This window comes from Pelodiscus sinensis, chromosome 2, assembly GCF_052426305.1.
Source record: "Pelodiscus sinensis isolate ZL-2025 chromosome 2, ASM5242630v1, whole genome shotgun sequence".
In the NCBI taxonomy this organism is placed as follows: Eukaryota; Metazoa; Chordata; order Testudines; family Trionychidae; genus Pelodiscus; species Pelodiscus sinensis.
In genome coordinates this window covers 97,850,992-97,995,170 of record NC_143053.1, presented here as the reverse complement: position 1 = coordinate 97,995,170, position 144,179 = coordinate 97,850,992, and the positions used below count along the sequence as shown (strand labels likewise).

General features: G+C 43.5%; 4 protein-coding genes across 6 annotated transcripts in view; all 4 read right to left on the bottom strand.

Moving 5' to 3' along the window:
* The window catches only part of ZNF407 (zinc finger protein 407), a 456,924-nt gene extending 450,054 nt beyond the window's left edge, over nucleotides 1-6,870 (bottom strand). The window contains exon 1 of the mRNA XM_006121401.5: nucleotides 6,735-6,870. The gene's annotated coding sequence lies outside the window, so the exon portion shown is untranslated. The remainder of the gene's footprint in view (nucleotides 1-6,734) is intronic.
* Nucleotides 6,871-13,417: 6,547 nt separating this feature from the next.
* Nucleotides 13,418-38,421, bottom strand: LOC102445418 (beta-Ala-His dipeptidase-like). The gene is made up of 12 exons (XM_006121402.5): nucleotides 38,270-38,421; nucleotides 35,650-35,757; nucleotides 31,183-31,326; nucleotides 30,276-30,438; nucleotides 28,308-28,390; nucleotides 28,015-28,212; nucleotides 25,312-25,396; nucleotides 22,510-22,670; nucleotides 20,901-21,065; nucleotides 18,941-19,082; nucleotides 15,902-16,049; nucleotides 13,418-13,644 (listed from the first exon to the last, which is right to left on the bottom strand). The coding sequence occupies exons 1-12, from the start codon at nucleotides 38,270-38,272 to the stop codon at nucleotides 13,581-13,583; spliced, it is 1,464 nt and encodes a 487-aa protein (XP_006121464.2). The 5' UTR covers nucleotides 38,273-38,421; the 3' UTR covers nucleotides 13,418-13,580.
* Nucleotides 38,422-49,310: 10,889 nt separating this feature from the next.
* LOC102445657 (beta-Ala-His dipeptidase) lies at nucleotides 49,311-86,485 on the bottom strand. Of its 2 annotated transcripts, none has more exons than XM_006121403.5 (12): nucleotides 86,367-86,485; nucleotides 70,403-70,525; nucleotides 68,339-68,482; nucleotides 63,258-63,420; nucleotides 60,455-60,543; nucleotides 58,692-58,892; nucleotides 56,270-56,354; nucleotides 55,418-55,578; nucleotides 53,571-53,735; nucleotides 52,589-52,730; nucleotides 50,990-51,137; nucleotides 49,311-49,525 (listed from the first exon to the last, which is right to left on the bottom strand). In XM_006121403.5, the coding sequence occupies exons 1-12, from the start codon at nucleotides 86,367-86,369 to the stop codon at nucleotides 49,420-49,422; spliced, it is 1,530 nt and encodes a 509-aa protein (XP_006121465.2). In that variant the 5' UTR covers nucleotides 86,370-86,485; the 3' UTR covers nucleotides 49,311-49,419. The 2 variants fall into 2 exon arrangements, with proteins under 2 accessions (XP_006121465.2, XP_075777183.1); XM_075921068.1 differs by lacking the exon at nucleotides 86,367-86,485 and adding an exon at nucleotides 71,086-71,104.
* Nucleotides 86,486-116,685: 30,200 nt separating this feature from the next.
* On the bottom strand, nucleotides 116,686-142,443 carry CNDP2 (carnosine dipeptidase 2). Of its 2 annotated transcripts, none has more exons than XM_075921067.2 (12): nucleotides 142,289-142,443; nucleotides 135,815-135,902; nucleotides 134,457-134,600; nucleotides 130,610-130,772; nucleotides 128,968-129,056; nucleotides 125,605-125,805; nucleotides 124,614-124,698; nucleotides 123,655-123,815; nucleotides 120,838-121,002; nucleotides 119,120-119,261; nucleotides 118,473-118,620; nucleotides 116,686-117,488 (listed from the first exon to the last, which is right to left on the bottom strand). In XM_075921067.2, exons 2-12 carry the CDS (start codon nucleotides 135,872-135,874, stop codon nucleotides 117,419-117,421), a joined length of 1,428 nt encoding a protein of 475 aa, XP_075777182.2. In that variant the 5' UTR covers nucleotides 135,875-135,902; nucleotides 142,289-142,443; the 3' UTR covers nucleotides 116,686-117,418. The 2 variants fall into 2 exon arrangements, with proteins under 2 accessions (XP_075777182.2, XP_006121467.3); XM_006121405.5 differs by lacking the exon at nucleotides 142,289-142,443 and adding an exon at nucleotides 141,935-142,073 and having other exon boundaries at nucleotides 135,815-135,904.
* Nucleotides 142,444-144,179: the final 1,736 nt, after the last annotated feature.

Below are 144,179 nucleotides of genomic sequence, written 5' to 3'. Positions count from 1 at the left end.
GCTAATAGCCATTGATGAACCTAACCTTCATTAATTTATCTAGTTCTTTCTTGAACCCTGTTAAAGTCCTGGTCTTCACAACATCCTCCGGCAAGGCTTTCCACTGGCCGACCGTGCGCTCTGTGAAGAAAAACTTCTCGTTTGTTTTAAATCTGCTATTAACTAGGAGTCACCAAATGAAATTCTTTTCCTTATTCACATTTTCCACACCAGTCATGATTTTATAGACCTCTATCATTTCCCCCCTTAGTCTCCTCTTTTCTATGATGAAAAGTCCAAGTCTTTCTAATCTCTCTTCATATGGGACCAATTCCAAACCCCTAATTATTTCGTTGCCCTTTTCTGAACCTTTTCCAATGCCAATATATATTTTTATAAGTGAGGTGACCATATCTATACGCAGTATTCAAGATGTGGGCGTACCAGGGTTGTATAGACAGGCAATAAGATATTCTCTGTCTTATTTTCTATCCTTTTTTTAATGATTCCTAACATGATTTGCTTTTTTGACTGCCACAGCACACTGAGTGGATATTTTCAGAGAACTATCTACAATGACTTCAAGACCTCTCTCTTGAGTAGTTATAACTAAATTTGTCCCTATCATATTGTATGTATAGTTGGGATTTTATATCTTTACTAGATAAGAACCGATATTAACATATAGGTATGTCCCAGACATCACTGATCATGCTCTATAGCAGTAGCCCCCACCTCCCGGGCGCCCGGCGCGTGAGTGGCCACACCTCCCGGGCGCCCGGGAGGTGGGGGCCACTCACGCACCGGGCGCCCGGGGGCACGCGTCCGGGGGCACACCAGGGGACTGGGATGCCCTTGCACCCGGCGCCGGCGTGTGCCCTAGGCCCAGGGCTGGGGCCGCCAGAGCGCCTTGCGCCGTGGGCCTGGGGCCGGCGCTGCCGCCCGAGCCACGCGCCTGGGGCCGGCACCGGCGCCGGCACCGTGGGCCCGGGGCCGGCGCTGCTCGAGCACCACACGCCCGAGCGCCCGCATGTGCCCCGGGGCTGGGGCCGCCCGAGCGCCGCGCACCCAGCGCCAGTGCGTGTCGCGCGCCTGGGGCTGGCGCCTCCTGTGCGCCAGAGGCGGGACCAGCCCAGGTTGTCGGCAGGCGCACACGAATGTTGGGGACCACTGCTCTATAGAATCCTCAATAATTTCAGGAGCATAACTGGCATTTTTAGAAATAGAACTAGCCAGACTCAGATTCAGTAATTCCACGAAGAAAGAAATAATTTCCCACTTCTCCACTCTGATTTCTCTCTGTGGAGCAAACAAAGTCAGTGGTTTCCACAGACCAGAAATTACATCACTGATAGCAACATCATATTCTTAATATTTTGTAAGTGCTGTGCTGTTTTAAAAAGTAGATAGCTACATACTTTACATCATACCTTAGTTCTAAAACCAATTTTTTCTTCCAGTAACGTGTTCAGTGTTTTTAACTGATAGTTTTCCCTCTATCTATAAGGTGAAATGAAAACACAGAAAATAAGGTAAAGATCCAGAATCAGAAAAATGTATGGCTTAGTGATTTGAGACTTCCAAAAATTTTGTGAAGAGCATCCAACTCTTGTTTGGTTGACTTAGCAGAGATCCTAAACAGTCTCAGAAAATGAATCATCTTTTTGCTGTCCCGGGAGGAATCTCATCACTTCAAGAACAAGTTACGCTGGGACAGACACAAAAGAAGTTTGTACTTCCAAAATCTATGCAGTACTCATTCTATTCAATGGTTAAAGGACTTGATTTTCCAAGGCTGCATTAGGCTTTTTGGAATTAAACCTTATATATTGTTGATAGATATGTTTATCATATATTTTACACAAGAAACATTGTCATTTTGTTCATTTTACTGTTTGTACCAGTGGAAAGTGACATTTTAAAATGCAGTTCCAATGACAAAAATGTTATTTAGATGAAGCCTTTATCACAATGCCTTCATCAATATATGAATACTTTTAAAGTTTTGAACATTCCAAAAAAAGTTGAAGTGCTTGTTTAGCTAGCTGGTGACATGAAAAAGGTATGTAAACAATCAAAATAATGATGATATCTGGCTCTCTCTTTCCACAGATAATGTAAAGACCAGAATTGATGGGGAACCCATCCCACCAAATTCCCTCTAAAGGTGGTTCTCAAATGGGTCAAGTAGGTCTCGGGTGCTCTGAAACTTGTGCCTTTTCATACTGTGTAAGCTCTGTAGGATTTTCTGCACTCTCAGATACACAATATAATAGTGTACAAAATGTAATTTCAGTGCATGTCCTAATACCACATTTTTAAATGAATAGTAACTAGATCAGACGCTGAGCTGTAGTATCTTTTATTAGATAAAACTCCACAGAAAACAGGATGTGATTTTTTTCTTTTTGTTCTTCAAAAAATGATCACTTTCTGCAGGCTCTTGTTTTTCATAAAATGACAAAATTAAATGCAAGAAAAGTTAAGTTTATTCAACAACTGCTGAGAACTTCAATACACAAATGCTACAAAATTTAAAATTATTGCCCTATAACAACCACAATTCATATATATATTTGGCCATAAGTAGGACAGCATATACAGAAATACAAAAATGCACATATGCAAAGGTTCAAGTTACAATTGTTAAGGAAAAATATAACTTTGTATTTCTCAAATTATAGTGTTGACTCACACCAATAATGATTTAGATGCATTACAAGAAATGAAATATTTCATTAATGCCTTATTTTCCAGGGAAGAGCTGCACGGACTTACAAGGAAATAAGGAAAAAGTCTAAGGGTGCATCTACACTGTGCCGTTATTTCGAAATAACAATGCGAGAATCTACTCCGAAATCTGTACAACTCATTCTACGAGGAATAAAGCCTATTCCGAAATAGCTATTTCAAAATAAGGCATGAGTAGACACTCCATTGCTGCTATTTCGAAATAGCCCCTCACCAGGGCTACGTCTAATCTACACCAATCTGATGGCAGAGGGATGTAAATTAGACGTATAGAAAGTGCAAATAAAGCTGGGATTTAAATATCCCACACTTCATTTGCATAATGGCGGCTGCTGCTTTTTTTGGAAACTGGGCTTTAAAAAAAAAAAAAAAAAAACCCAGCAGTTTAGATGGTGCATTTTTGACAGAAATGCCCCATTTCGAAAAATCCTGTACGCCTCAAAAAAGTGCATTAGCCACATGCATAAAGCCGGCCCTGCCAGTGAAGGCCTCCATCCGGCCTGCCCTGAACGCTGAGCCGCCCCACGTTTCCCCATGCCCTGCTTTGGTTCTTCGTTCTGCTTTCAGCTATTTCATCCCCTTCATGTCAGGCAGCACCAGGGCTGAGACTAAAGGATTCAGCAGCATCTCGAGTAAATGGTTTAGTAAATATTTGTTACCCATTAGTAAGTATTAAGAAAGTACTTAATAATCACACTCTTGAACGTAGCAGCTGCCATGGCGAGCAGAGGTGCCTTTTCCCCTTAGCACAGGTGCTACTGCAAAGAGAGAGAGCTGGGGAGAGTTCTCTCTCCTCCCAACAGCCCCAGAGTACCCTCCATCACCCCTAACTCTCAATCCAAATTCATTGTACAGCCTGCACCCGCAGCCAGCGCCCTCACCCCTAGAGATGTGAACAACTAGTTGCTTCCCTCCCTTTATGCCTCTATCAGAAATAGGCAGTGGGGGAGGAGAAGAAGGGAGAAGAAGGGGGTTCTTCAAAGTGGCAGCAATTCATGGATCCTGGGGCCAAACCCCAAGCTCCACGTGGCACTGCTGCTTTGTAACATGCCCTGCAGTTGGAGCCATGTGTTGCTGCTGCTCTAAAATACCACAAGGAGCCTGACCCTGGGCTCCCCACAGCATTTCAAAGCCCCAGCTGACTCCAGACTCCACATAGCACTGCTGTTTTCAAACACCATAGGGAGCACGGGGCCAGTTGGGGACTGCCCTGCTGGCTCTGTGATCCCCGCAGCGCTGGAGCTGTTGCTACGCTTCTGCGGTGAAGGTGCCCTACCAACTAATCAAATAGTCGATTCAAATTGCATCAACTACAGCCGATCCCCAAGTTACAAACGAGTTACATACCAAACGCTTGGCCGTAACTCAAAGTGTTCGTAACTCAGATCCCATTGAGTTACATGGTGACCGCACTGTTCATAAGCGTAGCTCGCGTTCGTAACTCGGGGACCGCATTGGTTGGAAGTGCAGATGGTCGTAAGTCGGAGACCGGCTGTATTCAATTAGTCAATTACTCAAAATTTAACATCCCTACTCACCTCTGCACCCCATGTTGTCCCAACCCTGTGCCTCTCATCTTCAGTCCCACCTCAGTGTCCACACTCCCAGCCAGAGCTCTCATATCCTTGCATTCCAACCCTCTGCCGCAAGCCTGAACCCCCTTCTGTTCTCAAATCCCTTTGGCCCACTCTTGCCACATGAATTTTGTTACATGCACCAGTATGAAGATGTCACACATCACCTTCAAGTTCGTGCACATAACAAAATGTATTCTGATCAGAGGTGGGAAGAATAGGACGGAACACTGCTGCCCGCTTCTGAAAGCAGTGCTAACACCAGCAGCAATGCTGAAGGGTAACACTACAATCCCTCTTACAATAACTTTGCATCTTTCCCCACAACTCCTTTTTGGATCAGGGCCCCTAGAATTACAACACTGAAATTTCAGATTTAAATAGATGAAATAATGAAATTTACCATTTTTAAAATCCTCTGACAATTAAGTTCACCAAAATGGACCTTGAATTTAGTAAGGCCCTAATTATAGCATCTTCAGGACAACCTCTAAGAATACCTGCAATGTGCTCTAATTATATACAGCAATTGAGCTGCTGCTACCTGCAAAGGGACAAAGCCCAGACAGGCCTCATCTAATGTTTTACACTACCAGCAAAATCATTCCTTCTACCAAAACTCCCTGCAATTTTGATTTCCATTTATTATCCCACAGGTACCACAAATTTGTTTCATATATCACAGATAGTAAAAAACATTGTTCCTAAGCTCTTGCAAACCTAAGTTACAAAAGTAACTAAGGTGGCATAAGAGGAGAAAAATTAAAGCAACATTATGTGGATGCTAAGCCACACCATGAATATTACACTTTGAGACTTTTACCCTACCCTTTCTCCCCAATCAACCCACACTTTGAACTAAAAATCAAGGTTTATAGGCCTCATGCAATGAGAATTTTAAGAAGAGACTGAAAAAGTAAGGAGTAAAAGCATGTGAAGCCTGCTCAGGAGAGGGTGCCCAGCCTTAACAAAAAGCTTAGAAAAACTCCAGTCGTCTGAAGAAGTGGGCTGTGCCCACGAAAACTCATAATACGTTTTGTTAGTCTATAAAGCACTACCAGACCATTTGTTGTTTTTTACTTAGAAAAATGTAGAGATGAATAGGGCATTTGGGAAGATATTTAGATATACTGGGTATTGAGGCAGACTGAAAACAATAATGTAATGGCTTCCACTAAGAAATCACTGAAGCCTGCCCTTGTCCAGCGGTTTGCATGGCACAGCTCTCAGGCACGGGGCAGCAGGCAGCTGTTGGCAGGTTGAGCAGTACAATGCAATGCTGACACTAAAGCTATGTAAGATTTCCGCCTGACGACTCCCGCTTTTCACAGGCCGCACTGCAAAGGTCCCTTCAGAAGGCGGGGCGGTTCGCCTGACACCGCTCCCGGGCCCGGGCCAGGGGGGCGCTGTCATGCGCGGCGCAGGCGCAGACCGTCCGCCCAGCGGCAGTTAAACGCGGGGTGTGACGAAGCGGGCGCGAAGCGGAGCGATTGCGCAGGCCGGTCTCTCCGCTGCCTGCTCCCGGCGCTCGCTGCCTTTGCCGCACTCGGCAGCGCCAGGGCCAGCAGGGGCCACGCTGCCGCCACGAGCAACAGGCCTCCGAGCGCCCCTCCCCCGCGCTGCCGCGCGACCGGCCGGGCCGACAGAGCCGCCCGCGCGCCGCGCCAGCCCCACTCCCATCTTGTCAGGCCACGCGCCGGGGAGTGCGGAGCCAAGATCTGTCAGACAGCGGCCCTGCGGCGCCTGCGCAGCACCTCTAGTTAGGCCGCAGTGCACACTGGGAAACAAAGCCACCGGAATCCGAGCGGCTCGACCACCACCTCACTAACGGCACCCGAGTGCTGCCGCTGCGCACGCGCGTTGCTCCAACAACCGAGTAGGGGAGGAAGAAGGGCAGGCCCGCGCGTGCGTACTGTGCCGCCTATGCCGCAGACCGCTCAAGGCAACTGCGGGTCCCAGCTTCAGAGGTCTGTGCTTGTGCGCCCCCTGTCGCCACAATTCAAATCTGACGCGCAGTCTTAGCGTCCCGCATGCGCACTCCCTCGCTCTCTTGTTAGGCTTTTATTATTTTTTCATTTGTTGGGGGGGGGGGGTGGAAAAGGAGAACCCCGATCAACAGCCAATCACAGCTCGCGATGTTTTTCCCGCCCTCAACGGCTCAGCCATTCACGCGCCGCAAAATGGCACTGGAGGCGGGACATGCAAATAGATTGGCTGGCAAACGAGTTCTTGGCCGCCCGCCCACAAAAAGCAAGAAAACGACGGCAGCACAGAGGCCCAAAAAGCCTGGGGGAAAGCGTTGGGACGATCTCGACCCAACAGGTGCCCCACGCGCCCGTAGGAGGCGCCTGTAACGGTTGCAAATGGCAACCCCCGACAGGGAGCCTCCCAAGAAGGCGAAACGGTCGCAGCTCGCTCGGTTTCACTTACCGCCCGGGGGGAGCCGTCCGCCTCCGCTTGTGATGATCTTGGTCACAAGTGGCGCGCCGTAGATTCGCCGTCCTGCGTCACTCTCAGAACGAGGCCGCGTAGCGCAAGGAGGGTGGGGGAGACGTGCGGTGACGTGACACGTGGCCGGAACAGGAGCGCGAGGAGCCGGCGCGTGCCGGGGCTTCCTCGAGGACTCGCGTTCCCCCCGCCTCATGGACGCACAGAGCGGGGGGGGCCGCTGCGTCTCCTCGCTGCCTCCTTGGCGCCGCTCGGTGGTTTCCGAGCAAGTGGTTGGGGGGGGCCATAAGGAAGCAGGCGGAGAAGCGGAGTCACTCAAGTCCCGCCCTGGATCGCCCCCTGACGAGCCAATCTAGTAACACGGTGTCCCTGGGGCCTGCCGGGCGCAGGGTGGGTGGCAGCTGGAGAACCAGCCATCCCAATTACAAACCCTTGCCGGGAATGCTCAGAGTGAGAGACAGCACCACAGGGGCTCTTGTGCCTTTCAAAGGCGAAATGCCCCACGACTCTTCTGCCTTGGATATGCAGCAGCAGCAGCAGCTAGGCGGGCTCTTGCTACATTTCAAACTGGAAGTGCCCTTATCAACTAATTGAATAGTTGATGGAAATTTAATCTACTGTTTAATTAGTTGATTCATTTTTAGCATCGCTAATTTGCAGATGCAGGGCCTAATCTTCTGCAAACTAAACATCCACTGAATATTTTGAGAATTGTATGTGTTGCTGTGACTTCAGGGTTGAACCCTAAGTTTTCCTTGATGTTCTGCAACTTGAAGAGGGAGCCATTGCTTTTGTAGAAGTGTCAGTATAACAAACGTTATGTGTAAAAATAATGACATATAAAAATAAAGAGAACTGATTATTTTTACATGAACATATTAAAAAGTCTGGTGTACTGCACAAAGTGATGAGAATTAAATTTTAACTATATATAAAGAATTTTGAAAATTAAATCTGTTTAGTTTTAAAGCCATCAGGATGTATCTGTTAAAGTGTATTAAAATGAGACATGCATGAACTTTTAATCTAGTATAAACAAAACATGCCTCTTAAGTATTTGCTTTTATTTTTAAAAAGCTATTTAGAAAATACTGTTATGAATTATTCTGCAATTCATATGTTTGCAAAATTGTCATTGATTTTGCTGGGACTTTTGCTTGGCTAAAGAATGTAAGATCAGTTTTGTAGGGTCCAGAACAGGTGCTGTATTAATGCTGCTGTTCAATTCAGCCAGCAGAGGGTATACCAGATGCTTTTAGCTTCAGATTACTGTTAACATCAGGCAGATTAAAATTGCGAAAAGACAATTTGAGCTAATAAAGAAGGAAATTAGAAAACATAACGTGCTAAATGTAGACATTTAAAAGAAGGTTACAATGATTCTCACTGATGGTCGGTTCAGATCAGCTATCTGCTGGATTTGGAGACTAGCATAAAGTGGTGTAGAGTATATTGCCCTAAAGGTTTCTTCTGCACTTATATATATCAGACAAGAGCTTTACTGTACAGTTACATTTATACCATGATGACTGCCAACGCAAGTGAAAGAAAAGGAAACCATGCACCTTTCATATACAAAATTGACACTAATTTTTGAAATTTTGCTCATATGTTTCTGAATCAAATTCTACAAATATAATTCCTCCAGATATCTACCTCAATTACTAATATAAAACTAACAGTCTAAGCCTGAATAGCTAACAATCCAGAATACTTGAACTAGAAAGCTTGAAGAAATGGTTTGTATGGACTTGGAAGCTCAGTTATAATGTCCTGGACAGTCATGCAAGAAAATGTAGTTTAAATAAAATCCTAATCTCCTGTTCCTCCCTGTTAAAAGGGTCTGGGAGTACCATGGAGATGTAATGTAGGAAGACTTGTGCAGGACATTGATAAGATATGAACTACTCCCTCAAAATATGCTCAGTTGCCTGTATTTATATATCAGTTTGTACTGAGGCTTGATAATGGGCAACTTAATGAGAACATATGTCCCATATAGCTCTGTTGGGGGTCATGTATGCCCTGTTCCCTTTTGAGATGGGGAACAGGTCATTATATGCCTGCAGGCAAGTCTGTGTGATGACTGTGGGGCTTTGAATAATGTGGCCTAACAGCCAAAGTCCCTCAACCTGTCATATAGGGGCTGTGTGGCCCAGTGGCCAGGGTCAATGGGGAAGCCCTAACAAGACCTAACAATCCTGTGATAGGGGTAACCCAGCCTCCTTCTCCAGCAGGCTCCAGCCCAGGGCTCTGTTGGGGGTAGGGTTGCCTATCACTAGGTTGGTGGGGATCTGGCTAAAACACACCAAGCTAGTCTTCAGGTTTTCCACCTCCTTTGATTACTTCCTACCCATTTCTCTGTCACTTGTAATCTCTTGGTTCCCCCAGTCTCCTCCCTCTATGGTATCCAAAGCCTGTGGGTCATGGATCCCTGCTATGGGGCAGGCCTATGTGTGGTGAAGTGCCAATGGTGGTTCAGCAGGAGTCTACAGCAGCACCTACTTCTCTTCAGCGATCAGAAACTAGGCTACTCCCTTTATGCCAGGTCTTCAGCCAGAGCATGTCCAGCAGGATCAAGTTGGCATAGTCTCAGCCCAAAGAGCGGAATTAACACCTGAAGATCCAGTATGGAGTCACAAGCTCCAACTCAAATTAGCAAAGGTGCATAAAGGAAAATTTGGGTCCATATCAGCCAAGCCATTCCTGTCCCAATTATGTCACAGACAGGCATTTTAAAAAATCATGTCTGCTTAAAATTTTGGCAGATACTAGTATGAGAAATGCAGTTAACCTGTCCACTTGGTTACTCACTGCTTAACTGTCCCCAGTTACACCCAGGGACTGTGCAGGAGTTCTGTGCAGGAGTTCTCACATGTTCTCACATGTCTCACATGTCATTGCAGTGTGATCCCTTCCTGACAACTAATATTACTACACAACCCCCAGAGGGTGGACTAAAGCCAGAGCCCACTTAAGCTCTGCTGCCCTGGGCAAGGGGTAGAGAAAAGCCAAAGCCCAATACCCCTAGGTGGGGAATAGAGGGGTCTGAAGTGTAAGCCTTGCTGTCTTGGGCTAAAGGTAAATATGGTGGTGGTGGCCCTCTAGGGGCTAATCCTGAAGAACTGGATCCAGACTGGGCTAATATTTGCCCATCCCTAATTTAGAGGGAGAATTGGTCACAGTCTTACTACAGGGGATCCTGACCTACAGTTTAAGAATTGCTGGGTTAGAATGGTTCAAAGGAGAAAGGGGGGGGAGGAAGAAGTATGTTGGGGTAGTCACAACTGTGTCCCTTCCCTTGTGTCTCTTCCCAGCAGTTGCCTCTGTCCTTGCATATTTAAAATCTTGTACAATGCTTAGAAATTTTGGTGATAGGCACTTAAACACAAATCAATACCTGTGGGCCAGATAGAGAAAGAAAAATGATATGGCAATTCAGTAGAATAGCCATAGTCATACCAAAGAACAGAACCCAAAGAAAAGAAAAACACAGTTTGTGCCATTGATGTTCTGAAGAATACAATAATTTAAAAAGGAGTCTGGAATTGGTCCAAGTAGTGGTTAAAAGGAGCCTCATGCAACAAGTGTTCCTTCAATAAAAGTGTTTCTATTTTTTTTTAAATTAAATAAACTGCAACTCAAAATGCTACCACAAGGAGAACTGATTGTTGAAAATTCTTTAGGAATTCTTAGTGCTTTTCCTTTCAAAACCAATATAATGAAAAAATAAACAAAAATGCTTACTTGTTTATTTATATTATTATTTAAGGGAGATAGATTGTATAAAAAAGTCTGGCACAAGGAAAACCCATGTGTTGCTATCCACAAAGGGATCTCTTCTAACCTAAGGAGGTGGTAAATAAAAACAGAGGAAGTAGGCCTAAAAACAGTCAAGATGGCCAAAATAAAAGAAAAAACAACGAATAGTCTGATAGCACTGTATATACTAGCAAAACATGTAGATGGGATCATGAGCTTTCGTGGGCACAGCCCACTTCTTCAGATGACCGGTCATCTGAAGAAGTGGGCTGTGCCCACGAAAGCTCATGATCCCATCTACATGTTTTGTTAGTATATACAGTGCTACCAGACTATTTGTTGTTTTTTCAGTTTACCTGTACAGACTAAATCAGCTACCCCCTGAAACTTCCAAAATAAAAGAATTAGTCTTGTAGTGTGCTCTTATGGGGTACAGGAGTGGCCTGAGGCTGGCTGCGGCAGCTGGAGCTCCAGGCAGAACGCGCAATGGGTGCCCCGGCCTGCAGGGCCGTCAATGGCGTGACATCATTATCGGGTGACCCGTTGAAGGTGGCGCTCTAGGCGACGACCGCCGAGTTCGCCTATACTCACGGGCCACCCCGATGGGGTATATACAACTCACACTAAGAAAGAGCTAACAAGCAGTTTTGGCCTAAGTGGCACCACCTCACTACATATGCAACTGGAGGAAGAGTCTGAAAGAAAGTCATCAGCTCAAACAGACAGGGAAATGGCATTCAGGCTAGGGGGTAGATCTGTCTAAGGCCACATCTCTACTTGCAGAAAGATCTTATTATATTTATTATTTATTAATGAAGATTTCCTATCTCCTAGAACTGGAAGGGACCTTGAAAAGTCATCAAGTCCAGTCCCCTGCCTTCACAGCAGGACCAAGTACCACCCCTGACAAATTTTTGCCCCAAATGGCCTCCACAAGGATTAAACTCACAACCCTGGGTTTATCAGGCCAATGCTCAAACCACTGAGCTATCCCTCCTCCTATGCAACAGTAGTCAATCTTCCAGCATTCGATTTAGCGGGTCTAGTAAACACCTGCTAAATCAAATGTTGAGGGTGCACCGGGTACTCGTACTCCTCTCAAGAAGTAAGGAAAGTCAACAGGAGCCTTTCTCCCATCAACCTCCCACTGTGAAGACGAAGCCAAAGCTCATCTTACTGTAAATTGACTCCAGCTACATTTTTTAAAGAGCTGGAATTGTACCATAAGCCAACCCTCCCCCATACTGTGGACCTGGCCTGAGAGCCTAAGTGTACAGTGGGAATCTTACTCCTGAGAAGTGGATGATTTGGAAGGGGCAGCTACTCCTGGCCCCCAGAGAAGGGATTAGCTTGTCCTTTAGAGTTAAGGAATCCACTCTGTCTTTATTTGGATCAGAACAAAAGAATAGCCATTCTGTGCGAGACTAATTGGTCTAGCTAGCCCTGTAACCTTCCATGCCAAGTGCTTCAAAGGGAATGAACAAAACAGGGCAATTATCAAGTAATCCATCCACTGTCAACTAAGTCCAGTGTCTGACATTCAGAGGCTTTGAGACACCCAGAACATTCAGGTTTGCATCCCTGCCCATCTTTGCTAATAGCTATTAGTCCTGGTTCTTAAGTTATCTGAAATGGTAAATTACACTTCCTTATTAATTTTCTCAACACTATTCCTGACTTTATAGACTTCTGTCGTATCGTCCTTTAGCCATCTCCAATCACCAATGCTGCTCTTTATAATCTTTCCTCATTTGGAAGCTCTTTCATACTTTAATTATTGATCTTGTCTTTTGCTGTACCTTTTGTATTTCTAATAATCATTTTTTTTGAGAGAGAGAGGTGACCATGCCCTGCACTGGAATCATTAGAGGTAGGGAGTAACCAGGAAGGGACTTCTGGAGCATTTCTAGATACTTGATATTGCTACCACTTGGTGCTCTGGTCTGCAATCCTGCAGGGAGGGTGGGCTTAGGCTCGCTCTCAGCCACTTGTGAGATCTGCCTCTGATTATCCTCTGGAGATAATCAGAGAAGACATTGGAAACACTGAAAGAAGACCTCTGGGACTACAGAATTGAGTCAACACCCTTTCCCCCTCCCCATGGAGATGTTAGACTTGAAAATAATAGGAAACAAATTCATAAGGACCAGAATTTATGGACAGAGGTGAGAGTAAGGTACAAGTTGAGAGTTTTTTTGTGTAGGTTGTTATGCTGAACATTATTATACTAAGTCAACAACCCTAAAATGGACAGCTTGGTGTACTACTGAATTATTATATAACCCTGAGTCTATGTCTACACTGCACTGCTCTTCCAGAAAAAACTACGCAAATGGTGAACCGCAATTTGCATAGCTTTTTCTGTTTCTTTTTTCGGAATAGGCTTTTCTGACATTTGGCCGATCTACCTTGGGCCAAAAGTTGGAGAAAATTCCTTTTTTGGAACATCCCTTCTTCCTTGTAAAACGAGGCTTACAGGGATGCCAAAAAAGCACGTCTGCTCTTTCAAATAAATTTCGGAAGAGCAGACGCATTCCCTGGACATGGCAGTGTAGTGTACACATAGCCTGAGGTCTGGCATAATCGGCTCCCTTACTCCCATCCTAAGGTTACATGTATACATTTATCTTTTAGCCATGTTATTAAGTTAATGGTTTAAAATACCTATTTGTTTAAGCTACTTCAGCGAGGCTCATCAATCAAAGACCAGTTCAGCAAGGGCTACATTAAACACTTTCAGAAAACGAAAGGTTGTATTCTGTGGTTGTATTGAACCCAACACTATTTGTAAAAAAACCAGAAAAAAGTGATTGCTATTACTAAGAAAAGGTGAGTTATTATCTCATGTATAGTAATCTTATTTGTGAAGCCATATATGAGGGATAATAGTCATATGCACTGTGTTTGTTATAAGATTTTTATGTTCAATTTCTTTTTAAAATTAAGATTTTTGGAAAAAGAACAACTCAAGATAATGTTGAAATCCAGTATGTTCTGTGCTTATCAAGAAAACCTTCCAAAATATGGATAGTTATAAAGATTTACTAAGTCATATTCTTTTTTTCTTTATACAGTAGAAAGTTCTTGAAGAAAAGCTGCATATAGTTTTGTTCCCTCAATGTAAATGTACCTAAAAGAAAACAGAGCAAACAGTATACTTTCAGTGTACATAACATAGGAGCTCTTCAGACATACAAACATTGTTTCACATGGAAATAAATGATAATAAATACATATTATCAGTAAAGACAATCTTCTAAAGCTTATCAGAGAGTGTGTGACAGGTGATGGAAAAATCTTAATTAAGATTTAATGCTTATCTAAAAGACATGCTGAACTTCAACAATGCTATTAGGCAAGTTACTAAGTGAAATCCTATGGCCTCTGTTATACAAGAGGTCAGTCAAGATAATCACTATGGTGATCTCTTCTGACCTTAAAAATCTATGAATCCTCATGAACATGTAATAACTCAGGTAGTCAGATAAATATATTGACTGCTTTGTCTTCAGTTTTGTTTGCTATTTAAGCCTGAATCATTCACTATCAGTTCAGGCAACATAACTAAGGAGAACAAGAGAAAAAAATTCTAAAGTGCCTAAATGACCTCAGGAGCCATGACCCACTTTTTAAAAGGTATAAAGACTCTTGCTCTGCTTAGAGTTGCAAGGCCAACATGATTTTGATATCTAAGTCCCATTTTCACAATTGACTTGGCAGTAGAAGTCTCCTTGAATGTCACTTTGGAAAATATGGAATTAGGCTCCTAAATCATATAGGGCCAGATGCTTAAAGGTATTTGGGCATCTTAAGACTCCTGTCTACCAAGTACCTTTTACAAATTTTACCCTAAACACTTGATCCAAAGCCCTCTGAAGTCAAAAGACACCTAGGCTACGTCTACACTGGCCCCTCTTCCGGGAGGGGCATGTAAATTTCATGAGTCGTCGTAGGGAAATCCGCGGGGGATTTAAATATCCCCCGCGGCATTTAAATAAAAATGTCCGCCGCTTTTTTCCGGCTTTTAAAAAAGCCGGAAAAGAGCGTCTAGACTGGCCCCGATCCTCCGGGAAAAGTGCCCTTTTCCGGAGGCTCTTATTCTTACTTTGAAGTAAGAATAAGAGCCTCCGGAAAAGGGCACTTTTCCCGGAGGATCGGGGCCAGTCTAGACGCTCTTTTCCGGCTTTTTTAAAAGCCGGAAAAAAGCGGCGGACATTTTTATTTAAATGCCGCGGGGGATATTTAAATCCCCCGCGGATTTCCCTACGACGACTCGTGAAATTTACATGCCCCTCCCGGAAGAGGGGCCAGTGTAGACGTAGCCCTATTGACTTCAGTTGGCTTTGGCTCATGCCTTACAGACCTAATCCTATGAAAACTTATATAATTGGTACTACTCACTTGAAAACAATTATTCAAGTAATGTGTTTTCAGAGCTAAGCTCTAAATTATACCCTTGGTTACAGTCATGGAACTCCTAGTGATGTCAATGGGACACACACACATACACGTACACGGGTGCACACACACATGCTAACTAATTTGAGGAAAGACTGTGTCCCTATGTTTTACCTCAGTCTTTTGAACAGAAGCTATAGACTGTGGTCAAATTCCAAATTAGAAAGATTTTAATGCACAATTAATAAGCACTTATTTTTATGTAATTATTGTTCAGCATCAAGAATAAAACTTTCAATAGATTACTTGGAGGTAGATTTTTATTTAATTAAAATATATTCCTCCTTTTTAGTTTTAAATTATTCAGTATGTTTACCTCCCAGCTGCTTTCAGTAGCTAGTATGAAATACAAATATTAATTATAGTTTCACAAAAACAAAATATTCCCTCATGCTTCTTTTATGAAACTGCTCCTCTTTAGTTAATTCAAGAAATCATGCATAACCAAATGTACTGATAATGTGATAAAAACTGTGCCAACTCCAATTAATTTCATTACTGCCAGTATTTAGAATAGCAATACAAGGGCTGAAATGAGTAATGTTGAAAAGTAGGAAAGAAAGCATCCACATTTCACACACATTTTAACCAACTTGATTACTTAAAGTAACTCTTCAACTTGGATGTTTTCAAATGATTAGTTCCTAAAAATCTAACTATGCTGTTGTGCTTTATTTGAATGCAACATTTTCGGAAGGAAAAAAATGGTACTTGAGATGAGGAGCCTGCATTTACACCATTTTTTCAAAATTACGTTTGGGAGTTCTAAAAGTACATTTGAAAAAGTAATGCAAATTCATAGCATATTTTTTTATTTGTCACAGTATTTATATTTTTTCTTCTGAAACAATATTAACACTTAACACTCCAAGTTTCTTCTAAATTACCGTATTTATGATTTTTAAGAAAATCAGCACTAAAAAAAATACCTGCTGATCTTTTCATCTTGCCCATGTGGAGCATCATCAGGTCCTCCTATTCCTAATAACATTATACTTTTTCCAGTCAGCGCCTGAAAATCTGTGGCAATTGGAATTGTCCCACCTGAACGGATCATGTCAGCCTCTTTTCCAAACACTAGGGAGTGAAGACAACAACATAAGCGTCATAAAAATTAATTAATGCAGTATCCTTCCTGCTTTTATATAACTAAAGACATTATTCTGATATAAATTTATTTACGTCATTTTCTGTTGGAGGGACTAAAGGGGACTTAAGTATATTTCCATTTTCCTCTAAAAAAGTGATGCTCTGGTTGCGTTAACCTTGGATTCAAAATATTAGAATCACCCACACTCATACTAGGGTGATTTGCTTGTGTGCTGTACCTAGTACCTAACTTAAAGTTCTGTCTGTTACAAATGACTTTACAATGGAATTTTGCATCCACTTGGAGTTCTGAAACTAATGTTATTCTATATGGGCACAGGGGGTCTTCCTGTTAACCATATTCATGTGAAACCAAGTTACAGCAGAAGATGAAAAGTGGTAAAAGGCATGAATGACACATCTATGTGTGCTACATGTGATGATCAACATAGAACAATGGTCACCAACCAGTAGATTGGAATCTACTGGTAAAACTTGGAGCCTCTGACAGGTGATCCTGAGTGTTTTGGTCAAGAGGCTATCAAGCACAGCACTTCAGCTGCTGCTCTTTCCCTGGCTGCACCTCTCCTGCCCTTTGCCTTGGAACTGAACCCCCTTCCAAGAGCCTCCTGCTTCCTGTGCAGAACAAGGAGCAATGGTCTCAAGTTGCAGTGGGAGAGGTCCAGGTTGGATATTAGGAAAAACTATTTCATTAGGAGGGTGGTGTAGCCAGACAGGAACCCCCCCTTGTAACATCCATTTTTGCTTGCCTGGAGCATGCAGGGCACACAGAACAGAAGGCCCAGGCTGCTGCGACCGTGAATGGCTGTAAACAGAGATACGCCAATTGCTGACCAAGAGGCTGCCAAGGAGTGTCCTTGACTTAACCCATATTGATATGAACACACAGCCGTCCACGGGGGGAGGAATCTCTTGCCCAGTAAAAAAAAGTCTAGTACGCACAATTTAGATATCTCTCTCTTGCAAGTGTAAATTAACTTGAAACTTGCTTGTAAGAACTGGCGCCACAAACGGACCAGTACAATTCAGCATCTTAGATAAGAAAGAGGATACGGGCCCCCAGGGGTATATAGATGGGTCCAGCAGCACATTTTCTCAGAGTGTCAATCTACCATCTATCTGCTGGTCGGGTTAGGTGTTTGATCTCCCGAGGTTCCAGAGGGGACGTTCACCTCGTATTCGTCTTTCCTAGGAATTGAGAGACCGGCCCTGGCCTGACACGCTGGAGTCGAGAGGCACAGAAAGGGGTAAAAATTGTACCTGGATGTGGTCCTTTGTTTAAGTATATATATACATAGTGTTAGAGCTCTAAAGATTAAGCTGTCACTTGGTACCATTATTTCTATTTTCTATCTTTACCTTTTTCCTGTAACCATTTTTTTAAGATCTATATATATATTTGCTAGCATTTAAGAAATAGAGCAATAGCCATTGTAACCATATGCATGTATAAGCTTCTTTAATAAACCCGTAACTGTTTAAGCTTTAACCTGACTCCTTCAGTTGCTGTAATAGAACCAAGCACAATTTAAAAGAACTTCAGCTGGTCATAAAGGGACAGACATAGGGAGAGCTTGGGCGTTTGGATCTGTGTCACTCCCAGGTGACAAGATCCGTTGGGGCACCTTTTCAGCCTTTCCTAGGCTGCCCGCTGCGAAGGAACCCCTGTGTTCTAGCAGCTAAAATCTAAGGTGTAATAAGCTCTTCCTATATAACGGGGCGTCTGTTGGCCTGCTGGCCACCCTCTGCGACAGGACCCCGGTCCTAGCAGTAAAGACACAGACGTTAAACCTTTTCTCGGAAACATACACACACACACTGCCCTGACCGTCGGCTGACAGGTGGTGAAGCACTGGAATGGGTTACCTAGGGAAGTAGTGGAGTCTCCATCCCTAGAGGTGTTTAAGTCTTGGCTTGACAAAGCCCTGGCTGGGTTGATTTAGTTGGGATTGGTCCTGCCTTGGGCAGGGGTCTGGCCTTCTAAGGTCTCTTCCAGGTCTATGATTCTATGAGAGGAGGGGGCACTGATACCAGGGTGCCCCCTCTTCCACTCTGTATTCTATCTCCGCAGAACTGATTAGGGCTTGGGATGGAGGGAGTTTGCTGGTAGCTGTTGAGAGTGGTGCAGGGCCAGAGCAGGAGTGAGCTTGTCTTAGCCCCACTTCACCACTATCCAGGAGCCACCTGAGGTAAACAGTGTCCAGTTGGAGCCAGAATCCTGAATCCTTAACCCAGTCATGAATCCCTTCTTACACCCCAAGACTCTGTCCTATTCCTGAGCCCCTTGGATATTCCTATCCTTATCCCTGAGCCCCTTGAGCCAAACTCACTTACAGCGCCTGTACTGTGAACCCCCTCCTGCAACCCAACTCCCTGCCCCAGGCTCAGCTCAGAGCCTCTCTCACATTCCAAATCCCTTAGCCCAAGACCAGGGCCTGTATCCAAACCCACTGCCCCTACTGGGTGAAAGCAAAGGAGAACGGGGAAGGGAGGGAGGAAGGACAGATTGAGCAGGGGCAGGGGCTCGGAGAAGGGGCAGGAAGGAGGTGAGGCAAGGGTATTTGGGTCTGAGGTAGATCCTGGATTGCACTTATATTCAAAAAGTGATCTTGTGCTTAAAAAGATTGGAGATCACTGGCATAGAACATTAATATTGCTCATATGAACAAAAAATAAAAGCGGCTATGTATGAAAGTGTAATTCAATAAATACATCAGAATTAGAAAGTATTATGTGGACAATAAGAACATGTGCAGACAGAATAAGGGAAATAATCTGGTTTTGTATCTGTAATTAATAATTTCAAACAGTGATGTAGTTATCTAGCAAATAATCCATATATTATAAAATAGCCAAACCTCTTTTAATTGCTTTCCTTGCAGCCAAATATTGAGGTTCATTTGGGTCAGCTAGCCAGGACTTTGATCCCTTTCTATAGGTTACTTTAAAGCTGTTAGGACTGTTCCGTTCAGTAAATCTCTTGTTCAAATAGTCAGTCACCTAAAGAAAATAATTGTAGTGATATGAAAATGATTTTTTTCTATGTACTGAATTAAGTAAATATCTATGTGTATGCATTTATTTAAAATGCTGACTTGTCAGAAGCACATCTGCCATGTTTAGGATATTAGGCCTTATCTACACTAGGAGATTGGTGGGTCTAGTAAAAACCTGGTAAATTTACCACTGATTGAACTGGTCATCAACTCCAGTATTCCACTGGATCAAGTTGTATGAGGGACCTGACAGTGTAGTTTGTCCCACTGACCACTAGCAATGGAGATGCTGCAGTAACTTGATCTAAGGTATGTTGACCCCAGCTAAACTATTTACATAGCTGGAGATGTGTATCTTAGTTCATCATTACTCCCTACTGTAGATCTTGCCTTAGGGTACGTCTACACTTCACGGCTCTTTCAGGATATCGGAGGTATCTCAAAATAGCTACCCCACGTCTACAGAAGCCACTTGTTATTTCAAAATATTTTTGAAGTAACGGGTGCCCTATTTTGCCGTCTCAGTAAACCTCGTTGCACGAGGATAAGGGATGGCTCGAAATAGCATGTTATTTCAAAATTTGACACTGTGTAGATGCACCAAATTTCAAAATGAGCTATTTCTAAAGACATTCAAGATAAGATACACAATTTGCATAGCTCAAATTGCATATCTTATTTTGAGTTTAGGGTAGACGCTGTGTAGACGCACCCTTAGAGACCAAAGTAGATGAGGTAGTATCTTCTACTGAACCAACAACACAATTTGAGCCAAAGAAAGATATTGCCTCACCCACTTAGTCTCTCTAATACTTGGAATGTGAAAAGAGTCCCAGACATGCTGTTTTTCATTACTGTCAGTACTCTACTCCTCCACATTTGCTGGTGCAGAGATCTTCATTTGTTGGGGCTGTTAACATCTATTCAAAAGTAAAGTGGTGACCGATTAACCCGAGAATGAAATCATAGTTTTATTAGACTCTGATGGGTGTCATTTTTGTTCAATTTTGGAAAAAGTTAGATGGTTTTAGATTTGCAGACAGAGGAATATGGAATGATTATAGATTAATTGTAACCAGATTCTGTTGTTGGGATAGGTACATTATAGATAGTGAAACTGTAGTATGACATATATAACATGTTCTTTGTTTATTATAGCTCTCCTTGGAGTCATACATGTCCCTGTATTTGTTTCTCCTTGGCTAAGTCTAGACTGGCGTGATTTTCCACAAATGCTTTTAACAGAAAAGTTTTTCCACTAAAAACATTTGCGGAAAAGAGCATCTAGATTGGCACGGACAGTTTTCCGCAAAAGCACTTTTTGCGGAAAAGCGTCCGTGCCAATCTAGAGGCGGTTTTGTGCAAGAAAGCCACGATCGCCATTTTTGCCATCAGGGCTTTTTTGCGCAAAACAGTTTTCAGCTGTCTACACTGGCCCTTTTGCCCGAAAGGGCTTTTGCCGGAACGGGAACAGCATAGCATTTTCGCAAGAACACTGACAATCTTACATGACATCGTCAGTGTTCTTGCGGAAATTCAAGCAGCCAGTGTAGGCAGCTGGCAAGTTTTTCCGCAAAAGCAATTACTTTTGCGGAAAAACTTGCCAGTCTAGATGCAGCCCTTATGTAACAGACACTCAGATGCTCAATTACAACCAAGCAACACAAAGTGCAGCTCAGGAGGGGTCAGAGCATCAAAAATGTTGAGACGAGACAATTTGCTGATGAGTGTCATAGGCGCAGAAGTAATTAATTTTGAAGTGGGTGAATACAATTAACGGGTATAGGAGGAATTAATAAAGGAGGGATTTGTTAAACCCTACCTGTTTTTTTACTACAGACAGCTCCATGTTTGGCACCAGCCGTATTGAAAACTTTCCAATTACTTTTCCAGGAATAACAGTCTTCGTTCCAGGTGCAGAAAAAGCTCCTTGGATTCCATGTATGGAAAGAGATGGATAGCGTGATCTTTGCATTAATAATTCTTCCTGAAGATGTAAAAATATGTAAATATATTAAAGCAGAAGAGACATTAAACAATAATCTATAATTAGCTAGCACTTCATGTTACTTCACAACAGATGCATACATGATTCTTAGACAAGCAGTCTCAGTATTATTATTTCCACATAAAGAAACCACTCTTTGTATATGTTAAGTGTGCTATATATAAATCAGCCTAGAGACTGATGCGCCAAATCTTCCACAGCTTGTTTTCTTCTTAAAGCTAACTCACTGTAGCAAAATGAAAGAGATCCATTTATTAAACTATAAAATCTATTATGTATAAAGATGTCCAGGTTTCAAGCACTTACAATATTGCCAATATAGAATTCCATAGAATTCCCCTTTCTCAAGCCCACAAAGCAAGTCAATGAAATAAAATATTCAAATATAAATAGTAGATAGACAGGTAAATATATATAAATATTAAGTAGATACATTAGCTTCAAGATTTAAGGTGCTTCATATGATATATCAGTCATGAGCATTCAAAACAAACAACACCTCATGAAATACAGATTTTACACTAATTTTGCATCTTTAGAATGCCCAGTCAGTGCATTTTCCTTGTGATATGGGCCCACAACTTAGTGGTAATGGATGTTGCATTTGGCCATTGGAAGAAGAACATAAATTACATTAAAATAGATCAGCTACCAATATTTTAAAGTTAATAAATGTATTTTAAGGAAATCCAATCTTTAGATGAGGTGGTTTTTTGTTTTTTGTTTTTTTGGGTCAGATGAGTCGCATTCTTCAGTGAAGATTGATTTGGAGGGACTGGTGAAAAAAGTGTGTCCGTAGTTTTATATACTGGGACAATCAAAACCTTACTTCATGTTAGTCACTGAAAACGACCATTTATCTTTTTGCTGACAAAGGTGCCACTTTTTCAACAGGTATTCTAAGAATTGTGCACATTTTTTCCAAGAAATAGCTGTACTAGAAAATAAGACTTCTTCATAGGGTCAGATTCTGCATTCAGTTACATGGGCAACCAACAATGAAGTATCTATTCAATTGAGAGCAGAATTTTGTCTTTAGAGTTCTGGCAATCTGCGAGCCTCTCACAAAGCAAAAATTGCTCTTGACTACCATCATTTATAAATATGTTGCTGTTTTGTCCAAAGGGCCTAATTCTGATTGGGTCCCATTGTGTTAACACCACATATTGAAGTAGTTGTCCCTGGCCTGAGGAGCTTGCTAAAATCTAAGTCAAATACCTCACATAGAGTCCCAGCACTAGTGAGACCAAGAAGAGATCTTAAGAAACCTGTGGTTTTAGTAGCTGATTCATAGCCCATTGATGTCAATAAAAAGAGCCCCATTGACTTCAGTAATTACTATAATTTATTATTCCATCTGAGTAGCCTGAAACCAGCAATGAAAAAAAATCTATTACCAATACAGAATGAATGTAACATATACCTTAGTTTTGTTAATAAACTGTTTTATTCCATATTTGGCTTTAATAACATCCAGGTCATATTCAGTTCCTTCATAGAGTTTCTTTTCTTTTTCAGTTAGAGGAGCTACTGCTTCATAAATTCCAGGGATCAAGATATGACCAGAAGAATCTGCAAGAGTGGCTGAAGAAAAATCCAAATGAATTTTAATTGGGCTACAAAACAAAGATTCATGTCTAATAAGCTCTACAGGGACAACAGAAATCTGCACCAAAAAAGTGTTTGAGAAAACTCTGCAGAGATAGTTTTCATGTTTAATATCTCTAGCTGACCTTAATGTTATATCATTTAAACAATTAACCCCTTTCAGCTGTGATTTAGTGGCAGCTTAAGACACTGTCACGTGGAAGATATACACTTGAGTCCTGAAATGAACTGCTGTCTCTGGGAACAACAGGAATTGGAAAGGCACCACACTTTTTCCTGAGAAAGTAATGTGTGACCCCTCTGTGGATACATGGGCTAAGCCTATACTATGAGCCACAGGTGAAATTTCCCTGCTGTTGTAGACACTCGTTAGAGCTCAGCGAGCAAGCACAAGCATAAATAGCTGTGGAGCTGCTGCGCCATCATGCTAAATATTTACTCACCTGAAACTACTGGGTAAGTGCTGGGAAAGTACTCGGCTCGGCCATGCTTTGTCTGCCACTACCTGTGGCTCTGATGCTGCTACCATTACCCAGGCCACCATCCCAACCCCCATGTACGCTACTATTTATACACTGCGGTCGTTTAGAGCTAGTGTGAATATATATGCACACAAGCAGGGGAATAACACCCCAGCTTGAAGTGTAGAAATAGCCATAGAACTCTGACATGGTCTAGAGAAAGCAGATTTCCAAAGGAAAAATCCTCCTGAAGAGAGACCTAGGCAAGAGAGGAGGTGAAAAAGGAGAATGATCAGGGCAGGAAAATGTAAATGAATAACTGGCCAGTAACCCCCATAGGACTTGGAGGGAGGAGTGGGAGTTGCAGGAAGAAACAGTTGGGACACTAGGAAGTCTTTGTCTGAACATAGCTTGGATGTTAACTACATTTATGACACTTCTGTAAATAATTGCTTTAATAAAGGTCCAGTATGGTTTAACAGCATAGAATCTTTTCATGTTATTATTCAGCACACAGTACATACAACAAACAGAATTGGGGTTGCAATGTTAACAAACACGTTAAAGCCACACAGGTGGCTTGTACTGTTTTAAAATAAATTATCTAAATCTGCTACCCCTTGTCACACAGTGTTCGGGTTTTTGTGAGTGCCCATTTAAATTAAGTTGGTTCTACATAAATTACACCATTGGATCAAATGCTGGAGCACTTGCAATTATGCATGCTATGGATCCAAACCAGAAGTCTTTTTTGGTTAGTCCTTACTAAGAAAATGTCTCTCAGAAATTAATAGGAGTTTTGCCTGAGGATCAATGTTAGTACTGAGCCCAGTACATGTAATTCATGTTTTTCTTTTCCTGTGCTTTTTAATAGCTGGTGGAAATAAGAGCAATACCTGGTATGTTCTGAAATGGAACATGACAGACCTAGGACATGGTGTTTATTTGTAGGGCTGGTCTACACTAGGGCTGTGTCTACATTGGCACCCTTTTCCGGAAAAGGGATGCTAATAAGACACTTCGGAATTGCAAATTCCGCGGGGGATTTAAATATCCCCCGCAGCATTTGCATGAACATGGCTGCTGCTTTTTTCCGGCTCGGGGTTTTGCCGGAGAAAAGTGCCAGTCTAGACGGGTTCTTGCGGAAAATAAGCCCTTTTCCGGAAGATCCCTTATTCCTACTAGGAATAAGGCAGTCATGTTCATGCAAATGCCGCGGGGGATATTTAAATCCCATGTGGAATTTGCAATTCCGAAGTGTCTCATTAGCATTCCTTTTACGGAAAAGGGTGCCAGTGTAGACACAGACTAGGAGCTTAGGTCAACATATTTAGCATTAGGTTGAATTTGTAATGATTGTGTCTGCACTGCACAGGCTCTTCCATTGACCTACTAGGCTTTTAAAATGGACCCCTGTACTGAACCTGATCCAGTGGAATAAAGCCTGAGGCAGCATTCACACCTCAAATTAAGAATTGTGATAGAGATACAGCTGTGTTAGTCTGGTCTAGCTGAAACAAAAGACAGGACTATGCCAATTTTCAGTCACAAATTGATCTGAGGAAGTGGGTCTTGCCCACAAAAGCTCATCACCTAATAAACCATCTTGTTAGTCTTTAAAGTGCTGCATAGTCCTGTCTTTTATTTCACCTCAAATTAAGGGCAGTGTAAACACTGTGTACTGTAATTCAGAGTTACTGGTCTCCAGGTATTGATCCAGAGTGCTCCATTGCGAATGCTCTGGCAAGTACATTGAACTCCAGTGCTCTTAAGCCAGGAGAGTAGGAAAAGCCCTGGAAACTTTTGAACATTCATTTCCCATCAAAGCAGTGTGAAGAGCTCAGCAGCACAGCTGAACATGCATGCCCAGGGTCATGAAAGCCTTCAGCATGGAGCATTTAGGAGATAGTGGTGTGTTTTGCTGAAGGGGGAATGGGAGAGTCTGTGCAGGCAGTGCCCTGAATCAGCCAAAGAAACACTGATATCTAGCTAGAATTTCAATCTGCTGCAGAGAGGATGTGTTCCACGGCCCACAGCCGCCTAGTGGGGACATGCAAAATCACAATTAGTAAATCTGATGCTCAAATGTGAATTAAATAAAATCAGCCTAAGTTTGCAATGTAGATAGGCCTTTAGATGATTAAAGCAATACTTACATAACAGAAATATTAAATCATTCATTGCTTCATGTAATAATCCTCCAAAGCTCCCTGAGTGTAAGTCTTGTTTAGCACATTCCACCTGAAAAAGTAGAATAGATAAACACAGCTGATACTTCCTTTGCAAACCATAGACAAGGCTGTTCACGTTTTCAGTTTAATTCAACAGGAAAAATCTATGGTCATTTTTATTTCAGGATTTCAAGGTGTATCACTATCATTTATGTGGTGGTGTTTTTTTGTTTTGCTTGTAATTTTGTTCACTTTTCCAGCTCTGAAGAAAAGAACCAAGTATGCTAGTGCACCTTTCTTTAAATACTATTTGATTTAATTTTAAAGACTCTATTATCCATTTACTTCTTTTGACGCTGACAGACTAGCCTGACAATCTTGCAAAATATGTTCAATACCTGTTGAATGGTATTAAAATGTTTGCTACTATTCCACATGCACTGTAGAATAAATGTTTTCTAGACAATCAGGATGAACCTTTCGGCACAAAAATTGTGCACCCCATTTCATTTTTTTCTCCGGTCATTGGGGGTGGGCTTGCTATGAAATGGCACAACATTTCTGTTTTATTGAGTAAAACATTCTGGCATTTACATAGCTAGGAAGCGGACATGGTGAGAGCTGCCTGTACAACACTGGTGTCCTAGTTGCCTTTTGAAGAAATGAAGACAGAGAAGCAGTGCTGAAGAAGATGATGTTGGGGTGTGTAAGAGTTAAATAAGGGGTCATAGTAGTTGCAACCATGGTTATTGGGCACAGCCAAGTAGACCCCGCTTCTGTTGGTTTACAGACTTGTTTTGACTCCTCTTTCCCCACTTGCTTGGGATAGATAAGCACCGAGCTGTACCCAGGATGTAACTTTTCATGAATGGTCTATGTGTTAACCATGCTATCCTCCCTCCTTACCCTCCTTATCTGTTCCCATTCGCACTGAATTATACATTCAGGGTCACATATACTTCCCCCTTGTAAGTTGCTGATTCAAGGAGTTTTGTGATGTGAGAATTGCTAACATCAACTAAAAAGCTGTAAACAGTAAACAGGGGTAGGTATAACTATAGTCATCACATGGTCATGATTATGCATTATATGAGTGTTCACATTACTAAATTAGGGCTTAAAAAGTGATGTAATTGATAAGGATATTTACATGCAGTTTACACCACCAAAAACTAGCACTCTCTGGTCTGGCAACATCCGTCGTCCAGCAGGACCACAGATGCTCCTGGACCAGAGAGCCCGGGAGCCTAAGAGCAGGAGGGCCACCCAGGCCAGAGAAACAGGGTTGGCAGCCCAGCTGGGGGCAGTGCAAGACTGGTGCCAGAGGCCTGTGGCAGTCTGCAGTGGCGTGGGGCAGGGCCTGGTTCCCCCAGCAGCATGGGTTGGCGTTGGGCTGGAGCTTCGTGGCAGCCCCAGAACTCCACGCTGTCCCTGGGAGTTTGGGGCTGAGGCTGGAGCCCCATGGCAGTACGGGACCAGAGTCCTCCGATAGCTTCTTGGAGCACGGGGCCAAGGCAGGAGCCCTGCAGCAATGCCCTGCAGCACGGAGCCAGAGCCCCTCAGCAGCTCACTGGAGCACAGGGTTAGGACTGGAGCTCTGTGGCTACCCCCAGATGTGTGGGGCTGAAGCACCGTGGCAAGAGTCGGAGCCTCTGCTACCCCAAGAGCCAGCAGCAGCTGGGCAAGCAGCCCAGCGAAGTTGGGGAAGGGGAAGGCAGGGTGCCTGCTGAGGCAACCTGTCAGCGGCAGGCAATGGGCTTGGGAGCCAGTGGCAGGATACCTCCCCTGATCCTGCAAATTCTCTCATTTGGGACTGGTCAGGTCCTGACCGTGATGGACCAGGGAGGTCCAACCTGTACTAAGATAAAAGGGTGCATCTGGGGTTAATTGGTTCCTCACTCGCATCCCAGGTTGGAGGGATCCAAGATGGAACAAGAATCAGCAATAAAGATGTCCTTCTATCCCATACGCCTCTGGGTAGCCTGTTCTTCTCTAACAGATAAAAGCAGGAGCTATACTTCCAGCTTACCGCACTGCTGTTGAATCAGTATTTTAAATCATTTTAAGCTAATAGATTGGTGAGAATGAAGTCGTTTTTATGGAAAATACAAGATATTTTGATTAAAATAGTGTGGGCTGTTTTGTGTCATTTGTCATTATAAATTCATGACTTCTGCCTTTCCCCTCTCTCTGCTATCATACTGTGACTTTTTGTTATAATTTATCAAGAAAGATCACTACCCGTACCAAGAATAAATCTCTGCGTGCAGTCTTAAATCCCATGTATTTCAAAATCCCAGATAAATTTCTTGAAGAGTGGCATGTAAGGAAATTCTTAATTTATTAGCTAATGTTTTGTAAAGTCCTTTGATGATACAAGTCCTCTTAATTAATTTCAGTGAGATTGCACTGATATAACTGAAAGGCTAATTGACCCATAATGTGCTTACATGTTATTGCTATATAACAGTACTAAAAAGTTGTGATTCCTTTAGTTCAACCTTAAAATTACTACCATATAAAACAGAGATGGAATCATTATATAGTCCTGTACCTTTAGCTCTGTGAGATTATATATTCAATAGGGCTATGGTGCGTGAATTTGGATAAATATGAAACCACTTGATAAATGCTAAGCTAATATTCAATTAATGAGAGTATAAGATCTTGCTGCTTCTTGCACTGTACCTCCACAAGGAAGTAGCAGTTTCCTCTTGTTCCATATGTGATACCGGGTTTGCTGCTGATCCATGCAGTGTCAGTGACCACAATGTGATCAACGTCAGAAAAAAATGTACTATTTCTTTCTTCAACTAGTTCTTTTAGCCCAGTGGACTCTACCTCTTCCATACCTTCAAGCAGAATCTTGACATTAACAGGAAGTTCCTATAAGGAAATGTTTCAAAAAGATTTATAAGCAATTGATTACGTAGTTGAAAAAAACAAACTTATTGATAAAAGAAGGGAAAAAAATCACATGCATGTTTTTGAAGTGCTTCAATTGCATTCAGGACAGCCAGAACTTGTCCTTTGTCATCAGAGGCACCTCGTCCATAAAGATTACCTTTAAAACAAAATAGAATGAGGCTGTGTTAGCAAATAAAGTTAATTCAGACACTGGTGTTGCACAGGTGTATAGACAAACTTGATCTGTAGAAATCTGGTTACTCATCATTGTGCACCGAATAAGTAGGAAAGAAACCAGCTAGATTTTCAGTGCTCGGGATGAATTCAGGGTGAATTTACCAGGCTTTTACTTGTAAACTGAACATATTTGATATGGAAATCATTAGGACACAATAAATATACGGTCCCAGAATGCAGTATTTAACTGAATCAATTTTGAAAATAGAATTACACTCTAAACCATTAATAAATATAAAGTATTTACAGTCTCCATAGTATTTCTTTCTAATGTTTAGCATCTTGCATATAACTAAAATAGTGTTTGGACAGGTTGTGTATATAACAGAGCTATATGTGGCCTGTAGAAAAAGTACAGTAATCAGCATTTGAATAACAAGGTCTCCTCTAGATAGGATTAGCTGTCCCTCTGATGTTCAAATATAGCTGGAGTACTCAAACTTTGCTATTCCAAATTCCAGTATTGGATTTGTACTGTAATAATTGCAAAGTCCATATTTACTTGTAGTAGATGTTTAATATTGGACCCCCTTCCTTTTGTACACTCATTTCTAATGAAAATTCTTTGATAGCTAAAAGTTGAATAGAAGAAATATTATAGCAAGTTAAACGGCATGGGCTAAAGTGAGGCTCTCTTCAGCATTGCCTTCCAAAACTGGCAGAAAATAGTAGTACAAAATCAATATGATTTTGCACTCTTATTCTGATCAGACCAGTAATGCCCACAAATTTAGCACAGACATACATACAGGCTACGTCTAGACTGGCCCCTTCTCCGGAAGAGGCATGCTAATTTCTAACTTTGGAATAGGGAAATCCGCGGGGGATTTAAATATCCCCCGCGGGATTTAAAGAAACATGTCCGCCGCTTTTTTTCCGGCTTGGGGAAAAGCCGGAAAAAAGCGTCTAGACTGGCGCGATCCTCCGGAATAAAGTCCTTTTCTGGAGGATCTCTTATTCCTACCTTCAGGAATAAGAGATCCTCCGGAAAAGGGCTTTATTCCGGAGGATCGCGCCAGTCTAGACGCTTTTTTCCGGCTTTTCCCCAAGCCGGAAAAAAAGCGGCGGACATGTTTCTTTAAATCCCGCGGGGGATATTTAAATCCCCCGCGGATTTCCCTATTCCAAAGTTAGAAATTAGCATGCCTCTTCCGGAGAAGGGGCCAGTCTAGACGTAGCCACAAATTACTCAGCAGGAATATAAGCCATATAGATGGAGAGGGGCATAGGAGTAGAATAGCTGATCAAAGGAGCTAAATATCTTAACTATGCCTCCTGCCCCAGAACTCTCCAGTTTTTCCAGTCACGGAGGAACAGCAAAACATGGACTCGGTGGGTTTAACACAGGAACTAGAAGCAAGGCACCGAAGTTATACTCTAGTCTATTTGGACACCTCAGGTAAAATCCTGGCTGTAGTGAAGTCAATGGCAAAACTCCTATAGCTTCAGTTGGGCCAGAATTTCACCACTAATTTCTGGTGTGGGCATATGTGCAAGATACAACCTAAATTTGGCCCAAGATCTTCTATGTGTCTTATTTTTAAGACAAATGGTTATTTTTGCAAAAGGAAGGACAAATTCAAAGCATTTTCGCGAAAAATCTATTCACAGAAAAGGCAGGCAATTTCCCAGGAGGTCTTCTTTTTTACCTGAACTAAACTATGTGCTTCTATGTTATTTGAATGCTTTTACTCTTTTCTTGCATAGTACGGAAACTGCTTTAGTATAAAGGGTCTCACTGAATATATGATACGCCTGTTGCTGAAAGTTTTCTTAGTCTTAATATAAGTAGCTCAAGTTCTTACCATTTTTCTCTGTCAATATGTAAGGCTCTGTTGACCATCCATCTTCAATTTCTGCTGGCTGCACATCCAGATGTCCATAAAAACAAACAGTAGGCTTTTTGGGATCTTTTACAATGTTTGCCAGAATAACTGGTGGCAAAGAGATTTTGTTGCCATTGGGTAGCTAAAATAAATAAAAGAGCCTCAATATAGACATTCATAGGGGCTTCCAAAATGATGATGATGAAGTCACTGGAATTTGCACCAGGAATGATTTTGATCCTACATCTCTTGATTTTTGAATGTCTTCTGTTTAGGGCTGTCTTTTAAAAAAGATTTTCAAATACTTGCTCTATAGAAACAGACAAAAATCTATATCCTAAGGCTGTTATAGAATATATATAATTTTCTGGAGCAATGAATAGGCAGCAAAAGAGTAACCATGCTAGCAGTAGCACAAAATAAGAAATGGTCTCAGGGATATGAAAAACGTTTTGTCACAGGAGGTTGGTCCTGGCTGTAACCACATAAGATTAAAAAAAATCAGGGGTGTGCGCACTGCTTTGGAGTTAAGGGGATAAGGAAAAGTTCTGGGAGATCTAGTGCTGGGAAGCAGCTGACCACTAACACCCAGTTGCATCTCTTCTAAGCCTCAGGAGTCAGGAACAAAAATAAAGTTTCCTGCTGCCTCCTGGCACCCACCAGGATTACACTGTTGGTACCTGTATATATAAGATGAGGCTTTCTTTGCACACTGATTTTATTTATTGCTACAAAAGCCAAAGATAAACCATAGTTACGGTGGTAACCCATGTTATACACATGCTTCTTAATTTGTGCAGCCCTTAGATAACTTGATTATAGTACTAAACAATGACTGTTAGAGATACTTAGATTTGTATCTTGAAAACACAGTGAAAATTATTACCTCTTGCATGCCCAGATCAACCATCTCAACTGTTCCTCCTAATGTTCTTATCCTCTCTTCTGCCAAGAGCATCATGTTTGTAACCAGATGTCTCTTTTCAGGGTCATTGGAGTCACTTTCTATGGCTATCCAGTCTTTGAGTCTCTGCAGGATAAGAAAATTGAAGATGATGTTCTACATGCAATGTACTGCTCTAAACTGACGTCATAGCCTTCTGAAATGAAAGTTACCTGAAAACATCACTGTGACTGACAGACTAGTGCCAGCTCAAGCCAAGGCCCGGAGCCTCACTCAACATTGATAAGTGCATTCCCCAAAACCAGTCTAGTTCACTGGTGTGTTAGTATAGTTAAAGTAGAGTTATAAGAATGTGTTTAGTGTTTAGATGGGGGGGGGGGAGGGTGGAGACCTCAAGCCTGAGGGCCTGGATTTGTCCCCTGAGGCTCAGAGCCCCACCCCCAGCATTGAGGAGTCTGCACTGGTGCTCCAGCTCTCTGCTGTCCCACAGTTGGGCTAGAACACACAAAATCTAATAGGCTGGGACCCCATAGGTTCTCATGGGCAAGGGGAATGTGGGGAGTGTCTTTCTCCTCAGTTGGGGACCATGCCAGTTAGGGGTTTGGGTGGTGCACTTTTTTGTTTTGTTTTGTTTTGCTTTGCTTTTTGCTTCCCTCTTGTGTGCAGCCCTGACCGATTTTTCTGTGGGTCAGCAGCCCCTGGTCCAAAAAAGGTTCCCCCCTCTGGTTTAGACAATGCTTGTCAGATGCTGCAAGTATTAATCCTCATGTTGGTCTCCCATGGTATACATTTCTATTGAGTTTTCATTGTAAACTTCTGTTACTGTGTAACTCACCAAATAGGAAAAGAAGGATTAATTAGTGTAATTAACAAGAGGACCTTGTTAATTACAAGAGGACCTTTGAAACCACATGAGCTTTTGCAAGGCATCAAAAGGACAAAGATCTGTTTGATTTCCCTCCCCACCTATCAAACCCTATCCAGATGCAAATTTCTATCTGCAGATGTGGATGTCCACAGATAGAAACTGGTATCTGCTGACCTATAAGGCTCTACTCCCAAGAACTGCAGTGGCCAAATGAGAAAAACATGTTGCCACCACTCCCAAGAGCCAGCACCCCCACACCAGCAACTCCTCTGGCCCTGGCCCCAGCCACATATTCTGTCTGGAGCCATATAGCCTGCTGGGGGTGGGGCTGTAAGCAGTACAGCTGCACTGCCAGCAAGTGCAGATGGCATGGGGCACTGGTTCTTGGGAGCAGTGGTACCACGTTCTTCTCATTTGGCAGCTGCAGTTCTCAGGAGCAGAGACCTGTGCATCAGTAGATACAGATTTCTATCCGCAAATAGAACTTTGTATCTGTGCAGGGTTCTACCCACCCACATGAAGAGGAGTCAGGCACTGATACTTGTTCTATAAGTTTGAATTTTGGAGTAAAGGGGATAAAACTGAAGTGGAGAAACTGGATCTTTATGCTTTTTAGATTCTGAGGGGCAAAGATTCCTAAACATAAGAGGCCATCTTGTGCTGCTTGGAATGGGTCAGCCCTAAGGGACACATGGAACTGTCTATTACAGAAGTTTATATTACCTTTTTAAATCTAAGGCTTTAAGACAAATGTATGTGTGTGTGTGTGTGTGTTTCCTGTTTTAACCTCATAAACAACACTCTTTTATTTTTTTACTTAAACTTTAGTAGTTAGTTTATTACAAGATTGGCTATAGGAATTGTCTTTGGTTTGACAGCCAAGTACAATTTACCTGGGTAAGTGACTGGCCCTTTCATACTGAGAGTAATCTGAATATTGTGTGAGTTTTGGTATAAAACAGCCATCAATCACATAGTCCATTTTGCCTGGGTATCAAGACAGACTGGAATGACCAAGAGTACGGTCTGTGATGCCGTAGAAAGACTGTTGTAATGCCTTAGAGTTTCTATTTGTCACTGGATTGGACAAAAACTAATTAGAGAACATACAACTAGTTTGCAGTTTCTGCCCTGATTTTTGACAGTCTACCCCGAAGCTGGCACTCATAGTCATGAGTCACTCTGTACTGTGTGACAATCACTGTCGTTTTTCTGTCTTCGGTCACATACCTTTTAAATATCAACTATGACCTGAATTTGCAATGACCTCTTCATGGGCCTGGGGTCCTCTTTCCCCTACAGAGCATTGTTGTACTAGGAACAGAGTAGGTTAAACAAGTTAAAAAAGCTAATAAACTGAAGTGTGGTTCTACTATACAAATTAATTATAGATGAATGGTACCTTCCTACTCCAGAAGTCTGCTTCTTTTTTGTTGTTCTTAGCAGTAATAATAAGTTTCTATTTTTTTCACTAATGATAGCCCGGCAGAGCCAATACAGTTGAGAGAGAGCAAAGTTATATTTGTTTATTAAATTCCAAACAGTTGCACTTTTCCAAATCCATTGAAGGAAATGGTTTTGCACAGGTGTCCCTGAGGACATATTTCCTAAACCAAGAAGGTATATAGGGTTAGTGATGGCCTAATTTTTTCCTCAGAACCTTTATCGCCGAAAATGATAAACTGAAGGATAGAATTCAGCTTAAGCTGCAGATTCCAGGTCAAATTTGCAAAGCTGATATTTATTAAAATGCATTGCACAACTTTTTATTTATAAACTGTACACATTTCATAGGGAAATCCAAAAGGCCTGATTCTGCCAAATGTACTCCTATTCGGCTGTATGTTGTTGCACCACTGTTGTCCTGTTGAAATAAATGTCTGTGTAGAAAGGTACTACTCAGTATGGACCAGTGTTTTAGAAGTGGGCTCTAAGAAACTGCAACATGGAATCGCATGGTGTTGCATTTCAACGTGTATCCTGAAAATGTATGGCAGGTTCATTGATTTTTAGCTTTCTAATAAATTAAATATGAAAATGATTTATTGACTCTTGTGTTGTTTATTTTAAAGTGTCCCCCCTTCTGTACCTCTCCCGATTCCAATTACCCATATGGCACGCTTTTTTATATTCTCAGTGATGCATAGTAGAAGTTGCCATGGAAGAAGCTGGAAGTTTCGATAGCTGGATAGGAAACAGATGACTCATGTTAGCTGAATGTTTCTGCTAACATAATTAGTGGCAGAATAGTTAATTTCAACATTTAAAATGTCATCTTTAAGATTTCATGTCAAAAACTCTGAAAATTAACAGGGCAGTTCAGATGTATTGTTTCGGGCTGGCTGCAGAATGAGGAAGACAACACTGAATCGTTTTGCACAAAGGTCATGTTTTCAAGGTTATCTCCATAAGCATTAGCACCAGTCTATTATATATTTTGAAGAGTTTGTTTGTGGATTTGTTTGTGCAAAATAAAGTAATACTTTGTGATTACCTACAGATACCACATTTTGCATAAATAATCTTGCTACTTAAATTAGCTGAATGCACTACTTTTTACACTGGAATATGCTGGATGAAAAGTTTAAATAATTATTTTTGTTTTTCCTGAGTGACTATTATGGTTAGAGTTCATAAAATACTTGCTAACAAAATTAAAATCTAGTCACCTATTCAACTGTAATTTTAGCGCAAAGAAAATGTTTACTGTTACAAATCACAAAATAATTCAAATTAGTTACAGAAAGAGTAATAGAAGCTTTACGAGTTTCTAATTCAAATTTACTATGTACGGTAATTATTCAGTAAAATGAATAATGTTTGAAGTTGAAATCCTACAAAATGTAAAACTGTTCTTTTACTTTCCTTTTGCAAGAACATTAATACAAAATTCTATTACATATATTCAATTTCTTGAATTTTCCTGTAAGTGTAATCTATTCAAAATGACTTTGCCCAGTCAACAGTGGGTCTCACCAGCTAGTATATAAATATATAAAGCTTGTATTTTAGAACACAGCTTTATAGTAAGGTTTGGCAAAGGGGTGTATTCAATGAAGAGTTCTGTGATTACAGATGCATGGAACACTTTAAGTCCTAGGAAAAAAATCTTGCATAACTTAGTAGATAAAAAACTCCAATGGTGAGGCTTTGGCCCTTTTTTATTTCTTATTCCTATTTATTGTTAAAAATAATTGCCCTATTAGAAAGCTGAAGTTTATTAGCAGAAAGAAACAGGAAGCTAATACCAGTCTGCTTATTCCTTTATAAAAAAAACTTTGAGATTATGGATGAAAAACTCTATATGAGAACAAAGTACTTATTGTTATTGCCACTCTCTCTTATTAAATTTAAGATGATCCAAAAATAATTTATTGCATATATATCTATATCATTTTTCATTGGTAAAGAGCAAAGAATATTATTACCAGAAGTAAAATACCAAATATGATATGATGGCTATCTGATCCATTATAGTATTTAAAAAAAAAAAAAAAAAGAAGTATAACCTACTTTGAGAATGCTTACTACTAAAAATTTACATCACAAGTATTCTTATTGTGCAGCACAAATATTCTTACCTGCACATATTCATTTTGATGTTCTTCAATATACTGGAATATTTGATCTGAAGGCACAGATCCTGCTGTAGTAAGTGACATGAACAATAGGGCAAGCACCAAGACAGTCTGAAAAAGAAATGTGAAATATTGTAAAACAAGTTTATCCTTTGATTCTCAGACTTTAGACAATGTTCACATAGTGTGCTTCCAGGCAAATATATTGGCATTGCAATGAATAGCCTGGGTGGCAGTGTGAGGCAGTGCTTAAACATCTAGGAAGACATTTATCTCATGTTATTCCATTTCTAGTTGCATTCTTGCTTTCTAATAATCAGAACTTACAGTGTGAAGTAGGATCGTAGCAGCCCCAGAGGTTCAGTCTCAGAAGACAGTGACACTGCATGGGTTACCCTGAAAACTGAGTGAGACCGCTTGTAGATCTAGCTACACTGAAGCTGTTACTCCTAGGGACCATTCAAAAGCTAGGAGTGTACACGACTACAGCACCGATCTATGGACCTGTGACACTGGTATCACCCATTCTAAGTACTGGGATTTTTTTCAGAATGGGAAAACCTTTAAAGCAACCACTATAACAACACAGGTCCGTTCACCTGATGGGAGCAGCTGACATGTTCTACAGAGATAAGGAAAGAAGGAAAACTGTTGGATTAGGAGAGGAAGGAAATGGCTAGTATGACAACAATCAGTACTTCAGATTCCCATCCCACAACCTCAGAAGTGGTATGCTTTTTTCTACCTCAGATGTGGTATACTTTTTAAAAGTATCTACTGTATTTTTAGGCCTATATTCAGCCTCAGAGGATAAAAATGTATGTCTAGTACTTTTGAGGGGCTGCTGTTCTGAGGATGATGTAGAGGAGCACTGAAGGCATTCTGAAAGCTGGTGATTCTAGGTGCAACTGGATGCCTTGCAAAGCCAGGGAGTTATGACTGGGGAACAGTATAAGAATGACTATAGTAACTCTATCTCCTTCAGGGATTTCTCTCATGCTCCGGGAATCCCCGTGCAACCAGATCTGCCATCTTTACAGCTCCTTTGCACTGGCAGACTGGCATAAAGGAGACAGAGTGCGGGAGAGAATCTGCGCTATAAAATCTACATACATTAGAGACTCTTCAGCAAGTGGCACAAAAGAGCCTTGCTGCCCAAAAGGTGGCCATTGAGAATTCCCCCTGTGCTGAGGTACTCTTCACGTCCTCCTGTGGCACCCATATCCCCTCCCCCACACCCTTTTAAAGGAAAAGAGGCAGGGAGCATGTTGGGGCTGCATCACTCAGGCCACAGAACATCCCTGAAATAATTCCTGCTTAACCTGGAGCATCTGTTTTAGAAAAATGGCCAAACTCGATTTTAAAAAAGATGGGGGAGAGAGGTGCCGTATCATGCAGAGATGTGAGATACCTGAGGGAGCACAGGAATAGCCTTGTGGTACCTATGCCAGTTGGATAAATTAGTGCCACTCTTGTGAAGCCCTCCCTTGCCCTGGTGTGGTACTAGTTGCTCTCTCTGCCCGTTCCTCCCCACTCCATGTGAGCTCAATTTTACTGACTTCGGCTCTCGCCCAGTATTACTTATTGAATTAAGAAGCATTGCAGCTCAGCGAAGTATTGGACTCAAGCTATTGAGTTCCTATCAGCACCTTGAAGTAAATGGAAGGGACTTGTTAGTTTGGCTCTTCTTTTCAAATGTTGTTCACACGTGTGGTGCTATGCACAAGATAAATAAGAGAAAGAGAACTTGGCCATCGTTTGGCTTCTTCACTCAAGACCAAATGTGTTTTCATTTCAATAAGAGTTTTGCCAGTGACTTGGCTGGGATCAGGATTTGACTTTTAAAATAGTAAAAATCCTCTGAAAAATTTAAAAAGGGGGAATCAGATGATATTCTTCAAGGTTAATGCATATGATGCATAGCTTAACTTAGTCTAGGCATTTATTTTCCTTTGTAAAAGACCTTTAAATCAACAGATGAAAAGTGTGAAGTAAGCACATGTATTATATAAATTACTGTTATTAATTTTACGTCTGTAGCTGCACTCACTTTTTTTTCTAGCAGAAATAAAGAGATTTTCTTGCTGAAATTTCCATAACTGGTGCCAAATCCTGATGCCAAAAAATGACAACATTTCCCATTGGCTCTTCAGTGGAAATATGTCTGGGTCCTTGAAGAGATGAAATTTCTCTAAGTTCATGATAAACCTAGGAAGTCTGGAATTCTTTTAATTCTCTATAAAATCATTTAAATCTTTTAAAATGTGCTTTAAGTCCTCCCTTAATTCCTTTGAGTAATTTTGCTCTTTGCATACACAGTTCTCTCCTCTATTTCTCTCTGATTTTAATGATAGCTCTTCTATAGTTGCCAAAACTGCAGTGTTATCATCCGCTTAATATACATCACACACATACACACACAGTTCGTTAGTAACTAAAAGCAAAATGCCTGGCTCTCTCATACATCTTTCTGTGCCAGGAGGTTCCCCAAACAGAATACACTCCTGGATTCTAAATATTGTGATTTTTCAAAAACGTTTAAACTTTCTTTAAGCTGTAGCATAATTGCCTGGTGCAATATAAACACAATAAAGCATAAAAAAAAATCCAGGAAATTCTTTACCATAGCTGTGGAATGCAGCAGTTTCCAAAAGTGTCTCAGTGGTGGTAGTCGTCACAACAGGATAACAGTCTGACCTGTGTTGGCTTCCTTTTATATCAAGTTCCTGCATACCCTTGTTTCTCTCCTGATTATCATTAGTTATATAGTCTCTCCAAATATTTTGTTAATGATATCTGTAGAACAAACATCTGTCACATTTACTTAGATTCAGACTACATAGGTTACCATGATAAACTTGGAAAGAATGCTGTTTGTATTTTGCCTTGACTAATACCAGTTTACCGAGGGAATAAATCTCTCCTCTAAACCCCAATTTTTATGGTTCACCGGAGACAAATTAAGAAGAGGTGTTTCCTTCCCTGAACTATCTGGTCTTACTATAAAGAGGACATTTTTATTAAGGAATGTAACATTCTTATAATGTTCTTACAAAATTAGTTCCTGAGAATCTTAGGGCAGAAGGTTCTGTCTCCCCACTATGCTGGTCAAAGATAATCACTAGTAAAGTGAGTGTTTGGGTTCTGGCCTTAGTTGGTTTCCAATGTAATTAGCCTAAGCTCTCAACAATCCAGAACAGGGCTCCATGGATTGCAGCAGATGAAGAAAAACAAACAGCACAGAAAAAGTTGACTTTGGAAAAATGCTGCGGTTAATGCCTCTCAAAGGGCTTTGCAAGTGCAGATGTGAAATTAAAGGCTTTTTAACTGCTTTACATTACAGACATGCAGAAACACGTTGGAAAACCTGAACATGCCAGGTAAAGAGGAGAACTGAAGACTCTGCTGCTTACAAAGATTAAAGACTTATAAAGATATGTAGCAGTTATAATGAAATCAAAGGTTTTGAAGAAGCTTAGCTGTGTTTTAAGCATGCACAGGGAGACGAAGATATCAAAGGACTAAATGACATTTATGGTCTTCTCCCAGTCCCGAATCCACACCATCCATTTGAGAACTCAGACTATGTCAAGACAGCAGGTCTACTTCGAGACATCGGAAGTATCCTAAAAGAGCAATTCCATGTCTTTAAATGCACCCGTTATTTCAAAATATATTTCTAAATAACAGGCACACTGTTCCAGCATCCCAGTAATCCTCATTCCATGAAGGTTAAGAGGTTTGTCGGAATAGTACCTTATTTTAAACACAGTGCCAAATTTTGAAATAAGCTATTTCAAAATTACCTCAAAATAAGCTGTGCAGTTTGCATAGAGCAAATGACATAGCTTATTTCGAGGTAACGGTGCTGTGTAGACAAACCCCAGTGATCTGTTTTAATGGACTGGAGACAATACAGAGTTCCAACCTCCAGCAAGTCCTAAGGCAAAGCTGAATGAGGGACAGTGATGTTATGTTAGAGCTGAGTATTAGGAAGAGTCCTATTCTTGGCTCTGCTACCAACCCCTTCCTTTACCTTGGGCACTTCACGAACAATTCTGTTCTTTTGTTTACTCATCTATGAAATGGGTATAATACTGTTTCTCCTCTGCTAAGTAGTAGCAAATATTGGGCCTTTGCAGATCAGTATCCTGTTGGAAAAGAAAAGAGTGACTGTGACGGGGTGGACCCATCCCCATGCCCTCCTGTAGATGACCCGAGACCTTAGGGGTCGGGAGAGAGGGCGGCGGCCCCCCCCCCGGCGGTGCTGTGCATGCGCCAAGATTTCCTCCCGGCGTTTAAAAGAAACGTGGATCAGATGGCAGGGGGCGGAAGCGGCCAGAGACGCCAGAGGGGCAGAAGCAGCCAGAGACGCCGGACGTGAGGCAAAGGAGCTGGGTCCGAAGCGGCCAGAGTACCGGAGAGGCGACCGGGGGAACCGGGCAAGCAGAAGGCAGGCGCAGGGACCGCCCAGAACCAGGAGGCCGGGGGAGCAGCAGCCGGAGGGGAGGTAGCCCGAACCCCAGGACGCGTGCAGAACAACATCCCCCTTCATCCCCCAAGAGACGGGGCAGATGACGGAGTGTGTGAGAGCCCACGGCAGAGGTCTCAGGCGAGGGCACCCGCCCTGGCGGCGTCCATAACACTCCTCCCCCACCCCCAAGGAGGGGCAGTGAGTAATTCCTCCGGGGAACTCCTACTCCTGAGGGAACCCCTATGTAAGGCCGTGGCGGGTAACACCGCGACGGACATCAAGACCTCCGCTAAATGACCGGTGGCTATTACCCAACCCCAGGGAGATATACGGCTTGCAGGGTGGTAGGTTGGCCTATCGTAATCTCACCTGCATGGGCCGATACCTAACCCCTTAACTTTACAAGCCCAGAACAAAGGTAGGGACCGGGACCTCCGTGCCATTAACATGAGGACTCGCTCCCACATGGGCTCGGGAGGAGTTAGGGGCGCGTGACAGATGGTGGAGAATGTGGGTACTGGACCCACACCCCTACAGTAAGGGGATTTCAAGTCATAGAACGCAATAAGATTTAGGTAGGGAAAAATGGATGCGGCACAGCTGTTAGATTGGGTGGCCGAGCACCAGCGCCAGAACCATCAACAGCAAACCCAATTGATGCAGCAGTTAGCTGCTCAACAACAAGAGCAGCAGAGACAATTGGTCAGGGAACTGGCAGACCAACACCAGGCCCAACAGGACCGGTGGTTCCAGCGATGGGCCTCAAAAGACCCCGTGGGAATTGCCACCGCCCCGAGTGTGTCAAGCGAGGAAGGGGATCTGGCTCAATTACCCATACGCCTAGCGAAAATGGGGCCCAGGGATGACCCAGAAGCTTTTCTAATCACTTTTGAGCGGGTGGCTACGGCCGCCCGCTGGCCCGATGAGCATTGGGCCACCTTGGTGGCCCCATATTTAACCAGGCCGGCTCAAGCCGCGTATAGAAGTCTCCAAGATAGGGAGGCCCTTAATTACTACAAAGTCAAGGAGGCTATCCTTGACCAGATGGGGATCAATCCGGAAACGTACCGCCAACGGTTCCGCACAGAGCAATTTCCCCCGGGGGCCCGGCCCAGAGCGATAGCCCAAAAGTTGCGGGACTTAGGATGGCGGTGGCTTGAGCCCGATAAATGAACAGGGGCCCAGGTGGCTGAAACAATAGTCTTGGAACAATTTATTCAGATCTTCCCAGCGGGGGCACAACGGTGAGTGAGACAGCACCGACCGGAGGCACTCGCTGATGCGGTCTCCCTGGTAGAGGATTACTTAGCCGCCGAGATCCCAGGGGAGAAGGAGACCTGGGAAAGGCAAGCTCGAGGCCGATCAGAGAGAGGGGCAAGGACCCCGCAGTCCCAGAGCAGGGGTGAGCGAAGAGTAGCTTCACTCTCCAGGAACATACCGATCCAACGGGTCGGACTCGGAAGAGTGGTAAACCCCCGTCCAGAGGGAGGAGAAGGGAAAAGATTAGAAGGGGCAGAACGGAGCCCTATGGTAGCCACTCCACCGCGGAATGTGTGTTTTGAGTGCAGACAGAAGGGTCACTTCAGGAGGGATTGTCCGTTCATGGACTGTTCATAAAGCCAGGTACTCGCTGAGGGGCCCAATGAAGGACCCCCACTACCAGCCCGGATCACAACGGAGATCGTGATCAATGGGGAGGAGGTGACTGCATTAGTGGACTCAGGATGTAGCCAGACACTACTGCGAGCAGAACTGGTGCCTAATCCCTGGGGGTTAGGCCCACCCGTGCAGATGCAGTGCATCCACAGGGATGGCCTGGACTTACCCCACTATTTGGGTGAGGGTGAAGAATCAACATGGAAGTAGCCGATGTAGGGTGGCACTCGTCCCTAAGTTAGTGTACCCCGCGATTCTGTGGAGAGACTGGCCCGGGTTCTGGCATCTGCTCCAGGAATGGAGTCAGTTAGAACCCCTGGACATGAGGGAGGAATGAGAGGAGATCGCAAATAAGATCTGAGTCCGGGGGGAGATGGCCGAGGAATCGGTCCTGGAGATGGGAAGGGGGAGACTTCTTACAGGAGCAACGCAACGACCCCACACTAAGCCGAGCTTGGGAGCAAGCTCGAGGGGTGACGAAGGAGGAAGACCACGAACAAGAGATCCTGCAAGGGCCCTATTTCGAGGTACGGAACGACCGCCTGTATCGAGTAGTCAAAGAGTCCCGGGAGGAAGGGTGGCGTTGGCAATTATTGGTCTCCAGCCGCTATAGGCATCAGGTACTAGAGTTAGTCCATGCAAATCCCTGGGCGGGGCACCTGGGACGGGAGAAAATGGAACAGAGGGTCATACAGCGGTTTTTTTGGCCCGGAGTTTATCGGGAAATTCAAAACTTCTGAGAGTCCTGTCCGAAGTGTCAGAGGGCCAATTTGAAACTGGCCCTGAAGGCCCCTCTAATACCGTTGCCAATCGTGGGAGTGCCCTTTGAACACATTGGCTAGACCTGGTAGGACCCTTAGAGAAATCCAGCACAGGCTCCCAATATATTATGGTAGTCGTAGTCTACACAACACCCTACCCCGAGACGGTGCCGATACGGAACACCTTAGCCCCCACATTAGCCACCGAGTTGATAAAGATATTCTCGAGGGTGGGGATCCCCCAAGAAATCCTTACTGATCAGGGTACAAATGTAACCTCTAAGTTGATGACGGAATTGTGTAAGTTATTGGAGGTAAAAACCTTGTGAACAGCCATCTACCATCCCCAGACCGATGGCTTAGTGGAACATTTTAACCAGACATTGAAAGCCATGCTTAGACGTTTTGTAATGGAGGAGCTCCGAGAGTGGGATAGACTTTATTATTCGCGATCGCGAGGTACCACAAGCCTCTACCGGATTTTCGTCGTTTGAGCTGTTGTATGGCCGACAGCCAAGGGGGATCCTGGACCTCCTCAAAGAAACCTGGGAGGATCAGGAATCCCGGGCTATGGGGTCCATTCCTTATATCATACACTTAAGGGAAAAATTGCATCGGCTGGGAGAGTTCGCCAAGGCCAACTTACTGGAAGCTCAGGCCAGGCAAACTCAGTACTATGATCGAATGGCCAGGGCCCGGGATTTTAACCCCCGAGGATTGAGGGCTCCTCCTTCTATCGATTCGGGAGTCCAAGTTGTTGGCACAGTGGCAGGGCCCCTATGAGATGGTCTGGCAGATAGGCCCGGTGGATTACGAGCTTAAAATGGCAGGGGGAAGACGCGAGACCAAAGTATATCATGTACATTTATTAAAGAAATGGCATCCGAAAGAAGCATTATTTATTACACCGCCATCCCAACAATTAGAGCTGGGGCCCTGTTTAGGAGGAACCGAGGTTGCAAACGAGGTAACAGTAGGGGAAGACCTAAGCCGCAGACAGAAAATGGAGGTTCGACAGTTAGTACATAAATTCGCCCACATCCTCTCAACCCTACCTGGACGCACTACGTTAACTAGCCATCACATAGCCACTAAACCAGGGCAGAAGGTCCAAGATGCCATCAGTCCTTTGCCCCGGAAAATGTGGGCATCCGTCCAACAGGAGCTCCAAACCATGCTACGGTTGGGAGTAGTCGAGAATCTAAGAGCGAATGGCATAGTGTTAGTGCCTAAACAAGGTAGGGCCATCCACTTTTGCATAGATTTTCGGAAGATTAATGCGATCTCGAGATTCGATGCATACCCAATGCCTAGGATGGATGAGCTATTAGAACGATTGGGACAGGCACAATACTTATCCACCCTAGACCTTACGAAAGGGTACTGGCAAATTCTCCTGACCCTGACTTCCCGGGAGAAAACGACCTTCCCCACCCCATTTGGACTTTTTCGTTTACCACGATGCCCTTCAGCCTACATGGGGCAGCGGCCACATTTCAAAGGTTGATGGATAAAGTGCTGCGGAAACATGTCCCTTACGTGGCAGCCTATATTGATGACATTATTATTTATAGTCAATCATGGGCAGAACACATACAACATGTGGGGGCCGTCTTGACCGAACTAGGGAAGGCAGGCCTGACCGCCAACCCAAACAAATGCTGCATCGGACAGAACAAAGTGACTGAAAACTGAAGCCCCCGATAGGAAAAATACAAGCCCTACAAGAATACCGAGCCCCGGCAACAAAGAAACAGGTTAGGCAGTTCCTCGGCCTGGCCAGCTATTACAGACGGTTTGTGCAAGACTTCGCGACAATAGCGGCGCCATTAACGGAATTAACGAAGAATAACCTTCCTCAAAAAATTAAGTGGCCTGGACCATGCGAAAAGGCATTCCAAACCCTTAAGCAACAGCTATCCTAAGAGCCGGTACTAACACAACCTGATTTCTCCCAACCTTTTATTTTACAGACCAATACCTCGGAAGTGGGGCTTGGGGCAGTGTTATCCCAAGAAAAAAGGGGTGCCGAACACCCCATACTGTTCCTAAGTCGCAAGCTGTTCCCCCGGGAACAACAATATTCAACGATCGAAAAGAAGGCACTGGCTGCAAGATGGGTGGTCAAGGCCCTACATTGTTATCTGTTGGGGGCTCCGTTTCTTTTGGTGACAGCCCACGCCCCGCTACAGTGGCTGAACTCAATGAAAGAGACAAACCCGCGGATAATGCGCTGGTATTTGGCATTACAACCTTATGAATTTGAGCTGGCACACAGGCCGGTAAGAAGCACAGCAGTGCAGATTTTTTCTCTAGAACAAGCGGGGGAGAGGCAGAAAAAATAGAAGAACCAAACTTAAAGGGGAGGGTGTGTGACGGGGTGGACCCGTCCCCGTGCCCTCCCGCAGACGACCCTGAGACCTTAGAGCACCCCCTCCCCGGCAGTGCTGCTCATGCACCAAGATCTGCACCCGGTATTTAAAAGAAGCACGGATCAGCTGGCAGGGGGTGGAAGCGGCCGGAGACGCTGGACATGAGGCAACGGAGCTGGATCCAAAGCGGCCAGAGTACCGGAGAGGCGACCGGGGGAACCGGGCAAGTGGAAGGCAGGCGCAGGGACCGCCCAGAACCAGGAGGCCGGGGGAGCAGCGGCCGGAGGGGAGCAGACGGGTAGCCCAAACCCCAGGACGCGTGCAGAACACCGTACCCCTTAGTCCCGAGGGACGGGGCAGACGGCGGAGTGTGAGAGAGCCCGCGGCACAGGTCTCAGGCGAGGGCACCCGCCCTGACGGCATCCATAACACCACCCCCCCCGGAGGGGCAGTGAGTAATTCCTCCGGGGAACTCCTCCCCCTGAGGGAACCCCAGTATAAGGCCGTGGCGGGTAACACTGCGATGGATGTCAACACCTCCCCTAAACGACCGGTGACTATTACCCAAACCCAGGGAGATATACGGCTTGCAGGATGGTAGATTGGCCTATCGTAAGCTCACCTGCATGGGCCGATACCTAACCCCTTAACTTTACAAGCCCAGAACAAAGGTAGGGACCGGGACCTCCGTGCCGTTAACGTGAGGTCTCGCTCCCACACGGGCTCAGGGGGGGTTAGGGCGGGGGGCTGTGTGACAGAGACACAGTATCTGCATGTTTTTTAGTGTGATTCCATTTATGTACACAGTACATTTGACTGCTAGGTCAGAGGGTATCACAAATGACAAGCAAGCAAAGCCTTTTTTCAGGAGTCTCAGCCTAAAGACTAGTGCCTGATTCCCAGGATGCAAAGCTGCCCTACGAATTTATTCTAGATGGAGAGTTTAAAACAGAGAGCAAACTTGGAGGTGAGATTGTTGAGTGCTAAGTAATTGTTCCCAAAAGTTACTAAAAATATTTAGTCTTGATAAACAAAAACGTGGCAGGCCAGCTCTTACTAGTTATCACTTACTGCCAACATAGGCATGAGTCTCTTACATGATTTTTTAAAAAAGAGGCTCTTTTATATACCACTAGCATACTTACCCAACCTTGCTTGGGTCCTTAAGGGTACATCTATACTGCACCCATAGCTCAAAATAAGCTATGCAATTTGAACTATGTAAGTTGCGTAGCTTTTTTTGAGTCAGTTTCAAACTAGCTTATTTTGAAATTTGGCACTGTCTACACAGCACTTATTTTGAAATAAATCACTATTCCAAAACATCCCTTGCTCCTCATGGAATGAGGAATACGGGTTTTTTTGAAAAAGGGTGGATTTTTTTCCGAAAGAACCGCGTCTAGGTTGCGGTTTCCCTTTCGAAAAACCCTTTTCCAAAACAGAGATTGGATGCGAATATGCAAATGAAGCATGAGATATTTAAATCCATGCTTCATTTGCACTTTCGATTGGGCTCATTTACATTCCTCTTTCGACACAGGAATGTAGTCTAGACAAGCCCTTAATTGGCTGTGGCAATTCATTTGTATAGTTGGGCAGGACTAATTGGTGAATGTTGTAAAATTGTGGATGGAAGCACAAAACTAAGAGTGCAAATTCCAAATTAGCTGCTATCAACTTTTCACAGGCTCAGTAATTTCCTGGGTTGTCTTTAGGAGCCCCTTCATCTTATGAATATGTAATTTGTTAATTCCTACATGCACTAGAGTTGTGATTCTTCCTTGACAGTTGTCTTTCCTTTTTCTTTGTTCTGGGAGATTTTTAAACCACTTTTAAGTTTATAACTTTAATTCATTTCACTTAGCCCATTTTCTGAGATATGTCTTCAGTTTCATTAGGGTTCAGTAGGAATTGAAACTGTGTTTTGAATAAGTCCAAACACTCCTATTCTTTCTTTATATAAAATCTTCTTAGCTCTCAAGGGCTTTTAAAAATAAATACTTAAAAGTCCTCAAACTGGAAGAATTATTAAAGGGTTGTACTCTTGTTCTCAACAAGTTTTGAAGAGGTTTTCTTCATTTTCTTCAAAACACTTCCCCACAATTAAAGTTTCAGGATAAAGATTTTAGAGTGTTAATTAAAGAATTACTTGCCATAAGAATTTTGTAGGCTTTGAACAGGGGTTTTCTCTTGAAAAAGAAGGGTTGACAAAGCCCCTCCTCCCCCCCTTTTTGGCACTGATAACACATTGCTACAGTCCTCTTTGAAGTATTCTAAATAAGGATCATTCTTGCATTCCAGTTTATACAATGAAGGGTTTGGTTTTTTTTTTAACAAAATGGGAATGTTTGTACAACTTTATTTCCTTGAGACAAGGCTTGCAGTTATACCAAAACTAGTATCTTAAAGGACGGTGTTCTGTTCCTTGAAAGATGTCCTCTTGGTTTGTTTGTCTTTTGACCCAACACTCCTTAGAATTATGACTTGCCTTTGTAGCATTTATAGCTGGCAATTAAAACAACCATTAACTATTTTGTGCAAACCAAAAATGGCAGTAAACATATTTTTAAAATATAGGCTAAGAAAAATAGCAATTACAAAGGCTGCATTTTAAAATTTGCATTAACACCTTTTGGGGTAATAAACAGGGTGTTATGTCTACAAGGTGTTATCTTGCTGACACTTGATTTATCTCTATCTGACAAATAGCTTTCTGCAATTTCTTTCTGAAATTGTTTAATAAACTAAGCAATCAAAAACATTGATTGCATGTGATTTATTTTTTAAGGGTCACAAAATAAAGTAATTGAAGTTATGTTTTAAAATTCCTTACACACACAATATTATAAGAATAATTATGATAAATTACTACAATTTTTGTATCAATATTGAAGTTTCTTCTCCACAAAACCTTCTTGCTGTTAGTTTTGTTTTGGAGACGCTATCACACTCACAAAACTAACAATAGAGCAGTGCTTAAAAGCTTGTGCCCACCACAACCTTCAAGCAGTGTGATCTTTGTCTGGCTAGTGGGAAAACAAGGGGTGCTGTCCCCTTTAAGGGCTCCCTTGCCAGAAGTGGAGATCTGTGGGGCAAGTTTACCCAGATAGGAAGGCCAGAGAACAGGAAGGGACTAAGTTTGGAGAAGGTCATTGCACTGGCTTTCTTGCTGGTCGTATGAGTGGAGGATATTTATATGTAAGCAGAATCTGAAGGACTGCTCTCCTAACAGTTAGCTATATTAAGGAGGAGTATAATACATGGAAATCTTTAATGTCAAACAGCAAAATGGGAAGAGAATAGGATTAAACAGAGAAAGAGACAGGATCCAAATCTGTCAACCTTATTTCACCCGAGGCTCCATTGACTTCAGGCAGTCTATTCTTTGCATTGCATTTGACAAACTGATCCTGATGGCATAGTCATCTTATTTCCAACTTACATGAAGAAAACAGAGAAGATTGTGTATCTGTGTCAAATCAAAATGGGAAATACTTTTGCCACACAGTTTACTCAGAAACCAAATGATCAATCCCATTTGAAACAACTGAAATAGTGAGAGGGAAAGAAAAAGCCCTTTATTTTGTAAAATGTTGTTATTCTTGGTAATATTATCCTTATTAGTGCCAAAAATTAAATATTTAATAAAAATGGAAAATGACTCCTCTTCTTTTTTCTTTGCCTTGCATAATAATGTGAGAACATGGAAAGGGCTGAAAGTTTGGAGCCAATAAATGGAAATGCTCTGTAATAATTAACCCATGGAATCAGCTGCAAGAGGGCATCGGGATAAATGCTATACAGGAATTGTAGAAAAGCTGAACTAATTTCTAATCATCCATCTCGTGTAATTAGGCAAGACACAATAAAATGCAATAGTTGCAGGGGGGGAGAGTTGTAGGAAAAGTGACCAGGGAAGAGGTTAATATGGTGAAATATTTTTCAGTCAATCGTCTGATAGAAATTAATATATAGCAAAAAGGAAAGAAGGGATGCTACAAAGGAATTTATGTTCATGAACTGGAATGTGAACAAAGCAATATGATCTTTGTCACACTGCAAATAAGTAGCAGCAATATGTGGGAGGGAGGACATGTGGGGGTCATATGTCCCTTCCTCCTTTCCGTGCCCAGATTTGCTGCTTAGCTTGCACTGAGTGTGCTTACTTGGACTGAGCACTGCTGAAGCCAGCTGTCCTCATTTTACCTCTACCCCTCTTCCCCACCATTGGCAGACCTGAGTTGTCTCTGGAAAGATGTGAACTTTAATAACAAACTGTTTCCTGCTCCCATCACCTCCTGGGCTAACGTTGCCAACTGAAACATTTCGTTTAACGAGCATGAAGCACCATTAGTCCAATTGTATTAGACAATGAATAAAATCAGTTTTTCAGACATGCAGTGCACTTCTAAATATTTTATTGTTTATACGTTTCTCCAGAGTAAAGAAGGAGGTTTAGAATGCTTAAGGCAACAGGCAGACATATAGCTTATTGTCTTTCCAGAGTCCATCAGTTTGTAGTCTTCATTGTGGAGGCTTCCTGTAATTGTTCATGCAGCTTTGCAATCTCCAAGAAAAAGGTTGCAAACAGTTTTGTTCCTTGAAAATAATTGCTCCTATGGAGAAAAAAAAAAGAAACAAAGACCAATATTATTAAACAAATTATGCAAAACAAGGGCGTAATCCTGGGAAATGATCAACACCATCAACTCCTGTTGGTTTCAATGAGATTTGAGGGTACTTAATACTTTGCAAGACTGGGCCCCCGTTTAGTGGAGAGGGAGAGAGAAGGGAAGAATTAAGTGCTTGAGGTTCAAGATGCCAGAGTAAGAACCTTTGCATTGTAAACGTCCAATTTATCCATGGGACAAATACAACATGGGAAATGGCTATACTAGCTTCTCCATATCATCCCATGATGCCTTATCCTCATCAAGGGATGGAGATGCACGGAAAACTACCTCTAAGGATGAGACAGGAACTACATCCCTAGTTATGCCAACTTCATCCATATGTCTTTGCTAAGTGTCTCAAAAACATGGCATTAGTGTCAGCTATGATGGCAAGTCTTCCTTTGTGAATTCCAGAAACATGATCAGAGAATGCAAATTTTGGTTTTGGATCCCTTCAGCACTTCTTTCATAACCTTAATGTGTGGGTCTACTCCCTAAAAAGCAACTGCTGGATGAATGGGATTTCATGTTTACTGAATCTCAGTGATTTCCAGATCAAATGTGGCCAGTTTACAAGAAAAAGATATTTTCTTCTGACTGCCAGCCCAGGAAATACAAACCTAGATTCTAAGAATTTAGCAGAGTTCTTCCATCTCATATAACATCACCTGTTATAAAGGGTCTGCAGACTTCCTCAGTCACACTACTTGCTTCTAATTATGCCCTCAATGAAAACTAACGGTCTGAAAGTGTAACTCATTGGAACTTGGCAGATAATTCCAGTATTGCCAATCCCAAGTGTTCCAAAGTCATGCATCAGGCTCCAAAAAAATCATAAAAGAAGCTTAAAAATTCATGTGATTTAAAAAATAAATGTGTTAATTTTTTTTTGCCTTCCGGTGTCAGAGACTTTAGGACACATTTCCTTCACATTCTTATGCTTTTCTCCACAATATCTATGAGTTACTGCCTCTTGTTTTTTGTTTGTTTGTTTTGTCTTTTTAAAGACCTTTGAGACTGTCATGCAGATCATTGATTCCAGCATTTGCCTGACTATGACTTTAAGAAAACTCACTAATTATTATGGGACTTGCAATAAAAGCATGTATGTTGGCAAGACTGCAATTCTGTCAGTAGGGAAGAAGGAATAGACTTCAGCTTATTCTATTTCTGCTTTGTTTGGTGTTGCACGACCAACACAAGTGAAAAAGCAGCAAAACCTTATTGCTTATCAGAGGATACAACCATGAATACCCCAAAATGGATTCCATTGGGTAAAATAGAGAGAAATAGGACTGTCAGTTAGAATCACGTGGGCACAGCCTAGTATGCTGGAATTGCTGTGGGTGAACATTAGTGCTTCAATTTCCTCTTCATATCATTAATGATGTCTTTTTTTAATTTAACCTGCTTATTTTCTCGTTTTGGGAATGCTCCCCAGCATCAGCGTCTCCAATTGGAAACATCATCACACTCTTCTTTGTTATATTTTGGAACATTCTGGCAATAGGAATTGTTGCGCCATCCCGGATCATATCTGGATCTTGTCCAAAAACTGAAACACATGGAAAGAATGAAAGTTTGTGGAAGTAAAAGGAAGATTCACTTGTCTCTTCATTGGAAGAAGTGATAATAAATTCTGATACATCCTGCCTGGCACAAATTCTCCTTGGAAGTACTTTTGTTTTTGTTTTTGTTTTTTTGAAGAAGACAACAGTTATAATAATATCCATTATGCACAACCTGGAAAATCATACAAGCCTTTTGATACTATCCTGGTGTTGCATATCATAACACAGAAAAGTGAGACAGTATCTTCTGGCTGCCTTTTATCATGCAATATAGATCCCAATTCAATAAGGTACTAAAGCACATACTTAAAAGGCATGGCTACATTACAACATGATTTCGAAATAACTAGCATTATTCCAAAATAACTTAGTCTGCGTCTACACAGCAGGCAGTTATTTCAAAATAGTGTCAAAATACTGTCAAGCTGGAGGACTTCTTACTCCAACTCCTGTAACCCTCATTGTATGAGGAAGTCGGAGGAAGAGTGCTCTATTTCAAAATAAGTGCTTTGTAGATGCTCCTATTTTGAAATAAGCTACTTCAAAATAAGATACGGAATTGACATAGCTTATTTCGAGTTACGTTCTGTAGTGTAGATGCACCCTAACCGTAAGACCAGGTGGTCCTATTGAAATCAGTGATTCAACCCACATAATTAATATTAAGCAAATGATTAAATATCTTGCTAAATCAGAGCCTTGGAAATCAGCTGATTGCTTTGGGTTTTAGGTTTTCTCCTCTTCTTCTTAAAGTGATGTAAGTGATCCTTCTTTTAAAAAAGTAATGATTAGGCATTAGGGAGTTAAAATAGTTTAGGAGCCCTCTAATGTATTTCCTTTTTTCTAATATGAAAGCCACCAGAAGCACAGAGGTGCTGACACACCTAAGTAGAGCACCAATGGGGACCCTCGAAGAAGAAAGCAAACATATGTGAAGTGAGAAAAAACAACATTGCTCACTCCTTCTCTAGGGAAAAGGAAATACCCTCTCTATTGTCAATGAGTAGAACTCTGCAACTGTGCAGATATCCGCTTTACATCTGCAGGTATCCGCATGCATGGATGTGGATGCAGATACCTGTGGATCATTTTTGCAGATGTCAATGCAGATATCAGTTTTGGATCTGTGCAGGGCTCTCATCAATGGGCAGCTTTGTTTTCCTCAGTGTGCCTGAGGCATAAGGCAGCAGCAAACAGTTACTTTTATCTAAATTCTCCAGTGAACTGATAGGAGTCTATATCCAGAAAAGCCAACTGCAAACATGTCACAGTGCATTCACTGAATAAATACCACCCTTTCTTCCAAAATTATCTGGATCTAAATAATTTTCTGAACACAACCTTCACTGATGTTAGGAAATATCCTTTTCCTTTGTGCAAGTTGCTGTGACATTGTATGGTGGCTCTGTTAATAATAATAAAAGAAATAACAAACCTGTTTTGATTGCCCTTTTTGCTGCTGTATACAGAGTGTTATTAATGTCAGCAAGCCATGGTACTGCACCCAATGGCACAGACACCATCAGTTTGTTTGGACTGCTTCTCTTAGAGAATATATCCTCTAAATATTGTTTCACCTGAAAGGAAAGCATCTTGTCATTAACAGTGTTTATTCATGACATCCTTCAATGATAATATATCCAGAAATGGTACACTCACAGAGTACATATACACTGCAACACTATTTCAAAATAATTAGCGCTATTCCAAAATAATTTAGTCTACAGGCAGGCAAAATAACTTACACAGCAGGCAGTTATTTCGAAATAGTGTCAAAATACTGTCAAGCTGGAAGACTTCTGACTGTGTCCTGTACCCCCCATTGTACAAGGAATAAGGAAAGTCAGAAGAAAAGAGCACTATTTTGAAATAAGTGCTGTGTAGATTCTCCCTATTACAAAATAAGCTGTTTTGAAATAAGCTACGCAGTTGACGTAGCTCAATTTGCGTAGCTTATTTTGAGTTAAGCCCTGCTGTGTAGACACACCCACAGATAAGAACATAAGAACAACCATACTGGGTCAGACCAAAGGTCCATCTAGCCCGGGATCCTGTCTTCTGACTGTGGCCAATGCCAGATGTCCCAGAGGGAGAGAACAGAACAGGTAATCATCAAGCAATCCCTCTCCTGTCATCCATTTTCCAGCCTCTGACAAACAGAGGCTAGGGACACCATTCCTACCCATCCTGGCTAATAGCCATTGATGGACCTAACCTCCATGAATTTAACTAGCTCTTTTTTTAATCCTGTTAAAGTTCTGGTCACTTTTTCACTCCCATGCCCATAAACAGCTACTTAAGGGAAAGATACAGGCCATTATTCTGGCTACACATTTTAATTGTTGGAGGGATCTCTAAAATTATCCGGAACGGAGCATGCATAAAACTGATCAAAAGTTGAAGTGTGACAGTATTACCTGATGTTCTACATTTGAAATGTTCATGTGAGGGACTAGCCGGATTGAAAATTTCCCTATTACTCGTATGGGTATCACTGTTTTTATTCCTGGTTCATGAAAAGCTCCTTCAATCCCATGAATAGAGAGAGAGGGGTACCGCCACATGTTCATAAGTATTTCCTCCTTTATAATATCACAAACAAATAAAACAAAATTAAAAGTGACAATGCCAGAGCAATTCAAAATTCACATAATCTACTGAAAACGTTAAATATCTTGCTAAAATTTGGGCTTGATCACTTCTTCAATATAAAGCTGATTGATTTTTGATGCTAGGTAAAGGTCTTTCTATGTAAACACTGATACTTCTTTTAGTCAACATTTGCCTACAGCATGCGGATATATGGAAGAGGAAAGTTGTTCATGTATAACTCTGGTGACAGTAAGAGCAGGCGTGAAAAAATAGCAGGACAAGACTGTCTTGGAGGTTAAAGTGTATAATAAAAATAATGAACTAAAAAGGAAAATAGCATTAGGAGTTCGTTTTTATTTTTTAAATTCCAACAACCAACTGGTTTATGTAGTGATTATTTAGCCATTACTTTGAATTTATAGAAGTATCGTGAATAGTGACAATGTCTCCATTAACTGTATGCTGATTGTTTATAAATTTTGTAATGATAATTCAAGTGTGCTTCTTGTTTGCAATGTAGTTATATCCTGGGCCAATACATTCTGATGCCAATGGCAAAGGAGCGCATTAGCCTAGAACAGGGATCATTATTATGTACTCTCCAAACAGCTACTAAAAACCTGTCCGATTTCCCTGGCCACTCACCTCAGGACTGCTGGCCTACTCAGTTTACAGGATTTTTCAGCATCTTTCCATACCCTGTTCTTTCATCAGTTCAAATTATGCTAACAAGAATGGACAAGCTCTGATGGTGAAGAAGGGAAGAAAGCTTTTAATAATGATCAATTTATGTCTAAATAAGGGAAGGGATAATGGACAGTGATCAGCAAACAATCCCATTCATTCTCTGGAGCGGATGCAAAAAACAATTTGTACTGCTCTAATGATACTGATAGGTTAAAGTGGACCCTGTTATATCAGTATAAAAGTGCTTTAAACAACATAGCTTTAATTTTTGTTCAGGAAGTGGAATAAGCTATACCAATATAAGGCACTTATATACTTGAATAACTCCATATGCTAGGGCTTTAAGCCAACATAAATATAGTGGTAATTAAAAAAAAAAGTCACATCTCTACCTGAGATAGTAATACTTGGGTAGACTAGTTCTTAGCTGCTGGGCGTTATTGGTATTGTTATTTTAAAATTCTGTCAAAAGCTTCAGACTTCAAAACCTAAACTAATTAAATGTAACTATCTCCAAATTATACCAACTTTTCTGCTGCCATCTACTTTCCAAGCCCAATACAATTTACTCCCTATGATCTTGCCTGAGTGGTTTTTATGAATGCAGTGTTTCTGTAGCTGTATTGGTCCCAGCATATTAGACAACATGGGTGAAGTAATTATACTAATACGTGAAGATACTATGTCATCGACTTTGGTTCTCTAATATATGGTTTTTGTTTGATTTGGGAAGTTGTTGAGTTATGTGGTGGTGGTGGGGAGTTATTTTGTATTATTACTTTTTATTAACTCTCATTTTAGATTATTTTCCTCCAGGTATTTCTTTTGACCGGTCAAATATTTCATTTTTTTCTACTTCCTGCTTGAGTTAAGTCATTAGAGTCTTTTAGTTTGCTTGAAAAACCTTGAAGTTTGGAATAATCATTGAAAATAAATTGGTCATTTAAACTCTTTCTACAAACCATTAATAAAGTTTTTACTGTACCTTGTTGTCATACAGGAATTTTTTCACACCACTAATATTTTTATGTTCCTCTACATCAAATTCAACGGATTCATACAACTTCTTTTCCTCTTCCGTAAGGATAGAAACATCATCATAGATTCCAGGGATCAGAATACGACCTGATATATCCACTAGGCTATCTACAAAACAGATACCAACATGCATAATCTTCTCTTTAATGTAGGGTAGTAGTTCTTAACCATTTCTGTACCCCTCTTTTCTATACCAAGACTTAGTCGCAACTAGTTAAGTCACTCATTCCCATTTAACAATACAAAAAAGGAGATGAGATGACCCCTAACCATCACACAGTAATCTGACAGGGTATTTTCTAATTTACTAGGAAACCCTCTGTTTGCTGTTCAGTCTTCCACGGAGCTAGTGGCTCACATGAAAAGATCATTCAGTTCATATAAGAATTACCATAAAATTTATCCAATTTCAGAAGCCTTCACTAATAGCACATTTTGATAAGACTTGCCTGGAGCAAGTCTAATAAATATGGTGCTAGAAAGAATGTAAGTAATGGTGGGCCATCTACTCTAGGGCTGCTAGAATTGATGGAAATAGTGGGAAGTATTTGTATTGTAGAGGGCCACACTTAATTCCAGAATAGGCCTGGAGTCAGTAAGGCGCTTTACCAGGTGTAGGTTTAAGCACCTGCACTGTTCTACTGATGTCAATAGGCCAACTTCACAAAAAAACACTCACATACAATCATCCAAATGTTAGAATGCTTACACAAACTAAGCTGAACCACTGAACTTTCTGAGGTTGACCCTGATCCATTACTAACTAGCTATCATCTAGGAATATGAGATGCAGCATTACCAAGCAGAGCTATTAGATCAGTTATTGGTTCATGAATGATGCCTCCAAAAGTTCCTGAATGAAGATCTCTCTCACCACCTTGTACCTGTGTGACAGAGAAGTAACATGTTGACATGCAAAGAACATGGTTTTATTTCTTTCAGATCACTGGATTTCCACGGGGATTTGGGTAATCCCAGTTTTATTGTTGATGTATTGCCTAAAGAGAAGTATGCTAGGTACTTCTAGGAAAGTCCTTCAGGGCTAGAAAAGGTCTCAGGTCTGCTTCTGACAAATGGAAGATAATCTAATGGCTTTGTGACAGAGCATGAGACAGGTTGAGCTCCAAGCATCATTCTGTTCTGCCATCTACAGGTTGCACCTCTAAAAACCAGAACTCTCTGGTCTGGCAATATCCGTGGGCCATGTTCCAGGATCAGAGTCCGAATGTGCTGCAGACAGGGGTGGCCCTGGACTAGCTGCCAGCCACTGGCACCGTAGGTGAACCATGCAATCAGGGATCCCCCCCACGCCCTAAGGGCAGATATTGACTGAGGTTTTTGGTAAACTGGGAAACATTTTGCCCCTGTTTTCCATTTAATGTTTTTAAGAATATTTATTTAAACAGGCATAATTATTCGGTTTGTCTGTCGGTCCAACCAATGTTTCTGAGATCAGATTAAAATAGACACACAAAATTTTCCAAATAGATTTGTACAGGACAGCTAGATGATATTGCAGTACGATTTCAAATAAAAATGCATTACAAATGTTAATTATAATTTTTATTATTACAAATCCCAAATAGTCCATTACACTATCCTGCTTTAACTGCCATTACCACCACATCGCTGGGGAGAAGGGGTTGGGAATGGAGTTCTGTGGCAGGGGAATGGGGAGAGGGAACAGGGAGCCAGTGGGGGGGAGAGTCCCCTGCACCCGCCTCCTCCCAGGATCCTCCCCCCCGAGAGAAGCCGGCACGCACCCCTCCCGGTGCCAACCCCCTCCCCTGCAGTGTAGGGGAAGCTGGTGAGTGCCTTCCTCAGGGCCGATCCCCTTCCTGTGGCTCAGGGAACCCCCCCCCCCCCATGTGCCTTCCCTGGGACTGATCCCCCCTCCCGTAGCACGGGGAAACACCCGCGTGCCACCTCCCTTGGGGCCAACTCCCTGTGCTCCTCCTCCAGGGCTGACTCACCCCTCCTGCAGCGCAGGGAAGCCTCCACGCTCCTCCTCTGGGGTTGACGCCTGGCGTTAGGGGAAGGGGAAGTGGCAGGGAATTTGGTGCCCCATTTAACTTGGCGCCGTAGGTGGCTGCCGAGTTTGCCTATAGGCATGGGTGGGAGGGCTGGGAGCCCGGTGGCTATGCAGAGGGTTTTGGGGGGTGGAATCAAGGCATGGCTCAGCTGGGCTTCAGAGGGAGCCAGGAGCCAATGCACAGCTCAGCTGGGCTGCATGGGAAATGAGGAAGCCTGTGGGAAAAGGATAGGGGGAGCCTGCAGCAGTGGGGCCAGAAATGACCTCCCTGATCCGAAAAAATCCCTTATCTGGGACCAGTCAGGTCTGGAGGGTACAGGACAAGGATCGTCCGACTTGTAGAAGCAGATATGGATCATTTTTGCTGTTTTGATGGAATCATTCTTCTGCATGGCTTGAAAGAGTTGTTTTTAGGATACTGAGAGATTTGCTTTGAGTCAAAATAACTAATTTTATTCTTTTTCCAAGTGGGATTGACGTAGATTTTGATTTGCTTCTCTAGGTACTAGCTTGAAGGACGGGGCAAAGAAAGTATCTTTTCTCTTACTTACTGACACAAAAACTTCCAGCGAGGGAATTTATTTTCATGTCCTCCCTATATTTCCCAGTGGCTTGTATCTTACTATGTACCATGTACTCTGGTCAGTGGCTTCAGAACCTTAGCATGGCTTCTCAACTAACCGTGCCCACTCAGTTGTGCATTCTGCTTGTGGACATCTTGCACTGAGCAGTGCCTGCCCTGCCACACAGGGGCAGGGCAGCAGTGGGGCTGGGGTTGTACTTGGGCAGCTAGCCAGTGCTGCTGCCTGCACCCTGAGGCAACAACTTCTATTTTTAGGGTAAAACTTGATCAAAGCTAGTGCACGTACATCTCCCTGAGCTGCAGCACAGATGCACCCAGCAGGCGATGAGGAGGTTGTAAGGGGAGAGAGAGAAAGTGAATTGAAATTGTGGCTGAGGAGAAGTTGAGGGGGAGCAGGAAAAGGACTGGATTTGGGATAAGAGAGAGAGTGAATGGAGCTGATGAAAGTAGCATGGGGAGAGTGTGGAAGCGGCAGAGATTGTAGATAAAGGGTCTGTACTGGCACTCAGTCTCTCCCTCTGCACACAAACACATATTTATAGAGCACATTGGCATCCTCCACCCAAGGATCCAACCCAAATAAATCAATGCCATTTTCTCTTGTACCTCCACAAAGAAGCAGATACTTCCCCGCGTCCCATAGGTGAGGGCTGGCTTCCTGTTGCTAAGCCAAAGGTTATCCGAAATCACAATATAGTCAACGTCAGAGAAAAAAAGCTGGTTTTTGTCTTTAATTAATTTCTCTAGACCTGGAGATCCCACTTCTTCCAAACCTTCAATAATGAACTTGAAGTTTACTGGCATGTCCTAAGTAAAAATCAACGAAGCCTAGGTAAGAAACTGGCATTTCAATCATTAAGTCTAATAATCAAGGCTACTGAGGGGAGGGGTAAGGAGGGCAGCCCAAGTGGGCTAATTCAATTGTCATCTCTTTAGAGCAGCGAGTAACTTCTATGTTCAATATTTGCCTAGCACAATGCAGTCCTTGTCCATAACTAGGGCTCTTGGGCACTACAGTAATATAAGTAATAAACAACAACCCATCGTACTAGAAATGGCAATCTTGGAATATACATTTTTTTTCCTTATTAATTTTCTCTCTTTTCTTTATTTCTCTCTCTTCCCCTTTTTGTCTTGCTCCCTAACATACCGGCTGCATCTTCACTGAAGTTTTCCTCTATATCTCTCACTGTTGCAATGCTAGCAAAGGTGGAGCTGTCAGCATAGGCCCTTTGCTGGCACTGTTACAATTGTGTTCTCTAACCCTGCAGGATTAGATAATACGGTGGTAAAAATTCCAAATGGCAGTCTACAGCGGTATTTGTAGTGCCCTTAGCAACAGCAAAGTTGCACCATTACTTCAGTATAGGGATAATTTGAAAAATCTTCAATGCAAGCAAAATTCATCAACAGCCAGTGCGAGTTAGAAGTGCTCATATGAAAAAAGAAAAACTAAGCGCAGTGTTCCCTGTGGTTCATTTTCAGACTATTGGAAACTGTGTTTTAAGTTAAACAGAAAACATCACATTGCATTTCTTCAAGTTTCAAATTTAACCCCATTACAAATCCCTGGACTTTAACCGACTTGTGTCAAGGATAATTTTAGCCTGAGAAATTGGATAAATCCGAATGCTTTGTCAACCAATCACAAAGAAATCAGGAATAAACTGTGCACATATGTTGTATCATGAGCTTTGACTTTTGCTAGCAAGAGGTTTCAGGAGGATAAGCCTTATCTGATTCACTTGTTAAAATGCCAACCTGGCTGGCCATTACTGATTTGAAAGATTAGCACATTGTAGAAAAACAGCCAGAAACCCAATCAGTTTACAACTATCTTAAGCTGGACAGTAAATAACTTAAGACGTAATTCATATATTTGAAAGCTAGCTGTTTTATTTGCTGAAGCCCACATGCTATTGAAAGAATATACTGTTCTGAATAGACACACTGGTCCTGACCATGGATACACACATTCTGATGATAACTTGCAGCCAAGAACAGAACAGAAAGGTGCAAAACTAAGCATGGCCAATTCTTGCTTTAAAGTCAGTTCTTTTACCATTTTAAAAAGCTTTCAAGAACATGGTCTTTGTGAGTAGCAAATCAGTTTAATGCTTGCTTTTTTCCTTGGTGCCTTCTATAAGGAAGGACAAGGATGGTTGCATGATCTGCATTACACTGAGCCTGGACAATTTATGAAAGACTCAAACACAAAATGATCTTGGAGCAGGCTTGGAAACAACATTAAAAATATACTAACGATTCTAAATATAGGAAACCAATTTGGGGGATGAGGTTACATCTGAAATTCACTCCTGCACAGTGCCACGGGAATAATAATAAAAATGTTTCTCTTTGCCACCTACTAATTTTAGTGCTTTGAATGTTTCCACTGCATTTATCCATGCCAAGACAGGTCCTTTGTTATCTGATGCTCCACGCCCATAAAGATTTCCTTTAAAGATAAAAAGATAATATCAAACTTTGGAATCTCTGTTGCTGCTTCAGCTATAAATGGGCAAAATCCTGCCTCTACTGAAGTCAATTGCAAAATGCCCATTGATGTAAAAGGCACCAGGGTTTTACAGAACTGTTTTAAATGGAGGTGTGTTTCTCAGTAGAGTTAATGCACTAGACCAGTGGTTCCCAACCTTTTTTATGCTGTGGGATGGCAAACCCATTCACAAAATTTTGGCGGACTGGTAACATTTTATTTGTATATTCATTATGCAAATAATGAATATGCAAAAAAATGTTACCTGACAGCCAAGCCCCAACCCAGGGTGTGTCTAGAGTACAGCGTTTTTTCAAAAAAGTGGCCTTTTTTCGAAAAAACTTCCCCTGTGTCTAGACTGCTGCCACTTTCTTTCGAAAGTAAACCGAAAGAACATGGCAGTTTTTTGACCATGGAAAACCTCATTTCATGAGGAAGAACGCCTTTTTTCGGAAGTGCTCTTTTGAAAAAAGGCGCTATGTAAGCAAACTGTGCTTTTTCGAAAGAGAACATCCAGACTGTCTGGGTGCTCTTTTTCAAAAAAGCGGCTTGCTTTTTCGAAAGTACTGGTTGTAGTCTAGATGCTCTTTTTTGAAAGAGGTTTGCAGTTTAGACGTAGCCCTAGCCCCTTGCTCTCTAGTGCCTAATACTCTTTGACCCTCACCCCTATGCCCCATGCCCTTTCACCTTTTAACTTCTGACCCCTGTAGACCATGTCAACACTCTCTTGCCCCATGACCCCACCATGACCTCAGTCAATACCCTTTTGCCCCCACCCCACTCTGCACTCCCCACAAGGGTGGAATTTTGGGAAGGGGGGAAGCAGCCGTGCACTCCGGGACATAGCTTGCTTTTCATGCATTTCTCCAGACCCTGAGGGAGTGAGGGGAAAGTACTTGCATTCAGTGCATTCTTCTCATACCTGACTGGTGGGCTCCCTTTACCAGCCACGTGTGAGAGGCATGCACAGAATGCAAGAACTTTCTCCTCACTCCCTTAGCATCTGGGGAAAGGGTTGAAAAGAAATCTGCGTCCCAGAGTGTGCCGCTGCTGCACCCCTACCCACCCAAAATTCCTTGACTCCCCAGAGCAAGGCTGCCTCCTGAGGGAGCATGGCAGTTACTGCCACATGGGCAGGGGGAGCGGCCATTGGTGCACATGCTCCCTCCTCCTTCATGTCCCCTCCCTCCTCACGTACTTCTCCCCAATCACAGAGGCGGGAAGAGGGAGGGAGGCACCTCCTGCTCCAGCTCATCCTACCGTGCCTCAGCCACCACTGCTGCCAGAGCTGAGCCACCACAAACAGCCGACTTGAGCTCCAGCAGCTGCTGTGGCCCAGCAGCCAGCGGGTTGCGGATCAACAGAGGTCCATGGACCAGTGGTTGGGAACCGCTGCACTAGACCTATGAGGACTCTATGTTCCAGTCTTTATTTGTGGCTCAAGTCTATGTGCTAGTTTTATTTTAGTTCTTAACAGAAGTTTGTCCAGACCACAATAATTCTGTACATACAGTTTGACACAACATGCATGAAGCCCACAAAAAGAACTATAGGGATGGTATCACTCAGAAGTGATGTGTGTAGAGATCGCACACTACCTAGAAGTCCTATATATGCATCCAGGGATACAACCTGGGGTATTATTAACAAAGTTTTTCAAATTGATAAATTTGCATACATTCATGAAGGACTAGAATATTCTCTCATGTACATTGGTATAAATCCAGAGTTACTCCCATTGAAATCAATAGAGTTATCTGGTAAATTTGATGGGAATTGGTCCCAAAAAGTGAGATGGAGTGGTCTAGTGGTCAGAGAACAGGAATGGGAGTCAGGTTTCTGAGTTACTTTTCTACTGACTTACTGTGATCTTGGATTCATGGTTTCCTTTTCTACAATGAAGTCATTGCCTGAGATCTGTTTGATTTCTCTTGGGAGCATGAAATTAAGGGAGGGAATATGACTGAGTTCCATGCATCCCACTCCACCAGAGTCAGCCCCCTAGAAGGTCGTTTGGCAGAGCTCTATAGATCTGTGGTATAGGATAGGCACAGCAAAATGGGAGGAAGCTACTATTCATTCTGTATCATCCTCTTCTGAGGCATGGTATTTCTAAGCAGGAACATGCCCTGATCGGTTTTGTCGGCCAAGGCAGAAATTGTTTCTAGCCCACTAGTGTCTGAGCAAACCACCATCCAAACAACCAACAAAAAAACCAACAAAACCCCCATGTAGCCCACAGCTAAGAAATCAATGGAGCCAAAACAAAAACAAAACCAGTCAGCCAATCAAAATACAGCAACAACCAAAGGAACAAAAGACCAACCAACCCACACACACACAAATTCAAAAGCCCAAAGCAACACAACAATACAGTGCCCACTGAAAGTCTGCAATCAAGATGACTGACCTGCTTGCCTGCTCCTAACAACCAACCCTGATTAACTCCTACTGGCTCTTTCATACTGTCCAGTGATACTGTCTAGTCACAAGCAGGACTCAAGCAATGACAGCACAGCTCCTGTAGGCCCATTTCCCCTGAATTTGTTCCAGAGATTTCCATAGGAGCAGAACTTTCTTACACCAGGACTGAGTTTTGACCCAACCTCTTCCCACTCCGTAGTTTAGTGTCATGCATACAAATACTTGTGCAAGAATAATAAACCCGTACAGACCATCAGTTTCAGTCAGTGTGTAAGGGTCAGTTTCCCATCCATCTTCTTTTTTGGCAGGCTGTACATCCAGGTGTCCATAGAAACACACAGTGGGTTTTTGTGGATCTTTACCAAGTTCTGCTAGAATCAGAGGAGGCAACAGAAGGCTCTGGCCATCAGGCAGCTGTGAAGGAACATTTACACAGTAATAAAGAAAATCCAAAGCTTTATGAGAACATGCAAGTCACTACAAACCAGAACTGGAATTGCCCATATTTAAATAACCCTTATCAAAGTAGGTTGTCAAATTTGATTTCCACCCCTTCTTTAAAGCATATTCAGAAACTAGGATTTTCACCCCAGCTATTGAGCTTCTGAGGTGCAACTGAAGAGTTCATCTAATGTTTTACTGCAATACAATGATAGCTAGGTCCACTCTTTGATAGGCCCTTCAGTTCCCTCCCAAACTCAGCCTGTAATGGAGAGGATAGAAAGCTGTCCATGTGTGACACGAGAATGAATGAAAAGCTGCACAGGAACCACATTTGAGTTTGGTTGCGGGACAGATTGAAGTTCCAGGCTTGTGGAATCTACTGAAAAATGAAATATATGGGAGGTAGCACTGGCAGCTGTTGCACACCATTCTGAAAACAGGCTAAGGTCTCAAGTTAACACGGCTGTTTACTACCACACAAGACAGGTTTCTGCACAGGCGAGAGAAGACTGGATGGCTCACAAAAGGAGCATCTCTGTTTAAAAGGAAGAGGAGCAGAGTTTGCAGACAGCATTGCACTAACAGGTACACTTGGTCTGTGTGAAAGGAAGGTAGCCATTGCATTACATTGGTGGGAGAGGGAATTTGTAAGAGGTTTAGTATTTTCTCCTTCCTACAGTATGAAAGAAAAGTGATGCCCTGTCCCTTCAAATGTTTGAGCACTCTCCTCCTCCCCAGTGCAAACCTTTAATTTTGGGATGGTTTCAGTTTTGATTCAAGAACAATAAAGTTTTCCATGACAAGTAAACATGCTTAAATGAGCTTCTCTGTGTCCGTATCTCCTTTTCTGCTGGGTCCAAATACTGCATTTGGCAATCAGAGGTGCCATTTCAGATTTTGGTGTTGGGGGGGGGGCAATTTGTGTATGCCAGGATGAGGGGAGGAGGAAAGAGAGTGAGAGCATGACGGGAATGAACTGAGGACAGAGGCTTTAGCAGTGTTCCTGAGCATGCTCAGTATAAGCCAAGCACCAAATGTGTGTGTGTGGGGGGGGGGGCACATCCGCCCTTCCCCACACACACATCATCTCTTTTCAGGGGCTAGTAAGGCATTGGAAAACTCTACTTTTTGGCAGACAAGGTAACAGTTAGCTGACAGGAGCACTGTATCTAATTCCTTTATAAAAGAAAGAAAATAAAATAAATAAATATTAGACCCACTCAGTTCTAACACTAGCATATTCTGCCATTTTGTGGCAAGTCACTTAAGGGACACTGGTTAGCCTTAACATTTTAATGTATATTCTTACTTTGTTATTAACTCTGTGGAGAGAGAGACAAACCCCTGTCAGGACTTACGTGCTCTATCTCAGCTCTGGGAGAGGAGTGGGGTCTAGCGGGTTACAGCACAGGGCAGAAACATTTGGGCTCTATATAAGAACATCAGAATGATCATACTGTGTCAGACTAAAGGTCCTTCTAGCCCGGTATCCTGTCTTCCAACAGTGGCCAATGCCAGATGCTTCACAAGGAATAAACAGAAGAGACAATCATCATGATCTATCCCGTCACCTATTTTGTTTATTTTAAATCTGCTGCTTATACATTTACTTGGGTCAGCTTCTTCTGTGATGTTAGTGAAGGAATGAATAACATTTCCTTATTCTATTTTTCCACACCATTCACATGATTTTCTAGACTTCTAACATATCCCCCCACCCTTTAGTCATTTCTTTTCCAAGATGAAAAGTCCCAGTCTTGTTAATCTCACCTCATATGGAAGCTGTTCCTTAACCCCTAATCATTTCTGTTGCTCTTGTGTACCTTTTCTAAATCCAATATATCTTTTTTTTTTTTAGATAAGGTGACCAAATCTGCAGACATTATTCAAGATGTGGGCATGAAATGACTTTATGTAGAGGCAATATGGTATTTTGTCTTGTTATCTATTCCTTTCCTAATGATTCCCAGTATTCCGCTAGCTTTTTAGTTTTAGACTGAACTGCACATTGAACAGATGTTTCCAGGGAACTATCCACAAAGATCTCTTTCTTGAGTGGTAATTGCTATTTTAGACCCCATCATTTTTGTATCTATAGTTAGGATTATATTTTCTCATATGCATTATGTTGCACTTAACACTGAATTTCATCTGCCCTTGTGTTGCCCAGTCTCCCAATTTTGTGAGATCCCTTTGGATTAGTCACTGTTTACCCCTTTTTCAAGAACATTTATGAGAAGTTTAACAGCAGTGATCAAAACGCAGATCACTGCAGCACAACACTCATTCCTACTCTCCTTTCCCCTATCTTTTAAGTGAAGTACTCAGCAATGTTTTCATGATGATCTAACAATCCTTCAATTGCTTGAATGCCCAGCCTTTTGTTATTCTTAATCACCCTGTCTCCCTCTTTTTATAACAAACTCCGTGCTCCAAAGGTAAAGCTGCAAGTAGTTCAAACTCTGTTACATTTAAGACCTGAAGCCAGGGTATGCAGCTTTAAGCAGACCTCATGTATGAAATCCAGGGGTTCAAACTTAGGAGGGGGGCTACTGCCCCCTAAATCTCCTGCAAATGGCACTCTTGTTGGCAATGAAGGATTTCTATCGTGTTCATGTCCAGTGTTCCTACTGCATTAGTGACAAGCAGAAAAAGTCAGGAAATAATACTGTGAAAAGAGGGAACAATCATGCAGAGGTGCAAGGTGACAGACTTCTGCTTTTGCTACTGGGAGAGTGCAAACCACTCAGAGAGAGAGGGGGAACTTGCAATTAAAAACTTAAAGAAGAGATTGCTGCTCAGAGCTTCTGAAACAAAGAAGCGAGGGAGAAGTAACCAATCATATTGACAGACCACGTGCAAGCTGGCAGACTTAGCAGCAGCTTAGTCTGTACAGAGGCTACGTCTAGACTGCAAGCCTCTTTCGAAAGAGACTTTTTCGAAAGATACTTTCGAAAAAGCCTCTTTCAAAAAAGAGCATCTAGACTGCAACCAGTACTTTTGAAAAAGCAAGCTGCAGGCAGTCTGGATGCTCTCTTTCGAAAAAGCAGTTTGCATTACATAGCGCCTTTTTTCGAAAGAGCACTTCTGAAAAAAGGCATTCTTCCTTGGAAAATGAGGTTTTCTGCAATCGAAAAAACCACTGCGTTCTTTCTATTTCCTTTCGAAAGAATGTGGCAGCAGTCTAGACGCAGGGAAATTTTAAAAAAAGGCCACTTTTTTTGAAAAAACCCTGCAGTCTAGACATACCGAGAGAGTCTACGGACAGTAGAGGGAGCCCAAAAACAGCCAAAGGAAGAATTCTACAGTCTGCAGCAGTGACATGCAGGCAAAAAGAGGCAGATTGATCTGTGCAGGTGCTCAGTAACAAACAAACAAACAAACAAACAAACAAACAAAAGAATTTCCTTGTGGCAGAGAAGGTGTCCAGGAGGTTTGATGTCCAACAGAAAAGAGAAATGGCAACTTGTGTGGGCAATGTTGGTGAATTTGACAACTGCAAATGATAGGTGGTATATCTCAGACATTTTGAGTTATTTGTTACTTGCAATTCTATTCCAGTCAGATGATGAGTTACACACCTACAGACAGTAAACAGTCCAAAATCATATGGACTGCTGCACGATCTTTTGTCAACAATTGTGCCCAGAACTGCCACATATGCCACAATTCACACAATGTAGGAACACTTTTTCCTACCCATATTATCAGTTTCATCAGACATCAGGGAAATGGAGAGTCAGCAGAGAAGTTTATTGCTGCTCTAAAAATGTTGTCAGTTCAGACAAATATTAAGTGATCCCCTACATGACCAACTAGTGCAATGACCGAGTCCTGAAAAAGTTGTTTTACTGTATCAGGGCTTACATTCAAGAAGGCTGCTGCAGTGGCTATTGCAATGGAAACTGCAGAGGATTCTTTAGACTTTGCCATGAACTGAGAAGTTCATCTCATGAACTCATGAGACAGAAAACTATGGACATGTATGGAATTTCTGTGTGGCCACCATGCATAAACTATGAATGTTGAGAAGGCTTGCTGGACACAACAGGCCATTTGCAAGAAGTGCTAGTAGAAAGGACACATTGCTGTGATCTGTCACAGTTCACAATTGTAGATTAATTGTCTATTCAAGACAACACCTATGAAGACTGAACCTAAGAGAAGATGGGAGTTGAGAATTCATAATGTGGAAAAAACATTAGTGCTCTAGTGACACTGGCCAAGATTTAGCACAAGCTGGTGTCAGAAATGTCATGTGGGTCACAGCTTAGCTTGAAGGAATTTCTACACGAATGGAACTTGATATTGGAGCTGTTTTTGTACTCATTTCTGCATCTATCACCAGACTCTGTCATAGGTTCCTCTGGAAGAAATCTCTATGTTTTTGAAGATTTATACTGGAGAAATGTTATTCCCAACAGGGATACTCCAGTGAAATTTCAACTAGATGTACAATCCCTTTTATATGATTGAAGGAAAATGTTCACTGCTATCTGGCAGATCATGGCTTGTCCACCTGCAAATTTTAGTTAGGTTATTTAGTCTTTGATAGCACCCTACATGGGAAGGAGTGTGAATAATCTCTATCCAAGAATATTGAAGGAACCAGTATATAAAATTGCAAGTCCAATAGCAAGGATTTGTAGTGACTCTGTCAAATCAGGCGTCATAACTTATGACTGAAGAACTGCTAATATAGTGCCTATTTTTAAGAAAGGGGAGGAAGTGATTTGATCCTGTGCTTAGAAGTGAGAAGGCCTCTGTATCCATGTGACAAAGGGTGTCTCTCTCCTTCCTACCAATGAGAATTATCCATACATTACATCAGTTCCAGGAGATAGAACTCACAGTTAAAATACAAATGATAGCAATGATAAACAGGTACCTGGGAGGTACCCAGCTGTGCTAACTCAACAGTGGCTCCTAAAGCTTGAAGCCTGGCTGCTGCTATTTCCATCATTCGTGTCACTTCTTGTGTTAGCCGTGGTTGAACAGAATCACTTTCCACTGCCACCCATTCCTTAAGGATCTGCAAAGGAAGCCAGGTATGCAATTAAATGTGTCAGTGGGGGACTGTATAAGAACCAGATCATCTGCACTGTGTCTTGCCTGCTGAACTCAAAACACACCCATTTTCAGCTTTTTTTAATGGCATGGCCATGCGGGAGCTGTTGCTTCTGTGCCTGTTCTATCTGGCAAAGAAATGTCAGGACAGGTGATGACTTTATCTCTTGCTAAAATGTCAGCTCTGCTGCTAATGTCAGAGTGGTCAGAATCATCTGATTACCTCACCCAGAGCTTCATGGAAACAGCCCTCTTGATTCCATCAGGAGACCCCCACACATCTGATTACCTTTCTGCTTGTCCCTTGTGCTGTGCCTTGTTGACACAGAGTACACATGGAGTTCCAGAGCAAACAGAGCGTGCCCCTGTAGATTCCTTAAAGATAAGGTGTTTTAGGAGATTTTGCATGGGAAGGATGATCTGTCTTTCCATCTTCTATCCATTTTAGATAATTCTAAGCTAGCTGTCATCATGGGATGTAAACCTCACTCTAGGGGTGTGTCTAGACTACATGCCTCCTTCGACGGAGGCATGTAGATTAGCCAGATCGGAAGAGGGAAATGAAGCCGCGATTAAAATAATCGCGGCTTCATTTAAATTTAAATGGCTGCCCCGATCTGCCGATCAGCTGTTTGTCGGCAGATCGGGGGAGTCTGGACGCGACGCGCCGACAAAGAAGCCTTTCTTCATCGGCACAGGTAAACCTGGTTTCACAAGGCTTACCTGTGCCGATGAAGAAAGGCTTCTTTGTCGGCGCGGCGCATCCAGACTGCCCCGATCTGCCGACAAACAGCTGATCGGCAGATCGGGGCAGCCATTTAAATTTAAATGAAGCCGCGATTATTTTAATCGCGGCTTCATTTCCCTCTTCCGATCTGGCTAATCTACATGCCTCCGTCGAAGGAGGCATGTAGTCTAGACACACCCTAGGGGAATGTAGAGAGGGCCCAGAGTAGTATTAAAGGCTGTTACTTTGAACTGGGTAATTGCATCTTGGCATGATTTGTCTAGACAATCCTCATCTACTTTCAGGCATGCCCACTCTTATAACAAGTATGTACTATTGAGCAATTCTAACCAAGTGTGTTCATAATTTGACAGAAATGAATCATATCTCACTCTGTTCTTTTTTCCCCAATGCAAACTGATCCCTACATTTTTCCCAAAAAGCACACCAGGAAAGGCTAAATCCTGGAGAAAAGATCATAGCCCAGACCAACAGGCTGCTACCAGGGTGGGCCGGTCTCAGGCACTCAGACTCCTGCTCCCGAGGCAGGTACCTTATCTATTGCACCACTGGAGGAGCTCTGCAACCTCCCTACCTGCAGGACCCCCCTTATCCTTCCTACCTCCAAGGAAACCTGCTTGCTCTATCCCTTGGAAGGCACTCACAAAAATGCACAGAAACATCACAGGGGAAAAGACCCGTCAGGTTCCCTCCCCCACTCTGTTCCTCCCATCCAGTCATCAATACAGAGCTGGCACGTCTCCATGGCAAGGTGAGTGAAGAAACAGCATACGTAGCCTGCCTCTCCCCTTTATGCAAGGTTTTGGCTCAGTATGGATTTGCATGTTATGCATGGATCTATTAGTATTGGCCACAGTCCACCTGTATTCCCATGTTGCATGGCACTGCGTGCAAAGCCACCACTGATCTCTGCTACATGGAACACAAGAAGGGTGCTGAGTCCTCACCATAGACTTTCCCTTGCCTAACCCTGCTGCACAGTGAAACATGGTATTTCAGGTGTGTCTGCAGCCTTGTGGAAGTATGGAAGCCTGCTCTGTATTTTCCCCTTAGAATAGAAAAGAAGATGGTCTCATTGTTGGTCTTTATTACTTCACTTCTGCACTGTAGGTATTTGATCATATGGATAGCTCTTACCTTAATAAATTCATTTTGATGAAGATCGATGTATTGAAAGATCTGATTCCCCAAGCCTGAGGCTGAGGAGGATGAGGATCTTCCTGCCTCTAAGAGCAGCATGACAACAGAGACAATCAATATCTGCAAGTTCAAGACACAATTTGCTATATTAAAGAGAAGAGCATTTGTCATGTACATTTCACTGATGGGCAGGCAGCCATAAATAACCACTGCACAATCATCAGGTCAGTCTGCTTTAAAGTCCCACTGCACTAGGCAAAGGCATTTACTACATAGAGCATGCAGAGTTTATTGGTCAGCCTGTAGGGGGGAAAATGGTAAATGAGTTTTGCACTGTCTAGACAACAAGCATCTTCTGGGAATGATTTTAATATTCAAACATTTTCTAAGGAGATATTTATTGCTTCATATGAATTTGTGAAACAATCTCAGACTCTACCAACACAATAAACATACACGGGGGTAAATGCAAACGCAAAAACAAACACCAATGGCCCAAAAAGCTCATCTTCCTATTCCAATATTTCAAAAAAGGAAGAAGAACCAGTTAAATAACATACATTACATTCAATTTATTTAAACATCCTGAATGAGATGTAAATGAGGCAATAAATGGCATTTGTGGATGATTAAACACAAGGGCAAAGCTGAAACATTTGATAAATGCACAAATCACTTACTGTCTCATATAGTCCTGCCACAAATGTTAGAAAAAAAAGATTTAATAAGCCACTATACTTAAAATATTTGTCTTGCTTTACAAAGGTTTGAAAATTCTTCTCCTACTATGTTCTTGGAGTTTCTGATGATGTTTCGCTGAGCAGGAATATAGATATTTACGTTATAAAGGCGAGGCTAAAACCTAAATAGCTTTGTAGGGAGTGTCCTTTTAGAAAAAGGAATTCTGGGATTTAAAATAATGAGCTGCCTGTGCAAAAAAGTTATACTTACGACGGAGTCCACAAAACTCATCATGATGCTGTATGCACACTCTATAACATCCACACTTTGATTCCGGCACATACAATGCAAAAATTCATTACTGGCATTTTAGCCTCTAGTTTTAATTACAGTTTTAGTGATGTTTGTGAGAGAACAAGATATAAAAGTGAGACTGACAAGAAGAGGAGAAAAAGGAAAGAGAGAGAACAAGGATAGTGAAAATAATTTCATGTGGTGATAGATATTGAACAGCTTGATGGTTCTTGAAGATACCAGCTATCACTCTTTTCTAAAATGTACCTATCATCACCTAAGTCCACATGAAACCAAACCTTTACTAATGGTTGAACCTCTAAAGTGCAGCACTCTCTGGTCCAGCAACATCTGTGGTGCAGCATGATTTTAGTTAGCCAGATGTCCACTGGCCATGGGTGTTGCTAAATTTCCTGTGGTCATATAAAGTTTGTTTACAGACACCAGTTCTGGCTTTCAGGGTCCTGTGCTGTCACCTAGCTCTAATTTACCCATAAATGTTTTCTAGGAGTCCAGTAAGCAGCGGAAGTGTTGGTAATGCTGCTAGGTAATATTGACCTTCCATGATTCAGCAGTTTTCTGGTTCAACACCAGTCAGGTCCCCAGGGTGCCATACTAGAGACTGTAGTTGACTGATTTCTTGTAGTCACTACAGAAGAGGGGATTCTTGAATAGGGATCTGAAGAAGGTGAGAAAGTATGGCAACAAGCATGGTGTGACAGCAGTGTTAAGCTGACAAACTGGCATATTGTATGTAGCAGATATTTGAATGTTACTGGCACGTACAGTAGAGGTAATGAAAATGGGTTGTAGGGAATCCTTTGCTCATTATTTAAAAGAGAGGCAAATGTATAACACATCAAAAGAAAAAAATGTTCAGGTTTCTAAAATGTAGAGATTGAATATGGGGATACTATAGAAATACTAAGAGTGGTGAGAGATTAAAAAAGCAGTGACCAGAATAACAATTTCCTTTAATTAGTGAGGGGTTTTACTCCAGATAAAGAAAGGGAAAAGTTTCATCCAGCAGATGGAGCTAATAAACCATTCATAGTTTAAGCTAATATGCAACTGATAGATTAAATATTCCATTGATCACTTGTAGCAAGAGAAGCGTGCAGCAAGGATTTAATAAAAGGCTTGCAATAGAGTCCAGAACTGAACCTTTCCCCTAAGGGTTCAGAGTGAAAACTGCTACAAACATTTGTGGCGTGGAGCCCATTTTTGAGTGAGAGCCCTTAGAATTGAGACAAAAGGGCTTGTCAGACTGGAAATACCATGCAAGATTTGGGAGACACAAGATTCTTAAGAAGGGAGGAATTAAATCAGCCCTTGTGAAAACCATAAGAAGAGGGATGACTCCTTGTTGCAAGACTCTGGTTGTACCCGGAAATGCTCGTCATTAATTCAGAAAGGGCTAGAAAATATCTTTATTTTTAGATATAAATGAATGAGGCTTTCCAGGAGATCACAAAACCAACATGATCAGCATAGCAAGAAGTCAAAAGCCAGTCGCTGTCATTACATAAAGGAAAATTTAAAAATGGCCAGTATGTGGAAAGCACGAACCAGAAGACAGGCCAGGGCAAGGCCTTTAAGCTGATGTGCAAATGGTGTGCCAGCAATCACTTCCTCCCCAGGGGCACCTTCACCTAATTTGCTGACTGGAGGTTCATCCACAGAACCTGGCTCAATTGAGTTCCACCACAACTGGAACCATCCTCTGTGGAAATTAGCCCCAGTTCCTACATCACTAGACTATGCCAGCAAGATACTATCCCAAATCCTGTATAGCTACAAGCCCCATTCCAGAACCTGGCAGCTGTGATATGATGCCATCCTACATTGCCTACTCAGAGCCATCTGGGAAGGAGGCGGTGAGTACCGCCATTATTGGAATAGGCAGCCATCTATGACTGAACATCGTCATTACCAATGAGGACCAGAAAAAGATTATGATTGTGACACCACAGTGACCTTCAAGAATAAAACCTCCGCCTTCCATGACGCCAGGGCTGAAAAAGTGGAGAAATACACCCCACTGCCCAAAACTTTGTGAGCGAAGGGTTAACAGATTTGGACATATGTGTTGATCATTGGAACCCTGGGCACATGGAAATCCTATAATGAGGAAATGTGGAGAGAATATGAAACTAGTCAACACTACACTTAGCTGACAACTTATGGTATCAGAAACCATCAGGTGATCAAGGGACATCTAACTAGAACACATCACCTGCCAACGGCAATATCAAGAGGGATGAACTGGAATGTCTATGAGAAGCACAACTGGGGAAAATTAAGTGAAATACTTCCCTGATGGATTCTATATTTTAACTGATGGATTCTATTTTTCTACTCTAAAGTCTCAATTACCGAGAGACAATCACTGATATATTTGCCATTCCCAACCAACTTTCTGTATACTTTTCATGAGTGATGTACCCAAATACTTCATGCTAACACCTAAACCGTATTGCTAAATTTATTCATCTAAATTTGAGTTATTGCTGATTATGCACTGTATGTATCTGATGACTTTTAATACAGATTTTGTATTTGTGGATAATCTAAACACTATCCCTAGATGTACAGACACTCTTTTCTTGTGTGTTATATACATTTTTAACATTAGCTTTAATAATATTTTATTGGACTAACTTCAGTTGGTGAGAGAGACAAGCTTTCGAGTTTACACACAGCTCTTCCTGAACGTTTTGGGTTAGTTTAATGAGAAGATGTTTAATGTTAAGAAGAAAAGGTAAGATATCTCTGGGTAAATAATTTTCGAAGAGTTAAGTAATGTGACTGGACTATTAACTGAAAAGATATTATCTCCAGTGGCCAGTTACACAACTGATTTGCCAAGACTGTAGGGCCTTAAATCAAAAGGACATGAAACTGGAACAAAAACCCCTTCCTCTTCAGATTGTGAAGGGATAAAGTGCCAGCACCTGATTCAAAAGGATATTCTGACAAAAAAAGAGGCAGAAAATACAGGAAAGCAGTGGAACCAATATACTGGCCCTGCTTGGATAGAGTCTGAGGCAGATAGACTGGGCCAAGTTTTCAGAGAAATGATAAGATTTAGGATTAGAAAGACCAAGACATGCAACTCTTTTGTTGTTTTAATACTTTTCTCTGCTTGCTGTGTGTCTACCTGTGAGTGAAAAGACGTTAGTCAAAAAAAATGCAGTTTGGGGCTGACCAAAATATCTATAAATTAGTGTTGAATTTGCATAACAGTTTTGGTCAAATCTTTCCTTCCTTGCACCACCCCAAGTTCCCCAAAACTCAGAACAGTTAATTTCTACATTTTCTGAATGTAACATTTTGATTTTAATTCAAAACAACTTGATTTAGAAATCTATTTTTTTACTTCAGTTTGAGTCAATCTAAAATAGGGTTTTTTTCCTTCAATTTTTCAGTTCAGTGATCAAATTAAAAATAAAAGTTATTTGCACAGTTCTACACATAATATTGTTGCTGGAAAGAAGCTGTTTTAATTCACCTTAATCAACAGTCAATAAGTCACAGGCTCCCAGATGGCAAATTTCTTGTAGGTGCCAAATACAGCAGAACCACAGGGCTCTACCCAGAGGGGTGAAGATAGTGAATCTATTTATTACAGAGGTCCAATTGTTGAAGAGTCTGAAGCATCAATTGCCCTTAACAGGACAGTGGGAATAGAGGCTGTTTTAGCTTAATGTGGAGTCTAATGTGGCATGAACGGTGGAGTTCCATACTCTGGGAGAAATCCAAGTCTGTCACTCAGAAGGAGTGACCATGGAGAGACTAAGGGAGAGACCACAGGTATAGTTAGCCCTCAACCATCACAGTAGGTGAACAGTGTAATAAGACAGTTGTGCCTAGCGAGTTGTAGAAATTTTGTTCTCATCTGTAGCAACTCAGTAATCTTCTTAGAGTCACGTTTGGTCCATGTGTGTAAAAACTACTCAGGTAGCCCCCTTCCCTAAACTTGATACAGGAACTATAACCCAGTTACATGTCGTGTGTCTTAATTTCACATTACAGAAGTGGCTTTTCAGGTTCTGTTGCACGTATGTGTAACAAGGGGCTTTGAGGAGACACTACTGAGAGTTTTTATTTCAGAGGATACGTCTACACTGTAGCCTTTTTCCACAAAAGCTTATGCAAATGAAGTGCAGAGTGGAATATCACTGCACTTTATTTGCATAATTAATTAGCAGCCGCTTTTGCGCAAGAGGCTTTTGCACACAAAGGACCTGTGTAGATGCTCCTTTTTGTGCAAAAAGTTCCTCTTGCGCAAGAGCTTTTCTTCCTAATTTTTTCAGGAAGAACAGCTCTTGTGAAAAAGTCTCTTGTGAAAAAGTATCTGCTAATTAATTATGCAAATGAAGTGCATCAATATTCCACTCCGCACTTCATTTGCATAAGCTTTTGCGGAAGAAGGCTACAGTGTAGACATAGCCAAATAGCTTAGAAACTGGGCTGCTTACAGCCCAAGACTGGGATTCCTCCACTATAAGGCACACTAAACCAGTCACAAAGAGAACTTCGGTTTACCACACTGGCTAACAAGAAGTAATACAAGCAATTCCCTCAGAAAAAACAGTTTTCTTGTGACATCACCAGTAACACTCTTTGTACAGATGAGAGGTAATGAAAACAAATCTCACCAAAAAAGTTCTTCTGATCTCAAAGTACCAGCCACATTCCCTGGTCAATATTTAATTTAGAATCTTACCCAAAACCACGCTATTGCCAATCCTTTAGAATAAAAAAATCTAAGTTTATAAAAAGGAAGACGTGAGAAAGGGTGAGAATTAAAATGGTTAAAAGAATCAATACACACAAAAATTTCAAAGTTCTTGCTTCAATCTTGTAGCAATGATGGAACAAACTGCTGGTTTACGTCAAGTCTCTGAAGTACATATGCAGCTGGGATGCATCATTAGATTTTCAGTTTGTAGCTAAATTCCGCCTGAGGTAAAAAGCAGGCTTAGGAACAAATGAGGGAATTACCATGAGCTTTTATATCCCCGGCCATGTGGAGGGACTCCCATTGTTCTTGCTGTGGAAAAGTACAGACACAGAATGGAGTTTGTTCATGTGAACAAGTCACCTGTTCATACATGACTCAGTTCTTTACAAGTGGATGCCACTGCCCGCATTTCAGATGGAAGGTTTGCAGGAAAGTCCATTCAGGATAGTTGGGTACTTCCCATGCTTCACTGTCTGTTGAATGTCTTTGATGAGACAACCTACCTGAATAGCCTTTCCCAGACATGCTGGTGACCTATTTTATGGGTTTTGGAGGAGTAGCCAAGTTAGTCTGTAACAGGAAAAACTTAAAAAAACAACAAATCGTTTAATAGCACTTTATAGACTAACAAAACATGTAGATGGTATCATGAGCTTTTGTGGGCACAGCCCACTTCTTCAGATCATATCATAATCCAACAACATCACACGCATGAAATAATTTTGATTGAGTCATATATTTGAGCTCAGATTATGCTCCTTAGTCAAGCAAGAAAGGTATTTGTTTCTTTATCATATGTATCTTATCCTCGTCTATTATAATGTTTTATTGTTTCAAATGAATTTTCATTGTCAAAAAAAGGAATGTTTCCTTGTTTAGAATGCCCCAAAATAGTACAGCACTTTTAGCATGAATAACTACAGAAAATGCTTATTTTTATTTTGGAATTTCTGATATGGCTATGGTGACCTCTTTTGGGGGGGAAGGTAGGGGAAGAGGGCTTGTGTATGCCTGCCTTGACATGAGTAATTGGTGAGGTCTTATTTCTTGGGAGACAGAATTAGGAAAGTAAATGGATCAGCAGGCTGGAAACAGAATGTCTGTACTAGCCAAGATAAGGGGGAAAACACACAGGGAACCATTTACAATGGACAAGATAACAATGGATAAAATAAGTCTGGAATGTAATATGAGGTAAAGAATAAGTAATGCATAGAAAGAGTGTGCAGTACAGAGTTCTCACAAAGTGACCAAGAGGGCCTCAGAACATGTGATGCAATGTATAATAAATGCAATATAATTTGCGAATGTATATAAGGGCAGAGATGTGCTTTGTATATTTAAATGTGTGATATGGAGATATAAGAGGATAACCAGTTACCTGGTAAGCAGTAGAATTATTGGCCTGCTTACCTGTTAACCAGTTAACCAGCCCAGCCAGAGCAGCCTCTCGCCACAGTGTGGTGGCCTGACTGGTAGGTCCCTGCCAGCAGCAGATGGGAGCAAGCCCCTTGCCCCCTGCGAGGAGGTTAACCAGTTAAACAATCCCCCCCTTCCCAGTTTTCCCTTCTTCCACCCCCGCTCCTCTCTCCCCTATTAATTTTGGTCCTAGACATACAACATTCTGGTCATCTGAAGAAGTGGGCTGTGCCCACGAATGCTCATGATACCATCTACATGTTTTGTTAGTCTATAAAGTGCTACCAGACTATGTGGGCTACGTCTACACTGGCCCCTTTTCCGGAAGGGGCATGTAAATTTCACTAGTCGTCGTAGGGAAATCCGCGGGGGATTTATATATCCCCCGCGGCATTTAAATAAAAATGTCCGCCGCTTTTTTCCGGCTTTTAAAAAAGCCGGAAAAGAGCGTCTAGACTGGCCCCGATCCTCCGGAAAAAGTGCCCTTTTCCGGAGGCTCTTATTCCTACTTTGAAGTAGGAATAAGAGCCTCCGGAAAAGGGCACTTTTTCCGGAGGATCGGGGCCAGTCTAGACGCTCTTTTCCGGCTTTTTTAAAAGCCGGAAAAAAGCGGCGGACATTTTTATTTAAATGCCGCGGGGGATATTTAAATCCCCCGCGGATTTCCCTACGACGACTAGTGAAATTTACATGCCCCTTCCGGAAAAGGGGCCAGTGTAGACGTAGCCTTTGTTGTTTTTTCAGTAAAACAATGTAATTTTAATAGTTTAACTAGTTAACTATTTTAATAGGATTTTACATCCCTATCTGCCTTGTATCTGTGCCCTGTGCTTGAAGTGTAGTTTAATTGTATGCTAAGGTTTGGAGTCCAGCTAAGTTTTTGGGAAGCAAGTGGATTAGGTCTCAGAGGCTACTCACCGGCTGAAGGCTCAGAAGTTATCCCAACAGTCTGCCCAACACACAAATGAAGCGGCAGCCCTGGATTTGTGAATTTTATTCACAATTAACTTTCAACAGATCAGGGAAAAAAGCAAAGCAACTAAAGTGTTGTGGGGGAAAGAGTACCATGATTAGTTCTGCAAGTGTCCAACTGGACATTTGTTGAAAATGATGTAGCCAGAAATGAACCCCATCTTGTTCCCCTCCTAACCAGAGAGCAAGAGAAAGGCAGTCAGCCTTTGATGCCTTGGGAACGCAGGTGTGCTGCCTGTCCCTGACTCTATCATAAACAGAAACCAGACAGTAAATGGGCTAGTTGATGACCCAGGGCCTCCTGCCCCCCTGATGGCTAGTACCAGTAATTGACACGCCTGCACTGTCCCAGGAGAGGAATCTTTGCCCATCACATACCAGAGGTGCCCATTGTCTGCATTTTCCCAGGTGTGAATTATGTTTTGCACCCTTCATGGGAAACTTGGTGTTCAAAGCCATTTTTCCTAATTGGCCACTTGAGACCAGGAAGAAGCCTACGTGACCCAAGGGGTATAAAGAGGGGTTTAGTAGCCCACCCCATTTGAGCTCCAATCATCTACACCTGCTGGCAGGTATTGATTGTCTCCCGAGGTCTGTGGGACACCCAACCTCACCCTACTTCTTCCCGAGGGATTGAGAGAAAGACGCTGGCCACGCCAAGTCTGGAACGCAGGGGTGAGAATTATACCTGCTAGGTGTCTATTTTGCATGCATTTAATAAGAGCTCAGAGAACCAACAGGGTTTCATGGTACCTGTAAGTGACTTCTTAGTGTAATTTCTGTCACCATCCTTTGTAGTGGCTGTGTTATCAGTAACACAGTAGCAGCATTTAACAGCTAAGTTTACCCTGTAACAATAAAATAGTAACTGTTTAAGCTGTGACCTGACTCCTTCAGTTGCTGTAACAGAACCAAGCACAATTTTAAAAAGAACTCCAGCCGGTCATAAGGGACAGATATAGGGAAAGCTTGAGCGTTGGATCGTGTCGCTTCCATGGGACAGATCCGTTGGGGCATCTCTCAGCCTCCCCAGGCTGCCCGCTGCAAAGGGATCGTGTATCCTAGCAGTCAAAATCTGAGGTGTAATAAGCTCTCCCTGTAAACTTCTTGGGGTGCCCGTCAACCTTCTCCAGATTGCCCACTGCGAACGGGCCCCCGTCCCAGCAATTGAAGTCTCGGGTGTATAACACACACACACACACACACACACACACACACACACACACACCACCCACTGCCCTGACCATTGGCTGACAAATGGTTGTGTAAAATTCTGATTTTTTAAGCAAAGAGTAAACATGTATATGAAAAACCTGATAAGAGAGGGATGAGAAAAGACATAGAGCCCTCAGGTGTTAACAAGCTAACCAAGTACTGTAAATCCAAAAAAGGAATTAGATAGCAATTATCTTGTGCTGTTTACCAAGGGAAGAAATGATAGTTGAACTACTAGTACACAAAACAGCAACTTCTGGTTAGCATTTGTATAACAACCAGGAAGAGCTATATAAAGGAAGTTGGTTTAACAAACAGAACCTTCTGGAAACACTAAAGCAGGTCACTGTTGCACCAAAAAACCATCAGGAACTACAGGCAGTCCCCGAGTTACGCGCATCCGACTTATGTCGGATCCGCACTTACGAACGGGGCTTTTCTCGCCCGGAACTCGCGGGCGGTGGGACCACCCAGACGTGTCTGGAGCAAAGCCTTGGAGGCGCGGGACCCCGCCGCCTCTGTGGCTTTGCTCGGGGTGTCCCTGGTCTGCTGGGGACCCCTCCCAGCAGACCAGGGACACCCCAAGCAGACCAGGGACACCCGGAGCAAAGCCACAGAGGCGGCGGGGTCCCCGCGCCTCTGCGGCTTTGCTTGGGGTGTCCCTGGTCTGATGGGGACCCCTCCCAGCAGACCAGGGACACCCCGAGCAGACTAGGGACACCCGGAGCAAAGCCTTGGAGGCGGCAGGGTCCCCGCGCCTCTGCGGCTTTGCTCCGGGTGTCCCTGGTCTGCTGGGGACCGCCCCCAATGGACCAGGGACACCCGGAGCAAAGCCACAGAGGTGCGGGACCCTGCCGCCTCTGCGGTTTTGCTCCGGGTCTCCCTGGTCTGCTGGGGGGGGGGCACAGCTAGTGCGCCCCCCCCCCCCAGAAGACCAGGCTTTTGTTGTGGATGCCTGGGGTAGAGCAGCTGGGGTGCTGCCGGGTTGGTGCTGGGGGGACCTACCTGGCAGCGCCCCAGTTGTTCTGTCCCAGGCTCCAGATTCAGCCGCTGTTGAAACTGATCAGTGGCTGATTCCAGGAAGGTGGGGGCAGAGCAATTCTGCCTTGGGCTTCCTGTAGTCAGCCCCTGGTCAGTTTCAGCAGCAGCGGCTGAATCTGGAGCCAGTTCCGAGTTACGTACAAATTCAACTTAAGAACAAACCTATAGTCCCTATCTTGTACGTAACCCGGGGACTGACTATAGTTTCATAGGATGGTATAGGCATACAAAGGCAAAGGAGTACACACACACACTCTACAGCTTTCAAAACCTAATGTATTTCATAGAATCATAGAGCTGGAAGAGACCTCAGGAGATCATCAAGTCCAGCTCCCTGCCAAGGCAGGACCAATCCCAACTAAATCAACTCAGCCAGGGCTTTGTCAAACTGAGACTTAAACATCTCTAGGGATGGAGATTCCACCATTCCAGTGCTTCACCACTCTCCTAGTGAAATAGTTTTTCCTAATATCCAACCTAGATCTCTCCCACTGTAACTTGAGACCATTGCTCCTTGTTCTGCCATCTGACAAATAAATGATGTGTTTCTTGAAGGTAAGATCTTCCTAACGGAACTGCTGGTAAGGAAGGTAGTTTGACAATAACAAACAGCAAAACTTAGCTGAGCTATTTTCTATAGAACTACCTACCTAGTGCACAAAAGGGCAACCGTTTGAACACAATTCTGACTGAAGCAGCGAGACCCCTTGTGGCCACATGGCTGATTCATACATTTCTCATTCAGCAAATTCTATAGAAAGGGCTCAGCCATGCAAAACTGCTCCCAATGCACTCTACAGGAGCAGAAGGCATTCAACAAATTGCAGGAAGATCTTAACTGCTCACCAAGGCTACACCTAGACTTTAAAGAAAAGTCGGAAAAAGATACGCAAATTGCAAAGTGCAATTTGCATATCTTTTTCCACTTTTCTTCAAAAGAGGCTTTTTTGAAATTTGGCGCATCTACACAGCGCCAAATTTCAGAAAAACCTACTCTTTTGAGCCATCCCTTCTTCCTCATAAAACGAGGTTTACAGAGATGGCAAAAGAACATGTCCACTTTTTTGGAAATTTTTCTAAAAAAGCAGGCACATTCCATAGACGCAGCATTGCTTTTCCGGGATACCTCTGCAGTCTAGACATAGCCAAAATCTGGCACTAATTTAATATGGAGTTTCACTCTGAAAGCCTTATAAACTACAGTGGTAGCTCTCCAATGCTGGCAGGATCTGGCATTTGGCTTGTAGGTGGAAAAGCACTTTCACCCTCTGATAGCATTTCAAACTGTTGCTATTTGTGTAATACTTTGTAAAGCCTTTTCCAAAACTGCTCCAAAAGTATTCCAAATAATAGTGCTACAAGAGCTAGGGGAAAAACTAAAGAATTATATTTAGTGAAAAAATGTGAGATTGTGATTTTAGTTTGTTCCATATTAGAGTGAGAGGAAATCTTCTGTGACGGGATGTATCAACCCTGCACTGAAGGGCAAGGGGTTGCCCTGGCCCCGCTGGCTGAAAAGGCCCCACCCCCCCAACCCTGCTGTGCATGCTTCAAAGAGAGGTATAAAACCCCAGGGAGCCACTCAGTCGGGGCTGACCCCCAAAGGGCAAGAAGCTCAGGCCCGAGCTCCAGAGCAGCCCCACCAGTGGGTGCCTCACCCACAACCTCAGCAGCAGCAGCAGCCGCCACAGCCTCACCCACAGCCTCACCCGCAACAGCTTCAGTTACAGCAGCTGCAGCCCCAGCGCCAATGAGCGTTCCAGCCACGGAGGCCTGGGAGGTTGCGACTCGTGGAGCAACATCCTGAGAGCAGAGCAGTGCACTGGGGACGGTAGGAAGTGGCCCAGGGTGGAGGATTGTCCTCCGGGAGCTCGGCGCGCTTCGGCCGGAATCCCCACCGAGCAGGCAGCAGAATCCTCCCCTGGGACCCGGTGGAGCAGGAGGGCCTGGGTTCCCCTCCCTCTCCCCCACAGTAACCCCGCTCCCTAGCACTTTTGGAGGCTTACCTCTGGACTAGGCCATTGGGCCATATATACCCTGATAAAGGGAACTGTGTTTTGGACTAGACCCCTGAGCCATATATACCCAGATAGAGGAAACTGTGTTTTGGTGCTAGGCCTCTGGGCTGTACATACACACACAGTTCTCCTTGGCAGGGTAACTAGGCCTCAGGGCTGTATATATCCAAACAGAGGGAACTGTGCTTTGATACAGGCCTCCAAGCCACATATACTCTGGTAGAGGGATGTTTGCGAGGAACTGAGTCTACAGGTCATGTTTGCCCTGCGAAAAGAGAGCACTGACCCAAGCTTTGGGGACTTCTGGACCATCGAGGGGACATGCTCCTCGACACCTTCCAACATCTTTTTTCAAACTAGAAAATACAAAGAGTAAGAGAATGGCCAATAACCCAGTGGTGACGGCACTGTCTTGCGACTGCTCTTTTGATCTCTCCTGTTGGAGCTGCTCCACTTTGGCCTAATAAATATGTAATTAAATATGTAATGATACTAATTCTATAGCCCAGCTTCATGTCCCTACTCCACCTGATTCTCTCTCTGGCCCAATGAATATTTAATTGATACAAAAAGGAATAGTTCCAACAGGAGAGACAGAGAAACAGCCACACAAGAAGAGTCAAATGCCTAGCTGTCAGAGCTCTCCTCAAATGCAGGAGACCCATGTTCAGATATCTGTTCCAAATCACTTAACCTTCTATCCTGGCTCCAAGAAACCTTGTCAACAAACTGACATTTTCCAACAGAAAAACAGTCAAAAATTCCCATCCAGTGCTACTACCTAACATTTGGTCCTACATTTCAAGTCATGCAAGTCTTATCTTCAAGAAAAGTCAGGACATTTATTAGCACTATTTTCAATATTACATATGAAAAGAAACCCCTTACCTCTTTATGCTCTTCTTTTTGCAGCTTTTTTGATAGCAAGTGAGGAATTGGAGACACTGAACCACAAGCCTAGCTTTTTATGTTGGTAGCACAACAAAGACAAATTAACCAAGTTGATTAAAAGGTTTGTTACTAACCAAGAAAGGTTCTGAATAGGCTAACAATTAACTTTTGGGTCAGAGGTTTATGACAGCTTTTTAGTTAACCTTTCAACTAATAATGCAATATACAAAAAGCCAAGTCATATACCAACACATGTGAAATGTCACCCCTTGTTTCTGGAGAGTAGACTCTTAACAGGGAGCTAAGCAGAACTGAGCTTCATGTAAAGTTACACCAGAAAACATTTTTTACCCAGGATTAAGAATGGTTCATTTAATCACTTTATCTGAATAAATATTCCAGTCCCAATACTCCATTGTTCTGCACTGTGCACAGGGATGTATACCAGTGGGCGTAAAACGATACCAAACTAGAATTGTAGCTATGATGTCTTTTGCTCTTTCCATAACAAAAGAAACCACATGGTCACAGCTGTGGCCCAAGTAACTATATTTACTAAGATTTAGAAAGGCAAAGGCTATCTACCTACATACTGCTCTTTCTGGCTGGTTTCTGGACACTTTTAAGAATACTGAGTGCCGGAGAGGTCTTAAGCTATTTAAAAAAACTACTAACCTATTCCTATAACATTACTGCTATGTTGACAGCATACGCACAAAGCAATTACATAATATAAACACTCTTGCCAGCAAGTTGCAATATAAAACTACTTTATTCCTCAGCATTCAGAATGATAACATACAAAAATCCAAAACCACAGGTAAGGAGACCTTTGACAGATATTGTATAAGTGATTATAGTATCAGGCTACGTCTAGACTGGCCCCTAATTCCGGAAAAGTCATGCAAAGCAGGTAAGTCAGAATAGGAAAATCCGCGGGGGATTTAAATATCCCCACGGGATTTAAATAAACACATCCACCGCTTTTTTTCTGGCTTGGGGAAAAGCCAGAAAAAAGCATCTAGACTGGCGCGATCCTCTGGAATAAGTAGGAATAAGAGATCCTCCGGAAAAGGGCTTTTATTCTGGAGGATCGCGCCAGTCTAGACGCTTTTTTCCGGCTTTTCCCCAAGGGGTCTAGTTGTGAGCTGTGGAGTTAACTTCACTGTGGGCCAGTGGAGCACTAGTGCTAAGGCTCCTCTGTTATGAGCTGAAATCACTGTGTGCTGTGGGGAGCCTGGTGCTGTGCTGCGGACAAGAGCTGAAATCACTGTGTGCTGCGCAACAAGAGCTGAAATCACTGTTGCTGAGGGGAGCCTGGCGCTGTGCTGCGCAACAAGAGCTGAAATCACTGTTGCTGAGGGGAGCCTGGCGCTGTGCTGCGCAACAAGAGCTGAAATCACTGTTGCTGAGGGGAGCCTGGTGCTAAGCTGCTGGGCTACTAGCAGAGCAGCTTACAAGGGACAACCAGCAAGCGCAGGCGGATAGCAGAGCAGTTTGCCGGGATGACCGGTGCCTGCGGGTGCGGGCGGACAGCAGAGCGGCTGACGGGGACGACCTGTGGCTGGTAGGAGAGGCAGCAGAGAGCCAGCGGAGCAGCGGCAGGAGCAGCCAGCTGGCAGCCAGGGGCATGGACCGAGACGGCTGGCGGACCCGGACAGTGGAGGCGGCTCACTGGATGACAGGCGGAGTGTGACGGAGTGACTTGCGTCGACGGCAGTGGCAGAACCCCACGGAAAGGCGGAGCCATCGGCGGAGCCACCAGCGGGCCACGTCAGGTGTATCGATCCCCGCCCCTCCAGGTTGGGATGGTGAAACCCTGCTGGGTGAACTTTTGAACCCTGGGGCCGCACTGACCTGGGGCAGAGACTAAAAGGGGGAGTCACAGTCAGAGGCTTGCTGTGTAAAAGGAGTCACCATACAAAACTTTAGGAATCCTTGCAATAGGACTTCCTCACAAAAGAAGTTAAATGATCAAGATCTCCTCCTCACCGGCAACAAGAGAACAGAAAATACATTTTTCTAATGTCTTCCTCCTCTGGCCTCTGTTTTGTCCCAAAATACAAAAACACAACCAGGGCATCCTGGCAGCAAGCTTAGAAATGTATTATTTTACAATTAAAAACTTATCTTCAGATATTAGTCTCATGCAAGTGGTGGTGAGAAGTTGTTCTAGTCGTGAGTCCCTTCAGGCTGCTTTGTTGAGCGAAATAATGTCAATGGTCATCTCAAGCTGATTAATGCTGTATTCGCAATTGAGATGAACACTCATACAGCAGCTAGTGAACAGCTAGGATCTTGGATTATGTTTATTAGATCAGTATGCTAAGGGTATCAGTGTAAATGCTAATGCAACACTACCACTGACTGGGAGAGTACAAATGGAGGCAGTGGAAGTGTGCATTGTTTCTCCTACTTCCATAGTTAATTGGCTGAGAAGTTCATGCAACTTGAAAATGCACTGACTGTGGCATAAACACAATCCCTTTGGTTATGTCAACCAGTATTCTTTATCTTTCAGAACATGGATCCATGCCTGCCTGCTACAGATCTCATTTCATCTATTTGCATGCCCATGCCTTGATTTTTTTGTTCTCTCACATTTGAAAAGGCACATTGCAATTTTGCAGGTAAAGGTTTTTTAAATCTAAATCCAATCACACAGTTATATAAAAGGACTTACCATGATGTAGTTCTGAAGCTAAAGATTTAGCAAATTATTTGTCACGTCTTCTCTTCACATGTGGAAAGCCACACTAGGCTAGCCTTTTTCTGTGTTATCCCTTTTTATTAAAAAAAAAAGGTATGTGTTGCTCATTAGCATTAACGTTTCTCATGTCACAGGTTAATATCCAGGGTTACAGAGAAGGACTTAGAACATGTCAACAAAAGCATATGTGCATAAGAGAGATTAGATAGATAATGTAACTGTCAGCTAGAATCCATCTCTCTAGGCTATGTATGTTAGTTCTTGAAGGCTGATTTGAGTAAAGAGTAGTAAATTGAGTTTAATCACTAAAAATCATATCTGACTAAATACAAACAGGCAGCAGCTCTATTAAAGAAAAAAGTGCCTTTTCTTGTGCACAGTCACTTTTTATAGTAGAATCACACACTATTGGTAATTGGTGTAATGTTAGCCATAATCCATGACTGATACCCCTTGATTTCATAGTTTAGTGCAGTGGGTCTCAACCAGGGTCTGGGGCGCCCTGGCCAACTGCAAGCCAGGGTCAGGTAGCTCATCAAGCAGGGCCAGTGTTAGACATACTGGGACCAGGGCAGAAAGATGAAGCCCCACCACATGGGCTAAAGCCCAGAGTGCTGAGCCCTTCCACCTGGGACTGAAGCCTAAGGCTGAGCAGCTGTTTCATGGGAGCCCCTGTGGCATGGGGCCCCAGGCACTTCTTGCAACCTCCTATGCTGATCCTAGCTTTGATATGTAGACAATTAGTTGTGGCCCCATTGAGCTTGTATAACACATTGGGGGAGCCTCTGAAAGAAAAAGGTTGACAACCTCTGGTTTAGTGTACACAAAATGTCTCTCTGTAGCTAGTAATTCTACCTAGAGATCTCATTCATCCCCATGTTTGGTAATTCAGCCTTGAATAACTGATTTAGTGAGGACAGATTATCAATTTTTCAAATTTGTCTGCACATTTATGAATGTTTAATATTTTAAAGGCTCATTGAAGAACCAAGGCAGTAAGTGATTTATGAATGGTCTGATACTTTTCATAATATTTAAGGTTTGGAAAACATCTGGCTATCTTTTTATCTAAAAAAAACCCCCAAGCCTGCTAATTTTCACATCACTCTAAAATTGAGAGTCTCAGCTTGTTTTGCATCACCCACCAATATACCTCTATCTGACCTGGATTACTCTACAACTGTGATCTCTCATTAAAAGGCTTCTTTTGAACAAGAAAGGCTTGTAGTTTTGCCAGCTTTTATAAGCATGTTGGGAGGTGGAACAGTTTGGGAACTTGAAGCCACTAACATTTAGGATGAGGATATGTTTGTCATCACACTGGAGAAGTGTTCTTTTGCGGACAAGAGTTAGAATTATTATTTTTTATGTTCTTGTCCAAGAAATGTGGAATTGTGAGAAGCACAGCAATAAATCCCAAGGCAAAACACTTTCTGAACACAGTTATCACACAGATTGAAAACACATTACTCTTTACTTTCATTTTAAAATCCAAACTGGCAGCAGGACCCTAATTTTGTAAGTCACTATGCCATCTCAGTTTCCTAAATTCAGTCATTCTATTGGACCAAAAATTAAAAATATTAAAATTATTCTTAAAAAACACCACATCATCTAGGATTAAATAGCTATCTATTAATGTCAGTCCACCCTAGAAATTTTAAACCTGGAAAAAGGACCTGAGCATCTAATATTTCTTAATAAATGCAAACAAGTTGTGAATGTATTCTGATCAGTTACAAATATCTGTGTGATGTTATTACTTACGTATATCCCTGTTTGTAGCCAGACAGGAACCCCCACCTGTAACATCCATCTTGCTTGCCTGGAGCATACAGGGCACACACAGAGCAGTAAAATCAGCATAGTCTTTGAAGCCTTGACAGGAGGCCCGGATAGGCTCTCTCACAGTGACCCTGGATGGCTGTAAACAGAGATACGCCAATTGTTGATCTCGAGGCTGCGAGAACTGCCTTGGCTGGCACCTATATTGATACAGACACACACTCGTCCGTGGGGGGAGGAATCTCCTGCCCAGTAAAGAATGTCCAGTACTCACAATTTAGTTATCTCTCCTGCAAGTGTAAATTAAGTTGAAACTCCCTTGTGAGAACTGGAGTCACAAAGACAGACCAACACAATTTGGCATCTTAAATAAGAAAGAGGATACGGGCCCCTATGGGTATAAAGATGGGTCCAGCAGCACACTCACTCTGAGTGTCAATCTACCATCTATCTGCTGGTCGGGTTAGGTGATTGGCCTCCCGAGGTTCCTCGGGGATGCCCATCTCGTATTCGTCTTTCCTAGGAATTGAGGGACCGGCCCTGGTCTGATATGCTGGAGTCGAGAGGTACAGAAGAGTGTAAAAATTGTACCTGGATGTGTCCTTTGTCTTAAGCGTACGCATAGATTTAGAGCTTTTTAAAGATTAAGCTGTCACTTGGTACCATTATTTCTATTTTCTATCTTTATTTTCTTTGTAACCATTTTTTAAGATCTATATTTGCTAGCAGTTAAGAAATAGAGCAATAGCCATTGTAACCATATGATTTATAAGCTTCTTTAATAAACCTGTAACTGGTTAAGTTTTAACCTGACTCCTTCAGTTGCTGTAACAGAACCAAGCACAATTTAAAAGAACTTCAGCCGGTCATAGGGAGCAGACGCAGGCAGAGCTGGGCATTTGGATCATGTCGCCTCCAGGAGACAGATCCGTAGGGGCATCCGTCAGCCTTCCATAGGCTGCCCACTGCGAAGGGACCCTGGTCCTAGCAGCTAAAGACACTGATGTAAAACTTTTGGGGTGCCCGTCGGCCTTCCCTAGGCCTCCCGCTGCGAAGGAACCTTGAGTTCTAGCAGTTGAAGACTCGGGTGTATAACACACACACACACCACACACTGCCCTGACCATCGGCTGACACTGTTTAAACAAACGTGGATTCATTTGACCATGCAATACTACAAATACTCACAGCTGCAGTTATTGATATGCAGGTGCTCAAAATATGAAAGAGGAAGGATGAACTTGTGATGTAAACTCTGGCCTAGGACTAAGAGCAGCAGGTGCTATTGGCAGTGTTGATACTAACCTTTTTACTTGTATTTTTTAATGTGTGTGTTTGATCTGGAAAATTTTTGCTGAAGTATTCAGTGGGCACATTCTGTCTGAGTTACAGCATATACAAGCCTACTGAAATCAGTATGATTATATAAATCAGGGAAAATTTTGCTCGATTACATTAGTGATGGAAATACTAATTCTCAGTGATTATGTTAAGTACAGAATCCTAATGAGCTCATAATCCCTGTTACATAGACTCTATTACAACCTAAGGAGTTTCACTTTCACTTTCTAAGACGTCATCTAAGACTTCATTTTCTGTGTGGTTGTACAGTTGAGTAGCAAGAGAACAAATAAGATACCAATAAGAGCTCAAGTAAGATTTTTTATTTCCTCGGTGTTTATAATGTATAGCTAATCCCTTTGGAATTTCCAAGCATTTTTCTAAATCTGGACAGTTAATGCTAAGCTCTAGAAACTGATCAAGCACTACCCCTCAACAAATAAAAATGGGCCAAAAAAAAATCAATGGATCTTAGGATATTGGTTGCTCTGTTCCCCAATCCTTAAAAAAAGTCATTTGTTTTTGGAACAGTTGAAATTCTCAGGTATGGGACAAAAATACTTACTCTATTGAAATCAGAGTTCACCATTGATTCTACTATAAAGTAAATTAAAATAATTGTGATTGCCTCAGTTTCACTCTCTCTTTCCCTTCCTTTAAATCTCCCTCAAAAGAATTTGACTTGGGAACATTTTATATCTTTGGCCCTGTGGCAAGATGAGCGGGTGGGGGGTACGGGACCACCCGCCCCCCCCCCCCCGGCTCCCGCTCACCCTGTGCCCCTTTCCCCTTCTGTCTCTGTCCCTGTGCAGCAGCTGCTGCTGCCCCCCCTCGGCTTGCTCTCAGCCGGGGTGGGGGAGGGTTCTCAACCCTCTGGTCCACTCACGGGCCAGCGGCCAGGGTTTGCCCTTCAGCGGGCTTGGCCCGCGTCGCTCCTCGAGCAGGGGGGACGGGGGCTTCCTCCATCTGTGCCCATCCTCGGGTCCCGGGGTTCGGTCGTCCCACTCTGGGTCTGGGCTGGGGGAGACCTGCACTCTCCCTCCGGCGCTCCGGCGCTGCTCCGCCGCTGGTTGCCTGCGGGGGTAGAGGGAATGCCGCCAGCCCCATCCTCTTCCGGCCCCTCCCCCTTTTGAGCCGGCATGCCCGAGACGTGCAGCTCCACCCCCTGTCTCCCGTCCGCCTCCTCCCGGGTTCTACCGCCCGCCACGGGCGGCGCGCCTGCCGCCGTGCGCTCCTGCCCAGCTGCCTCCCTGTTCAGCGGGCTCAGCTCCAGTTGAGCACTTTCCCCGGGGCCCTGCCCGGCCGCGCCGCCCAGCGCCTCGGCGGGGGCGTGGATGGCAGTGCTGGGAGCTTCTTCCCCGTCACAAGCCCATAAGCTCATTTCTGATCAATAAAGATATCCACCAGTATAACATCGCCATTCTTCACAATAATTAAACCAAGTGATCTAGAATAAACACAACATAGTTTGATGCCAATGGCCCTCTTAAATTCGTATTTAAGAGAAATATGACAATTAAGTTAGCCAGTGTCTTCCTCGAGACCTTCAAGAAGAATAAAGGAAAAAGAAGAATTTCTAGTGAAAACTGACTTATTCTGTTTGCAATGTGAATCTAGAAATAGTTCTTTGTTCCAGACAGAGCTCACTTGCTGATGCTAGTCTCCAAGTGCTTTGAATCACTCAAAAGGAGGAAAACAATCAGGTGATTTGGAGATTAAATATATTTTAAGGACAGAAAGAATGACTATGATATTCTATCTAGTCTAACCACCTACATACCAGTCTTCCCTGAATTAATTCATGCTTCAAATTCAATAGCTGTGGCTCAATTAGAACGTATTTTTCAGAAAGACTTACAAACTGAATTTAAAGATTTACAATGATGGAGAATCAACTAAAGCCTTGGTAATTTGTTCCTATAGTTAATGTACCTTCACTGTTCAAATGTTGCACTTTATTTCTAGTCTGAATTGTCTAGTTCCAACTTCCAGACTAATAAAGGGTGGGGATAGGGTATGGAAATGGGGCACACAAAATGTAAATTAGCTGATTGGTTAGAGAGAAGGGTGAAAATTCCTATTGTAAGACTCTATAAAAAGCAGCAGCAATATATATGTGCCGTGACAATTTCTCACGATATCTTTGGGAGATTTTACTATATTAAGTTTACACATTGCAGAACAAGGATTGTAATTCCTTGAAGATGAATGGCTACAGCCCTCCACGAGCTAAGCACAACCAATGTGCACACTACTATGATTAGGTAGGAATGATTAGGCACAGTCACTCAGATTGTAACACCTCCAGAGAGGCATTACTGCACAGAAAGGCTTGTATACTCTGAGTCAAACAGGAGTCTCCAGAGACCAAAACACCCAAAGAAAGGATTTTGGATAATTAGTTTGTGAGTAAACTGACTCAGGTCCATCTTTCTGATCCAGCAAATGGGAGGAGGAGGGGAGAGGAGCCCCAAAGACAACTTGGGAAAAGCTGGAAATATAGACACCTGCCAGGCAATGTTACTACTAATTGTTTCCACCTATGTGCAGATTTTTTCCATACATGTGTTACGCACACCAAGGCACGTGCAAATGTGTATCCCCAGTAGAATGAAAGCCTTGCCATGGGCACTCTGCTAGTCAGCTGGGTGACATTTGAATTTCTCGGGAACAACTGCACAAGCCCACAGCTTACAGGGAACACTGCTACCAAACCTGTGGTTGCACTTGGTGTGACCACTACCAGTAAGTTTAGTAGTGTGCACATTGTTTATTGTTTAAGAGGTTTTCTTTGGAATGCTTTCAGCTTAATGAATAAGCATGCTTGTTTCGAGAGAGCTCTGTCGTAAATTATAGCTGTGGACAATTATAGCTATTCACAGCCTATGAAGAGAAAGCAATAGCTGCTGCCCTGTTTATGCAGTCTGGCTTTCTGAGAACACTGCGGAGTAGTCATGAACTTTTGCATTCTGGAAATAGGTGTAATTCAGGAAGAAGACACAGAGACAGGTTTTTGCCGTTAAGAGGTGACAGCCTAGGTCAAGGACCCAGATGCCTAGAATGGGTTTCTGTGCTGACTGGCAGAGGGGCATAAAAATAGAGTGCCCCAAACCAGAAGTGGGCAATAATTTTTGGTGAGGGGCCACTCCAAGATTTCAGAGAGTGGTCAAGGAACGCACTTTTCTGTAGAGGAGGCTAGGGTGCAGAAGGGCACGTGGGTTAAAGGATTGGGGTGCAGAAGATGGTGTGAGTTCTGAGAGGGAGTTTGGGTGAAGGAGGGGGTTGTGACCTGGGTCAGGTATTGGGGTGTAGGGTTAAGGAAGATGTAGGGTTCAGGAGAGGATTCTGGCCTGGGGGAGGTGTTCAGGAGGGGATGCAAAGTCTGGGAGGGAATTGTGATCTGGAAGAAGGGGGTGAAGACAACAGAGGGTTGGGTGGTGACCTAGAGCAGGGGAACGGTGTGCGGAACCTGGAAGGGTGTTTGGGTGCAGGAGAGGATTCTGACCTGGGGGAGGAGGTGTAAGAAGGGTACAGGGCCTGGGCAGAAGTTGCAGAGAGTTTAGACAGTGACCGCTTGTTCCCTCTGAGCCAGTGGTCCCCAGACTTTTTAAGCATGAGATCACTTTTTGAATTTAAGTGCAATCCGGGAGCTACCTCAAACCCAACCACCCTTGCTCCATCTCCTTCCCGCCGCTTCCCACTCCATCCTCCCTCCTCACTTGCTTTTATCAGACTGGGACAGGAGTTTGGGGTCAGGAGTGGTTCAGGACTAGGGCCAGGGTTCAGAATGCGGGCACCACTTCCCACAGATGGCTTCTGGGTAGTGTTGCAGGTGGCTAAGGCAGGTTCACCCCTACCCTGGCCTTGCCCCACTCCCAAAAGCAGCCAGCGAACTCTCCATCCCTGCCCCCCTCTGCTCTGTGGAGATGAGGTACAGTGTGGAGAGAGGGACACTGTGACATCAGCATCTCCCCTTCCTCTTTTTCCCCATGCCCTGCACAGCAAGCAGGAGGCTCCTAGAGTGAGGAGCACCTCCAAGGCAAAGTGCAGGAGCAGCATGTCAGTGCTGAGAGGGGCAGATTAAGTGCCCGCCCTAGACAGCCTCCTGGCCAACCCTGTCAGGATCCTCTGTCAAAGGTTCCAAGATGTACCAATAGATCCCGATCTACTGGTTGGTGACCACTGCTCTAAGCTGTGGGGCAGCACAGATTCACAAGTGATTAATCAGCCCCACCCAGTTAGAGGCTCAGGCTCCTTGCAAGGGGCTGATTGACTAGGCAGGGCTGATTGTGAAGCTGTGCTGCCCACAGCTTACAAGGAACACTGGTGGTGAGGAAGTTGGAGTGTGGGAGGGGCTGGGGTGCCAGAGACAGGCTCTGGCTGGGAGGTGCTTACTAAGCACCCCCAAGCCAGCATGCAGCACCCCCAAGGCAGGCTAGGCTCCCCGGCCTGCTGCAGCCCCAGATCACTTGAAACTTCAGGCTGCTCCCTGCATGTGGCTCTGAGCTCCGGCAGGGGGAAGACGCTTGTGCTGCCCCCGTCCTCCAGGCTAATCTCTCAGCTCCCATTGGCTGGTTGTTTCCAGCCAATAGGAGCTGAGGAGTGGGCTGGGGGCAGGGAGATCACACAAAACCTCCCTCTTCCTCCAGACCAGAGAGCCATGTGGACTGTGCTTTAAACAGCAGCAGCTGTATGCCTGAGGGTCCTGGCAGGGTGGCCTGTGGGCCAGATCCAGCCTGTGAGAGGTATCTTGCTTACCCCTCCCCTAAACCATGGGTGGGCAATAAGCAGCCTACAAGCCAGACAAGGTTTGTCAGGGTTCACTGCAGGTTGGCCACCAGATGCTTTATTTACTTAAGCCTCTGCAGACACAGCTGCATGGAACTTCCATTGGGCACAGTTGACCATTGCTGGCCAATGGGAGTTGGCATGGCCTGGACTATCACTTCTGCTGGGGTAAATAAAGTGTCAGGCAGCCGGAGTGTGGTGAACCCTGAACAACCCTGCCCAGCCTATGGACTGCTTATTGTCCAGGCCTGTCTTAAATTACTTCAGATACCAAAGTGTACATTATCTTTCCTACTTCTTTTGGTTTCACCTTGATGGATCCAGTTTCCCTGCACAGTTTGCCTTTCTCTCTAATGAGGGAGTGTTTAGCACTGAACAATGCCCAAATAGAGGTGGGGACAGTGGATGGTTTTCTTTTCACTGAAGCAGAACAGCTTGAACTTTAACAAGGTTTTTTATTATTATTATTTTAACCATTAGCTTACTAAGATCAGCCAGAGCCTAATCTGAGTCCTGCATTTCATATCTGCCAATCAAAATGGAGAATGAACTCTGGTTATGGAACCCATACTCTGACACAAAAGAAAGCTGCTCTACCCACTGTGCTGGTAGACAGAATCTCAATTTTGAGTGAAGATATGGAGACAGAGAGGGTAATACATTTGTGTGTAAAGCCCACTTCCACAAATGAGGCTGGATTCTGGCTTTTTTAGAGCAGTGTTTCTCAACCAGTGGCACGAGTACCCTTAGGGGTACTTGAGAGACGTCTGGGGGGTACATCGACACAACTAAAATTTGGAAAAAAACTGAATTTTTGTTTTAAGTTGTACAACGCTTTATTACTTTTGTACTTTTTACACCCAAAAATTTCATCGCCCACTTGGTTACAACTAAGTTGTTTAAACAAATGTGTTGCAATGGTAGAAAAAAAATGTACATCTGAAAACTGTAGGTACTGGGAGTATTTATTATTTATTTTATTTTTTAAAAAGGGGTACTTTATTTTAAAAAAGATTGAGAAACACTGTTCTAGAGCTCAGGGCTGCTCAGTGCACCTAGACTATCTATGACTGTGCTTCTGTCCATGGCAAGTGGGGTCACCTCCTTACTAAACTTTACTACAGTATGTAAAAAAAGTTTGGGTTTTTAAATCTTCCAGGGCAAACATTATCCATCCTAGTACAGATCTCATCTTTTCTCTTTTTGAAAACTTTGGGCTGGTGTTTTCAGAAGGCTGCTTCTGCTTCCTTTGCTTTGTTTGTGGCAAGGATTCTGTCCATAAACTTTCCTCTTAGGAAACCACTTATTGGAAGGAGTGAGAGGAGCAGCTCTAGTACTGAGACTCTCTTGTGTCTCTGCTAATCAAGTCAGAGAGACTGAACCTGTTTTGCATTTGGAATGGATAATACTATGCAACTGTTTCTGAACACAGTAAACCTATGGCATATTTGTGCAGACATAGGTGGGGAACGATAGCATACATTAGAAAGGTAGAATATATCATCTTAAGTGTTAATACTTTGTGGCTATGTCTACACTGGCGGGTTCTTGTGCCAGAAATATGCAAATGAGGCTAAGTGTGGAATATCGCCGAGCCACTATACTGATTATTTTCAGGAATAACGGCATTGCGCAAGAGAGTTTTTCTTGCACAAGAAGGGGCAGTATAGACAGCTCCTTCTGGCACGAGAGCCTCTTCTGCAAAAAAGGCGGCTCATTAGATATGCAAATGAGGCTCAGCGATATTCCACGCTTAGCCTCATTTGCATATTTCTGGAGCAAGAACCCACCAGTGTAGACATACCTCTTGTGAATGACTACTGCTCATCTTCCGACATAGCAATGAGCTTTTAGAGACAGAAATACTGCACTATTGCAGGTTGCAGGGTTCAAGATCATTTCCATGATTCCATGATTCCAATCAAGGGAATTATTGCCCTTAATGGTGTTTAAAAAATTTGCTTCCACACTCTCCCCACAGCGCAGTTGAAGAAACATTTTTTGGTCTTCGTGTGGTGCTCATTCAACACCCTTTTCTGAAATACCAGTGATTGCAGTAGAAATTTTGCCTGTGTAAGGGGCTCCAGAGTTGGTCTTTTACAATGCTAAAAATGCCATTATATATGTGGTTAAAGCTTCCAAAAACCGGACTCAAATCTTAGCCAGAATTTCCTTTCAGTGCTTTTTGGTGACAGTTCAAGTTGCCACTAGATTGAAATCCACAGACACTTAGTGAATTACAATCACTGCTATCAACCCCCATATTCTACTTACATGTATAGATACTGTGGCAGAGCAGGGGTGATATAGCAGGTGAAAGAGCTTGATGGAAGGGGAAAGAGGCAGAGAGAGTCAGCAATCCTGGCTAATTAGAGGCAGCTGAGACAGGGCAGCTGCAAAATCAATTAAGGTCCAAGTGAAACTAATTGGGGCTGCCTGGAGGCCTATTTAAGAACTCTCCCTGTGAGTGGGGGGGACAGCTGAGAAGGAGTTTGGAGAGAGAAATACATCGGAGGAGCCAAGAGAACAGAGTCAACCTTGTTAAAGACTACAGGGAGACAACAAATCTCAAACCAAGGCGAGTGAGCCATATACTGTGACTCTTAGACTGTGGGACAGCGGGCTGAACAGAAAATAGAGGCCCAGGAGTGGGACTGACTCTGTCACATGTGGTGTCAGGAGTGGGATATGTCGCTGCAGGGAGACCTTACAGCGGACCCACCCAAGACAGATTAGGCCACCGTAGTAAGATGGGAGAAAAAAAATGGAGGATGTAGTAAAGGCCCTGCAGTACAGCAAGAAGCTATCCGAGCTCAGATGACTGTCCAGCAGAAGTCAGTACGACTACAGCAGGAAACTAACCAGCTGCTGATAAGCAAGGCTACCCAGGATCAAGCCACCTTGCAGGAGGTAATAATGCAGATGAAGGCTCTGACCGCTCAGGTGCATAGCTCAGATGGAGCACGGTCCCTGCGGGCCAGCAATTTCCTCCAGAAAATGACAAAGGAGGAGGATGTGGAGGCATACCTCCTGGCATTTGAGAGAATAGCCCTGCGGGAAGATTGGCCCTGAGCCCAGTGGGCCAGCATCCTGGCCCCATTTCTTTGTGGTGAGGCCAAGAAGGCCTGTTTCGACATGCCGGAGGAGGCTGCCAATGAGTATTCCCAGTTGAAGGCTGAGATCCTCGCCAGGTCAGGAGTAACCATTTCTATCAGAGCTCAAAGGTTCTATGAGTGGCGATATGGGGAGGGCAGAGCACCAAGGGCACAACTATTTGACCTGATCCGCTTGGCCTGAAAATGGTTGCAGCCAGAGACCTACAGCCCGGAGGAGATTGTGGAAATTATTGTCCTGGACCAGTTTATGAGGGGCCTACCACCCGATCTGCAAGCCTGGGTCAGCCAGAATGAACCCTCCTCATATGACAACATGGTAGCCCTCGTGGAAAGACAATTAACAACTAAAGGACTTTTGCAACCTCTCAGCAAAGAAGTCCGGAGAGACAAGAGAATTGGACTAGCTCCAAAGGCCCGTGGCTCTGAACACTTGAGTAAGACTTGGCTAGGGAAGAGGGAGACGGAAGAGTGGCCAGAGGCTGTAAAGGGACTTGGGGACCGGGGGCAGGAAGGTCAGGGGGTAAAACCCAGCAGCCCAAGGAATAGGGGGATGCCCTAGGCAGGGTATCGATGCTACGCATGTGGGGAGATTGGGCATATAGCGGCACACTATCCAAACATAACAGAACCCATGCAGTGTGACCTGAGAGACCCCTGCAGTCTCATAAATTTGGCAGGCATAGCAATGGCCCCCATCTGTACACCCGACCCATTAAGATGAATGGAATAGAGACCCTGGTGGACTCAGGGAGCGCTGTCACATTGGTCTCCGGGCAGCTGATGGAACCAGACCAGCTGACCCATGCCAAGCGCACAGGGATCTCATGTGTCCATGGAGATGTCAATTATTACCCTGTTGTCCCTGTACAAATAGAGATCCAGGGGAATGTCACAATGGTTGCAGTGGGGGCAGTTCCAAGGTTCCCATATCCAGTTGTGATTGGGCAGGACTTCCCTGGATTTAGTGACCTGCTCCCTACAACTGAGGGCAAGGAAGAGAGCCCCCTCCCAAGTTTTCATGAATTTTCCCAGGACCTATTTTCTGAGCCTGGGAAACCCCGGAAATCAAAGTGAGAAAGGAGGGCAGCCAAGAAACTGGGAACTCGAATTCTGACCCAGAACCTAAGGCAGGCCCTGGCCGGGAGGGAAACTGAGCCAACTGATAATGAAGCAGAGAGAGAGGTAAACGAGCCTGAGGCTGGGCCTTGCTTAGCAGGGCCCCCTGGGATGAAGGGGCCGAAGGTTCCCCAGAGCCCAGGCAGGTAGGGTCCGTGCTTGGAAATTTTGAACAGGACCAGGCCAACGACCCACTGTATCAAAACATTCGTAAAGAGGTAGTTGAAGTAAACGGGACCCCTGTAGAAGGAAGGCTCAGGGGCCCTAGACCCTATTACATTATCAAGAGGGATCTACTGCACCGAGTGTTGCCAGGCCCAGGACAGGAGGTGGAACAGCTCTTGGTGCCTCAGAATCACCGGCGAGCCGTACTGGACCTAGCACACAGTCATTTATTCGGGGGTCACCTAGGAGTTAAGAAGACCCTAGATCGGATTTTACGAAGGTTCTACTGGCCCGGGATATATATGAAGGTTCGGTGGTATTGTGCCTCTTGCCCTGAATGCCAGCTTCATGGGCCCCAGCCGCACTTAAGAGCCCCACTGATACCCCTACTTATTATTGAGGTCCCTTTTGAACCTATGGTCCTAGTAGGCCCATTAGAAAAGTCAGCCTGAGGACACCAGAACGTATTAGTGGTCCTGGACTATGCCACTCGATACCCTGAGCCAGTACCCCTGAGAAATACCCATTCTAAGACAATAGCAAGGGAGTTAGTTCAAATCTTCTCGAGGGTGGGGGTACCCAAGGAGATCCTAATCGATCAGGGTACTCCCTTTGTGTCTAAGTTAATGAAGGACCTGTGTATACTACTCCACATATGGGCTCTGAGGACGTCAGTATACGACCCACAGCTGGATGGCCTCATTGAGCAGTTCAACCACACCCTCAAGGACATGATCCGGAAGGTAGTGAGTCGGGACAGGAAAGATTGGGATGACCTACTCCCATACCGCATGTTTGCCATTCAAGAAGTACCACAGGCCTCCACAGGTTTTTCCCCATTTGAACTGCTATATGGGCGAATCCCCCGGGGCCTTCCAGACCTTGCCAAAGAGACCTGGGAGGAGGAGACAAACCACGGACGCAATATTGTAGAACACATCCTGCAGATGAAGGACAGGATCGCGCGGATAACCCCCATTGTAAGAGAGCACCTAGAAAAAGCCCAGTAGGCCCAGAAAACCTACTACAACCGTCGGGCGACGGTCCGGAAATTCCAGGTGGGCGATTGGGTAGAGGTGCTGATCCCGACAGCAGAGAGCAAGCTCCTTGCTAGGTGGCAGGGACCCTATGAAGCGGTTGAAGTCATAGGGGAGGTAGATTATAAGGTGCGGCAGCCGGGTCGCCGGAAACTGGAACAAATCTAGCATGTTAACCTGCTCAAACCATGGCGAGACAGGGAGGTGGAGCTGGCCACCCTGAGGGTAGCAATACTGAATGAAAGCCAACAGGGACAGGTGGGGATCTCCCCAGAATTAACCCCAGGCCAGAGGTTCTTGCAATGCTGAAGCAACACTCAGATGTGTTCTCAACAGAGCCTGGCCGGACCACTGAAGTTGAGCGCCATATAGTCACAGACCCAGGCGTAAGAGTGAATGTCAGGCCCTACCGAATCCCAGAAGCAAAGTGAAAAGAGGTACAAAAAGAAATAAGGAAAATGCTAGAACTAGGCATCATTGAGGAATCCCACAGCCAATGGTCCAGCCCCATTGTCTTAGTGCCTAAATCTGATGGCAGCCTCCGTTTTTGCAATGATTTCTGGAAGTTGAATGAGGTGTCAAAGTTTGATGCGTACCCCATGCTGCGAACAGATGAGCTCATGATCAGCTGGGAAAGGTGCAGTTTTTGTCCACCCTCAACCTGACCAAGGGGTACTGGCAAATTCCGTTGGCCAGGGACGCCAGAGAGATGACAGCCTTTGCCACCCCCAAGGGCCTATATCAGTACACCGTCCTCCCGTTTGGATTACATGGGGTCCCTGCAACTTTCCAGCGACTTATGGACAAGCTACTGCGCCCTCACCATACATATGCAGCTGCTTATCTTGATGATGTCATCATCCACACCCCGGACTGGGACACACATTTAGAGAAGGTGGTGGCTGTACTGGACACCTTAAGGGAAGCTGCCCTAACCACAAACCTGGCAAAATGTACAATAGGACTAGCAGAGGCCAAATACCTGGAGTACATATTAGGGAGAGGCTTAGTGAAACCACAATTGAATAAAGTGGCTGCAATACAGAACTGGCCCCAGCCTATACGTAAGAAACAGGTCCGGGCATTCTTGGGACTAGTGGGGTATTACTGGAGGTTTATCTCCCACTTTGCTTCAAGGGCATGTCCCCTGACAGACTTAATGAGAGCCCGGGGCCCGGATGTGGTGAAATGGACCCCAGCAGCAGATGACGCATTCAACGACTTAAAATCAGCCCTGTGCAGTGACCCAGTGCTCATAGCCCCAGATTTTGAGAGAGTTCGTACTACAGACCGACGCCTTGGAAGTCGGATTGGGTGTGGTATTGTCCCAGAAAGTCGGAGAAGAAGAGCATCCTGTACTATACCTAACTCGGAAACTCCTCCTAAGAGAACGAAACTATGTTATCGTGGAAAAGGAGTGCCTAGCAGTAAAGTGGGCTGTGGAGAGCCTACGATACTTCCTGCTCGGAAGACAATTCACCCTCGTCACAGACCACGCTCCCCTACAATGGATGCACCAGAATGAAGACAGGAATGCAAGAGTAACGCGGTGATTCCTGTCCCTGCAACTATTCCACTTCCAAGTGAAACATAGGGCCGGAGCCGAGCATGGCAACGCCGACAGCTTATCGAAGGTGCACTGCCTGCTGTCCCAAGTACCCCAACTCCATAGTGTTGAGCAGGGGAGGGGGATATGTGACAGAGCAGGGGTGATACAGCAGGTGAAAGAGCTTGATGGAAGGGGAAAGAGGCAGAGTCAGCCAGCAATCCTGGCTATTTAGAGGCAGCTGAGGGGGGGGGGGAGAGGGGGACCAAAATCAATTAAGGCTCAGGTGAAACTAATTGGGGCTGCCTGGAGGCCTATTTAAGAACTCTCCCTGTGCGGGAGGGGGTGGAGAGAACTGAGAAGGAGTTTAGAGAGTGGAGGAGGAGTTTGGAGAGAGAAAGACATCAGAGGAGCCAAACGAACAGAGTCAACCTTGTTAAAGACTACAGGGAGACAAATAATTTCAAACCAAGGCGAATGAGCCATATACTGTGACTCCTAGACGGTGGGACAGTGGGCTGAACATGAGTCAGGGGCCCAGGAGTGGAACTGACCCTGCCATAATATCTATTTTCTCATGAAGCACTCTGTCTAAATACACCCACTGAGCTGATTCACCATTCTTCCAAGACCAAAGAATTGAAGCAATTCAAAGTCTGCTTGGCCTATCCCTAAATAAAACAATTCCATTGCCTCTCAGACCATTAGTATCCAAATGTACCTGGACTCTCAGTGAGTGGTGAAGCATGTTATTATGAAAAGGAGATGTGTCCAGCCTTAAGCATTTATATTAAGCAGTGAAAGTAAAGGACTTTTCCCTCCACCACTTTAAAGTTTTTAATTTCAGATAGTTAGTGGTGTCTTAACAGGGACACAGATGGCATTAGACCTGGCTGCACAAAAGCCAAGTATAACGTCTGACAACGTAGCACAGGACACTTTTGAAACATTTCAAAGCTTCATAGAATTATATACATCTTTTGCCCCTTTCTTCCAAATACTCTGAAGCTGGTCATTTCTTTTTTCTTTTCTTTTTTTTAAAGAAGGCACGCAGGCTAGAGTCTTTACAATTGTCTTTTTGCTTAGGACTTACCTCTTCTGGTAACTAGTAAGCTTGCCAGAAATATGGTCCTTAACAAATGCAACAGGACCATTTTGTGAAAGAAAGAAAGAAAGAAAGAAAGAAAGAAAGAAAGAAAGAAAGAAAGAAAGAAAGAAAGAAAGAAAGAAACTTAACTGCAATTTTTAACTGTCTGCCATTTCTACTGATGAAAGAATTGGTGGCAATGCAACTGCGGAGAACTGCCAGTCTGCCTACTGTAGAAGCTGTAGAAACCATTTCATATTTAGCTAGAAGCCATCTTGTATAACAGAAACCATTTCAGCTTTTCTCTCAAGCACGTAGACCAGAGTGAACTTTCTGTCACCCCGTGAGAAGAGGCCTACAGGATGGGCTATTGGTGTGTGTTAATTGGGCTGGTTGGGGCAGGAGATGTACTCCCTCGTACCTGTCCACCATCTTGTTGATAAGGCTATGTTTTTCCAAGTTTAATTGAGGATTTCTGTAATTGGATGCCCTGACGTCAGACTGTTTGGCTAAGGCTATAAAGATACTAGGATTGATGGTATTAGCAGCCTTACTGGGCCTGGCTTTGCTGGGACCACGTTTGGCTCATGCTGTGCTTTATTAATTAATAAAGCTGTTTGTTAGCTGCCTAAACAGAGAGGAGCGTTTTTTTGCTTCGACAATTTGGAGGTTCCACCGAGATTCCTAACGCGCCACTTGCCCGTATGGACGGACTGGCACTTCACTTCCAAACCTCTCAGAGCTCTTAATAGAAGGTAAGGAGATACCTGTTATGAAATCTCCTGGCGAGGGCTTAGGATTTGGAGTGACGGCCGGCCATTAGGGTAAGGGGAGCTACGGAATTCAATTTTGTGGAGCGGCTAACATTTTTGTCTGTCTGTGTTTGTCTTTGTCTATTAGGCCTGTCTTATGTGTGTCAGTTCCAAAAGGGCACACCGGTGTCTCTAGTGAGGCAGCCATGCGCTGAACCCTCTGTGTTCGGACGCTAAAAGCTGGTGTGGTGCCATTACACTTTCTCGGCACACAGAACTGTGGGAAAGCTTTGTTGTCTCTCTCTGTTATTTGTGGATGTAGTACTGACCTCTGAGGCTAACCCCAGGCCATAGTATTTCCCCATTCCGCCAGGCTGTCTCCAGGACCAGAACGTGGTGTTCTGCCAGGCTTGGGCGGGTGCCGGAAACCCCTGCAAGCCAGGTGGACTTTGAGTCCAGTGCCTCACAACCAAAAAGGGGGGCAAGTGCGAGCAGGTGAATTCTTAATTCGGTGACTCGCAGAAGAGAATAGTGTAAGCAGGCGGACTTTTGGTTCGGTGCCTTACAGAATCTGTTTAAGCGCGCGCAGAAAATGGGGGTAGGTCAGTCTACAGGAATTCCAGTGCCTTTATGATAAGTGCCTTCTGGTATAGGATCCTAATGAAGTCTGATATTAAGTGCCGGGTGTCTTAGGGCAGCGCCACTTAATAGAAACCCATGGGAACTGGACAGCAAAGAAAGATGCATCTAAATGTGGAAACTGTAGGAAAAATGTGAAAAAGGAGAAAAAAAAATGGTGTGTGGAAAATGAGTATGAATGTAATGAGTGAAGAATTAATTCCACTGCATAGGTCTGAGACTTGAGCTGACCCCAGCTGCACCAGGGTTCTCCCACGAGGGAGCTCTGAATGCAAGGAGGGGGGGTCAGCTGAACCTCGAGACTCAACCAATATGTGAGGGAGTGACGACTCCCCTCATTTCATGAGCTGCTAAAGTCTGACAATCTAGACCCGGCAGACTCTTTCTTTGGAGTGTGTAAAGTAAGTTTAGGTGGGGGTTAGTCTAAACACCCCCCACTCTGCCGAAAGGCACCCCTGTGTACTACTTGTACGTGCATAATGGTGCAAGGACCTGTAAGCATTTAACAAATTGGAAAAGAGGAAAAATTAAAGCCCTGAGGGATGAAAGTAAAGCTCAGAAAAGCAAAAATCCGCCCTGCAGTAAGATAGGTAACTTACAAACTTGCTGCAGCGCCTCTGTGCCAAAATAATGCACAAGAAGTGGGAAAAAAAAGAAAAGAGATTTCTCAGTTGGCACACCCATATCAACCAAGCTTGGGGGGGAAATTTGGCACAACATCACCCCTCTATCCCTCTTTATAACGCATACACAGATAGAGAGGAAACATGAAAAATAACTGAAAGGAATTAGCTCTTCCCTTTGAAAACACGGGCTCCTGTAACAAACTTGCCCGATCCAAAGCAAAACACAAAGTTTAAAATAAGTTTAACAGTTTAAGGAAAGTGTTCCTCCAAATCCTAAGGGGGGGGGGGAGGGGGAGACCTGCTTTAAGAAATGACTCTGTTTCTTGCAGCCTCTTTTAATCGTCTAAGCAAAGAAACAATCAAGTTAATCATTTGGCTACAGACACTTTGTTAAATCTATTAAAGGGAAAATAAGGAATTCTACTGAAACTTAATTGGTTAACCGCACAAAAGAATAGAATCTGTACATTGTAAATTTGTAAAACCTGCACCCTAAGGGTTAAATGTGTCTTCCAAGGAAACTAATAATTGTTTAAAAAAATCCAAGCCCAGAAACTTCACGGTGTTTCTGTCCAAGGCTGAGTTGATAGCACTTTTGGCTTGCTTTCAGATCCAAGGTTGTATGTGTCTACAAACTGCCTGTCTGTTGTGGAAGGGGGGGGAGCACTGTCCCCCCATAAGTAAGCCTGCAACATTGCATGTGATTCTTTTCAGGAAAAGAAAACCTTTTTGCTTGCTGAATAGTAACTAGCAAGCACCTTGTTCTAAGAGAGTTTGTGGCAGTAAATCATTTGAAGCTTCACGTTAAAAGAAAAAAAAAAAGCCTGGTCTGCAGTACAGGAGGGAAACTGAGGCATGCCACTGTTGGGGAGGGCTAGCAACTCTGAGGTAATTCAAGGGAGTGGAAGGTCACAAGTACCGATGAAGTGCCCTTGTTCTCGGAAAGTTGCAGCTCACTTGCCCATGGAAGTGGTTAGGAACTAGCTGTAACCGGTTCCCCTAACAGATCTTACGCAGTATTTTAAGTTATGATGGGCCACCCCAATGGGGGTACAAGTGTTTTCTTTGTCTTTCAGATCATCAAAAAGCGCTAATATCAGCTGAAAATTAACTGGAAAAAAAATCATGGTTCTGTGTCATGACATAATACATTTGTGTTCTGTGTTCTGTCCAGATTTGTCTTGTGGGTCTTGATTTTGATATATGTATTTCAAACATTGTTGTGTGTACAATATTGTTGTTTTAATGAAAGAATAATTTAAGTCCCCTGAATAATCTTAACTTTGTGCTTTACACAGATGGTTCTTGCTTTTATAATTCTAGTGGAGTTTTAGTAGCAGGCTATGCAGGTTGCACTGTCTGGGATGTAGTCGAATCTGCCCCTTTACCTGCTGTTTCTTCTGCACAGGTAGCGGAATTAATGGCTCTCACATATTGCTTGTCATATTGCTGCAGGAGCGTCTGCTACTATCTACACTGACGCCCGGTATTCCTTTGGCGTAGTTCATGATTTTGGTACGCTCTGGAAGCAGTGAGGTTTCCTTTCTTCCCCTAGCCACTCTAGAAAGAATGGACCTTATGTAGCTGCTTTACTTGATGCCGTTCTTTTACCTTCGGCTCTTGCTATTGTTAAGTGTGAAGATCATTCCTCTTCCTCTAACGAAGTTGCATTAGGAAATGACATGGCCGATCGGGCTGCTAAGGCAGCCACCTTATGTCCTCCTCGGGCTGAAGCACTGTACCCTTCTCTCCCACCACTGCCATCTCCTTTGCCATCTCTGTCAGAACTGGCCCTTCTGCGAGATCAAGCCCCAGAATCGGAAAAGCAGGAGTGGAGACTGGCAGGGTGCACCTTGCACCCAGACCACTTGTGGTGCAGCTTTGATGGCCACATTGTTGCCCCAGTGGTCTTGCTACCTCACCTTGCCTCCGTGCTCCCTGGATTGTTACACATTGGCAAAGGGGGGATGGTAGCAATCCTTAAAACAAAATTGGCTTGCTCCCAAATTCTCTCAAGCAGCCAAAGATTGCTGTCTGGCTTGCCCTGTCTGCCAAGCCCACAACGTGGGTAAACCTGTAAAGACAGTTCCGGCAACCAGACCTCCACCTCTGGGACCATTTCTGAATTTACAAATGGACTTTATTCAATTGCTTAAATGTCAATCTTTTGAATAATGTGCAGGTTATTGTTTGCTTGCTTTTGAGATGAGTAGAAGCTTATCCCTGCAGGAAAGCTGATGCCATCACAGTGGCAAAGAAACTTCTAAATCATTACATCCCAGCATGGAGAATACACCTTGTGATCTCCAGTGATAAAGGTACACACTTTACTGGACAAATTGTTCAAAAACTGGCAAAGTACTAATCTACCAGACAAGCACTGCACTGTGCGCGACACCCGGAGAGTGCAGAAGCAGTAGAAAGATGAAACAGGATTTTAGAGACCAAACTTGCTAAAATATGTGAGAACTCTGGCTTAACATGGGTAGTAGCATTCCCGATTGCCCTAATGAGCATGAGAGCCACTCCTAATCGGAAAACTGGACTCAGTCCACATGAAATTGTATGTGGCCGACCTATGAGACTGTTAAGCAGCTCAGAAATTAACCTGGCTGATGCCATACTTGTTAAAGGAAGCATAGTCAAGTATTGTCAGGAACTTATGAGGTGTGTACAGTCTTATCATTCACAGGTTAAGGATGCCTTCCAGGAGGACCCGACTGAGCCGTGCCTTAAACTACAACCAGGAGACTGGGTTTGTGTGAAGATTCACCAGCGAAAGACTGCCCTGGAATCCCGGTGAAAGGGTCCCTACCAAGTCCTTCTTACCACTCATACTGCTGTAAAGTGTGAGGGATTGCCCTCTTGGATTCACGCCTCCCACTGCAAACCGGTTCCAGCCCCTACAGAGGTTGGCCCCAACAAGGAGCACCGCAGACCTGGTATCAGTGATACCAGGTCTGCGGTGATCCTCGTCTGCTTCTGGACCTGGGTCTAAGACCCAGGTCCAGAAGTAGACGGGGATCAATGCAGGCTTGTTACCGGCAATCCAGGCCCAGAAGCAGACGAGCCTGAGAGACCAAGGCTAAGATAGCAGCTGCGGCCCAGAAGAATCTGCCAGCGATAGGTGAAGCAAACTACAAAGTCCTGAAGAACAGCCAGCATGAGGCTGGACAAACAATTCATGTTGAGCTTATGCTTAATCTTGTTTTTAATACCTAGCAGTTATAACCTATATGGTTCAAATGTGTTTATGCTTTTAATTAACCAAGTTTCCCAAGAATTTAATTGCTGGATATGTGCTCACAGTCCTGCTAGATATGTGCTCACAGTCCTGTACATTCAGAAGGAGGTATCCCAATAATTCCAGTCCCACTAAACAACACTCAAATGAATGGCACACTGTTTAGTGAACTAAAGCCAAATGATACTTGGCAGGATAACGGGTTTACTAACCCAGGTGAAATCCGCCTAGCCTTGACCCCAATTGGAAAGTACTGCTGGACATGTAATGGTTCAGGAGCCAGGGTGGGAAAAAGCCAAAACTGAATGGCCCTAGACTATGTCCTAGCTAGTAAGGGTGGGGTTTTGCCTTAGTGGGAAGAGAATGCAGTGTGTATATTTCTGACACCAGCAAGGAGGTAGAGGAAGATGTCTCAGACTGAAAAAAACTATGGAAAGCCTAAGACAGGAGGAAAACTGGACCCTCTGGGGTTGGTTGGGAGGCTGGTTTGGACATGTGGGAACTTGGATTTTGCAAGGAGTCGTTTTAGTATTGGCTATATTCTTTTGTGCTTATTGCTGTTTCTTGTTAATCAATTGCTTTATTTCTTGTATTCTGGAAAACACAAGACAGACCCTTACCAAAGGAAATGTGGAACTCATGATGTTAAAATAGGATGAGAAAGGAACAAGAAATGTACATAAATACTTTAATGGAAAATGGAGGTATAAAATGGTTTCAAAGTTAGCCTTTTAAAGGCTAAAAAGGGGGGAGTTGTAGAAGCTGTAGAAACCATTTCATATTTAGCTAGAAGCCATCTTGTATAACTGAAAGCATTTCAGTTTTTCTCTCAAGCACGTAGACCAGAGTGAACTTTCTGTCACCCCGTGAGAAGAGGCCTACAGGATGGGCTATTGGTATGTGTTAATTGGGCTGGTTGGGGCAGGAGATGTACTCCCTCGTACCTGTCCGCCATCTTGTTGATAAGGCTTTGTTTTTCCAAGTTTAATTGAGGATTTCTGTAATTGAATGCCCTGACGTCAGACTGTTTGGCTAAGGCTATAAAGATACTAGGATTGATGGTATTAGCAGCCTTACTGGGCCTGGCTTTGCTGGGACCACGTTTGGCTCATGCTGTGCTTTATTAATTAATAAAGCTGTTTGTTAGCTACCTAAACAGAGAGGAGCGTTTTTTTTTTTTGCTTCGACACTACCTTTGAGAGTTACCAGCCATACAAATGCCTAAGAGGAGAAAGAGGGATGGATAAGGAACTTGATGACCGATAGAAAGATAAAGCTCATCTAGTTCGACCTTTGGTCTTTTTAATTCTTATATGGATTATGTACATATATTTAAAATTAGCCACTGTAAGGGCAGCAGTTCACTTAGCAAAAGGGAGACAAATTAAAAAAAATTAAAAATTATTTGCTAAGCAATAGGGGAAGAGTCACAAAAAAAGGATTTAGAATAAACTCAGTCAATACGTGACCCATACCTATTATATAGTTCTATCATACCCAACTACCCCAGCAAATTCCACAATCGTTTCTCTAAGGACACATGTACAAGCATGCCTCGGAGGAGAGCATGAGGAAGGCAAGTTAGGAAGAGAACTATGACCATAAATATAAATGAGGCAGCTAAAGGAAGAGAGAAATTAAAATCTTTCTAGTCGTAAGAAACAAATCATTTTCCCAAGCTGCTGCTTTTTATATTTCACTGACAGAGTTATTAAATAGTTCAACTAGACATTGGATGGGCCCAATCTAAACTTGAGAATCAAAAAGGCATATAGAGAGGAAAGGAGGAACTCAGAGGTCACACAGCTCCAATAACAGTGATGACTTTAGTATCAGAATAATACTAATTTCTCACTTGAGACACAGAAACTGTAAATCCATGAGCCTGAAGTAGGAAATCAAATTAGTAAGGGAAATTAAAATAGAAGTCATGGTGTTGCCCGATCAATGGCAGTTTGGAGAGAGACAATTCAAGGGCAATTCAACTGCTTGCCTTAAGTCAAAGATGTGTTGACCAGAGACAAAAAGTGATGTTTGGCTACTGCTATATAAAACGAAGTGGATCTTGCTACCCTAGGCTGAAGGATATGGACTAAGTCAGCTATCCAATGAGGTTGTTTTTGGAAGAGTCAAGGCAAGTGGCTATCTATTTTCTTTGTTTTTCAATTCCTCTAGGGTTTTGCAACATCAGTATGGTGGAAAAAAACTAAAAATGAAGTTCAATTTCCAAAGGCAGATATTTCAGTAAGACAGTGTAAGCCAATGCAGTTTTTGCTAAATTACCCTACATCAACATTTATACAGATTTTTCACCTTAGAAAGGTGACAAGATATTTTAACCCCTTAAAAAACTAGTCTGCAATCCAAGGAAGATACTGATACCATTAGTGTCTTTGGACACAAAACAGTAACTATACTCCAAGGGACAATGACTGTTAGCAGATACTATACCATGCTGAATAAAAAGATAACCAATTTAATAAATGTAGATGCTTTAAACATTAGTCTGCTGCCTTCCAAGTTATTGAAACTGTTGGGAACAAAATAATCATAAACTTTTCAGTTCAGCAGACAAATCAAATAGGCATAAATGGATATCTCACTGGGCCATAGTTCTGCTTTGTCAGGCTTCAGAACAAAATCACCAACGGAAAAAACAACTCCATTTTATAGCTCCTATTTTTTGCTTGACTCTTCAAACAAATTCAGTTGATCAACTAGAATTAGGGTTTTTTTTTGGCAGAAAAGTACTCAAAGTTGGAAGTTAGAAATTAGCTATGTTTTTGCACATGCAAACAGTTGACGGGTTTTGGACTTGTGAAGCAAGTAGACAAATCACAAAGAAACCAGTGCGCTCAAATTCAAGCATTTTGCATCAAACTTTAGAAGTTTTGTATTCTAAACATTAAGGCTATGTCTATACTGGCATGATTTTCCGCAAATGCTTTTAACGGAAAAGTTTTTCCATTAAAAGCATTTGTGGAAAAGAGCGTCTAGATTGGCACGGACGCTTTCGCGCAAAAGCACTTTTTGCGGAAAAGCGTCCGTGCCAATCTAGATGCAGTTCTGCACAAGAAAGCCCCGATTGCCATTTTCACCATTGGGACTTTTTTGCACAAAATGGTTCTCAGCTGTCTACACTGGCCCTCTTGCGCAAAAGCATTTGCGCAAAAGGGCTTTTTCCCCGAACGGGAGAGTCATTGTATTTGCAGAAGAACACTGACAATCTTACATTAGATTGTCAGCGTTCTTGTGCAAATTCAGAGCGGCCAGTGTAGACAGCTGGCAAGTTTTCTGGAAAAGCAGCCGCTTTTGCGGAAAAACTTGCCAGTCTAGACGCAGCCTAAGAGAACAGCAGTATCCAACCTGTCTTTTCTACAAAACAAACAGAAAATCCCACCTTAAATAATGGCCCTGTAGCACCTAGAGACTAACAGAAATACATAAATAGTATCATGAGCTTTCATGGGCACAACCCACTTCTTCAGATGACAAATATGGAGCCAAGGACCCAGAGTCTGAAATATAAAGCAGACAGAGAAGGGAGAGGAGGAGGAGAAAGTAAAAAAAAACCCCACCCCTATTTAATTAAAGTGTCCATGCTAAATGAGGCTAACAGAGTAGGGTATGTCAAACCTCATTGCAGGAGGAATAAAACAGGTAGTTTGAACTAGGGCTTTATTTCGAACGCCTGTTTCACTGCCGCGTGTAGATTTCCGTCTTGTACATTCCAAAAATGGCGCCCAGCCGGGAAGATGCAAATCAAGCGCGGAATATTTAAATCCCAGGCTTGATTTGCAATTCCGAATGTCTACATTTGCAGCCCTAGTTCGAATTAGGCTACAAGTGTAGACATACCCAAAGGGAACACCAGTTTGGGAAAGATGTCAAAGCCTTCCTCTCCCAAGTCCCTTTGTTTTAACAAAAGCTAGAAGTTAAGTATCAATACTATATTTTAAAGCATTTTACCCCAAACACTAGTTTATCAAATATTCACTGACCCTTCCTTTAGTCATACCATGGCCATTGCACTGATAGCATGATTATTCACTTTTGTTTGATCTCTTAAACAACAGGTTTCCATGGTTCAGAGGTGATACCAATAGGCCAGTCACATTCCCAAGAGGAGAGGCTAGTACAGTAATGACAAAGGAAGCTGTTCTAATAAGTCTGCTTCCCATAAGACTGAAAAATGAGAACAATTTAAGCCTACTCCGAATAAGAACACTATACCAGTATATCAGCATCAGTCAAACCATTTCATTGGCATGCATTTTAAGTAGTCTGCAAGAAGTCTCAGAACTTTAGGGATATGCCTAAATGAATATTTGAAGCTTCTAAAAATATACATTAGCATTCAGGGTTCGTCATAAGTCAACATGATATGGAATGGTATGCTGAAGCTAGCAAGGCACAGTAATCAAAATTATCCACTTCAATGCTCTTCCATGTGGCCTAAGCAGATTCTACAAAGAGTAAAACCTCTGTATAATTGTACTAAATGATCAGGAAGGTGATTTAGTCAAGTTAAAGAGTGAGTCAATGCAAAAGCATGTTTATCATAATGCAATGTGTTTAGCTGATGGGAATTTTTCCTTGTAAAGCTAGTAATTGGCCAGAACAAGTGGTTAACAAAATAATGTTCTAGATTAAATGTTTTCCTCTCCCCCAAAGAGAAACTCACAAAGCAGATATTAAAGTTAGGATAATACAACATGAGCTCGTTAGGAAAAACAAGTAACTAGATATTGGTATATCAAATTCATTATACTAAATCAAATACTTTGAAATTTTCCCTCTTTGGGATGATTTTTTTTCTTCAAAATTTAAATACATTTGCAGCTTCAAGAAAGGCACAGTCAATTTTGTCCTAACACTCTTGACTGACTTTGATAGTGGTTTCAGGGGGTAGCTGAGTTAGTCTGTACAGGATAAACTTAAAAAACCAACAAATGGTCTGGTAACACTTCATAGACTAACAAAACATGTAGATGATATCATGAGCTTTCATAGGCACAGCCTACTTCTTCAGATGACCGGAGTTTTGAGTTTAGGATGTGCAGACCCGAAATAAATACGAGAAGGGGGAAGGAAAAAAAGGAGGGGGCAGGAAACAAGGAGCAGAGGGTATGGAAATATCAAAGGGAAAAACAGGAAGGCAGAACTGGGAATCAGTAAGCACCTGAAGAGTCAATCCTTAAAATGAAGCAAATAAGAATCAAAGGCAATAAATAGGAAGGGTACTAACATAGGAATCTACACAAAGAGCATATGCAGAAGGCTGTACTTTAGGAGGAGAATTTCATCATTTTATTCCCTGTCCTCAAAGCCAATGTTTATTGTTAATGTAGAACTGGAAATGGAGGATTCATATTCTGAAAAGTTGCATAAGTGTTAATTAATTCTCAAGATCCCACAGTGACCTAGGAAAGAGTTATGCATTCAGGCCCTTCCTTTTTCCCCCCAGGGTGAGGGAACTGATGACACAGAATTTGACTTGCCCACATCTACACAACTAGCAGATGACGTTCAGGGGTTTCCTGGGGTCAGTTAGTACTCAGCCCACACTACTCCATATTTCAAATCAAAGAGTAAACATGGGGATCAGCTGAGGGAAAACTAATATTAGATGTATTGCACTGATGCAGCTGCAGTATTGTAGCACAATAAAGATGCTCTATGCTGATAGAACACTCTCCTGTCAGCCTTATTACTCTGCCCACTGGGAGAGCCAGTGCCCTATCACCAGAAAAGATGTGGACAGCGCTTAAGTCACTAAGGCCAGATCTACACTAGACCTGGAAGGTTGATTTATGGAAGAGAACTCCAGCTATGTACTAGACCCCCCCTCCCCCCGCAAATCGAATGCCAGTCTCCAGTGTGGCAGGCAAAGCCATGCCCTAACTTGCATGGCATTCATACCCCAAGTACCCTAAGACACATGGACTTAAAGCAGAAGTATAGCTCTGCCTTCTGTTATACTAGCAAGACATGGACATTATTCAGAATGGTCACTATCAGGATGTATTTATGACTCTAGTACTGCCACCCTTCCTCCACAAGCAGGTCTAAATTAATATTGTTACTGACTTGCCAGAGACATGAAAGAGGCAGCTTTTGTATCCATCCCCATTCAGTGGCAGTAAACAGCATGTTTTATAGCTGTTTTAATCATTAAATGATACAGCAAGATTGGATATTTTGTTCTGTGTGTGCGCTATAGGAAGCTTAAGATACTTTTACATATGTGAATTGAGCTTCCAAGAGCAGAAGCTGGAGATAACAATAAGATCCGTATAAACAGAAGAGTATCTGCACGGACTGAAGCAATCAGAACTAGCTGTTAGGTGGAGGGAGAAAATTGGTCTGTAATTATTTCTTTTGGTCTTTAGAAGAGCTCACTGTGGGGATAGACTAGGTTGACAGTGGAGCTGAGTCAATTGGCACAAGTGAGGCCCCATTCCGAGACATCTTGGTCAAAAATGTAAACCAAATTATCTCCCCCAGACAGCAGTTGGTTATATGTTCTGGGTCTGACTGCAAAAACCGGAATTTCCTAGTTGTGTCTTATACTCTATACTAACCAAAGTAGTATTGCACTATTAGTTTTATTAATGTAACAAGTGAAAAACTCAACTCTCAAGTACTTTTGTTTAGTTAAAGCACTCAGGGTGCCAAGAAAGACGGAATGGATATTTAGTTGAGGAGCTGCTCAGCACAGGTTTGTTCTATGCCCTGGCTCTTATACGTCAGGCAGGCAGAGAGCGGAAAGAAGAAACAAATAGCTGTGTATGGATGATTACTTGCAGCCTGTTCACCCAGCAGATGGCGCTATGACATTCTACATTTCACCTATGCATTTGATTTCTATCACTGAAATAGTTCTTATTTAGAGTATATAAGCCACTATTATACTCTAGAGCTGTGGTATTCAAACAGTTCTGAAATCAGTAGCCACTATAGCGAACTAGCCACTCAACTGGCCAAATAGCTACATACAGCTAGCGTGTCATACACCAGGGCTTTAGAGCCTTGCTAGGATTCAAACAAAAGTAATGTGCATATCCACAAGCAATCAGTGCATTGCTCATGATACCACCTACATGTTGTGTTAGTCTTTAAAGTGCTACCAGACTATTTGTTGAAGTTTTTCCTCAGTGTAATGGGTAATCTAATTCCAGTTTGCCAAGTGAGAAGCACGTAAATCTAGTTCTTGATTACTCTACTGCATAAGCTTCAATGCCCTTCCCTACCTCCTGCACTTATTCAAACCATGGCTGTCTGCCAATAGATCACCATTGTCATCTGAACAATCCAAGCCCATCCTCAAAGAGCAATTATTTTTGGTGGGGAGAATAGATTTAATATTAGGTCATATCTGGCATTCCTTATAGGCAAGCCAGAGCCTACTGCTTCTTCCTCCTCAACATTTCAGAGCAGCCCTATCATTTTCTGTAAACAGCAAATGTTCATCCACACCCAACTCTGTTTGTTCATCTGATACCTACTCATGTACAGGGTCAAACCCTTTGGAAGGCCATCTGGCTAGATCAGCCTCCTGAGACCTTGCACTAGCCCTTACCACTGTAAAACAAATAAAACCCCCACAAAACAAAAGACCACCAACAGATTAGGGCTAGTTTAACTTTAAGTCCTCCATGGCTCTGCTCTCCTTACTTACCCAATCTTGTCACACTGGATCCTCACCCCAGCAAAGCTAGCACTGATACGCCATTTCTGTGCTTCTACTGCTGTCTCATGCCTGAAGAGGCAGTCTTCTATACAACCTTCCTGAACAGGAGGATGCCACAACCCTCTCTTTGAGAGCCCTCATTGAGAAGTATGTGTATTTAGCTAAACAGGACATTTAAAAGACCTTGCACAGTCACTTGCTTTAACATGTCATGTGCTAGTCCTTACCATGTAGTCAGGGAAGTTCTTGTCTTACATTTTCTCCCTGCCCCAGAGAGGTTCAAGACGTTTGATCGTATACCATCTAGGTTTGGTTGGTCTTTAAGGCTATATCTATACTGCAGTTATTTCAGAATAAGCTATTTTGGAATAGCTTATTTTGAAATAGCACATCAACACTGCAGGGAAGCATCAAAATTAGTCTGAGGCAGGCTTCCCTAATGTAGACACACTATCTCAATTTACAGCCCCAGGAGAAATAACTTACAATGGCCCTGGTGAGGGGCTATTTCGAAATAGCAGCAGTGGAGTGTCTACACATGCTTTATTTCAAAAATAGCTATTTCGGAATAGGCGTTATTCTTTGTAGAATGAGGTTTACAGAAGCCAGAGTTAGCTGTCCGTTATTTTGAAATAATGGGATTACTGTGTAGATGCTCACATGGCCATTATTCTGAAATAATGCTGCTGTGTAGACACAGTAAGGTGTTGCTATACTAGGTTTAAGTTTTTCCAGTTAGACTAACTCTGCTACCCCTCTGAAACTCCTACTTTTTGTGCATCATCCAGAAGACTGAGAAATGCCATAGCAAGGGAGAGGGAGAGAGATGTGTGTAAAGGAGGGGGAAACTTGAGAGATGGAGATACATATTGTGAAGGGTTTTGCATGGTTGGGGAAGAAGCACACCTAGAATTCCCTCTTTGCATGCAATGATACAGTTTCTAACAGAAAGTCAGTCTCTTTTTCTAATACTAAGAGCAAGACTTCCAGAACAAGAGGCAAGCTATAAAGGAAAGCCTTTCACCTATTAATTAGTTCCATGTGATCAACCGTAAGTGCATTGAGAGTGCATCTCTATAGCAATCAGATCACATGATTTATTACTTCATTTCACCCTTAGATGATTTAGAATCATGTTCACATTTATGGCAGCTTCCTCAGAGCTGCCAAAAAGTTTTTCAGCTGGTAGGATTGCCCATAGTGCTCCCTCCTGCACTTCTCCCCATTTTTACTGTAGCCATGATATTCTTGCATGAAATTCTCTTATGATCCTTATGGCAATAGACTGGTGTTTATGGGCCTCTAATGACCTTTTTGCTCTCAGATAAGGTATTTGAAAGAAGACCATAGAGCCAAATACAGCAACCATTGTTTTTTAATTTAGATGCATTTACACAAGTATAAAGCCAGTTTTAGAAAAATGCCCATTTCATTACATGTTTTATAATCAGATTGATCTGCAAACTTTTATGCAAACAAACAGCAAGAGTTACATATAACAAGTTAGCAGTTCCACCCCATCCTAGTCAGCAAGGCAGCAGAGATGGCCCCCTTGCAAGAGTTCAGATGTACTCTTGGAAATCAGTGGCCAAGTGCTTTCAGGATTTATCATGGAGTCTAGATAAACCTTTCTCAGCTACTGCCAATGGTCAACATGGAGAGTTCTTTAGTTTTAATGAAGTTGGAGGAGACGGTGGTTTGCTATCATTTCTGTTTTAAACAAACCAGCCAGGGTAAGAGGGCATATGGCAAGGTGTAGGCTTGAGTCAAAGAACCAAAAAGAGCCAGTGTCAAGTGATTCAGAACCACTTGTCAGATTTGAGACCTTGCTTAGAAAAAGTTTCTTTACACCTGTAGCTGGAGAGATGAAATGGACTGAGTACTGGAGGCAGTATTTTGGTGGTATCTGTTCCAGGATTTCTAAAGTTGGGGACTGGTGCTTTTCCCTTGCAGGAGTTCAAGTGGGTGGATGAAAAATAGGGGAGGGGACAACAACAACAAAAATAAGGTGAAGCTGTAGATATCCAGCAGGATTTCTAGAACTCTGAACCTGTACATGATTTCAGGTTTGGAATTCTCACCTCCTTTGGTCAGTCTCTTAGTTGAGAGACCTCATGTAGGTATGCACCCAGCACCTTCACTCCCTGGATGTAATTATACCTGGAGAGAAGAGAGTTTTGCATATTAGTCTGATTTGTATTCTTGTGAGCACCCACTGGTGTGTCATCAGGATTTGCAACATCACATTCTGCATTTGTATCTGCATCAAAAGCTACCAGACCAACTGTACCACTTGGTCTACACTAAAATAATACTTCAAAATAATCCCCGGTAGGTCAAATTTATAAACCAAGCATCTACACAACCAGGCCTGTTATTTCAAAATAACAGACTGCTTATTTCAAAATCTATACTCCTGCTTTCCTTGGGGAGTAATGCTAGCTTCAATGTGGATGCTCTGGTGCTGCTATTTTGAAATAACTATTCCCTAGAGTAATTAGAACCAATTACTCCACAGTGCGTCCTATGGCTCTGAATTGAGGTAGTGTGTCCATGTTAATAGAGCCTGCCTAGGACTAATTTCAAGGCTTCCCCATAGCGGGGACACGTTATTTCAGTTTTGTAAAAATCAGGCATTAAGTCAAATTTAGTTATTCTGAAATATCCTAGTGTAGACATGTCATGAGAGAAGATGAGCAAAGAGCAAACTAGAAAGACTGCAGAATTGCAAACAAATGCATGCAATGACAGTTCAACATACACAGGTACATAATTTCTTCTACAGAGGAGCTATGAATGGCTATATAAATCCATTCAGGGAGAAAGACGACAAAGCAACCAGTCTCACAGGTGGGTACTGATGCATTTCAAAGCTTGTACTATGGACTCAAGCTAGTACAGCAACAAGTAAAGCTTTGCAAATTGCTACAGTGCCAAAAAGGCAGCTATTTCAAAGTGACACTTGATCAAACTAAGTATTGTGTTCAAGCTGAAACATTTTCAGCTGATTAGGGGCATTTAGTGTTTGAATTCTAATAAAGAAAATGCAAAAAGTGAAAAACTGAAATGCTTTAGGCACTGTCAAAAAAAAAAAAAAAAAAGCCACACACACCCAGTTAATCCAGGCCCTGTGAGGTCCCTTACCTGTTCAGTTTTTCATTCTGAGAATGGGCACCATCATCTGAAGCACCAACAGGAAGCAGCATTACATTTTTGCCTGTTGCCTCTTGGAAGGTCAGAGTGACAGGAATGCTTCCTCCCTCTCTTGTCAAGTCTGGATCAACTCCAAAAACTTTAAAAAACCAAAACCCACAATCAAGAGTTTGTCAGTTCTCCCGAGTTATTGCATCATCCCCAGCATGTTTCCTTAGTAGAGACCCTGCCATCTTTAGGGATCCCAAAGCACTCTGAAGGGTAGGTTTTGACCGACTGACGGCCAATGCTTGCAACTACCAGGACGACCTATAAGGATGCAACCAAGGACACAAAATAGCTCTTATACTTCTTGATCCCAAACTCAAGTTTAAATACAAGAACATTAAGCCAGAGTCAAGCTGGTCCCAGTATAATGCCAAGGACAAATTATTTCAATTGAACCACTGCTTGCTGCAGCAACTTCAATTATCATCCAAGTATGACCTTGTACATCTTGTTATTACACCTGCTTAGCTCCTAGCTTACCAATCTTGCTGCTACACAGATATCACCATTCAGTGCGTTCGTGAGCAAGATCAACGTCTGAGGTGTCTAGATGGGCTAGACTTAAAATCCCCCAAGTTAACTTCACTGACCTGTCTTCACTGCTCTTCTGCCAGCCATGTAGTGGGGATGATTGAAGTCTGACACCCAAGGTTTTCCACCATGGCCTAGGTGCACTTTGAACTTATTGGGACTCTGCAGCTCAGCAAACTTCTTAGTCAGATAATCGTGAACCTTTGGTATCAATGATTGAACAATTACAAGTCTAGGATTAAGTAGAGCTAGCAACACATTGAAGGAGTTTATACAAGTTCCTCTTGGGTCATCTTACAGATAGACAGGTTATAAGTGAAGCTTAACATTACAGTACTAGAAAGCATATAGCAGTAAATACTTGCCTAGAGGCTGTTACTTTACAACACAAACTCAGTGAAGAGTCAGTGTGTTTCTGTACATGGGAGGCACATTTCTAGCATTGCCCACAATGAGCATTATAAAAAGATTAACTTGCACATCTAGATTTGCAAGAGATCAGCTGCCAGAACAGAAGAATTCTTAGCTAGTTTAAGAGTTGGGCTACGTTGCTGTTGCTCTCATTCTAACGTGCAGACTCCCAGTACACTTGGATCCCTTCCCTGTGCTCTGTACTGCACAAAGACAACTGCTGCCTCATGGAGCTCACAGGGAAATGGCCAGATCTTCACAAAAGCTCGGCACCCACTTGCTTTTTTGCCAACAGCAGTTTCTGGGTGCTGAGCATTTGAAATTCTGACCCTGAAAGGCTGGATCATACAGCAAATAGTTGCCACGTCTAAGGAGAGAGCTCACTAAGCCAACTCCACAATTCACTTCCAGTGGTACCAGCAAGCTACTTATAGTCCTTACAGCGTACTGGAAAGGCACAGCAGCAGCCACGCTGCTGGAAGAGAGGGCTGGGGCTTTGCTCCTTTCCCCATTGGGAGGGGGAGCAGCAGAACGCTGAAAGCTTCACATCCCCCTCTTCCCACGGTAGGGCTGTGTCTAGACTACATGGCTCCATCGACGGAGCCATATAGATAAGGGTTGTAGGCAAAGGGAAATGAAGCAGCAATTTAAATAATTGCCACTTCATTTAAATTTACATGGCTGCCGCGCTGAGCCGACAACCAGCTGATCAGCTGTTTGTCGGCTCAGCGCGGCAGCCATGTAAATTTAAATGAAGTGGCGATTATTTAAATCGCTGCTTCATTTCCCTTTGCCCAATAATCAAATCTACATGGCACTGTCGACAGAGCCATGTAGTGTAGACGTACCCTAGGAGGGCAGAACCTCCCCCATCCCTGCAATATATGTGGGTAAGGAACAGTAAAGTATCATAGGAGGCCATGTGCCTCCCTTAGCTGGTGTCACCTCCTTACTTTCCCCTGTAAATCTGGTATATTACTTGCACCACTGAGGTCAACCCACTAGGTGTTAGATTTGTGCAAGTAAGGCTTTCAAGTGTGGTACTGGAGCAAAGTATTTATTGCCAAGTTATAAACTAACTTTCCCAGCCATTGGTTTTTGTCCCATTTATCACACCTGGGCTAAGACAGACACCAACACTATGTCAAAGACTTCAGTTAAGATGCATCCTATCTTTGCAGGTTCTAAATAAGAGGCCTTAGAGGTGAAGGACAACAGAGACCACCGAACTGCTGCTATGATTGCAGGCTTTGAACACTGCTGCTGTTCGGGCTTGTGCAAGGGTGGAGGAGGACTTGGCTTGTACCTAAAAAACCCTCATGGCTGGAGCTTTTAAGGACAAGATTCAGCCATTCCCAACTTATACCTGTTTGTTGACCTCTTCTGGAGTCATGTTTGGCACTAGCCTGATGGAGAATTTGCCAATGACTTTCCTTGGAATCACAGTCTTGGCTCCTGATGCAGAGAAGGCTCCTTCGATGCCATGGAGAGATAAGGATGGGTATCTCCACCTGTGCATCAGGATCTCTTTCTGCAGAGAGACGGAGAAAGTATTCAGAGTTAAGATTACGGGGGAACTGCCAAAAGCTATTGAGTTATCTAGCCCAATAGTTTTCAGACTTGTTTTCCCCTCATGATCCAGTTGAAGATTGTTGATGCTCGAGACCCAACATCAATTGACTGGAGTGTGGGCTCTAGGGGTGGGTCTGAGGATGAGCACTGAGCTGTAGGAGGGGGCTCTGGGCTTTTGGAGGTGGGAGGTGACCAGGAAGGGCTTACCTTGAGTGGCTCCCAGGCAGCAGTGTAGCGGGAGTGCTAAGACAAACTTTCTGCCTGTCCTGGCACTGGGGCCATGCTGCACCCCAGAAGCAGGCAGCAGCAGGTTCTAGCCAATCGGAGCGCGGAGCTAGTGGTCAGGGCAGGAGCAGTGCACTAGGAGTCAGGCCTGCTGCTGGCTACTTCAGTGGCACAGTGCAGTCTGTGGTGCCAGGACAGGTAGGTAGAAAGCCTGCCTTACCACCTCCTACTGATCCTGCAGCAGCAAGACCCAGTGCCTGACATTCAGCGACCCAGTCCTGGGTTGCAACCCTTTGTTTGAAAACCACTAGTCTAGAAGTTACTCACAGAGATAACAGACAAAATAAGTAGTCGCTCAAGGCAAGCAAGACAACCTGCATTGAACTATGTCTGTATGGTTCAAGCATAGACACCAATGGAAGCAGCAATTTGAACAAGGTTTCCACCTACAGGTATCTGAATTAGTCCTCTCCCAAGGAGAGAGAGTCAGTTAATCCCTACCCTGACAATTCAGTTTAGGCCTGATAAAAGCAGTCTTGAAAGATTGGCCAAGGTGCTTAGCTAGTAGGAAAGCTTTGCCAACCAATTTGATTCTTCCTTCACAACTAATCTGGAAACAGTTGGTAGAGAAACATTTATACAGTGGGCTGTGTCAGTGCTTGTAGCTAACATTACAAGAGAGAACTGGTCCTATTTGTGCATACCATTTACTCTCAGCCATTAGGGCTGTCATTTGAGATAGCTCTGCACAACCAGCGACTGCCAGTGAAGCCTAGGGTCAGCTTGGGCAGTCAGTTGTTGTCCGTATTTGACAGAAGACGGAAGTGACAGACTGAAAAAAAGCAGGGTTCTGCCTTTCAGGATCAGAGCCTAGCAAATGGTATGCATGTGAAACTTGCAGACCTGTAGTAAGGTGCAAGTGTATTACTCATGAACAGCATGCATAGGAATTCTATGTTGTTTTGGAGTAGCCACACAACATTTTAACAGGAATTGTGGTTCAGAAGATTAGACACTAGATTGCATAATTGACAAAATCCCTTAGCTAACTATTAATGTCACCCATCTTCTGATTTACAATTTGGCAATCATGCCAACAGCCACCACCATTAAAGAGAGAGCACCAACATTTGTCAGTTGCATTGGAGATGATACTACTTCATCTATATTTAATAGTCAGAGAAATGTGATTATTATATTGATAAAACCCTGCCAAGGCTCAATGGAGTGAGGATGCAGATCTCCTCGTCATTGGCTTGGTCACACAGGACATTTTGCGGAAGTGAAACTCCTTCCATGAGACGGTAGATTTAAGAATTTGTAAAATGCAAGGTACTTAAGAGTCTAGACTAACCTCATTAGCCAAATTGTTCTCTTCCCAGAGACTTTGAAAACTACTTGAAAATAAAGGTACATCAAGACTGAGGTGTATCATGTCATCTTTAAAACTAGTCAGAGCCACACACTAGAAGAATTTGGTAACATGTGTTTATACTATGGTGGCAGTGTCTGGAATCGTAAGTAACAGCCCTGCTATTTTATACACCAGAAGAGACATTTTTGTAGGAGGAGCATGCTGCCTACTCTTTAGGATTAGGGATGTAATAGTATAGTTGATTAACCACTAAGCAAAAGCTTATAGGCTAATGCTACAGACTACATGCATTTGACTCCCCTCTTTGCCAGTAAATTTTTAGGTAGGCTATCCAGCAGTCCAGGCTTGCGCTGGGTCAAGGACCTACCCCCACTGCAACTCTACATTTCAAGTGTATTAGGAGGCAGGCAGCCAGCCTGACTCAATTCTAGCTCACGCTGGGCCCATGAGCTCAGACCCCACCCAGACAGGGGCTGCTGCCATCTCTGATACAGAGGCCGCTGTGCGGGGTGACAGGCAGCCGGTCCATGAGGGGAACTGGTTTTTAAAACTGGCTACAGCCGGGCACCCCTCGCTGCTGCCTCCAATACACAGAGTGGCAGGAGATTCCTCGGGAGTGGGGCTCGGAGTACACTAGTTGCCAACCCCACTCCTGGGGACTTATAGAATAGTTGAGTAACTGATAAGAATGCAGGAGGTTAATCAATTAACCAATATTTAACATTCCTATTTGGGATCTGATTTTCTAAAGCCTATCAGAAGCCAGCTTTTCCAGTTCACTACAAATGCAGTGCACATTAGCACATAGGAGCTTTTTTTGTGCACAAGTCAAGATATTCTGCCTATGGAAAAACAAAACAAAACCTTAATTCTAGCTGCCTCAATAGATGAATTAGGCACTGAATTCTCCCTTACAGATGCAGCAAAGACTTTAGTCTACAATACTTTGTAACTGTATATAGAAGAAAGGAATTTGAGGAGGGGGACAGAAGAGAAGTTGAGGCACCGCACTTTTGTGCTATAGAGTAGTTTTGTTGCTCCCACATCTTTTCTATATTCCTCCACATCGAAGTCAATCTTATCATACAATTCTAGCTCCTCATCGGTAACAGGCGCCACGGCTTCATCAATGCCAGGGATAAGGATTTTCCCTCTCTTATCGAGAAGGGACCCTGCAAAAGAAAGGCGTGCCAGATCAGGGTCTATGAAGAGTGATATTCAAGTCTGGTCAGTATTGTTTCTATGTTGTTTTTTTTAAATAACAGTAAAAGTCATTTGAAAAACCTTGGTTTCTCTAAATGCTTTCTTTGGTGGGGACAGAAAGCAAGAAATTCAGTTCTGGAGACATAGGTTAGAGGCTACTCTTAATGACTACCCAGTGAAAGCTTTGTCTATATACAATAAATAGGGTGGCTACAACAGTGACCCAATTAAGAGTCGCTTGGCAACTGTTCAGGTCAGCACTAGTTGTGAAGGGACTCGTGCAGTAGGCCTTGTCATTTCCTTAAACACTGCACCGGGGTCTATTATAAATCTTTCTGTGTCAGACTGTTTGACGTCAACTTCTTCATGGAGAGTTGTGTATTACATTGTGTAAGACAGCTGAAGGGAAGCAGCCATTTTCTGACAAGTCTGAGCTCTGAGACCCTAAGTCAGCATCCTCTCTGGTTTTCCCTAAAAAAAACCAGATTCAAACATATAAATGACTCCTTCCTCAGATCAGTATTTCAGTGTCTAGGGAGTTGAACCTAATTCAGTTTCTCCTTCTGCATCACTACAATTTCAGTAAGATTAACTAATTTTAAGTCAGACAAACAGTGCCCAGTAAATTTGGCATTAGAACCCTTTACAGTGTAAGTTAGCTTGCACCAAAGAGCTTTTTTAAGATGCATTATTTACAGGACAGTTTGCTGCCAAATGTATGCTTGAGTTTTATGCAGTACTACAGCAGGCAAATATATATCTCTTACCCATCAGAGCAATGAGATCTGTCATGGCCTCATATACTGAGCCACCATAAAGTCCAGAGTGAAGATCTTTATCACTGCATTCCACCTGGTTTGAAGCAAACAAACTTGTGATCAGATTAGTTTCAGCAGCACTTTTAATAAATCTTCAATGACCTAGACTCAGAGTTAAAAAAAAAAAGTAATCAGTAGATACATCTCTGAGGTAGCAGACTGCTAAACCACACCAGATGCTTGCAGTATATTCTTTGACTGGGATAGCAGCAAGAGGCCTGTCAGGATTGGGGCCTCATTGTGCTAGAACTTGTACAAATGTACCATGAACATTTCCTGTGCTGAATGCCTTACAACCAGATTCAATACCAAAAGTCTACTTTAAAAATAAATTAAAAAACAATAAATAAAAAATAACACACTTAACTACACACAAAACCATTGGCCACATTGTTCAACCTATGGGTATCCTCACTCACAGGATGGTCAGTGGCCCGGATTAAAAGATGGTGCCCCAACTAGTAGCATCTTTGCTATTGTCTCACAGGGTATTTTGCTGACAGTTTTAGAGGCACATCCTTCTCCCCAAGTTTGATGGAGTGGGTCCCGGGGTAGGCTATGCACAGGGCATATAGCCGCTCCCCCAGTTACGACCACCTCCACTTACGGCCATCTGCACTTACAACCAAAGTGATCGTTGCAGATCTGAGTTACGAATGGCGATCTGCGCTTATGAACAGCGCAGTCACCATGTAACTATGAGATCAGAGTTATGAACACTTCGAGTTACAGACCAAGTGTTGGTTGTAACTTGGGGAGCAGCTGTACAGGAAAAGAGCTTTGGTGTATCTTCCACTAGGATACACCTACCCATCTTCAAAAGATCACAGATTAATATTCTAATACATCCAATGCTAAGTGCCAAAAATTAAGACAGCTCTTTAACAAAGAGATTCAATCTGTCAATAACTTCAGTTACACACAGGAATGAATAATTTACCTCTATGAAAAAGTAGCAGATTCCCCTAAGGCCATATGTGATACAGGGCTTCTTCTTGCCTAGCCAGTAGTTGTCAGAGATACAAACATAATCTACATCTTTGAAGAAAGCATCTTTTTGAGACAAAATCAGTTCATCAAGGCCTTCAGAGCCAGACTCCTCCATGCCTTCCAGACAGAACTTGATGTTCACTGGTAATTCCTTTGGAATGAAACAAGCAAGGAAACAGTCAACATTGCTCAGATACTAGGTCATGCAGATTTGTTATGCATTCTTGTGCACACAAATAGACATTCTAGTTCTGAGACAGGCACACTAGTATCACTTTATGAAGTGCTTGCAGTTCTATTGATGTGTCTTCATTGCCAGCAGAATCTCAGAGCACACAATTCCCAAGATGATGGGCCAGACTTGCCACGTCGCAGTTGAAGAATAACTTCATTCCAACAGTGGCTTTCACAAAGGGGACTTAAAACAGTGCAGCACTTACAGACATCCTCCTGCTTAGTGGAATTCACAGCCCTGAAACAAACCCAGGCTGCCCCATGCAATACACAGGGGAAGAGAGTTAAGTTCCAAAAAAGTAGATTCAGCAATGCTGTGCAGAAAGTCAGCTGAATTAGCCAGCTGAACTGCTGGAGAAGAGGGGTGTGGTGCAAGCTTCTGCCCCCTCCCAGAGCTGAGAGCCACATGGACGGAGAGAGTTGAGGGGAAGGGGTGCTAGAGGCAGGCTTTGGCTAGGAGGAAACAGTTTCAAACAGTCTGGGGCTGCAGCAGGCAGAGACAGTCCAGCCTGTCTTGGGGGTGCTGCAAGGCTGCTGGCTGGAAGATGCTTTGGTAAGTGCCTCCTAACCAAAGCCTGCCTCTAGCATCCCTTCCCCTCAACTCTCTCCCCTAGGTCACCATCCAAACCTGCTACACTCCCAAGGTCAGGTCTCAACTCCCACCCAGACCATGTACCCCTTCCTACACACCTTGCCCAGGCCAGAATCCTCTCCCGCACCCAAACACCCTCCCAGACCCTGCACCCCATTCCCCTACCCCAGGTCACCACCCAAGTCCTCTATAGTCTGCACTCTGTTTCCCCTTCTACCCATCACAATTCCCCCCCGCAGACTTTGCACCCTCTCTTGAAAGCCCTCCCCCAGGCCAGAATCCTCTCCTGCATCCATACTCCCTTCCTGACCTACACCCCAATCCTCTGACCAAGGTTACAATCCCCTCCTTCATCCAAACTCCCTCTCACCATCTCCTGCACCCCAATCCCATACCCTGTGCACTATTCTGCACCCAGCCACCATCCTAGACCCTACACCTGCACCATAGAGAAGTGTAGCCCTTGACCACTTTCCAAAATTTTGGAGTGCTCCTTGTCTGTGAATCCTGTCAGAGCCTGGACAATTGATGAGCTGTTGGGCAACAGCAGGACTTGGGCAGCTGAAGGAAACTCATGTGCCTTGGGACTTCAGCTACCTACAGAGTCAAGCAGCAGCTAAGCAGTGGCCTCTGAATGCCGGTGGGACTTAATGGCTGCATTCAGGAACTTGAGTCTCCCTTGTGAATCCCACCTGTGGTCCCTTTAATGCTTGTTCTGAGCACTAGTTGCTCTTCTAGCAATCATGCTCACTATTTCTCCATTTCTCCCCCTCCCCAGCCCACCCCCCAGGAACATGCCATCTTGGCAGTGATGAATAGTTCCTGGAGAGATCTCCCTGGCCATGATTAGTTACATTTTATGCAATTCATTGTGTTAGAATTATTAAGAGGTTTTGGCATTAATTAGCTGTGAAACAAAAGCAGATGCACTTGCACCTCTGGCACCTTCAATCTGAGGCAGCCCTTAAGGTAGCACCTGAGAGTCACTCACATTGCTACAAGTGGAAAAAAATAGAAACAGAGGGATGCAGTCTCTGGCAGACTAACAGAACCGGGGTCTTCCAGACAGATGCTATCCCATACAACAGTGGCTCCCAACCTTTATGCTGCAGACCGGCAAACCCATTCACAAATGTTTGGCGGGCCGGTAACACTGTATTTGCATATTTACTACCCAAATAACAAATATGCAAATAAATGATACTGGTCCACTTAGGCAGTGGGGAGCAAGGGGCCGAGTTGGGGGCTAACACCCTTTGACCCCCACTCTTATGCCCCGAGCCCTTTCACCTCAGACTCTACGACCCATGCCAACACCCTCGTCACATGACCCCACACTCCCTAAAGTGAGGCTGCCCCCCCTTGAGAGCCCAGCCATTACTGCTGCACGGGCAGGGGGAGTGGCCCCTTGTGCCTCCATGGGTAAAGGGGGAGCCCTGGCAGTCACCATTATGGGGAGGGAGGTGCCTCCTGCTCTGCCCCAGCACTGCTGCTGGCAAAAGCAGCCACACAGACAGGGGTGGGGAGAGCCCTAGGGAGGCACCTCCTGCTCCACCTCCTTCTGCCACCACCTGAGCCACACTCCCACAGCCACTGTGGCCTGGCAGCAACGCTGCCATAAGAGAACCAATTAGAGCTTGCCTGATCAACCTTCCCCCCCCCCCCCACACACCCCCCCCACAAGCAGATGAGTTTATAGAATTAAAACTAGGATGACCATTGCAAGCCAAGATGATTAATGATCTTCACTGAAGGGGGGGGGGGGGGGGCCGACCACGCACCACATGCAAAACAAGCCTCTTCAGAATGTTACTGTTAATGTTCTACTATACCCATGGTGTCCAAAATGCAGGTCACTAGCCACATGTGGCTGTAATGGCTACTGCTTCAGAACTGGTTGGACACCGTAATACTAGAATATAGAGGTTGTTGAGAATCAATAGTGATTTTCCACAGGCAAGTTGAGACCTTTTGATTGCAATCTTATTTCAAGTTAGATTAAACTTCTAAACTTGGCAGAGTTGCCAATTTAACATTGAGTTGATTCATCTGCCCATTCCAGCCTCAAATTGCTGTGACAGTTTTTTAGCAAAGTTTGACTTTGAGCTGAGTAAATCAGACCACAGCAACTTTTGACAAAGAAAGCCTTTGGTGAACCTGGCTGGGCTTAACGGATTCTCCTGCAGGAAATTTCTGTATTTGTCTCATTCCATGTGTGGCTAATAAACATTGAGAACGTTCAACTCTAACAAGTGCCCTGATTGCTGCTCAAAAAGATAAAAAGCTGACCTTTCAGATGGGGTACGCTGTAACTAAATTGAGCAGTTATAATGTAGGTATCCAAATGCACAAAGTGTCAGACCTAGATTAAATCAGTACTGATACAGTATCATTTACTAGACTTTTGACTAACCTGGGGCTAGGACAACCTTTGAACTGCACAAACAGGTTGAGTTTAGCAGAATAGAGGTTGTTAAGATACAATACCTGTTTAGTTTGTTGATAAGCTTCAAGAGCATTCAGCCAGGCAAGGACTGGACCTTTGTCGTCTGTTGAGCCTCTCCCATACAGTTTTTCTGCAGATAGGAGAGAGAAGAAAAGTCTATATTGGGGATGTTTAAATTAGATAAGCTTAGGCTTATTGGGTAGTTGACTACTCTCTTACAGACATCCCTAGTCTGTATGAAAGCTTACTTGAGCCAAAAAGGGTTAACGAATAGGCTCAGTGTTTCAGTGTTGTGAGCTCACTCCTGGAGTCTAATCAAGTTCTGCTTAGCATGAGACCAAAGAAAAAGAGTGAAGGGGTCTATAGGCATCTGCCATTGCTACAAACCTAAGGCTAGGAACCATAACAGCGCCGTCTCAGGACTCCTAGACATATAACATTGTGGTCCCTGGGTGAACACTTACACAGTGGGAAGATTGCCCAGCTACAGCAGCACTCTGGCCATGCATCCTGTGTAGTCAGCATTCTCAAGGCAAGGCAGAACCAGTTCCATTAAGCCTTAGATTTCTCTTGTGTAATGAAACCATCAGCCCTCATCACACAATTTCACTGCCACTTTGTCCTACTCCAATGGCACAGTGGGGTTGAAGCCAAGGACTCAGTGCAGCCCTTTGCTCTAACTTACCAGCAATCATTGAATTAGACTTCACTACACACTATCAAGTCCAAGTTACTCCAACACATGAAGCTGGCTAGCACCCAGTGATTATCAAAAAGTGATAAGGTTTAAGTAGCCTGTTTGCAAGGCACTGATCAACACATGCAAAGCTGACAGGCTGTATAGCTTAAATTGAACTTATCTTTTCAATGGAGTTTTATCATACAACCTTTGAACCTCAAGATCATAAATATAGTATGGGAGCTGCTGAAACATGGAAAAGGATCATCATAGTGGAAGAGTATTAAATATTCAGAAGGGAGGAAAAGTATTTTCAGCACTCTTCACTATTGCTGGCTGTGTGAGAGCAAGAGTAGGTGTAGAACATTCAAGGGAAAAAGTTCCTCCAGGTATGGGACTGTACCAGATATTCTGCACCTAGAATATCTGGTACAATCCTGCAATACCCCCTAGGCAGTGGCCAAACTCCAACTAGCTAAACCAAAGCAGGAATGAGAACAGTCATTCTGGCTTATGTTGCCAGGCACACGGAAGGTGCTGTAATCAAGAGATCATTTAAGTTACGGCAGGAGTGGTTTCAATGCCCATGGCACTTCAAAAACCCAGGGTCAAAGTTAATGCAGATCTGCTTCCCTTGCTCTGCACTGCTAGTTTTGACAGCACAAAAATTCAGTCGTAGTGAACAACTGCTTGTGACCACGGAGTTTCCATGGAAGCCTGACAGAAAATTCAGAATGGCCATTTCAGTATGGGGCTGAGGGAGAAAAGGTACAAGCTGTGCTTGCACCATCTGAGGGGAAAAGAAACAGGTCTAACTTTGAGAGATCACATTTTCCCCTTCTTTCAAAAGCGGGGCTTGTTTACCATTTTGCTCTTAATACATTTTAAAAAAAGGTCTGAAAAGGAGTGCTGAAAGCTCTTCAGTTCTGCACTCTCCTAACTGACTGTGGGGAGTTTAAGAGAACACCTGTTAGGACTCTTCCCAGACAGTCTAGAGCTCTTACCATCTCTTTCTACCAAGGTGAAGGGTTCACTGTCCCAGCCATCTTCCATGGCTGCAGGTTGTACATCCAAATGCCCATACACACAAACTGTTTTCTTTTTTGGATCACAGCCGATTTGGCCAAGAATAATTGGAGGTAGTGGAATTTCTGACCCATCAGGGAGCTGGAAATAAGAGGAATTTCATTACAGGAAGTTTTAATGGATGAACAGGTAAAGTACTTACAAGCACAGTTTTTAGATCCATAACTGGTTTTGCAGAATAGTTGAATGTCAAAGCATACACATTTGGCTTTGTTTAAAACTATCATTTTAGTAGTTTTCACTGTCTCCTCCCCCTCCAAGTTTTTGACAAGCCAAGAACTGCTGTACTGGGCAGGTTGAGAGAGAATCAGAGATTTTACAAGCCACGTGCAAGTAGCAAGACACTGATGTGGATGAACATCTACTTCATATTAGGGACGTGCACATATACCTGGAGTACATGGTTCATGTTCCTGGTGCCCTCTGTTTCATAGGCAGCAGCGTGTGTGCGCGTGTGTGTGTTGGGGGGGAACTGGTTCCCCCACGCATGCTGGCTCCTGCAGATCCATCTACACCCCCTCTAAATTCCCACAGAGGCAGCAGTGGGAGTGTGTGTATGGGGGAGGAGGGGGAAGCTGGGAGCCGGTACTTGCTCTCCCCCACATGTAAACATGTAACTACTGATTTTTTTCAGTTACAGCGTTTTACACAAACATTTTAACATCCCTACTTTATATTAACATTCTTGCCTATGATTTTAAGGGAAAAGGCTCATCCAGATGTAAGGTAAGCTATTTAAACAAGATGTGGCACCTAATGTTTGACAGATTCTACATTGAAATTCTATTCTGGCCCTCTTCACATGAGGACTTCTTACACTAGTAAGTTTCATGCTTGGCTCAATCTGGTGTACACGTAGTATACACTACTTATTAGTTATGTTTATTAGTCATGTTTCTCCCATGCCAAAGGCCTTGGTAGACTCACCTTGTGTGTTTGCCAAGGGAGCCAAAAAAGTTACAAGACCTCTAAGTACACCTGAGCCAAACCACTGCAACGGGCCACTAAACATCCCAAAGTCTAGCTGGCCCATGTACATTGACTCATCATACCACATATAACCTTGCCAAGGGACAGTTGCAATCTTTTTCCCAGCATGATAGATGTGGAAACAGATGGTGACGTATCAACTGTGAATCAAAGTCACCATGTGGCTGCAACTCAAATTAATACTATTTTAAGGCAGGTAAACTGCATCAAAAGCAGTTACAGAAACAGGGGGTAGGAGGAAAGAGGAAAGCTGTACACATAGCACAGGCAGAGCCCAAGAACACATCTGCTGAAATTCCAGATTTGGCAACATTCCATGTGTTTACTGTGCCACACAAAATAAGATGATTTTAGATTTATAGGGAATCAACACTTATTTGAGGATCTCTTAAAATACTAGTATGGGGTTTAAATGCACTTCAACAGATAATGGAGTACAGCAGCCTGAAGTTAAGTTCACTGGATAAAATTCCAGTCAATTTAAAACTTAGTAAACCCTTCAGGTGAGCAGATTTGAGAGATGGGGGAGGAAGGAGTAAGAAATTTAAAATAATTGCTTTGAATCACCAAGAAATTCACAACACATGCATCACTTTTAGTACAGTCACCACACCCTTCATTTGGCTGGAATTAGCCAATAGTAGACCTCTGAAGCTAAGGTGTATTTCTTCAGTTATTTTCTATACTGTTTACGTGTAATAAAAATCATGAGGCAAGAGCCAGTGCTATTTAGAGAAACAAGTTTAGAGAGTCACATTCTTTAAAGGAACTTGATCATTTGGAAGGCCTCCATTAACAAATATTTAAGTTTTGATTAGTCATCTTGTTACCCAGAATAAGATGCAACACCCTTCAGCCATGTCTACATTCAAGCCCATATGCAGGAAGTTCTGTGTGTGAGGGATGTATGTGCTTGTGTAAATGTGGACCACAATTTTTTAAATTGCTCACTGTCCTTGCCATCTTGTAGAGTCAGAGCATGGATGAGGGAGGCTTGGGCACACGCCGCCCCAGTTTTCCCCTGGCCAGCCAGAATCAGCCCCAGCCTCACACTTACTTGGGGGACCACAGGAAGTGGTAAGGGAGGGGTGTTCACACCCACTGCACCCCTTCTCCTCGCCTCTGGTGGGGGTGGGTGGACGCTGCAGCTGCTTTGATCTCTGTAGTCAATGTTCCAGGGTTCAAATTAGCAGGTTTAGTGAAGACACACTAATTCGAACTGAGAAGGTGCTCCCGCTGGCACTGATAGTCCTGCTTCTACGAGGAAGCAAGGAAGTCGAAGGGAGAGTGCCCCTTCCAACTTCCCAGTGCTGACAGTGCCAAAATTCCATTTAAGATTACTGCAACCTAAGCTATGCAATTATATAGCTGAAGTCAATGTATCTTAATTCAAACTTATCCCTTAGTGTAGATCAGGACTTACAGTACTAGATTTTAGTTTTTTTTTGGGGGGGGGGGCAGGGGGGTTGGTAATCTAAAGCAAGGATCATTCTTTAGACCAGGGATCATACGGCCTATGGGTTCTGACAGGTTTGGGGGAGGAGGGAAGAAGTGACTCTGTACACTGCCATTTTCCCCCCTCTTCTGGCTGGGAGGAACAGCAGGGCAGGGAAGCCCTGACCCCGCACTTTCTTGTAGGCTCCATCCCCATTGCTTCCATTGGCCCAGGAACTGCAGCCAATAGGAGTGGCTGGGAATGGTGCCTGCATGTACAGGGCAGTGCTGAACCATCCCACGCCCTCCCACCTGCAAACTGTAGCTGTTAGGCAACCCAATCCTTTTCTCCCTCCTCCACACCCTCCCTCCCTGATTGCACGGGCTGAAGCTTGAGGTGAATGATGTGTCTCTCCCCCCCTCTCATTTGGAGGCCAAGTCAGTGAAGTTTCAAAACGAAAACAAAATGAACCACACACCTCTTTACTTGTGTGGCTCCTGACCCGCCCCCCAAAAAGTTGCCTATTCCTGCTTTAGTCTATATACACAAAGGAAGAGTAATTGATAAGAGATGCTGTGTGATCAAAGCAGCTATTGTTCTGTTGGAACTATCTGTTCAGTGCCAAAAACATAGGCATGTTGTCCTGTAACTAAAATAAGTGCTTTTAACTTTTAATCAAGGAAGTCACATGCACTGCCAATATAGGGGGAAAAAATACCAGGAAAACAGTACAGCAGAGTGTGTGTAACTGCAGTTTACAAGTTGAGCATTAGAAATAATGTCCAGCCCTGCCAGGAATAGGTGTAACTTACTATAAGTTATAGGTTGTGAGGGAAGAGAAAATTTAAAACCAGAAGATCCAGTTAGTATGAGAAACTATTACAAAAGCATCTCTTAGTCAACTATGGGAGAAGCAATGTGAGTAAAAATCACCAACCCACCCACCCCCTCTGCTGGTTTGGATCTAAGTTGTGTAGTCACATATGTCCTAGTGTATTGTTTGTACTGTGATTCTCTTTACAGCCAGTTGGTCCTTCAAAATAAAACAGACTGATATCACAGCATCTCCAGCTTTAAAGTTATAGCACAGATTCTCACAGTATCTAGTTCAGAGATCACGTCTGGGCTCTGAAGCGGACGAAGTCTTAGCAGCTAAATTAGTGTTAACAAGAGTCTTCAGACTGAGGAGTAGGAGAAATAAGAGTCTGTTCCCATTTGGGTAACCGCTAGTCACCCACATACAGGTTACACACTGGCCGCTTTGTTAGAGATCTAACTGGCACACAGTATGTAAGTATTCTGCCTGAGGATTATCATCTAGTAACGTGAGCATCTCCTACCTTTTGGGTGCCAATATTTATCAGTTGAGTTGTGCCACACAGCCGTTCAATGTCCTTGGCAGCAACTTCCATCATTTGTTTGATTTCTTGCCTCTTCTCTGGCCATGCCGACACACTTTGGATTGCAACCCATTGGGCCAGCCGCTATTTATAGATAAAGAGGGTTGAGTGGTTTTAAAGCATGTGTGTATAAACCAGATTACCTTTTGCAAGCTATTATGAGCACTTTAGAAGTGTATGAACAGAAAGTGTACCAAACCGCCCCCGATACTAATTTTGTTGTACAGTTTTGTGTTTTACAAGATTTGGGGTGACTGATTCTAGTCTTCTGTTTTAAGAGAGGTTCAGTAGTACATTATGGCAGTTACAATTGAAAAAGCTTTTGATACAACTGGCTTTTAACAACAACAACCACCCTCTCATCATGTACAGTAGCAAGAGGAGGAAAGTATTCAGTCTTTACTGACTTATTAAAAGGGTATAAGTGCATTATAGCATGGGCATGCCCTCCCTGCAGTCTAGGTCAGGGCTTTCTAACAATGGTGCTTTGTTTTACTATCTAGTGCCAGCTATAGTTATTTAAGTTTCCTAAAAGATTAGTTCTTGTCCTAACCACTAGAAATCTCAGGAATACAATCTTGGGCACATGTGGTGGTTACTCCTAGATCCTTATTGACACGACAGCCATGCAAAGTGTTTAAGTTTAAGCTCTATATTGAAGTTAAGTCTTTCCAGAATTTGATGAGAGAATGGCAATACAATTCTTTTAGTAATGTATGACGATCTAGTATGCACTTTCTACTGTTCTGATATTCCTAGAGTGCCTTTGACTTGTGTCTGACCACTATCCAATGAAATGTCTTATAATATAGTAAGATTTTCAGTTTCCCCACATGTAATGAAATAGATTAGATCGTTAGACTAGAGCGTCAGCACAGGACTGGAATCTAGGAATTACCAAATCCTAATCCTGTCCCTTAAACCAACTTCTCCTATACATTGCACAGCTCACTGAACATTTTCCCTATTGTAAGAACATTTATCTTATTAGTCTGTTGTAAACTTCAGTTGCAATTTATGAAGCACTTTAAAAAAGCCCCATTGTTTTCCAATATAACTCTCAGTCTAGCAGTTTAGACATTTTGCCAATTAGAGTAGTATCATTTTATCTTCAAAATTATGCTATTTACAGTCTCTTCAGCCACAAAGTTACATGCCATTTAAATCACTTGAAAGCTAGCAGAACCAAGAAGATACAAATAATGAAGCTGACAGTCGCATCCATTGACATGCCTTTCAAATTTCATACAGCTCTATCTGTCCTATAATACAGGAGAATAAAGAGCTTTAATTCTTACCTCAACATACAGATCCTGGTGTTCATCAATGTACTGAAAAAGTTTTGGAAGGTCAGACATTTTCTGATCAGAATGTAGCTGTTGAAAACTCTAGGAGGAAAGAGAAGTAGTTCTGTATGATACAGCCAAGCTGACCAAGTAATTCAGAGAAGCCAATTTCCCCTTTAAAGTTTAACACTAGTGCTCCACCTCCTAGATTTGCACTGTTGCAGTTTCTAGTCAAGTCATGGGAGTCTGAGGACATCTGATGCAACTTGCTGTGTCAGTCTGGAGATCACATGACAGCAGAATACAGCTGCATGGAAGCGGTGTAAACTGAATTCTTAAAATACAATAAAGCAGTGACAAAATTGGTGACCAATACTATGAAAGTATCATTTATATTTCTGCAGAATGAATTTACACAATTGAATATGAGCAGTTGTATTTGAAGGTAGAGTAATTTGGCTTTAAATTGGCATATTGTTTTGTAAAGAGACAATTTAGTTACAATATGTAAATCTAACCCATTTTAGCCATAATTTGTAATTTTAATCTTAGTATTCTGTATTGGGTACTCTTTCCAAAAGTTGTATTTTAGAGGATTAGGCAAGCCACAAAATAGAAGGAATATGTTGCAAACTGAAATGCAGAACAGCACTGGGCAGTAATTTGAAGGGGAGGCCACTTCCTAAGTTTCGGACGTGGTCACAGGGCCCTGGGGCAGAAGGAACAGGGCCCTTAAATAGAAGGAGCTGAAAGGCCTTATCTCCTCAGCAGCTCCCAGGCAACATGTTAAGGGGAGAAGCCTGGAGCTGCATGCGCCAGATTAAAGGGTTAGGCTGACCAGATCTGGCTTGCTGACAGCCTCTTGCCCAGATCTAGAGGGTAGTAAGTGCTACTGTTTAGAAATATTGTTACCACTTACACTGCACCAACTCAACCCTTCTTGTACTCCTGCAAAGTACTAGCACACTTGTATTTAGTAGATATTCTTGTCAGTGCTTGCAACAGTTAAGGAGCAAGAAAATTTAGAAATTCAAAACACAATAAAAAACTATCCCTGGAAGGCTCGATGGTAGGTCAAGAATACGGCCAGCCCTCAACATTTTGGCACCTGAGACGGGGAGCTCAAATGACTCCCTTATGCCCCCTCACTTGGGCCAATTCTGCCTTCTTCCTGTTCTACTCTAGAGAAGAGAGAATACATCGGCACCAGCAGCAGACAATTTTCTACACTCTGGATCCTAGTGGCATGCTCCTTCTCCCCTCCCTCACACATTCTGGCACCTGTCGCCTCGGTTCACCTCACGGTAAGGCCAACCCTAGTCAAGACACAGTTATTTGGAGTCACTCAAAAGCAGTCTGTAAAGACTGACTGATATCATCACACTACTGGGGAGGAGGTATGTCTACACTTTTCATTTAAAGCACAAAAAGGAACACACTGAAGCATGGAAAAAAAAGAGACTTTTACATATTCAAATAATATTGTTTATGTAATGCTTTTCACCTGAGCACTCAATATGGTTAATACTCAAGACTCTGTGGCAAGACATGGAACTTAAAGTCACTGAGTCTTGAGGGGAAATCTGAGATTGCATCAGAGCCCTGACTCTTTCAAGAGGGGCAGGAAAAGCCACAAATTCTCCAGTGACCACTTTTTCCATTTCATTCCGCAATCTAGCCCAAATAGCCTGGAGCTAAAGGAAGGAATGTTATCTACACAAGTATCTGCAACTCCTTCAGAACTTCCCTCTTGTTCAAACCATGAGCAAATCAATTTAGCCCATTAAATATCCCTAAGAAGCCACCAAGCCAAGGCAGTGATGGCAATACCCCTTCTCTCCAGATGTAGCCAGTGAGCCATCTAGACACAATTCATAGTGATTTTTCCCTTTGAAAAGGAAGTTAAATACAGACATTTATGTCAGTGATCTATGGTTGGAGTTTCAAAATTCAAAACACCCAACACAATAATAATGCTGATCTGTGGTTCGCACAGCCACACCTGTGAGTAAGTGGTTATGTCTGTGATGGAAAGATAGTATGTGTACAGTTAGGCAGTATAATGGTCTACATGGCAATTATATTTGAATAATCTGGCAAAAGAATAGATGTCTGTCCATCCCCAACCCATCATAAGAGGGAAGGTCCTTTCTTGGATTGAGAACTGGTTAAAAGACAGGAAACAAAGGGTAGGAATAAGTGGTAAATTTTCAGATGGAGAGGGGTAACTAGTGGTGTACCCCAAGGGTCAGTCCTGGGACCAATCCTTTTCAACTTATTCATAAATGATCTGGAGAAAGGGGTAAGCAGTGAGGTAGTAAAGTTTGCAGATGATACCAAACTGTTTAGGATAGTCAAGACAGAAGCAGATTGTGAGGGACTCCAAGAAGATCTCACCAAACTGAGTGATTGGGCAACAAAATGGCAAATGAATTTTAGTGTGGCTGAGTGTAAAGTAATGCACATCGGGAAAAATAACCCCAACTATACATACAGTATAATTTGGCTACGACAAATCAGGAAAGAGATCTTGGAGTTATCGTGGACAGTTCTCTGAAAACTTCCACACAGTGTGCAGCGGCGGTCAAAAAGGCAAATAGGATGCTAGGAATTATTAGGAAAGGGATAGAAAATAAGACCCAGAATATCTTACTGCCCCTGTATAAAACTATGGTACGCCCACATCTTGAATACTGTGTACAGATGTGGTCTCCTCACCTCAAAAAAGATATTTTGGCCTTGGAAAAGGTTCAGAAAAGGGCAACTAAAATGATTAGGGGTTTGGAACGGGTCCCATATGAAGAGAGGTTAAAGCGACTGGGACTTTTCAGTTTAGAAAAGAGGAGACTGAGGGGGGATATGATAAAGGTCTATAAAATCATGAGTGGTGTGGAGAGGGCTGATAAAGACAAGTTATTTATTAGTTCCCATAATAGAAGAACTAGAGGACACCAAATGAAATTAATGGGTAGCAGGTTTAAAACTAATAAGCAAAAGTTCTTCTTCACACAGCGTGTAGTCAACCTGTGGAACTTCTTGCCAGAGGAGGCTGTGAAGGCTAGGACTATAATAGAGTTTAAAGAGAAGCTGGATAAATTCATGGAGGTTAGGTCCATAAAAGGCTATTAGCCAGGGGATAAAATGGTGTCCTTGGCCTCTGTCAGAGGCTCGAGAGAGATGTCAGGAGACAAATCGCTTGATCATTGTCTTCGGTCCACCCTCTCTGGGGCACCTGGTGCTGGCCACTGTCGGTAGACAGGATACTGGGCTAGATGGACCTTTGGTCTGACCCAGTACGGCCGTTCTTATGTTATGTTCTTATGTTTCAAGCCACACTTAGAAGTAATATCAGCTCATGCTAGCCTTCTGGATCAGTCCTGAAAGACCTATGCTTCTATTGAGGATGGACCTTAAGACTCCTTGCCCCTCAGACTGCCAAAGTTGACTTGCTAATTCTACTAAAAATGACATTCATAAGGGAAACAAAGAAATAAGTTTAATGCTATGAAGTTATGTCACTAACTTCTCAAATTTCTTTGTGCATGACCACAGAGGTCACACCACTGGATAAGTCACCCCTTACTTCTCATAAGAGGAACTGTGGCTAGACTAAGAAATGTGTTCCTCAGTGGATAGGACGGATATGCAGAGGACAGCACAGTTTGAGGCAATCTATTTAACAGCAGTTGCTCTAGGCTAAGGATGTTAAGAAGCGTGTAATCGTAGTGGATACAAATAGTATCCATTAATCTTACTGGCTAATAGGGACGATGCTACCCCCACTGCGGCTCTGCATTTTAAACATAGTAAGAGCAGGGCGTGCAAGCAGCCTAGCTCTTACTACACTTAAACTGCAGAGCCACAGTGAGGTAGCTCCTGGACCCAGCATAAGCCAGGACTGAGCCATGCTTGCTCAGTCCCGGCTCGCACCGGGGTCCAGCAGTCCCCGCGGACAGGGGTTGTTTCACCACAGCAGGTCCTGTATGCGGCAGGGGGTCCCAAATCCCTGCTAGGACCCCACAGACAGAGGCTGCTGCCAGCCTCTCCTGTGCCCCTGTACTGCTGCCTCTAGGATAAAAGCAGCAGGGGGGGAGGTGAGTGGCACCACAGAGAGTGCTGGGGGGGGGGGGGGAACGGATTTAAGCCCTTCCCTCCGCCCCCGCTGCCTGATAGAGAGGCAGCAAGTGGGAAGGATGAAGTGAGTAGTCAGCTAATCTTTTAAATCCCTTCTCTAGGCTAGCTGGAATCTTAGACCTATTCACAGCCAAAGTTGTTAGCTTTTCTGCTATTTTATGTCACCACCTCTTTCGGTTTAGATGGAGGAACTGCCCTTTGATCCACAAATAATGCTTTGCAGAGATGACAGCCTACTGACCACTTTTCTGGAATGAAGAGCAGGAAAGCATCAAGGATGTGAAAATACATTTATTTTTGTAACACGTAGCCACTGAAATTTACAGTGGCTACACGTTTACACACAGGGGGCCAGGTGGGAGTGCCAACTCCTGCCTGCTCCCTCTTCCCCCCACTGCTGCCTCTGATACATTGGCAGGAGTGTGGGGGAAGGGAGGGGCAGGAAGGAGGGGAGAAGAGGAGAGAAGCATGTGGCTCCACAGAAGCCAATGCTCACCTTAACCCTCCCCATACGTACTGGCTCCTTCCTACCCCCCTGCTATCTCTTTATCAGAGACAGAGACTGAGGGAGAGGTGGCTGCATGAAACCATTAGGATTAACCAATGATCCTAGGTGTATCAGTTAATTGTGTAAACAGGTACATGTTCACATCCCTGGAAAGCATGAGCATCTTGACACTACAGACCCAAACATTTTCACATCATATTGCCAGTTAATAAAGCAGGCCACAAAAAACAGAGGCGGCACAGGCATTCCCTGATATTTTAAGCCAGGTACGGGGAAGAAGAGCTGAAACTGGAGACAGAACTGAAGAAAGAGATAGTTAGCTACACACACTATCAGTCACTGCTAGCCACAGGCCAAAGAATCAGGTATGGGGGCCAATGCTAGAGGGCAGGCCATGGAATTCTAGGGTTTTCTCACCATTTTAACAGTTGTCAGGGTCTTGATATTTCAGATGCACAGGCTGAATGACACAGCAGCCCCCCCATGCAAAATGGCAGCAGAGCCAAAATTAATTCTCCTGTGGGTAAGGGGCTATTAATTTAGTGGGGCCCTGTATACAAGTCTTTCTTCTAATTTATCACAATTATGTATCAAGGCTAATTTTGTTATATTAGCACTATACTAAACTTGCTTTTTAATAAACAAATAGCCATTTGTTTTAAAGTAACAAATTCTGTGGTTACTTTCCAGTTTTAAAATATACACACTATAGTTAAGTAGGCTATTCTGAACTAACTTATCTTAGAAGAGCTGTCATATTAATTTCTTTTTGGAAGAGAGTTTGGGTGTAGGAGGGGACTCACGAGTGTTGGGGTGCAGGAGAGAATGAGGGAGTATGGTGCAGAAAGCACTTATTACAGGGGCTCCTGGCCAGCAGCACTCAGGCAAATAGGTGGGGCCAGTGCTGGGGGCAGGGACAGCACACAGCACTGCTTCTCCATTCCCCACCTCCTGCTGCTTGCCAGAGAGCACACAGACATGCCAGGAGCTGGCCATTTCTGGGACTAGCATGGAGTCACAGCATACAGGCTGCCTGCCTAAGCCTTGCTGAACTTGTAGTAGGCTGGAGATTATTATCAGCCAACAGAGAATCCAGGATGCACCTGTCACTCGTGATCAATGGGTTAGCCACTACTGATGAACGAATTTATTTTTGCAAGACCGCCATAGCCTGGGGCCCTGAGCTGCAACCCTTAACGCCCTGGTGTTAAATCTAGTCCTGAGTGACAAACACCTCCCGTCCAGTGTGGCCAGCATCCTCACCCACATCGAGAGCCCCCGGCTGCGAAAATTGAGAGGGGCTAGAAAAGCGGATTAAACTGTCAGGTCCCTGGTCTCAGAACAAGGAACGCTGAATTGGGGAAGGGAAAAGAACCTGCCTGGAGCCCATATATCCCAAAGGGATGCAGCTCAGAGTCAAGCGCTGCAGGGGGAATCCCCTCCCCTCCCGCCCGGCAAACACACACACAGCCCCACCGCACGGTACTCACCAAGCGGAGTGGGGCCGGTTTCCACCTGCGAGGCCGCAGGCCGCCACGCAGCAGCGACCTGCAGCCGCGAGACAGGATCAGCGCTGCGGCCATGAGTGACACCGCTTCCGTTAGCTGCTACTGCAGCAGCTTATTCCCAGCAGCGCCAGTGGCTGGAGAGAGGATTTCAGTGCCCCCTCCCCACCATCTGGCCGCTCAGGGGATCATGGGCTGGGGGAAGGGGGAGAAACAAACCGAGCCTCAGCAAACTTGGCCAGGCGCAAAGTGACGAGCCATCCCTCCACAGCCCCGAGCTACCCCCCTCCCAGCCAACACAGACAGCGATGGGCGCCCCGGCAGGGAGCCACCACTCACCCGGAGCGACCTCCCCACGTGGCGCCGAGCCGTCCCCAGCAAAGCAAGAGCCCGCAGAACCTTGCGCCCAGCTGTAGTTTAAATCCCCCCGAGAGCCCGCCCCTTTGGAACACCGCGAGTCCCAATCACAGCCTCCGCTCTGCAGCGAAAGGACCAGGAACACGTCAGAAAGAAGGGGGCGTGGCTATCTTCGGGGCGGGGCAACGGGATTCTTGTGGAGCCCCGCGTTCGGGAGAAGAGGAGAGCACTGGCCTGAGGCTGCGGCTCTCTAGCGACTCCTCTGGTGGAGTCGCGGTCCGGCAGCAACCCATCTCGCGGAGGGCACAGCCCGGGGATGGAGCCGATCCGGGAGAGCGGGAGGGAGGCGAATGCAAAGTAACGAGGAACCGGTGCAGCTTGTCCCCTGTTGTGCATAATCTGCCCCAGCCTTCCGTGCTGTTGGACAAGGCCCCGCGATTGTCAACACCAAGTGTTCAGAAACCACAAATCAGTTAAAAATAATGAATTTCTTTAGAAATCCTATGGATTTTTTTAAATGGCACATATGGGGCTCTTTTTATTTACCGACTGGGTTTTTAGTCTCTAAGAAGTGCGCAGTTCGTTTTTTGAAGCTTCTCTTCACAACCTTGAAGGCAAGTTTTTCAGTAAAGTTGGTTAATGTTGGTTACCTGAATATCTAAAAAGTCTGTTCCAAACATGGTGCTACAACCTGTTACTGGGCATCTTTCAGCCCTTCATTTTCAGCCTTGAGTATGAGCTAACATGAGATTCCATCATCTGCTACATTACAACAACACATATTTTGCCTTTATATAGTATTTCATCCACAGATCTTAGGGCACAATATCAAGGTGATAACGCAGAATCATCCCTATTTTACAGATAGGTAAATGATATAAGTGACTTGTTCAAGGTCACACATCAAATCTGGGGCACAAACAGAGAATTCATGTCTTTTAACCCTAGTTCAGTGTCACACCCATGCTGTTGAGTGTGTGTATGTGAGAAATATACTAATCTTTGTGGGTACTGGCCAAAGAGGAAGTGAACAATCCCAGGGCAGCCTGCATGTTTGTGAACTAAGTCCTGGTGGAAGGTGCTGGCTTGGCAGCCATGGAGCCTCAAGTTCTCATTTTATCAGTAAATAAGAACAGCATTGGTGCCAGTGCTGAAAAAAATCCCCAAGGTGCCTTACACTAGATCTCAACCTGACCCAGAGGCTCTCTTTCTAGGGGTTTTCATAACCAGGCTTTGGCCTCTGTGAAATTATCAATTTTGGCATCAATCCTGAAAATTGTTCAGTGTAGGTGGATCCCTGTGTCCCTGCAGAGATCCACTGAGCTCAGTCTGCACAAGCATAGAACTATGTGTGGAACAACTTGCAGGATTCGAAGGCAAATATGCCCATAAGTGACAAGACTGGACAAGTGACAATGGCAGTGTTATCTTATCATAGACAGCTTACCAAACTTTTTTTCACAGCAAGGAAATACCACCAGATTTTAAAATGGCCCTACGTTTCTAATGTATACTGATGCCAAAGAAAGAGTTAAATGTGAGTGTCTCAATTATATTATATTTATACAGAGAAACTGAGGTCTTGCCATACTGGATCAGATTAATGGCTCACTGAATCATAGCTTTTGTGTCCTCATCTTCTGCCACTTACATTGATAAATCAAAAGTCATTTCAATGAAATCAATGGAATTACACCAAAATAAGTATTGTCAGAATCAGACTTCCATCTCCAGGAGAGGCCTACACTTAATGATTCAGTGGGGGGGGGGGGGGGGGGGAATCAAACTGTCCTAAAATGCACATAGCCTATGGAGTAGAGAAGAATGAGAAGTGCAGTGGAAGACTGAGCAAGATAAGTGAGGCATCTGTCCC

Bases quoted from the DNA above. Each gene is read 5' to 3' on its own strand.
- LOC102445418 (XM_006121402.5), bottom strand. The intron at 30,439-31,182 runs GTAATAATTTTC...TATTTATTTTAG, and splicing joins TTGATCTGGGCATGCAAGAG to CTACCCAATGGCAACAAAAT. The intron at 25,397-28,014 runs GTACAGTGCAAG...CTACTTTTTCAG, and splicing joins ACTGCTACTTCCTTGTGGAG to GTGGAATGTGCTAAACAAGA.
- LOC102445657 (XM_006121403.5), bottom strand. The intron at 63,421-68,338 runs GTACCTGTTTAT...GTTCCTTCACAG, and splicing joins CACAGCTGGGTACCTCCCAG to CTGCCTGATGGCCAGAGCCT. The intron at 52,731-53,570 runs GTAATACTGTCA...CTTTCCTTTCAG, and splicing joins TTTCAAATGTAGAACATCAG to GTGAAACAATATTTAGAGGA.
- CNDP2 (XM_006121405.5), bottom strand. From the start codon at position 142,027: ATGGCCGCAGCGCTGATCCTGTCTCGCGGCTGCAGGTCGCTGCTGCGT. The intron at 135,905-141,934 runs GTGAGTACCGTG...CTTTCCTCCTAG, and splicing joins AACCGGCCCCACTCCGCTTG to AGTTTTCAACAGCTACATTC. The intron at 121,003-123,654 runs GTGCGGTGCCTC...GTCTCTCTGCAG, and splicing joins AACTACTCTATAGCACAAAA to AAAGAGATCCTGATGCACAG.